At 38.2% G+C, this 144,179-nt stretch overlaps 1 protein-coding gene across 1 annotated transcript; it reads right to left on the bottom strand.

Moving 5' to 3' along the window:
* Positions 1–114,907: 114,907 nt before the first annotated feature.
* On the bottom strand, positions 114,908–116,359 carry CDC14C (cell division cycle 14C). The gene is given in 1 exon segment (XM_012496745.2): positions 114,908–116,359. A coding segment is annotated over 1 exon segment (1,452 nt).
* Positions 116,360–144,179: the final 27,820 nt, after the last annotated feature.

The raw sequence follows: 144,179 nt of genomic DNA, 5'->3' as shown, positions 1-144,179 counted from the left end.
AGTAACTTCCCCAGTGATCTTGTTTGTCTCATGATCGAAACCAGTGTTTTCTTTTTTCCCCAGCTTTTAAAGTGGTCTGTGTAGTAAAACAATTTTTCAAAAGAGAAACACAATCATTGTTTTTTCCTCCAGAATGTCCAACTGAAAAGTAGTTGTTTTTAAATCAATTAGGAGATTCTAGTTGTGAAGTTGAGCCCTATTGTTGACAAGAAGAGAGCACTAAAGGAAACCCTTGGGACTAGCCCCATAATGTTGGATCTGTCTAGTTTTCACACAGAAAGATAACTCTTAAATTAAAAACCAGTTACTAATAGAGCAAAACGAAAAGGTTGAGACAGCATGACACAGAATGGGCAATTACTTTTAGAGGACTTTTTCTCCAATATTTCTAATAAAATGGGACATGTTTCCTCAATGTTACTTTCAAGAAAATATTGCTAACTTAAATATAACTTAAATCACAATAATAACAATCCATGATAGAGGAAAGAAATCACACTTTTCTAGTTTTCTTTTATTTGCCTTTAATAGTGTGGCAAAGCTTCAGAGACCTTTTCCAAGATTGCTTTAGCAAATTTGTGCCTTTGATCAAACACACACCATACCACACACACAGACACACACATACGCGTGCACACACACACACACACGTCTATTTTGAAATCCAGTTGCTTTAATGGTCATCATAATGATGCTGTCTATACTCAGCTTCTCAATACTTCTTTTATGACCAAGAACTAGACAATTGTCAATACAGAAAATTCAAGGAGGTAAACCATGTGACAAAATGTAAACAGGTGTTCAATAACAATATCTCATGAAAATGACTGGTGTTAGAACAGCAAAAGGACTCGAGATCATCTGAGGTTTACATCTCTATGGGCCCTCTTGCCTATTTAGGGGCTAGGCTTATGGGGGACATGCAACAATACATTTATTCAACAAATAAATCTGTGAGTGTGCCAATAAAAAACTAACGCCCAGTCGGGTGCGGTGGCTCATGCCTGTAATCCCAGCACTTTGGGAGGCCGAGATGGGCGGATCATGAGGTCAGGAGATCGAGACCATCCTGGCTAACATGGTGAAACCCTGTCTCTACTAAAAATACAAAAAAATTAGCCGGGCTTGGTGGCGTGCGCCTGTAGTCCCAGCTACTTGGGAGGCTGAGGCAGGAGAATGACATGAACCCAGGAGGCGGAGCTTGCAGTGAGCTGAGATTGCACCACTGCACTCCAGCTTGGGCGACAGAGGGAGGCTCAGTCTCAAAAAAAAAAAAAAAAAAAAAAAAAAAAAAAAAAAAAACTAACGCCCAGGGAAATTAAACAGCTTAATATCATGCAACTATGAGATAGCAGAGAAAAACACTGAATCTAGGCATTCTGTCTTCATATACCACATTCTTTCCCATACGCCTTGGCTATTATTTTTACACAGTGCAGATATTTATTTTGTTTTTTAAAATAATATATAATGCCACTATTTATGGAGTATAAATCAATTTGGCTATTACATGTTTGCCTAAAAGAATTCCTGACATTTATTTTAGGACAAAAATGCTCCTAAATAGCAAATAAATTTGTTATTATTTTATTAGAATTCTTTTGGTGTGCCTATTTGCTTCTCCCTCAAAAGTGCATGTCTGCAAGAATACTTGTGCAGGTAGTCCAGGGTGGACAGAAACGTCTGTGGGAGAAAAAAATGTAAAGATTGAACCTGAATATGGATTTTGAAATTGATGTGCTTTACCAAGAAATTTCAAGAGGAGAGAATGTATGCCTTTACAGAACCAATAAAATGATTATGGTATTTATTTTCCTTTGCCAATTATTGATTCATTAGTTCATATTAATAGATACCTTAATTTAAAAGTATTGGGGAGTTCTCCAATTATACCCTAAATGATCAAAGCATAATACATGCTGATATGGTTTGGCTGTGTCTCCACCCAAATCTCATCTTGAATTGTAGTTCTCATGATCCCCACATGTCATGGGAGGGACCCCATGGGAGGTAATTGAATCATGGGGCAGTTATCCCCATACTGTTCTTGTGATAGTGAGTTCTCATGAGATCTGACGGTTTTATAAGGATCTTTTCCTCCTTTGCTTGACACTTTCTCTCCTACTGCCACGTAAAGAAAGATGTGTTTTCTTACCCTTCTGCCATGATTGTAAGTTTCCTGAGGCCTCCCAAGCCATGCAAAACTGTGATCCAATTAAACTTCTTTTCTTTATCAATTACCCAGTTTCAGGTATGTCTTCATAGCAGTGTGAGAGCAGACTAATACAGTAAATTGGTACCACAGAGAGTGGGGTGCTTCTTTAAGGATACACTTTGGAACTCGGTAATATGCAGAGGTGTAATGGTTTGGAGGGTGCTGAAGAAGATGGGAAAATGTGGGAAAGTTTGGAACTTCATAGAGACTTATTGAATGATTTTGACCAAAATGCTGATAGTGATATGGACAAAGAAGTCCAGGCTGAGGTGGTCTCAGGTGGAAATAAGGAACTTTTTGGAAACTGGAGTAAAGGTGACTCTTGCTATGCTTTAGCAAAGAGACTGGTGTCATTTTTCCCCTTCCCTAGAGATCTGTGGAACTCTGAACTTGAGAGAGATGCTTTAGAATATCTGGCAGAAGGAATTTCTAAGTGGTAAAGCATTCAAGAGGAAGCAGAACATAAAAGTTTGAAAAATTGGCCGGGCGCGGTGGCTCATGCTTGTAATCTCAGCACTTCGGGAGGCCGAGGCGGGCGAATCACGAGGTCAGGAGATCGAGACCATGGTGAAACCCCATCTCTACTAAAAATACAAAAAATTAGCCGGGCGTGGTGGCGGGCGCCTGTAGTCCCAGCTACTCGGAGAGGCTGAGGCAGGAGAATGGCATGAACCCGGGAGGTGGAGCTTGCAGCGAGCCGAGATTGCGCCACTGCACTCCAGCCTGGGTGACAGAGCGAGACTCCATCTCAAAAAAAAAAAAAAAAAAAAAGTTTGAAAAATTTGCAGCCTAACAATGCTGTTGGAAAGAAAAATCCATATTCTGGGGAGAAACTGAAGCAGGCTGCATAAATCTGCATAAGTAATGAGCAGCCAAATGTTAATCACCAAGACAATGGGGAAAATGTCTCCAGGGTACATCAGAGACCTTCACTGCAGCTCCTCCCATCATTGATTCAGAGGCCAAGGAGGGAAAAATGGTTTCCTGGGCCCAGCTCAGGGCCCCCTGCTCTGTGCAGTCTTGGGACATGGTGCCCTGTGTCCAAGCTGTTTCAGTGCCAGCCATGGCTAAAAGGGGCCAAGGTACACCTCAGACCATTGCTTCAGAGGGTACAAGCCCCAAGTCTCAGTGGTTTATACATGGTTTCGGGCCTGCAGGTGCACAGAATTTAAGAATTGAGGTTTGGGAGCCTCCACCTAGATTTCAGAGGATGTTTGGAAAGCCTGGATGTCCAGGCAGAAATTTACTACAGCAGGGAGCTCCAGTGGCGCAATCGGTTAGCGTGCGGTACTTATACAGAAATTTACTACAGGGGTGGAACCCTCATGGAGAACCTCTGCTAGGGCAGTGCAGCAGGGAAATGTGAGGTTGGAGCCCCCACACAGCATCCCCCCTGGGGAACTGCCCAGTGGAGCTGCGAGAAGAGGGCCACCATCCTCCAGACCCCAGAATGGTACATCCACTGACAGCTTGCACTGTGCACCTGGAAAAGCTGCAGGCACTCAACACCAGCCCATGAAAGCAGCTGTGATGGGGGCAGTATCCTGCAAAGCCAGAGGGGCAGAAGGCTGTGGGAGCCCACCTCTTGCATCAGCATGACCTGGATGTGAGACATGGAGTCAAAGAGGTCATTTTGGAACTTTAAGGTTTAATGACTGCCCTGTTGGATTTCAGACTTGCATCGGGCCTGAAGCCCCTTTTTTTTGGCCAATTTCTTCTCTTTGAAAAAAGTGTATTTACCTAATGCCTGTATCCCTGTTGTAACTAGCAAGTATAATGACTAACTTGCTTTTAATTTTTCAGGCTCATAGACATAAGGGACTTGCCTTGTCTTGGATGAGACTTTGGACTTGGATTTTTGGGTTAATGCTGGAAGGAGCTAAGACTTTGGGGGACTGCTGGAAAGGCATCATTATGTTTTGAAATGTGAGGTCATGATTTAGGAGGGGCTAGGAGTGGAATGATGTGGTTTGGCTGTGTCCCCACCCAAATCCCATCTTGAATTATAGTTCCCATAATCCCCAGATGTCCTGGGAGGGACCTGGTGGGAGGTAATTAAATCATGGAGGCAGTTACTCCCATGCTGTTCTTGTGATAGTGAATGGATTCTCACAAGATCTGATGGTTTTATAAGGGGCTTTTCCAGCTTTGCTTGGTATTTCTCTCTCCTGACACCTTGTAAAAAAGAACATATTTGCTTCCTCTTCCGCCATTATTGTAGGTTTCCTGAGGCCTCCCCAGCCATGCAGAACTGTGATTCAATTAAACCTCTTTCCTTTATAAATTAACCAGTCATGGGCAGTTCTTTATAGCAGCATGAGAACAGACTAATACGCAAGCCTATGTGCGTTGTGGACACTGCTCTTACTCTGCACAGGTCTCTGGCTCCCACCTGAAAGTTCTGTTTGCACCTCCCTTCATTACTATTTGCTTTTGCTTCCAAAGATCCTTTGCCTGGGACTTGTTTTGGAGACCTGCCCTTGGACTACTAGAACCTCCTGGAGCTACTTTGTGGACACAAAGGAAGCAGAAGTGCCTGCAATTTTATATTCACATGAGCAACCCAGAGCCAGTGCCTAACTTGTCAAAGAGTGTGAAAACCCAGCTCCTTGCCCAGTCTTGGGACAAACTCTCAGATATTACTTATACTCTAGCATCTGCCTGTAGGATCTAGCCCAACCTTTCCTGCCTGGGACTCAGCCTAAAATTTTCCTTACTCTTGCATGGCTTCATCTTTCCATTTCTTTTTTCCTTCCTCTCTTACTCATTTTTTTCCTGGGAGCACTTCCTGAATAACTCACTTGCCCAAGAATCTTTGTTTTATTGTTTGCTTCTAAAGAATTGGCCTAAAATGTATACTATGTATACTACATGATTTGCAAATGTTAAATTCTGATTTTAGCCTCTGTAACAATTTTCTAAAGGGGTCTATATGTTTCTTCTGGAGGCTCTGGGGAGAATTAGTTCCTTGGGGTTTCCAAGTACATTCCAAGCATCTCCCAACCTCTGCTTCCATCAGCAAATCTCTCCTGCCTCTGCCTTGCAAGGATATTTCTGGTTACATTGTGTCCACCCTGATAATTCAGGCTAATCTCCTCATCCTGAAGGCTTTAATTAAAGCAAATTTGCAAGTCCCTTTTGCTACATAAGATAACACGTTCATAGGTTCTGGGGATTAAAATGTAGAGATTTGATGGGGTGGATTATTCTCTTTACCATAGCAACTCAGAAAGATGCCCTTCTCTGAAATTTTATTAATCTCCTGTTTGTTACAGTCTTCTGTTACTTATACTCATAAGTGAAATTGACCTATCAGAGGTATTTTTGTGGGTCAGAGTTTTGTATAATATTGTTGTTAGTATAACATCATTTACTGAGAAAATTACTTTTTTCTTTGGTCTGAAACTTTTTACATTGCAAACAATGATCAGTGTGAAAAAACATGTATTTATAAAATCAAAATGAGTGGACAATGCTTGAAAGCTGTTCTTAAGATTAAAAAAAAAAACCCACAACACAACTTTTCCAATTATTTTCAGTCCTTTTTCCCCATGAAAGTTTTTATTTCTTCTGTGTCAGTTCAAAGTCATTCGCACAGCATTTTATAGGATGTCATCTGTTTTCTTTCAAAGTATACTGCATGCTCATGTTTTCTAATATAATGTTGTCTTTCTTTCCTTCTTGATTATAAAGTGCATGGAATCTTATTTGTTACTATGCCTTTAAATGTCCTAGCTCTTAAATTTATAAATTCTTTTATTTACACATTTTCTCTTGCAAATATTTTGAATGTAATATATTTAGGTTTGCTCATTTTTCCTTTGCTAGAATTGAATATTTAGCATATATTTTCTATTAAATGATAACTTGTTTTAGTTTTTGAAAATGAGATTATTAGTTTCATGCTGCCCTTCAACATTTCATTCAACTATATTTTGCTTTATTTGGAATAGCTGGAGAATTTTATAGATATACCATATATAACTGATCTCTTATTGCTACACATCAAGATACTGTTCAAGTTTTTTGTATCAGAAAAAGCACTATAATAAACAAATTTATATTCACTTCTGTGTACTTTTGTTTAAATTTCCTTAGAGAATTTTGACAAAAATCTTGAAGGAGAAATTGTCTGGGTGTTTTGGGGAAATTGTCTCTTCCTCTTTCCTAAACACAAAGATTTTACTTTCCATTTTAGGAGCCTCTGATCAGCTCCCCACCTCCAGTACGGCCCCACAACTCAGAAAGTTTTCTTTAGGGACATGTGTTTGTGGCCCCTTGGATTCCCAGTGCCCCACTCCATCACTGTGTGAGTGGATTTTTGTTGGGTAACATTTCTCCAGCAGGGACTCTCTGTGTTGGCCAAGTGTGCCCCTTATCTGTGCCAGAATCAGCAGATGCCCTAGGGAACACCTGGCTAGAGAATGTCAGTTTCTTTTAGAAAGATATCCCTCTCTGAAATTTTAGTTCATTTGGTCTTCGTTGCTTATTCATTCTGTCAAATAACACTGATTGCACATCTAGTCTGTGCCAGAGCCTAGGAAGTTTTTATGAGTCCAGAAAATACTTTCTTGCTCTTAAAATAATCAAAGACAAGGACTGAAACTACTACAGTGAGAGGTAAGATAAGAAGAGTTTCATAAGAGGGGCCATGGACTGCTTATAAATTGGAGAATTCCAGGCATCAGTGCACACATTTGCATCCAAATCACTGTTTCTAGTAAAGTCTACAAATAATTGAGGCAAAAGTGTCTGGGGGCTGGATTAACTGGGCGTATTTTCTCAATTCAGCACTTGTACTTGAGGGTGTTGACACAGTGCAGAGGAGAATTGTAATCCTATTGACAAGGGTGCTGTGAGAAAGAACTAATAAAAATGATGTGAAGACAAACACCCAAGTCCTGTTTCCAAGGGTTTCCAACATTGGTATAAATGAAGGTCTGTTTTCAAAACCTCGGCAGAATCTTTATGCCAACAAATATACCAGAACTGACGTTTGGTACACACAGCCTTGAGGGCTGTGTGTGTGTGTGTGTGTGTGTTGTGTGTGTGTGTGTGTGCATGTGTGAGAATCTGGCAGTTCTCTGTATTCAGGGACGTATATGTATGTATGCATGGGATGGCAGGGACTTGGAATCAGAGCACATGAATAACCTTTTTGCAACCTAATAATGCTGTGGCCTCTGACGAGTGACACAGAAAATCCAGGCTTCCACTTACTTTTCTTGCTATTGAAAATAATTATTTGCCTCATGGAGCCATCTTGAAGTTGAGGTGAAATAACGCCTGTCATAATGGAGTTGTCTCTAAGAAAAGTAAACACTGAAACAGGCTTCTTTTTCAGAACAATGACACTTACCTGGACCTAGAGTCCTTCTTAACCACATTTAATCATCATAATAAGTGATAACCACAATAATTGATGGCCATAGCAAGTACCATAATAGTACCAATTGCTAATATCTCCTCAATGCCTCGTTGCACACTCCCAGTCCCCACTTTGGCCAGGCACCACCTGCTTCTCTGCCACAGTAAGATTACAGTATGCTGCCAAGATCACTACAAATCCAGCTGAACTAAAATGCAGTAATAAGAGGGATGAACCCTGTTCCCCAGTTTAAGAGCCAGTTCTGGAGGTGAGACAAATTGGTAGGGCAGGTAAACAAGAAGAAATGGACTGAAACTAATTCAATCACACAGAACCATCTGAGAAACTCCTGGAAGCATCAAGCCCTCAAAAGGTCCACCAGTTCTTAAAACATGGGCTTAGATTTGCACATTATACTAAAAAGCATACTCATTCCTTTTTGGTTTCCTTTTTTCATTGTCTTAAGGTTTTTGATTAGTGCCACTCTGTTGAAGTCACCATGATTTTCCCTATTTCCTGCAAAGCTTTCAATATTAAGTGCTGAGAAATGTAAAAGAAAAACCTATTTACAGTTCCACTTGTTTAGAGGATACCAAACTTGAATGTTGTCTTTTATCACAGTTCTTCTTTTTACCACCACCTGCAGCTCTTTAAAGACCATGAACTTTGAATGGTTTTAGTATGTCAAACACTTACTGAGCCTACTGAGTAATGAATGATGGAAATTCCTTAAACCAATGGTATACAAATGATGGCACTGATTCTATCCTCTCCAGGGCATTAGTTTTTAGTGTTTGGTTGGTATCCCATCAAAACATGTACTCCTCCACTCTGCAATATCTACCAGTGAAATCTCCCGAAGTCCCCTCCTCTGGCTGCTCGATGAAGTCCTTCACTTGTCTGTATCCCTTGCCTGGCAAGTCACTAAATTCCTTTTTCAGCTTTTCCTTTAAAAAAAAAAAACTTCGGGAGAAACTCCTCTATTTCTAGTTGTTTAAAATTTTTATTATGAATTGAAAACTGAATTCTATCATATTTTTCCCTGTACAATTTGGCTCTTATATGTTTTCTTTTTGTGTTTATTTAGTTTGCTAATATTTTGTTTAGAATATGTGCATCTTTATTTATGAAACAGATGGGTGTGCAATCTCACTTTTTTGAAGAATGTACACTCTTTCAGTTTTCTGGAAAACTTGGTATACGAGTGAAATATTTCTATATTGAATGTCTGGGACTATTTTCCAATAATACTATGTAGTGCTGGAGTTTCTTTGTGGGAAGAATTTGGATAATGAATTCTTTTTAAATAATGGTTAGATGATTTTTCAAGTTGTTGATTTTTCTTGAATGATTTTTATTTTAAGTTTTGTCCATTATCTAAAATTGCAAATTATTAGCACAAGGTTATTCATAATATATTTTAAATGTCTATTTAATATCTGCACAATCCACCCCCAAGAGAGATAATCTGCATTTTTGGTCCTGAGATAGAATCACTGACTGTTAATTTAAGCTCTCTCCCTCATAGCAGGAGTGAAGGAAGACTGAATGGACAGGTGTGGGGTGGAGGTTGTGAAGGTTTTCTTTTGATTGCTTCTATTTTCTTGGTGAAATGGAAAGCAAGGTCATGGGCTGAGAGTGAGTAGGTACCAGGGAGTATCGAGGACTGGAGGAGAAGAATGAGTTATGGAAGAGTTGTCTCAGAGAGTAAAAGGAGGAAGTGACCAGGAATATGTTGTATGATTTCCAGGCAGCTTGAAGTAGTTGTTGAAGGCTTATGGTCATAAAATCCAAATGACATCAGTCCCTGTGGCTGTGCGTTCCTCCATGTGTGGAATAGATGGAGAGCTGGATGTAACTCAAATTGAGATTCTGGCCTGTAAGGGTGAAGAAGTCAGAGTTTGCTAGATTGGACCAATTGCTAATAAATAAATAATGCTCATATTCTTTTGTTTTGTTAATACTTGTTGCCTTTAATTTTGTATTATCTAATAAAAAGTTCCTTTATTTTCAATTTTGCCTTATATTTTAATATATTTGGCCATCCTTTAATTTTTAATTATTTTGTGCCATTTGGCTTTAGAAAACATATCTCTGGAAAACAGGACAAAACAGGTGGTGATGCACTCTTTCTTATTCTCGCAAATTGCGTCGTGTTCTTCCTTGCTGTTTTTATTTCCTTTTTATGCTGTCTTAAATTCTCATGTCTTCCCCCATTAATTTGAAAATTATAATTTTAATATTTACCCTCTGATGGTTTCAATACATACTTGATACTTTGTCTTTAACTACATTAGAAATGAAAATAGATAACACAATATTTTTCAAAGGAATGCAAAAATTTATTACTTTTGTTCTTACTATCCTCTTTCTTTCTAAAAGTATTATTTAATTGTATTAAATCTTTACTAATATGGAATTTTTGAATCAGGTGTTTACTATTACATTTTTATATTTTAATAGTTACTTTATTCACTAATCACGGAAATCGAATGTTTTTAATTTATTTCACAATTCATTATTTACTATCTTTGAAATAACACATTTCTCCTCTCTTTGAATAGTATCCTGGTCACATAATGAAAAACTTCCCAAACTTAGTATGCACACAACTCACTGGGATACTGGGATTTTGTGAAAAGGCAGATGATGACTCATTAGGTCTGGATGGGCCTGAGATTACACATTTTTAACAAGCTCCAAGATGGTACAGATGAGCAGATTGTCTCATTTGCCTATCACTTTGTATAGCAGGAAGATAGAGTGTTTCCTTGAAAACCTTCTCCTAGGAACAGTGCACAGCTAGTATAGTTTCTGAGTTCTTGCAGAAACTGAGATTATTCCAAGACTACTGTATCATTACCCTTGTGCAATGACAGTAGTCTGCCTAGCTAATTGTCTTCTGGTGTCACAGCATGTTTTTTTCTCATAGATTTTCCTGTTGTAATTTTTCAGAAAGATTGTTTTTTAGAAGATGGAAATGGATCATAGGAGTAAGAACGTGCATTCAGTGAGACATACTATTTTGTGTCATATTTGGTTGACTTTAAATTGTGTAAACTTTTTGCATTAATATTTTGAAACATGTTTAGTGTTTAATGTATAAAGTACATCCCACTTGATGAGATGTTTCTAAAGTTCATTTGTTTATTTTAATCTAACAACATGGAAAAAGAGTTCTGTGAATAGCATCCTTCCAAACATATGTGATACAGCACTGATTATAATCAGCAAAATTCCTACCCTCAAGTAGCTTAAAAGAAAAAAATATCCTAGAATTAAGCAGTAATAGTGGAGATCAAAAGGTCTGAATGCATTCAAATGCCTTTTAAAATTAAAAATTGCAAGAATAATTTGTAAGTATCTTAGTCTTTGATCTTTTATCAATTTAGCTTGTCTGTTTACTACTGAAAATTATGATTGACTTTATTAATTTATATGATCTCTTTATATAACATTGAAAGTAACTGTTATATTTAAATATTGTGTTTATTTTTTAAAATTAAGTTTGATTTTTATTTAACCAAGTTTTTAAGTATTTAAATGGTAGAATCTTTTGCTTCATGTGTTTGTATTTTCTTCTCTGGGAAATCATATTGTACATATAATTTTGGGTCATAAACTATTTGGCTGACTTTAAATTGTGTAAACTGTCTGCCTTAATATTTTGAAACATATAGTGTTTGATGTATAAAGTATCAATTTTTATCCTTTGTATGCCATTACGTTGTTCAAGTGTCTTTTTTTCTTTATATATTCATATTTATTATGTGCTCTTTAAACCAGTTTGCCTAAAGTCACATTAAAAAGCAAAAAAAGAAACATTTGTTTTATGTTCAGGGGTGCACTTGCAGATTTGTTATATAGCTAAAATCATGTCATGGGGTTTGATGTATAGATTATTTTGTCACCCACGTACTAAGCCTAACACCCAATAGTCATTTTTACTGCTTCTCTCCCTCCTCTCACCCTCTGGTAAGCCCCAGTATCTGTTGTTTCTCTTTTTGTGTCCTTGTATTCTCATCATTTAGCTTCCATTTATGTGTGAGAAGACATGGAATTTGGTTTTCTTTTCCCGCATTAATTTGCTAAGGATAATGGCCTCCAGCTCCACCCATGTTCTCGCAAAGAACATGATCTTGTTCTGTTTCATTCCATACATAGTATTCCATGGTGTATATCCAGATTTTCTTTATCCAATATTCCATTGTCTTTGAAAGCCTCTAAGAACTTGCTTTATGAAACTGGGCTCTCCTGTGTTGGGTGCATATGTATTTTGGATAGTTAGATCTTACTGTTGAATTGCACCCTTTACCATTATAAAATGCCCTTCTTTGCCTTTTTTGATCTTTATTGGTTTAAAATTTATTTTGTCTGCAGTTAGGATTGTACCCTCTGCTTTTTTATGTTTCCATTTTCTTGGTAGATTTTTCTCCAATCCTTTATTTTGCAGAAGTTCTCTGCATTTCCTGAATTTGAACGTTAGCTTCCCTAACTAGGTTGCGGAAGCTATCATGGATGATATCCTAAAATATGTTTTCCAAGTTGCGTCCATTCTCCCCATCTCTTTCAGGGACACCAGTGAATCACAGATTCAGTCTCTTTACATAATCCCGTATTTCTTGTACGTTTTGTTCATTTTGTTTCATTCTTTTGTCTTTATTCTTGTCTGACTGTCTTATTTCAGAAAGCCAGTCTTCAAGCTCTGAGATTCTTTTCTCAGCTTGGTCTATTCTACTCTTAATAGTTGAAACTGCATTATGAAATTCTTGCAGAGTGTTTTTCTGCTCTATCAGGTCAGCTATATTCTTTTCTATACCGGTTATTTTGTCTGTCAGCTACTGTATCATTTTACTGTGATTCTTAGCTTCCTCCAGTCTGGTTTCTCTGTTCTCCTGACTCTGGATGATCTTTGTGCCTATTCATGTTCTGAATTCTATTTCTGTCATTTCAGCCATCTCAACACTGTTGAGAACCCTTGTTGAAGAACTAGTGAAGTCATTTGGAAGAAAGAACATGCTCTGGCCTTTTGAATTTTCAGAGTTCTTGTGCTTGTCCTTTCTCATCTTTGTGGTCTGATGTTCCTTCAATCTTTGAAGTTACTGTCCTTTGGATGGGTATTTTTCCTTTTACTTTATTTGATGACCTTGGGGCTTTGATTGTGGTATAAGGTGGGTTCAGTTGACTGGCATTGTGAATGGAAGATTTTAGGGGGCCGTGGCTCAGCCCGAACTCCTGAACTGCATGCTCTAACTCTGGGGTACTGTTATTGCCCTGGCTTTTATCTCTGGCCTCCAGAGATTAGAAACCTGCTGCACTGGAGGGGCAGTTGCTCTTGGACTACTGGTCATAACACTTCGAAGGGCGGGGCCCGCCAAAGTACTTCATAGGGTGGTGGCAGTGGAACCTGTCCTTGTTGGCATGTGCCAGCAGCAGCAGTGGCAACAAGAGAGGGTGCACGCTTGTCAGCTGGGCAGAGTGCTAGTGGGTGCTGGGGTGCCAGTTTCCATGCAGGCGTTCACAGCAGCAGTGGTGGTGATATGACTTGGGTGGATGGGAGCCCCCACCGGTGACTGTGTTCATGCTGGTGGTGGTATTAGCATGGGGGCAGGGGACTGGTGGACTCAGGACTCTATGTCTTTGAGTGTTCAGGCTAGTGGTTGTGGCTGCTAAGGGCTGGGGTGGTCTGCCTTTTTCCGCTGTCTAGTTTGTGGCTGGCAGCAGTGTCAGTGCAGGGATGTGGTGCTGGTGGGGGCAGGTCCAGCAGGCTCCATGCCCGTCAACACTACCACATCACTGGCGGTGCTGCTTGGCGGTGAGGGTTTAGGGTGCACTCACACTTGCAGCAGTGGCACTGCAGGGTGCACATGCACACGTGTGCTGCTGTGGAAGGAAAGGTTAGGTCTGCCGGTGTACACATGCTCCTGCAGAGCAATGTGAGGGGTGGCTGTGGGCAAGTGCCTGCAGGCGAAGCAGCATGGGGGAGGCTGTAGTGCCAGGAAGGGCATGAGTGGGCTGTTGAATGTCCATAGGGGCTGCTCTGCTGGAGCACTCTGCCATCAGGTGGTCATCTAGCACAGGAGCTATGACGTGGGCCCCCAGGAGGTAACTGGCCTGCACCGAACCCTCTGGGCGCTGCACCGAACCCTCTGGGCTCTGCACCTGCTGGAGATATGCCCCAACCACTTCTCTAATCAGCTTTCAAGTGTCTGTGGTGGTTGGGAGTTTCCTCCTGCCAGAGTTACCGAGGCCCATGGTGAGAGCGTGTTGCTCCTTGCCTTTTCAAGTCACCTCCACTGCAGGAGTCCTGGGGGGCCAGGAAAGATTCCTGGTGGGCAGTTGTCCCATTCAGGGTTCCCAGCTTCCTTCACCTTCAGCCTGTGTTCTGTGTCTTCCCTCTATCTGTTGTCAATTCCTTCCTTCTGAATATCTGCTAGGAGTGCGCCAGTCTTTCAGATATCCCGGTCCCTTAGAGTGAGATGTTCTTCCTGGCTACGACTAGTTGGCCATCTTGCAAGTATTTTCATAGTAGGCAATTATCAGACTTTTAATTATTTCTTTATATATTTTAGTCAATTGGTTAGGCTTAGGCAAGTTTTCCTAACAATCAGCTGGATGTGCTATACCCATAAGATTAATTCAACCAGTGATCATATATGCATATTGTGAACACATAAACATCACACTCTATTAATTTGTAAATGTTTTTGAAATGAAACACTTATTAATTATATAATGTGTTATTAGGCAATTATTTATCCAGTTTTTAAATAAACAGACTTTCTACAATCCATATTTTTCAACATTTTAAGTTAATGCAGGAATTAATTGCCTGTGTTTCAAATTATAAGTTTTATCTTAATAAGTGCTTACAGAATTAACAAGTCTACACTGTTAGAGTGATCCTAGACTTGTCAGTGAATCGCTAGGAGAGGATCAAGATGCCCAGACACTGAAGAGACAGTGTAGCAAGAATGCATCACACAGGAATGGGAGAGAATCAGAAATGAGAAGGGGAAAACGCCATAGAATCCATAACACTGAGCACTTAGTATGTCCCTAGTAAGACTTACTACGTGTGAAGGAAGGTAACACTCAGCAATTAGCATCGTGGGAAAGAGCATAAGACAGAACAGATGGAGTAAAATTGTAAGCACTTCAGCACGCAATACCAGAGACAGGAGTTAAACATATTGCACTGATATTCTGAATGCTGTCACAATGGAACGATTTAACTCAGTTCAGTGTTTGAGACATCACTATCACCATAGCTAATTACAGGGGAATCCACATGGAGCAACAGCTACTTAGAACATATTCAAGGGCCAGGACTGCTTTCATCTGTGAATTTTGAATTTAAGTCGCTGCCTGTAAATAATCACAGCCAAATGTTTGTTGATTTCTCAAAATTTTGCCATTGGATTTATTTGTTGATATGTCTCAGTTCCATGCAGTTGTTAATTATGTTCACAATAAATATATAAATATGCAAAACACTTACCATTTTAATAACGTCACAATGTTATAACATAGTTTACTTACTGTATATATGCCTCAATATATAATTGAATTAGTTATGCTGTTTGTTTTAAATGTTAATAATAATCTTTCATTAGGTCACTTTCACTCCTCCACATGACTTCCAGAAACAATTTGCTAGGTTACAAAAGTATTTTCCTTTGGATTTTTCACTAATATTTCATTAAGATATATAGGTTGACTTTGAAACATTGGTGTTTGATCACCTCATTCAAGAAAATACCCTGTTTCTTCCAATATCCAAGTCCTTTTATCTCCACTTGCAAACTTTTATAATCTTGTTTTGTAGGTTATGCATCCTTCTCACAGTATATCCTGAAGTATTTTACATGTTAGTTGCTATAGTGAAGGAGATCTCTTATATTCTATCCAGCCAGAAGGGGCTCATCATGAGGGTATTAATTTTTATATATTTATAATATGTACACTATTTTTATTGGACTTTTCTAATAATATTTGGCATTGATTGGAGCCTTTATTGCCTCCTTGTTCAATACCATGGGTATGTCTGTATTGATATAGAATTGAGTCTCAGCAGACTAGAAGACTCTGAAATATCTGTCAGAAAGTAAAATCTTGTGGGAATGCCTGAAGTGAATCTCACCTTTAGAAGGGCAAGAAAGTGAGAAACCGGTTAATTTTGGACTCTATAATGGATACTATTAGATTTTACTCTTGAAACATCTGGGTGGCAGATGTCAATTAAGCATGGTTATTGAGGAATTGGGAAGTTTTTGTTGTAGTCTTTTGCTGTACCATCTATTTACGGAAAGTATTATGTTTAAACTTTTGCGAATATAATTTTATGTTTTTCCCTAATTTATATTGCTGCCAAATGGGAGAGCACAGGTCTAAATTATTGTACCTGCCACAGCTACATGAGGTGGAAAATACCATGAAAGTATCTTTGTGCAGAAAGGGAGGATTCATGGTGCTTTCATCTGTGGACCTCCAGTGGCAGGAGGACAATCCAGACCTAATTTAGAGCATGGTAGGGAACATAGCTTTTCATTTTATATCTTTAAAAATCTATGGAGGGGAAGTAACTGATTCACACAATTTAGACATTGGTTTATCCTGTGTACTTCGGCTACTCAACCAGGGCATATAATTCCTAATTCCAAAGGAGGATAATAAGATCTTCTTTTCTTGCAACCCAAAGAGATTGAACATTCATATATATTTTTTTCAAAGTTAAAAAAATTACCTATCTGGGAAAACCCAAAGAAGCTGTGAGATTGCTATTAGTTAAATGATTATCTTAAGCATAGATATATACATGGAAGCACGTGCAGTTGCATTAGCCAACTCTTGTTTGGTATACATTAATTCCACTTCTCTTATTAGCGTAATAGTGGGACTTCAAGTAGGTAGTCCTTGATTACGCTCTATATTCATTACGATCTAGGACAGAGGATAAATTTAGCCCTCAGATAAATTGGTTTTTGCCTTCATGTTTCATTTTTTAACATTTACATTGACATTAAAATATATTTTTTATGTGTCTAAGTTTATACCACCATTTAAATATTAGTAATCAACATTTTTAGCTTTTCTTAGAAGCAGAAAGGCTGCTCTGCCCATGCCTGGAATTCACATCCACAGGGGCCCCCTTTAGATGAGCATGTGCCCCTGGCATTTGCCATGAATTGTCAAACAATGTTTTGGTCACATTTATATCTGCCTCCTCCACTAATTTTAGCTTCATGTCTGGTCCCTGAAGGCAGGTAGAACTCTCATTTGCATTTCTTTAATTCATTTTTATAGATTATTGCTGTATTTCATCAGAGGCAACATAAAGATTAAATAGAGTCCTTCCCTGTCAGTTCTACAGCTGCCTGAGAAAGTTTTGTCTTTAATGTAAAACAAATTCTTTTCTATCTTCTATTTTCCTTTCCTCTTAGCAAAGATCCAAGTAATAAGGAAGTTTCAAGAGTCATGGATATGTTAATTTCTTCTTTATATATGTATGTTTCCTACACATTATGGGGAAGGGAACAGTTAGATACATCCCTTGTCAAAGAATAAACATTATCATTTCTGGGTTAAATTTGATTCAGAAAGATTATGGTTGTAAGTATTTGTATAGCATTATGCAATATATAAAAGATGATCAATTATAGTACATCTTTCTTATTTTTGGAAACAACTTGAACTATGTACTATGCCATCAAGCTCAAAGGGTATCAGAAGAGTCAAGAAGACAGGTGAATATGTCTAGGCATATGTTTTGGGTGGACAGGGATGCACTTCCAGCCAGCTTCTCTGATGCTGATTCCTGGTTTCCTCCACAACACCATGACTTCATGTTTCTATCACCACCGTGAAGTGCTTCTCTAGTCCTTGAAAGGAAATGTAAAAATTGATATTTTCACGGTCTCCCCAGGTTTATTCTTTAACCACTATGCAGCTTAGGGAGAGTTGAGGGAGCTAGATCCTGTATAGAGGAGAAAAAAGTTAAATATCTTTAGAACAGGTGACTGGCTCCAAGGTTCTTAGGTTACCATAAATGAGAAAATGAGTTCTTAAGCAAAGAGAAGGAGCTTGCTTTGGAAGAAATAACTTTTTAAGAAGCCTTGATATGCAGAAGGGACGTAATAGCTATTTTGTACCAATTACTATGTATTCACAACCTTTCATTTGTGATCTTGTTGAATAATTTATAAAGTATCATGTCATCGTCAGAAAGACATATGAGGTAGAAAACAATACTAAGTATTTATAGATGAGAAAACTGAAGTTTTGTGTGGTTAACATACTCATTGAGTAAGTGGCTGAGTGAGGGTTTTAGCCCAGGACTCTCGAGGTTGAGTCTATTATAGCTGTTAGGGATGCTAGAAGGCAGCTATTTTCTTGCAACTGTTCTATTTCCCAAGTTTCTTCTTTATTATTCCAATACACTCTGCTCTACCTTCATGAGACTTCTCTGATTAAAGACACCTACATTGCAAGATCAGCATCTGTCGTGTAGCCACAGATTGATTTTCTTACTGCTAGAGCAGAAAAACACATTTTCTATTTCCCATATAGATTTTTCAGCGCAGCTGTGCAGGTAATAAATTATTGGCACATTCAGATTATGGGTGATGCACAAAATCTAGGTGTGTTGTATATGATCTTCCAAAAATGCAAATTAAAATTGTATTTGCTTCATCCTTCAGCTCTGGTGTTTCATCACCCAGTGTCACTACAACACTGAAGGAAACTGCAGGAATAGGCAGAATAGAAAATGTTAGATTTGGAAATTCTGGTAAACTTTATTTAATATGCACCCTATGCAGAGAGACAAGGGGAAGATATGCCTATGTTTGGAGCAATATCTTTATAAGATTAGCAGGACAAAATGAGGCTAAAGGCATGACATATCTTACTGTCCACAGCCAGTCCGTAGCTCAGAGTTCTCTGGCACTGGGGTTAAAGGAAAGAGCATATCTGGCTATTTGAGAGACAATGTTTACAAGACAGTGCCCAGTGGAATGTCAGTGCCCATGGAGGTAACATCTTTCCCTCTCTTCATGTTTCTGTGTTGGTCCTTAGTTCAGGATTTTTATCAAACATTTCTACATTCTTGGGAAGTTCTGGTGGACTTTCGCCACCATTTTTACCTTCTCAGGAAAGTGTTCAGAAGGAAGGGTCTGCCATTTCTTCTAGCCCCTCACTTTTCCTCCACAAGGGAGAACGGGTGGTTATACGTTGGAGGGGACTGGAGTAAAAGTCCCTTCATACGTGTGATCTCCTCTGCCACTTACTTTCTCTCCAGTATGCCTGACTACAGGAAGCATGCCTCTGGAGAACATTTCTCTGGTTTCCTCTAGTCTTTTGGATAAAAACTAAGTCAGTCATGGTTCTCAGGGAAGCTGGTTGGATTACTATCTGCTGTTCATATCCTAGTAGCTTCTCACTAGCCTTAAATACTGGTCCCATGACCCACTTTAGGGAAGAAAAAGGAAGCATTTGCTTTGGCCTGATACTAAATCTCGTTTTCCAGATCATAATTATTATTGACAGCACTGACATTTTTATTCCTGTCTGACTGTGGTTTCTGTCTTTGATTCTGAACATAAAGAAAGATAAAGTATTTCCAGTGTAGTGACCCACTGTCTTGCTGACATTAGATTACAAAGAGCAGAACACAGCAGAAGGAGGGCAAGACTTGCAAGAGGTCACCACAGTCTAGAAACTTGGTTTGCCAGGGAAACTAGAGCTTATCAGGACCTTGGAAATGGCATTCAACAAATAAATCATAAGGCACTACAGATTAGCAGTGTAAATATATCATCAGGCTGTGAGAGGAAAAATGTTCAAATATCCCACTCTCTGGGACCCACGTTCATCTCTTGTAGGGATATGCAAATGGCATTCCAAAGATGGTCTTGACTGAGGAGAAAGACGGTGCACTGGATGATCCTGTTGGCCCACATTAGTAAAGTTGGCAAGCTACCATAGAATCACCATTGGGATGAATTATCTCTACGTGACAGTGCTGGAGAGCAACTGAAAAGATCTAGGTGGTGTGGTAGGGGGAGGCCTTTGTCTAAAGTCCACACCAGTGACTTTTCTCCTACTATTTTATTATCTCTGTAGATACAGGGGCTAAGGGTATGGGCTCTAGGGAAAGGCAAGATCTGTGTTTGAATCCTGGATGTGTTATTTACTAGCTGTGTGAGCCTTGGACACAAACCCCATGAGCCTCAGTTTGCTCGTCTGAAAAATGGAAATGACAATTACACCTACCTAATTGGTGTCGTGTGAAAGTCAAATTAGTGCTATGCATGTAAAGTACAGTGTCTGGCTTGTAATAAACAAGCAGTAATTATAAACTACTGGGCCTCTAGTGAAAGAGCCTTTGGCAGTAGCCCTAGTAAGACCTTTAGTGTAGATGTTGTTTGAACAAAGATTCTGTGAGGCAAATGTGCAAAGCAAACTAAACCTTCTTTTGCAAGACAGGAATAATAGTTCTCAGAAATGAGAGGCAAACTTTCTGTCTTTAAATAGAAATGATGACTGCTTTGTAACTGATGGGCCCTATGAGTGTGTCAAGAGCACACGCTTTGTGGTTAGATAAAGATACACATTCCAGATCCGGCTTAGTAACCTAAAGTTTTGCTTCTTTAGGATTAGGGAAAATAAGCATAACTATTTCGGAAGATTCCTTTGGGTAGTAAATACAAGGTGCTTAGCTTAATTGCCCAATAAATAGTTTGTCCTTACTGACAAGTCAATACCGTGCCTGCAGCAGCTATCACAGATGGCATAGCCATAGCCTAGTAAATCCCAGGTTTATCTCTCAGTCATCTTTCTGTCCTTCCATCTTCCCAATTTCTCATCCTTCATTTCTTCACTCATTTCATCCTGCTATCCTTCCTTCCTCCAATCTTCCCAATCTACCATCTTTTCGTTCTTCTGTTTATTCATTTATCCTTCAATCCTCTCTTCTTCACATTCCCTTTCCATATATCCTTCCCTCCATCTTCCATCCTTCCAACCTTCCATCTGTTTATTCATTCATGCTTCCATCCTTCTATTCTTGCATGCCTCCTTGGGATTTTTGACTAGATTCACACAAAGCCTTCACACTAAGGTTCTGGAGGCACACATGTCTTCAAGGTAACTTGGGGGACACTGGAAAGGCTGGCTGTCTATAAAGAGTAAGGAAGGAACACTAGCCATGACAGCTCATCTTAAATCAGAGAAGCTTCTGATTTGAAGAAGGAAAGAATTCTTTGAATCCTTACGACTACATTATCCCCAAGTGTCTTTGGAGCTGTGTTTAGTCTGTGCATGCTGGGATGGTGCAATGGTCACTGTGTGGACTGACGTGCTGTTGTCCTTGCCATCCCTATTGTAAATATTTAATTAATCTATTTAGGATCTGGAATCTTATTCAGGAGGCTGAAATAAATTCTTCTAGACCTGATAAAGTTCTTAAGCAAAATTGTCTCCTTGCTATTTGGAATAATTCAAGCCACAACAAGACAATTAGTAGCATGAAATAAAATGGTTATTTACTCCATTGAAAGAGTTGGTTAACTAAATGTCAAGTCTGTTGTGCTGTGTGTGTAGCTGTAAATTCCTGTGGTAAACTTATGTGTTTACTTATAGGGTCACCAATCATGAGAATGCCAGTTAATTGCAAAATCTTAAAGTATATATTAAACTTTCATGCTATTTCTAATTAAGCTTTAATTTATTTAATATGATATGATTTTAGTTACTTTTATCAGCCACCATATTATTATTACTTTTGTTTTTTATCGTTTTCAAAATACTTTCTATTATACAAGCATCCCTGGCTCTCAGAATGATGTTTTGCAGAAAAATCTCTGTCAGAAGAGAAAACTGAAACTCAGGGACTTTTGTAAGGTTTTGTGGCCAACATATGGAAAAGCCCAGGCTGGAACCTGGTAGTTAAAAGTGTTGAGTATTAGCCACACACACAGGGAGCAGAGAGCAAGTGGCCTGAGGAAAGGAGACACTCAGGACGTCCACTGAAGATCAACATAGAGCAAAGCTTTGCTATGGCTCCAGATATGTTACCTTCAAGACACCCCAGCTAGTCTCTTTGTCTCAGAGCACTAATCTACTATGATGGTTCATTTAAGATGTCAGGTTGATGGGGCCACGGGATCCCAGATATTTGGAAACATTCTTTCTGAGTGCTTCTGTTAGGGTGTTTCTGGATGAGATTAATATTTGAATCAGTAGACTGAGTAAAGCAGATAGCCTTCCCCAATGTGGATAGGTCTCATTCTGCCCATTAAAGGTCTGACTAGACTAAAAGACTAAGAGAGAATTCCCTCTGTCCACCTGACTGTCTTCAAGCTAGGTCACTGCTCTTCTCCTGCCTGCAGACTTGGACTGGATGGAACTCCATCACCTCTCTTGGTCCTCAGATCTTTGGACTCAGATGGAAACTACACCACTGGTTCTCCTGGGCCTCCAGTTTGCTGACTACAGATGTTGGACTTCTCCACCTCTATAACTATACCAGCTGATTTCCTATAGTAAATCAACTTCTCTGTCTGTTTCTACATGTCTCTCTCTCTCTCTCTTTCCTTCTCTCTTTCTCTACACACACACACACCCACCCACCCACCCACCCACACACACACACACAAACACACACACGTGTCCTTTGGTATCTGCAGGGTGTTGATTCCAAAACCCCCATGGATATTAAAATCCACACATGCTCAAGTCCGTTATATAACATGGTGTGGTATTTGCACATAACCTGTGCATATCTTCCCATATGCTTTAAATCATTTCTAGATTACTTATAATACCTAATACAATGCAAATGCTATATAAATAGTTGTTATACTATATCTTTAATAAATAATGACAAGACAAAAAGTCTACACATGTCCAGTGCAGGCACAACTATCTGTTTTTTTCCTTCCAAATATTTTCTATTTGCAGTTGGCAGAATCCACAGATGCACAGCTCACAGATACAGAGAATTCACAGATACATATACCCTTGGTTCTGTTTCTCTGGAGAACCCAGACTAACACATTTACCATGTACTAACACAGACTAACACATTTACTATGGTACTTTCTACTATAATCCTTTTGTAGCTTCAACACAATAGTTGTTTGGCCTTAAAGCATATACTTTATAACAGTAACAATATTTGTATGGATTTTTAATCTTCTATTATGTGTATTTTCACATTGAATCCTTTTAAAAGCCTGCATAACAAGGAATTTATTATCATCTCAATTTACTCATGAGGAACTCCAGGCTAAAAGAAATGAAGTAAGGGCTGGGTGCAGTGGCTCATGCCTGTAATCCCGGCACTTTGGGAGGCAGAAAGGGGTGGATCACTTGAGATCAGGTGTTCAAGACCAGCATGGCCAACATTGTAAAACCATGTCTCTACTACAAATACAAAAATTAGCCTGGCATGGTGGCATGTGCCTGTAGTCCCAGTTATTCTACTCGAGAGGCTGAAGAAGGAGAATTTCTTGAACCTGGAAGGCAGAGGTTGCAGTGAGCCAAGATCGTGCCACTGCACTCAAGCCTGGGCGACAGAGCCAGCCTCCGTCTCGAGTAAAAAATAAGAAATAAAAGTAAATTTAAAAAGAAAGAAAGAAAGAAAAAAAGAAATGAAATGGGGTAAGGTGCCATTGGTCACATCTAGATAAGGTTACAGGTGGCGTGTGGCTGAGCAGGGCAGAGGCCTGTGCTTACCCACTCTGGAGCTGCCTCTTTAGAGCAGGGCCCTCTGCGATTGACAGTGAAGGCAAATGTGCTCAGCAAGATGGCACTGAAACTTAGGCCCTCAATCTTTTCTCTATCGAATTCTGTGATGTTTCTGGTTTTAAAAGACCATTCCAAATTTAATAATTTGAAATGTGCTATTAAAGAACAGTCTTTTCAGTTGCATCGCTTTAGAATGGACTGTATTTTAAAATGTGCCTTTTTATTCAACTGCTTTCTACTTATTGCTCACCATTTATCCATGATATGTTGGCAAAGGACTGAATCTTAGTAATTTATATTTTCAGACAGGCTGGAGATTGCCTTTAACAAATTAAACATTATACTAATGCATGCAGGCAGCCACTGTTTGAATGAATTGTGAGAACAAGAGCATCCATTTATTATTATTTTCTTGGTAGATTCCTGTATCAGAGTTTAAATTGTTTCAGAGCAAGAAATCACGAAGTACATTACTTATGTATCCTTTTTCCTTTTTGTTTACATGCACAAAATTTAGATGGGGACACACACACACACACACACACACAGACACACACACACACCCTTCAGGGAACTATGCTAAAATAAGGCTCAGAAACCAAGAGAAAATTACTTTACTGCTGCAGCCTCCTGCCTGCTCTCCCTCTCTCCCCCACAGAGAGAAACCGTATCATACATTTTATCTTAATTATCCCCATTTTCTTTGCTCTCTTTCCCCCACAGGAAATATATGCATCTCTAAGCAGTCTATTGTTTGGTTTTAGGAGGTTTGGGGCTTTGTCTAAAGGAACCATACTGTGTGCATTATTTTGTAACTTCATTTTTTATCCAACCTGCTTTGAAGATTCTTTTCCACATGTGTCATATACACAATTTGCCCTAGAAATGAACATTTAAAAAATTGATTAGTAGGGGAATCATCCACTTCCAACTAAATGGGCAATCAACATTGCTTGAAAAATTACCTAAGGAGATAAAAGATCCAATTATCCCTAGTTGAGCAAAAGCCTTTGACAGAGCACTGAGGTTATGGGCAATCTTGGCTTCAACCTTCACTTTTGTGAGTTGAAATCCTCTGTGTAATGGCTTCAGCCTTTTGAAGTTCCACTCCACCTGTCTATGCTGTACATGACTGTTATTCCTCTCCACACTACCTAAATGAAAGGTAGACACTTGTGCCAGACAAACAGAATCAATAAGATGTGTATGTGTACACACACACACACGCACACACACACACACACACAGTCAGGATTATAGAGAGATTTATTATGAAGAATTGGCTTATGTGATTACAGAGGCTGGCAAGTCCAAATCTGCAGTGCAGCTGGCAGGCTGGAGACCCAGGGGAGCTGCTTGTGCAGATGAAGTCCCAAGGCCATCTGCTGAAGACTCCCTCTGGTTCAAGGGATCAGTCTTTTGTTCTATTCATGCCTTCAACTGATTGGAGGAGACCCACTCACATTATGGAGGGCAACCTACTTACTCAATGTCTACCAACTTAAATGTGAATTTTATCCCAAACACCCTCCGAATTGATGCATAAAATTTACCATCACAATGCTGAAGACCAGAAATTCAGAATTTTGAAATGTCTACCTGAAATTATTTCTGCTCTATAAATGTAGATCACATTTGTGACAGCTTCTCTGACGAGTCTTCTATGTCTTTATGTTCTGTTATTGATATTTTGTGAACTATCTTAATGCCTGATGTGTACCACATTGTTACTGTTATTACTTTATCCTTTTCTTCAGGTAGATTAATTTCAGGTCGGGTAATGAGTCTCATTCATTTTCGCGTCTCTGGGACCTCATACTGTGCATAGCACAGAACAAGTATGCAGTAAGTACTTGCTGAATGCAAACCAACACAGTCTTGATAAATCACAGTCGTTTCAATATTAAAGTATAATAACATTAAATAGAAGTAAGCCTCTTTACTAGAACATTGTGAGAGAAAAGGCTATTTTCTTTGCTTTTGCTTTCTGGTATTAAGATCTTGACTCTTAAGTGTCTGGAATGATCCAGCCATTCAGAATATATCTGTGAATAACAGCACTAGACTGGAAGGTTCTCTAAAGTACATCTTTATAAAAAGGGTAAAAGGATTTTCACTCTTGACTGAAATCAAATAGAACTCTATGTGCTTTGCTTACCGGTTAACTTAGGCAGAGCTCCAGACCACTACACATGCTCCACCATGACATTCTTGTTCTAGCCCCAACTTCTTATGGGATTAGTAATAACCACAGTGACAAAAAGATGAAACTTATCCTCATCTGGTCCTTTTTTTTCGGGAATCTGCTCATCCACCTTCAACTAGAACTTAATTCATGGCTCTGGGATGTCCACTTCTGGTTAACAATTCTTACAACCAATTGCAGAAAGTCTGCAGAGTGTGCTTGACCATTTTAAGCAGCATATGATTGGTAATTGTCATTTCTGGAGGCTAAATAGTCCCCTTCACTGTAGCTTCTGCCACTCCAATCATCTTCCACAGAAGTCATTCTGAGCATGTTGGGGCCTCTACCAGTTCACTCTGGAAGTGGATTTGGTCTCATTACTCTCTGTCTAACTTTAGCACTCTATGTTTGCAGCAGCCTCTGATTCATATACATCTTTCTGCATTAGCCATGAATAGCACAGGAGCATTTGAAAACACGCTGGGTGTGGAGAACCAACTCTTCAATGTGTGAACATGCACAGCTCTTTGTGTGATTTAATGTGATCTTGTGAGGTAGGGTAACTTATCCACATTGTGCATATGAGGAAAATAATCTAAGAATGGCTCACATCATAAAATTCCTAAATGTTTCTGCCAAAATTAAAACCGAGATCCGTGTCTAGAGGACATGCTTTCCCCTTTTCAACTCTCCTCCAGATATATGAGCACCAGAAGCCCTGGTGTGTCTGCTCCTTATCTGGACCCTGAAGGCAGGTGAGGAAGACAGTGATTAAGAGACTACTTAGAATGGTTTTCCTGACGCTTCACCTTCCTTGTCATTCTGACCTCCACCACTGTCTTTACCAAGCACACAGTGAACCACCTTTAGCCATGGATAAAGACCCAGTGCTAAGGACTGAACGGAGAAGACCTCTGTCATAGTGCCTCCCGTATACCCCAGAAATCATGGCTCCATGCAATGACTCCCAATGGGAAACCTCTAAACACTCAGCTTGAATGCAGGACAGGCCAGAAGTTCTGGGCACTACCCAGCTCCACACCTCAGAAGCAGCCCTCAGCCAAAGGGCTGACCACATATCCCTCTGTTAGATTGGTCTGGTTCCAATCAAGTCACAAAAGCACACTGTGGAACAATGGAAGTTCACTCATTCAAATCTGACCAAATAGAAATTGCAAGAGATAAGGACACTCTATAACGTACTGGGAAAGCAGAAGAGTAAGGAGGATGAACAAATTTGGAGATAGCCCCCTCCCCAAAGCAGGGATTCTAACCTCACTAGAGAAGGTACGGTTGCAGTCCAGTGATAGGCGAACCTCTCAGGTTTCCTCAGCCGGAGTTGATCCACAGTCAGTGAGCAAGCAGGAAGCAGCATCCTAGGGCACAGGCCAGGTATGTGGTGGTGTGCAGAGGGCATGGGGTGCCCTGGTGGGCAGGAAGCCTGAGATGCTGTGTTCATGTTGAGGGAGCCACAGGAAGGTGATCAGCTGGCTGGGCTGGAGCTATAAGCTCACGGATGGACCATGCATTCTGCACATGTGGCCAGAGCAGAGGCCCACCAATGTCCTCACACCTATGCTTCTGAGTGGCCATGCAGCACTGCCAACAAGAAGGGAGCTCCCTGATCCTGCAGTGTCCCTTGCAGAACCCTCTACTGAAAAATCTCAGGATCTGTCATGCTCAATGTAAAGGAGGAAGGCATACAGGAATTTCATCTATTATTGCAGTGTGAGTATTGAGGGGTGAATTTTGACTTGAGAGGATGACCCATGGGTTAGGGTGACTCTGAGGTATACTTTGCAATGCCTCTCAGAGTCTCCCAGTATGTTAAAACCCAGTTGTCCATAGATCAAATTTCCATCTTTCATGGGCTTCCTTCTATTTATGTTTCACCTCCACATTTCCTGACATTTGTTTCCTGGGACAGCTTCTATGCACATTCTTAACTCTTCATGTGGTTCTGGGAAAACACGACCTAGCAGCAAAATCAAGCAGAGAGTTCAAGAATGAGTGATATATATATCAGGAGTTTTTACTATGGTGAGTGTATGAGGTCATCCTGAACAAGTATAAAGCAAGTAAAAGTCACACATTGGGATGAAAAAAATGATATGCACATAATAATTGTATAACACTGAAAAATTATATGAGCTTTGAGTAGGTCACTTGCAATATGCAGAAAGCAACTCAAAGGGCTGCTGAGAGGATTAAATGAAATTATGAATGAAGAGATGTTAGAATGTTCACAAGAAAACCTTTACCTTCAATCAGACTTTCATTGGACCAAGCCAATGTGCATGGTTTCAACCATAAAGAAAAAGAATGATATTATCAATGTTTGGTACTAAAATGGGCAAAGTGTCTTGGTGATCACAAGTTTAGAGTCAGTACTTTTGGAGGAAAGTTAAAGAAAGCTAACTCAAACTTGAGAGGGAGAGAGAGATAGAGAAAGAGAGATCACAAACTTGTTGACCCACAATACTGTAAAGTCCAGCAGTAATGGCTTCAGGTACACATGGATCAAGATGCTTCAGAAGGCCTTCACTCTAAATTTTTGGTTACTTTTCAAATGGCTTCATTTTAAATTCAGATTCTTCCTTAATGAGAGCCCAACATCTCCAGGTGGATACTTGATATATTTTCTTCGTATTTAGTTTTAAGAAATTTGATTATTATGTGAATTTCTTTGGGTTCATTTTGTTTGAGAATGACTCAACTTTTTGAATTTGTAGGTTTATGTCTTTTGCCAAATTTGGGGGTTTCAACTATTATTTCTTTGATTTATTTTCAGCACAGCACTAATTATCCTTTTCTTCTAAAACTTTGATGGCATGATTGTTAGACCTTTATGTTACTGCCTGGCAGATCCCTGAGACTCTGCTAATTTATTTTTCATCTCTTTTGTTTAGATTAGATTATTTCTATTGATCTGCTGTGTCTTATGCTCTCCTCGGTCATCTCTAATCACCTAGTTAGCCAATTCATTGATTTATTGCATTCTCTTACTGTATTTTTTAGTTTTAACATTTTCCGTTATCTCTTGTATATACTATGACTTTTTATGTTTTGATTTGTTTTAAGAGTGTTCATGATTACTTGTTAGAGCATTTGTGTGAAAGGTGCTTTCAAGTTCTTATCAGATAATTCTCACGTTAGTGTCATCCTGATGTGAGCATGTGCCTTACTGAAGTTGGCATTTAACACATTCTTGATATGCTGTGCAATTTAGGATTTTTTTGCGGGGGGACATTACATTATGTTATAAAACTAGTTTCTGTTAAAATACTTTGTTTTATCAAGCACTCAATCCATATAGGCTGAGGACATTTTGTAGTCTATGGCTTAAATGAGGAATTAGTTTTCAAAGCCTTGCAGTGTTATTCTGCTGTTCCTATTGATATGCAGCCCAGTGACAAGTCTGAAACCTGGACTATTCCATGCTGCAGCTCAGTGTCTTAAGCTTTCAGTGTGAGAAATATAGAGTGTTCAGGAAGGACTTCAGATACACACTTAAAGAACCACTTTCTCTGGCTTTCTCTTCTTTTCTCCTTTTACTCTTTACTTGGCTAAGAAAATGGCACTCTGCTGGATTTTGTCTAATGTAGGGCAGGGATAATAGTAAGTATTTGGCCCCACGTGTCTCTGGCTACAGTATAAGTGGAGAAGGCAGGTCATCCCTCTGCTTATCTTTGCTAAATGCAAGGTGAGGATAGTTGAGAGGTCTCTAATTGTTCTTAGCTACTGAGTCAGTGGGGAGAAACAGCACTTCTTGCATGGCATTCAACTGGTATATAGTAGGTATAATCTACAGAGTTCCATCCTGTAGGTCCACACTCTACTAAAGCCTCTGGCAAAAATGAAGTTTTTGTTGGGAGTTTTTGTTCTGTGTATTTTTTGGAAGTTCTGAGTTGTAAATTCTTCTAGCATCCAGGTTGGGATGTACATGTAGCAAATGGGCACAAAACAACCAAACAAACAAGCAAGCAAAAAACACATGAATAAACAAAAAAAATCCATGGGGAATTACTGCATTTGCTCCTGGAATCCTGAGGTCTTACTTCCTTTCTTTGTATTTCAGCATTTCCCATAGTTGCTACGTTGATTTTGTCCAGAGTTTCTAGTTGTAATTAGTGGGAGATGTAGGATAGAGTGTGCTTGTTGCATCTTAGCCAAATCTAGAAATATCTAGTTTTACATTATATTTCAGTGACAGAAATAGAAATTATGTATGTGTCAGGTATACTTGTATCCAACCAAACTATCATTGGATAGATAGTTCCAGTTGTCTTGGATTTAGAATGGTTTGGAGCCAATTCAGTTTCACAATTAAAGTGTAGATGAATACTTCACCTGAATGATGGATGTGATAGATTAGCCAGAAAAAACTTAAAGAGATACCTGTTAGTTCACAAGCTACACTTTCCAGACCTATCATCTATTTCTGCTGCTTTGTTTTGACTCAGAGATGGAGAAATAGATCCATTGCCGTAATATAAAATGTACTCCAGTTTGCTTTTTCTCTCCTTGTGGTTAAAGGGACCATAGTCAGTACCTTTGCCAATAATAATCACCCTCAAGCTGCCTGAATTTATAGAACTATAGAATATTAGAGATGAATGCGATCTTCACAACCAACTTTATATTTACTTCAACTTAATGTTTCTCTCTGGAACTGTATTTTCCAACACTATAGATACATTTCAATTACCTAATAGCTACATGGGGCCAGTGGGTATTTTATTGAACAATATTTTCATCCACATGGAAACTCTTCTGGAAAGCTATGATCTAGAACCTTCTTTACTGAGTTGCCAGACAGTAGCTGTCTTACCTGTAATTGAATACATCTCTTTCAAACTTTAATACTTCTATTTCAGTAGTATGAATTTTAACTAGATATAGCAGTCGCTGCTCAGAGTAAATGTATTTGGAAGATCAAAGGCTCTCAAGTCAGAATGACCTGGGTTCAAATTATGTTTAGGGATAGAAAAATATAGGATATGTCAATTTACTTTATTTTAATGAATCTCAAATTTATTTTCTGTAAAATAGAGAGAACAAAGCTTCACACATAAAGTTACTGTGAGAATTAAATAAATATGTAAAAAGAATTAGGAAAGTTACACACCTGATTGCTTCTTTCCTATTCTTAATCACACTGAGCTCCTTAAAACAAAAAGAAAATCCTAAGGTGTATGATTTTTCTGTGTGTGTGTGCCAGAATGCTGTATTTAGACATCATCGTTGCAGAAGTATTATCTCCCTCATTCTTTAATTATACCATTGCTATTTTTGGACCCAGGTGTAGGATTTTATATTCATTCATGCTGAATTCTGTTCTACTCCACTAAGCCTATTACTTAAGCCTTTGAAGGACTTTCCAATCCACATATGAGCAGGGATTTGCTCTCTTCTTAAGCCTCACATAATAAACACTTAGATGATAGTTTTCTATTGCTATGTCCAAAAGGTTTATGCACATGTTGAACAAAAGATATAGTTGGGCCCTGGGTGTCTTTTAACTGAATCCTGTTGACCCCAGCTCAAAATGTGCTGTCATTGCTTTGTATTCTCCTGTTTACACAAGTAGCAATCCAAATCCAAACAATATGAAGTCTTCACAGAGATATCTCTTTCTAATAATAGGCAAAGGTTGTATACCAGTAGATTTAGTGCTAGTTTTTACTTGTTATACAGAATAATGGCCCCATTAAAAATGTCTATGTCCTAATCTCTGGAACCTATGAATACGTTCACTTACAAAGTAAAAGGAACTTTGCAGATGGTTATTTTAAGGATACTGAGATGCGGAGATTATCCTGGGATATCTGGGTGGGCAAAGGGTCTTTATAAATAAAAGAGGACAGCAGAGAGTCAGAGAGAAATTCTAAGATGCTGTGCTGCTTTCTTTGAAGATGGAAGAAAGTGCCATGAGCTAAGGAATGCAGGTAGCCTCTAGAAGTGGGAAAAGACAGGATATGGATTATCTCCCAGAGTTTCCAAAAGGAACACAGCCCTATGGCAACTTCATTTTAGTCCTGTGAAATAGAGAGTAAATTTGTATTGTGTTAAGCCGTGGAGGTTTTGATAATTTGTTATAGCAACAAAAGGAAACAAATACCTTATATTCAGAAAATTTTCATTTCACCGTGATCTGATCTGTTGAGACAGATTCCTCCACTGTTGTTGCTAGTGCTAGCTGCCATCTGCAGACTGTATTATGCAACAGTTCTCTGGCAGATACTTTAAACAGATTATGTCATCTAATTTTCACAAGAAATCTATAAGCCAAAGTCATTTTTCTAAGTTTATTTTTTTATTTTTTATTTTTTTCAAGATAGTGTTTTGCTCTGCTGCCCAGGCTGGAGTGCAGTGGCACAATCTTGGGTCACTGCAACCTCCACCTCCCAAGTTCAAGTGAATCTCCTTCCTCACCCTCCCTAGTACCTGGGATTAAAGGTGTGTGCCACCACACCTGGCTATTTTTTTTTTGTATTTTTAGTAGAGACGGGATTTCACCATGTTGGTCAGTCTGGTCTCGAACTTCTGAGCTCAAGCAATCCGCCCACCTTGGCCTCCCAAAGTGCTGAGATTACAGGCATGAGGCACCGTGCCTGGCCTCAAAGTTTAAATAAAAGAAACCTAAGGTTCAGAGAGAGTCAAGAATATATCTAGTGCTTCAGAAGCAGGAGTCCTGGCAGCTTCTCCCTGGCTCTCTGTATCTCAGAGTTTAAAGAGTGGTACTGGAAAGAACCTTGAACATTTGCTTTTCCTGCATTTTATTTTTTTAACTTAAGATTCTAATTTTGTTTCTCATTATAAAGTAGTGACAATATAACTGCCCTATTTATGTCACAAAGGGATGCTATGACACATAATTGGGGAAAAGTATGTAGAAATGCTTAATTTTATAAAACACTTTACACATGTATTTTATTTTCATTGCAATTTAAGGAATTATTAGTATTGTTTTAATCCCATATTTTCGCAGAATTTCCAAGAGTCTAAGCTTCACAAATGTTACATAGCAATGATAAAAAGAACAATATTTGTGTATCCCAATTATGCATATTGGGAAATTAGTACCATTTTGGAATTAATGAAATACTAGATTGCCCAATTAAGGTGAGTGTTAAATTCATCTAACGAGCATTGTCTGTGCGTTCAATTGTTCCCCAATGAACACACGATTTCACCGGAATAGTTACAGTTATTAAACAGAAAATTTATAGCTATCTCTGAGATGTTTTTGTTAAAATCAGTATGAGAGAGTCCACCTAATTGCAGCTATTATCCCTTTCTCAACTTCAAATTGCAGAACACCACATGGCTGCAATCACCTTATAAATGGTGATGCTTGGGGCATTGATTGTACATCTCAGCAGAATTTGTTTTCTGTTTTTTTTTTCTTTTCCTTTTTAATAGATAGAAAGAAAGCACAGACTTTTTGACCTGATGACTAAAGTCCTTAAGCAACTGACAATTTTCTCCTAGGAGAAAATTGAAAGGTATTCCCTTTGTATTTTTAGCTCCGTTTGAGCAAATGCTGCAGCCTGGATGTGAATGTGGACCAAGATGAGCAAGTTGCTTGCAGGTCAGACTGGCTCGTGTGAGGATATGTTGGCACTAGATTCAACAATGCATCAAAAGGAGAGGCACAGATACTGTGGAGGCAGCTAAAATTGGTAAAACCTAAAATTATTCTGCTAATGAAACAGTCTTAGCATGGTAATAGCAGGAACTATAATAGCAATAAAAATAGAAATGCTTTATTTTAAAACAACAGGCATTTAAAACTGTTTACTTGAAAACTGGATAGAGATGTCTTCAAGAATGAGTGATAGTAGATGAATATATGTTTTAGAGTCAAATTCATCTAGATTGATATTTTGGATGCATCTTGGTATCCATGGATTCTTGACCTGTGTTTCTTCATCTGAAAACGATTGTCATGCCATTTGCTTTAAAGTGTAGTAATGAGATACAGGAGTGTAAAGGATCTGTGTGGGCCACACATGCAAACTGTGATAGCTATTACTACTATAACTGATGTTAACATGAAACATGGGTGGCCAAAGCGGAAGTTATAATAAGCCATTGTCTCTAATTAGATCTTCAAACTGGAAATAAAACTAATATCCTGAGTATTGACTTGGGGCATATTGAGATTATTTTCTATTTTATGCAAGGAGAATACGTCTACTTAGAGCCCCAGAGCCTGCCTAACTACAGTCTCTGCAGATCTTTGTGGTAAGCCATGCTTAGTCCCAGGGAAAGCTGGGAAATAGTTAAATTTTGTACTGGGCTCTTTACAGTTTCTGTGGCCCTACCCTCACCTCCACTCTTACTCATCATTCTTATCATCTATCCCTATTGTTTTAGGCACCTCTGGCTAGTGTAACAGAATACTGCACATTGACTGGGTGGCTTAAACAATAGGAATTTAATTCTCACAGTTCTGGAGACTGGAAGTCTAAGATGAAGGTGCTGGCCAATCTGGTATCTGCTGAGGTCTCTCTCCTTGGCTTGCAGATGATCTCCTTCTTGTTGTGTCCTCACATGGCCTTTCTTTGGTGTATGTGGGTAAGGAGGAAAGGAGGAAGCAAGCTCGCTGGCATTTCTTTTTATAAGGGCACTAATATTATCATGCAGTCTCCACTGTCCTGGCTTCATCTGAACCTAATCACTTTCCAAAGGCCCCACCTCCAAATACCATCACACTGGGGATTAGGGCTTCAACCTACGGATATCTGGGTAGCAGAATTCGGTCCATGGCACCTATTATTTTTAAAATGAAACAAAACAAATAAAACCTCACGAGTTTCCTCATGTGCTTTACTACTAATTCTCTAAACACATATTTGTTGATCATCAGAGCCAGGCAATGGGCTGGCATCTGGAGGCTCTGGAAGGACTCCGGTTGACATGTCCAACCTTTGGGAGACAGGCAGTCTGGCAGGATAAACAAAGATAAATCAATTAATAATAGCAAATTGAGATAGTCTCATAACTATAGATTCTAGAAATGTCCCCTAGAGGCTTTCAACTATGGCTCTGACCTACTGAAAAGATTAGAGCCAAAGGGTGACATTTTTTATTGAGCTCTGAAGGATGAGAAAGAGGCATGTCTAGTACATTTATGGACTCTTCACTAAAATTTCAACTTATATGTTGAACACCTACTATGTGCTAAGATCTAAAGTCAGCACAGAAAAACTGAATGGTATATATGTTCTGACCAGAATATTTAAGTTTAAATTGTAGTATCCATTTGCAGTTAAATGCTAAAAACTCTTATTCATGGACTGCATATAAGATACATGCCCATTCCATCTGCTAGAATTTAAGTAGTTAAATATTATCTTTGGAGCCATCCAAAATCACCAGTTAGCTAAGGTACCGTGCATAACATCATCTGGTCCCTTATGGAAGGGGTTTTCCCCAATAGCATCTCTGATACACATTTAAGGACATTAAGAAAGATAAGCATAGAAAACTTGCTCTCCCCTTCATAAGACTTCACAGAAAGAACTTTTTTATTCATTCCTTTATGTGTTTTAGCACAAGGAAGCTGCTCTTTTTCTGTACAAATAGTTTGGATTTTATAGTCATTGAATTACAATTATATTTCCATCTTTGCTTTAGCCAAATTTGTTGTTAATTTTAAATAATATTTCAGGATATTATCACATGCATTTTTGTGTATTAACTTTATGTAACATTTGGAATGTGTGTGTTGATAAACTGGTGTTACCTTACACAAGAAGTGCAGAGACAGAAGATGGCTCTGATGCTGATTAATTCAGTGGCTCAACAAGGAAGCACTCTTTGCATCTACTTGTTTCCTTCTCTGAATGTTGGCTTTTGTCATTGGAGTTCATCTCATGGGTGCAGGATGGTTCCATCACAAGGAGATGTGCTCACATTGAAGGGAAGGAGAGGAACCTACCTAGAGATTTGTCCTCATGTCTCTGGCCAAACTGCATTACATGCTTTTTCATAATCCAATAACCAGCAAAGAGGAATGAGATTAGCAACGTTGTTCAAGATTTACCAGTATTCCCCACTCTGGAACTGGAGGTCTGCTCCCTTCACGCATGACAGTGGAAGAGGCAAATGAAGCTTCGAGTCCAGCTGGCAAAGAAGATTGAATTGCTGATCAGTACATATCAAATTTGTATTATGCTTACCTGTCTTTTATATGGATTTTTGTACCCTATGTCTTTCTTTGATGCAATGCTCTCAACTAGTCATTCTATTCTATCCTATGTGAATGCCCCCAATCATTTATTTTAATGTAAAGTGGATGCATAAAAACAAAAAATAGATATGAAAAAGTCCATATACTCATGTGATAATCCCTACATTAGGTATTAAAGCTATAGATGTAAAAAAATAAAAAGAACCAAAAGATTAGGGCTCAAGGAGATAAAAAATCAAGAGGCTTTTCTTATCGGCTTGATACAGAACCCAGAGGTGAGGGGAGTGTGCTGCCACTCTGAGTCTGACAGGAGACCCTGTAGGTAGTGTTTCTTGCAATCGGGGAGGACATTAAGATGAAAAAAGTATTCACGAGCAGCACCATGAGTTTAGAAACACTATTAGATAGCTAGGTAGTTATGGCAAATGTCAGAGTGCTTGTCGTGAGTTTATGTTCAAGTAAGCTGTGTTTGTGGTGTCCTGATGAAGAAATCCAAGAGGCACTTGTGTGCATCTATGAAAGCATTTCGAAGTTCAGAAAAAAAATGCTTTCATGTGATTATCTCATTTGTTCTTTCCAATCCTGCTAATCTCTACACATTATATCTATAAAGAAACTGATGCTCTGAGAGGCTGTGTGCTTTGTTCCACATCACACAGCTAACAAGAGTCCAAGACCTTTTAGACAGCCTCAGACTAAAATTTTAGAATTCTATATCCACAAGACTTCAGTTGGATAAGAAGATGCTTTGGGGTAGAGTGGGTGGAACTGAGGTGAGTTCTCTGTTTCTTAATGGATCATTTGATGAAGAAGCCTCACAGCACTTTGTTCATGTAATTTACCTGACTTTTGATTTGTCCATTTACTTGTTCGTTCATTCATTTGTTCACTCATCCAATAAGCATTAAATGAACACAATATGCTAGGGACTGTACTGGGTGTGTTCAGATACAAACCGCACAATTCAGAACAGAAGACATACATGAGAAAAAAGTATGTGTTTTGCTGAGGTGCTGTTTCAAGGGTGTCTGGAATTTAGGTCCAATTGTTACTAGTCTTTTTTTGTTCCTTAGATTCTCAGTATCCACCCCATCCCAAGTTTGCTACATATGATAGAAGACGACAAGGCAAAACTATTTTGTCTTGCATTAGAAGCACATTGTAAGAAGGGGAATGGAAGAAGAAGATATTCAACATTTATTTTCTGGCTGTATGTGCTAGACAGTCATTTATATGTTGCCATATAATCCTCACAACATTTGTGTGAGGGGACGTTATTCTACTACTTGGTTGACTTGATAATTGGGACTCAGACAGGTTTAGCACCTTGCCCAAGTATGTATTCATTTGAAGTAAATATATCAGTATAAATTTATAATAAATATAATAATATAAAATATAAAAAGCTAAAGAACTTTTTTGTTGATAAGTCTGTTGGCTTTTCTTAAACAAAACATGGTTAATTCAGAAGATTTATAAACTGAGATTAAAAGTGACTGGGGAGATTCTAAAAAAAAAAACAGAAGAAAATATTCTAAAGCGTAAAGGAAGCATTTAAGTGGATCTCTAGACAGAAACACATGCTGTTTCTCTCGTGTCACTGGAGGAGATCCTGGTGAAGAAGGAAATTGGAATAACAGGTGAAAATGTTGAGGGTGAGGGTAGTAAAGCTGTGGGGGAAATGAAATAAAGTTGCCTGGAATGCACTTGCTTCAAAGGTCTCTGCCACCTGGTCTCTTATGTATGCATTCTCCTGACTGATTTCCCCATCGGTGAGCCAGAAACGTCAGGCAATTTGACAAAATGAGAGCCCTCAAGTCTTCGGTATCAGATTGAACTTTCTTAAAGGTTATAATAGAAAAACTATTAGGTGGGTAGGTAGTTACAGCCAATGTCGCAGAGGGCTTGTCCAGTTTCACTAAAGGTCCAGAAAAGTGGTAAGTTACTAGCAGAATGGCTATTTAGGAGGGAGAGGTATAGAGAACTCCACAGTTAATTCAGTGCCTGTTTCAGGGCCTTTCTGCTTAACTAAAAACTCGACTCTCACCCTCCCCATCTCCCACTTTGCAGAGAAGACTGAAATCTTGTGGCTTATCCTTCTTCAGTTTCATTCCTTGCCAACAAAAAAATGGTGCAACAATTTAAATCCAGCACTATTCAATCAGGTGCCATAACTTGAAGAGGGTCAAGCAGGCCCCTGGATGCTATTGTGCAGAATGATCACTTCCTACCACCATCCCAAACCCCAAACCCTGTGGCTTGTCCCTTGCTTGTTTCTGCTTACTGGATAACTTGGACTGGGACATTCTTGCTTAGTGCTCTTGGGGACATTTGGCTTACCTGAGTAGAAAAGTAGGTGCACGCTTCAGCCAGTGCAACGTATTTCAGTATCCTGTCCACACTCATAGTTTTGTTCATATGAGCCATCATTGCTTTACTTCTGTAATGAAGGGATCTTGACAGAAATTAAAAAAAATACTTATGTTAAAGTCCAACCTTACTAGACTGTTATTGGATACATTTTAAGTAATAGTTAACACATGGTAAGTCAGAAACCATGTAAAAATGAGCCATATTATGAGAGGTTCTAATACATGTCTCATCGATCTTAAAAAGAAAATGGTCACGCCAATTAAAAACAAAATAGACATCCATCCTCTTTCTCCTGTGACAGAGTTTAGGTTCTTTTCCTCAGCCTATAATACATCCAGGGCTTCTCCATTCAAGAAATGCTATACATTTTCCAGCTACCTCACTGTTTCTTATGCTCTCACTTACCACAGTTAGTTAAAAAGTCGTCCATATTTCTGGTTTCCCATCCTCACCGCACATTCACCTTCATTTCATGGTGATCAGCCTGCTGTCTACTGTACACTTCAGAGTCACAGGGGTCACTCTGGTTTTTCATTTAACGGGCTGCTTCTCAACTTTCTGTCTCTGTACCTCTGGCAGGAAAGATGATTTTCCGGAAACATATTTTCTAGGGAGTGGTTAAAGCTTTTTATTTTGAGTCTGGATTGGGAAATGTGGCTCCACTGCTTTCTAAAACTATGAGCTTAGGTAGGTTATTAAGAATTTGTAAACCTCAGTTTCCTTTCTGTATACAAAGGGTTACTAATTCCTACTTCAAAATGTTTGTGTGAAGATTCCAGAAGATAAGGCATGTAAAGCATTTAGTGAGATCCTGGCTCAGAGTAAACATTCCATGAATGCTAGCTTTTGCAGCCAGCTTCCTTTTGTTTCCCTTTGATTGCTGTCTCTAGGTTCTTCGTCTACCACTCTATTTTTTTATTCTATTTTATTTTTTATTATACTTTAAGTTCTAGGGTACATGTGCACAACGTGCAGGTTTGTTACATACATACACATGTGCCATGTTGGTGTGCTACACCTGTTAACTCCTCATTTACATTAGGTATATCTCGTAATGCTATCCCTCTCCCACTCCCGACCCCACAACAAGCCCCAGTGTGTCATGTTCCCCACCCTGTGTCCAAGTGTTCTCATTGTTCAATTCCCACCTATGAGTGAGAACATGCGGTGTTTGGTTTTCTGTCCTTGTGATAGTTTGCTCAGAATAACTCCGTCACCTTAGTTCTCCTCTCCCTAGGGGCTTCTAAATAAATATTCTACAAAAGTTACTTCTTCAGCTCACTTTTCTTTGTGTCTACATGTTTTCCTTTGATGACGTAATTATTCCCATTGCCACTGTCAATGCATCTATGCCCTTAACTCCCAAATCCTCATCTCTATTTTAAGACTCAGCCTCCTGCATCCAATTCTTCACTTACCGTCACATCGAAATGTCTGTAGGACTGTTCAGATTCATCACAAGAAAATCTTACCTCACCTCTCACTTTCTAAACTGCTCTGCGCTCCCAGTGTCATCCCTCCAGAAGCCCAGAACACACCCACCCAGCAGCAACTTCACACCCCGCCACCCCCACTTCCCAAGGGAATCAGCCACTAAGTCTCTTCTCGGCTTCCTCACCTCAACACTTTCTCCATATCCTTACTTTTTTTTCTTTTGACATTGAGTCTTGCTCTGTCACCCAGGCTGGAGTGCAATGGCACGATCTCGGCTCAATTCAACCTCTGCCTCCTGTATTCAAGCAATTCTCTTGTCTCAACCTCCCGAGTAGCTGGGATTACAGGCACCCACCATCATGCCCAGCTAATTTTTGTAGAGACAGGGTTTCACCGCATGGGCCAGGCTGGTCTTGAACTCCTGACCTCAGGTGATCAGCCCGCCTCGGCCTCCCAAAGTGCTGGAATTACAGGCATGAGCCACCGTGCCTGGCCCCATATCCTTACTTCTTCCTACATCATCATTTTCTATCTCAGTAGCTCATCATTTCTTGCCTTATCTCTAGTAATAATGTCGAAAGTATTTTTCCTGCTTTTGCCTCTGCCTCTCCTTCACATTTTCCCATGAACTGCCTTTCATGTTGTAGTTTTCATCATCTTGCTCCTCTGTGTGGTAACTGGGGAAACCTCCCCTAGGCTACAAATAAGGGCCAGATTCCAATATCCAATTAGTTGGTATAAACTGAATTGCGCAGCTTCTAATTTAAAAATGTTCTCCCTGCCACTGTCCCTGAGCTTTGACTACCACAGTCTAGTCTCCATGTCCTGAAAAGTTTCCCACCTCCACTTCTTCTGCCCTAATGCATATTCTCCCCATTCAGGTCTCTTTCTCTGAAATGCTCTTTCTCCCGCCTCATCTTATCTCTGTCCTCAGAGATCCTTCAAGTCCTACAAAAATTCTTCCTCTTCCAAGAAGTTGTCCAGAAAGAAAATAGTGTAGCCCTTTATCTGCTCCCTGGACACCTGGTTTTGTCATGCCATTACAATGGCTTCACCCTCGTTATCAATGTGCATGTATGTCTGTGCCATTCATTCCTTCAAGTCAGAGACCACATCATTTTGAATTTCTATCTTTCCTCAGTGGCATGAATATGTTCAAAATGCAATGGATGCTTATTTTATTGAATTATTGACTGTTTAGAAATTACAAAACCAAACCAACATATCACATTAGTGTTGTGAATATAGAATTAATTAATTAATTAATTAATTATTTTTGAGACAGAGTCTTGCTCTGTCTCCCAGGCTGGAGTGCAGTGGCACGATCTCAGCTCACTGCAAGCTCCACCTCCCGGGTTCATGCCATTTTCCTGCCTCAGCCTCCAGAGTAGCTGGGAACTACAGGCGCCCGCCACCATGCCCGGCTAATTTTTTGTGTTTTTAGTAGAGATGTGGTTTCACCATGTTAGCCAGGATGGTCTCGATCTCGTGAGTTTGTGATCTGCCTGCCTTGGCCTCCCAAAGTGCTGGGATTACAGGCGTGAGCCACCACGCCCAGCCTATTAATTTATTTTTAAAATCACGATTGAGAACAGGTCATGGGACAAATGCTAGACATTCAAAGAAAAATGTAATTTTTCTCTTTGTGCTGGTTAGTATCCCAGTCTTTAGACAAGTGGTTCTCAAACTTTGGCATGACTTAGAACCACATGAGAGCTTGTCAAAAACTCCAGAGTTTCCTAGTTGGTGGATCGTGGATGATACTACAGAATTTACATCTCTACAAATTCCCAGGAGGTGCCAATGCTGCTAGTCCAGAGACCACACTTTGAAGACCATGGTTCTAGATAATGAGTCCAGAATTAACTTCACTACTCTTGGTTCAGGTGGAGTCACTTCACTGTCTGAATCTCACATTTCTCTTACGTAAAAGGTATTCACTGGACAAAATAATAACTTGCCCAACTCTAGTATTCTACATTGATTTGTGTAATGCATTTTTAATGAATAAATAAAATCTAGAGATTCTGGAACTTTTGACATTTCTTTCAATACTGGTACAAGAATGGTAAATGAGTTATTTTCATATCTTGGGTTGCAGATTGATTTCCCCTAGATATCTTTTAGGAAATCTAGATTATGTTTCAAGGCCAAAGTACAGTCATCTCCACCTTGCTTTGAAATAGAATCTTCTGTTAACAGACATGGGTGACTTAGTTAAGTGGTAGTTATTTCGAAAGAATTCTAATATGGGTAAGATCTGTCTGATTTTTATATTTGTCTAGGCTGAATCTGGGATAAGTAATTCACAGACTATGAGCTCTGGACCACAATTTGAACAGCATCACCTAGAAAGTAATTATCAGAAATATTTGCCACAGAGAACCAGGGAACAGGTAAAATTTATGGTAAATTGTCTGGTAAGTATTTAGTGTTGTATTTTGGGTATTATGAGCATAATTTTTGTCCAGGAGGCATGAGGTCTGGGGAAATGGAGCCTTATTATCTTCACTAGGTAACCCAGACCTTTACTTGAGAAGCAAAGCAGAGCAGGAAATAACAGGTGTTTTGTGGCTGCACTTCACTTCTGCCATCATGTTCATGCATTGCTTTCATCTGAGAATTTGGCCAAAAATGAAAAGAAAGCAAAGCAAAAGATACACTGCCCACAGGCCAATCTGTTTAGATTCCCAGAATTTGGCAGGGCCTCCCAGACTGAGTCTTTCATTGAGGAGATGATCGAAGGCAATTAAATTCACACAGTGAAGACACAGCTTCATGCTATAAGGAGTCAAGCTGGAATAGAGAAGTCTTGTTAGATTCTCATTCTCTCTTTCTTTTGTCAGTCTTAAAGATACAACTAATTGCTATAGAAAGCATAGCCAACATATGGGGTTGCTGTCTATGTGTCAATGTTCTTTACTCTTAGAACACCACAGCCACTTGTAGTTGAACAAGCTGAGTTTTTTGCTTGATGCAACAAGAAAGAACACACACCATGAGACATCTCAATAAAGGATAGAGGAAAGGACTTATAGGATTTTGGCTTCCATTAGATAACATTTGGTAGGGTTAAAAAATAGACCTCTATTCTGGAGTGGATGCTGTTGGGAAGTAGTAAAATTCAATGATTAATAACTTAATATTTCTTATGTATATGACTGAATGAGTCTAGCCTAAAGCTCTGATAGGTAAAGAAGCAACAGGCACATCATTCATAATAGCCAAAGTATGGGGCTACTTGGCCATTTTTGTGATTAGGAAAATGTTCATAGTTGTATCTACATTCTAACATGATTGTGAAGTTTTCCTGTATTTTTCATGTTCTATTACATTCACACTCTGGCTGCGTCTGTTGTTGGTATACTGTGAAACTGTATATGCTCAGCAGGAAAATACCAAATCCTAGATGGCAGTACCAGGCTGGCTCCTGAATGCCAGCAACTGCCTTATTCTTTCTTAAATCTAAAACACTAGCTGTGCTTACTATAAGGAAATATATGTCTACAATTAATTCTATCTTCCCAAAGTTTATATCCAAAATAAAAAGCATACTATATTGTGCTAAGGAGATTTTTTTTTCTTCTTGTTCTTCAAAGCAAAATATAGTTTCACAGGTAAAAAGACCCTCGGAAATCATCTAGTAATCTAATCCTATGTCGATCAGAGCTCTCCAGAGAAACAAAACCAATAGGATGCTTGTGTATGTGTATGTGTGTGTGTGTAAATATGTGATTTATTAATTTATTTTTTGTAAGGGATTTGTTCTCACAATTATGGAGTGTGAAAACCCAAAGATTTATAGGTAGGAAGCTGGAAGCCCAAGAGTGCCAACGCTGTAAGTTTCTACTCTGAATCTCAAGACCTGAGAACCAGGAGAGACAATGGTGTAAGTTCTACTCTGAAAACTGGGACGCTGGAGATCTAAAAGAATTCATGTTTTAGTACAAGTCTGAAGGCAAAAAAAAGACTTAAGTTTTAGCTCACCCAGTCAGGCAGAAAGAGGTCCCCTCTTAATAGGAGTTTTTGTTCTATTTAGGTCTTCAACTGATTGAATGAGGCACACCATATTGTGGGAGCCAATCTGCTTTACTCAGATGCAAATATTAATATCATTCAGAAGCACCCTCACAGACACACTTAGAAGAATCGTTGACCAAATGGTTGGACATCCTATGATCCAGTCAAGTTGATACATAAAATTGACTATTAAAGTCTGGATATGGTGGTTCATGCCTGTAATGTGAACACTTTGGGAAGTCAAGGTAGGAGGATTGCTTGAGGCAAGAAGTTAGAGACTAGCCTAGACAACATAGCAAGACCCCATCTCTACAAAAAGTAAAAACAATTAGCTGGCTGTGGTGACACAAACTTGTAGTCCTAGCTACTTGGGAGCATGAGGCAGAAGGATTGTTGGAGCATAGGAGTTCAAGGCTGCAGTGAGCTATGATCACACTACTGCACTAAAACCTATGCAACAGAATAAGACCCTGTCTCTAAAATAAAATAAAATTTTAAAAAAGAACTATCACAAAGCCCAGTTGGGAAACAACTAAAAGTAGTAGTTTAGAAATCAGGGTTCCATGTACGGTTTTCTGGATCTTTAGAGAGTAATCATCTCACTAGTGCACTGTTGTTACTGCGCAGAAAGATTATAGAGAAAATTGACCTGCTTGGAATCAAAGTTTAACATTTCATTCCAAATTGAGAAATGTTGACAAAAAGAATCAAAATTTGTAAAACATTTGAAGAGATTGACTCTGAGCCAAATACGAGGACCATGACCTGTGACACAGCCCCAGGAGATCCTGAGAACATGTGGCCAAGCTGATTGGGCTACAGGTTGGTTTACACATTTTAAGGAGATATAGGACATCAATCAACACATGTAAGATATACATTGGTTCTGTCTGGAAAGGCAAGGCTACTCAAAGTGGTAGTGGGGGTGGGGGGGGCATCCAGGTCATAGGTGGATTTAAAGATTTTCTGGTTGGCAATTGGTTGAAATAGTTAGGCTAAGGACCTGGAATCAATAGAAAGGAGTGTCTGGGTTAAGGTTAGGGATTGTGGAGACTGAGGTTTTCATCATGAAAATGAAGCCTCCAGTTAGCAGGCTTCAGAGAGAATAGATTGTAAATGTTTCTTATCAGACCTAAAAAGATGCTAGACTCTTTAATTCTTTCCTGGATCAGAGAAAAGACCTAGAAAGAGAAGAAGATTCTCCACAGAATGTTGATTTTCCCCACAAGAGATAGCTTTGCAGGGCCATTTCAAAATATGCCAAAGAAATATATTTTGGGGTAAAATAATTTCTTTCAGGGCCTGCTATCTGTCAAGAGTGTGTTTTGTAAGCCCTATGGTCTCTGTTTTAATGTTAATGCTGGTCAGTTGTGCCTGGATTCCAAAGGAAGGAGGGTATAGTGAGGCCAATACTAGTTTTTCAGGTTAACTTTGGAATGCCTGTGGCCAAGAATGGGGGTTCATTCAGTTGGTCAGGGGGCTTAGATTTTTATTTTTTGGTTTACAGAAACCAGTCACAACTGCTCACTCTCTGTTCTTAACAAGTATATCTACACTGAGGAAGTTCAAGAGATGGCATTACATAGACAATCTTATACCTCTAGGCAATGAGATTTTAAATATTTTTCCAAATTTATTAAATATCTGAATTTTGAGAGATTTAACCTGAGCCCCATTCTGATTCTTAGGAATTGGATCTTGCAGATTGTTGGCAACAAGTTGGGACAAATAGTATACAATAGAATTAAAACTGGGTTCAAGACAGTGCTGACCAGGGTGGCAGTGAAACTGATATAGGTGTAAGAGAATGAGTCAGGGGAAAGAGACTCACAGACCAAAGAGAAGGCTCTCTTAAGAGAAACAGGGCAATTAAACTTTAATCCTGGCTTCACATTCCTAATACAAGCTGTGCCCTGGGAAACACAGGTAACTTTTCTACCAGAGGCTAAGAAGGGATCAGAGCAGGCACATGATAAGAGTGTTGGAGTTATCAAAGTATGAATTTTAAAAACCCATTCACAATGGCTAATCTGACAAGAACTTTGATGGAAAAAAGTAGACAATATACAGGAACAGATGGATAATGTAAGTAGGGTGATGAAAATTCTAATAAAAAGGAAATTCTAGAGATCAGCAGCACTACAACAGAAATGAAGAGTGCCTGTGTCTCTGAGCTTGAGGATATGACTATACAGCCCTTACAAAAGTCATATGTGACTCTATTTCTGATGTTTGTTCACTTTCTTCAAACTGTGTATTTTGCCTTTTAGTATGCCTGGTAATTTTTTGTTGAAAGGCAGACACAATGTATTGAGTGAAAAGAAGTGCAGTAAATAGACCTTTAGCAATGCAGTGGTAAGGTTAGGGGGTGGGGGAGCATTCTATAGTTCTATGGATAGGTCTCAGTCTTTTGGTGAGCCTGTGCCTCTGGACTTGGACTTCACCAGTGCTTCTCAGTGTGTTGGCTCCCCTTCCCCTTAAGTGGTACAGGATGGCTACTGCAGGCAGGACTTGGGTATTTCCCCCCTCCCATGTGGAAGGGTACTGCTGGCTGAAGTTGGGTATTTGCCTTTCCCCATGTCAGTTAGGCTCTGATAAAATCCCAGAAGATTAGACTCTGGTTGACTAGTTTCTCCAGAGGGCAGACATTATTAAGAAGAATGGGACATGGTGGCTCATGCCTGTAATCCCAGCACTTTGGGAGGCTGAGGCAGGCGGATCGCAAGATCAGGAGATTGAGACCATCCTGGCTAACATGGTGAAACCTTATCTCTACTAAAAATACAAAAAATTAGCCTGGCGTGGTGGCTGGCATCTGTAGTCCCAGCCACTCGGGAGGCTGAGGCAGGAGTATCAGCTTGAACCCGGGAGGTGGAGCTTGCAGTGAGCCGAGATTGTGCCACTGCACTCCAGCCTGCGCGACAGAGCGAGACTCCATCTCAAAAAAAAAAAAGAAGAAGAAGAACAGGATGCTGTGGCATATTTCAAAAAGGGTCCTCCTCTCCTCCCGCTTCTGGAAACACAAGGGAATTTCTCTCCACTATTCACTACGAGGTCTAGGGAGTAAATCTCACAAAAGCATGGGGGTTCCCTCAGGACTGGGCTCCCCTGGAGTTTTTGTCTCAATCCCACTGAACTTTGAGCAATTCATCAATTACAGTTCAGGTTTCTCCGCATCAACAGTGGTTCCCCAGGGGTGTTTCTGCTTGTGGGCTTCTGCCGTGGTTAACTTGTGATTCACTGTATCCCCTTGTCTGTCTCTTCAATTCTGGGGCTGGCAGCAGTTTGCCTTATGATCTCACTTCACTGCTGTATCTATAAAGAGCTGTTGATTTTTCAGTTTGTTTAGCTTTTTACTTGTTAGAATGAAATGACAGCTTCCAAGCCTGTTACCTGCCAGACCAGAAACCAGATGTTGTTGTCTTGTCATATTTAATTGTGTTCCATAAATTGTGTATTTGAAAGGTTGTTTGTAAAAAATTAACTGCAAAACTAGGACGATGCTATATTTTTTCAAAGAGCATTTGGTTTTCTTTTGTCAGATACTTGTACAAAATTGCAATGTTATTACTGCAGTCCACTTTCAGGAAGTGAGATGATTAAAAGTTAAGGACTTTCACTTACGATTCCAACCCGAAGAGTGAGAGGTTCACAAGGGGTTTTTCCGCTAGGGATCCTGAGAGGCTTCAAATGTTTCCCCTAGACTTTCAAGGCTGTGAATTCACCATTCAACCATTTGTTTTCTCAGGCACCCTAATGACACAGGGAAAAGCAACTCCAGATGCAGGATTTGGAATTGTGTCTTCCTTCTCCTGCATTTGAGCTGGCTGTTTCTGAAATCCCTTCAATAAAATTTCTGAGACGTATTTTTTCAAGCAGCTTTGTAGATCATTAGGACAGTTGATCTGTATCATCTGGTATACCATTGCCTGAAGGCCATGCATGTTTAAATTGTGTTTGCCCATCCACCTGATCCATTGAATTCGTGCTCTGTCAGACACCATGTCCTGCTCATGTTTATTTCCAGAGTCTAGCACACTTCCTGGAGTTCTGCGTGCACGTCACACGTGTATTAAAATAAAGAGTGATGGAAAGAAGCAAGGAAAAAAAGAGACAATAGCCATCAATCATTTTCTAGGAGGTTCACAGGCAATTGTTTCCCATAATAACCCAAAGTGAATATGATTCTTTTTCCTGAGTAATTCCAGGTCTACCCATCTAACTCTGCCTCTGAACCAAATCTTTCCTTGCCTTATAGATACTGCCTATCACTACCTATACATATGTATCTATCTTTAGAAACCTCTCTGATCTTCACAGCTTACATAGTTGCCAATTATGTGCCCAAGGTTTGAGATTTATTTATGATCTATAATTAATTCTGTAAAAAGAAGTCAGGTGTTTAAAACCTGAAAAATCTTTAATTTTCACATAATTTCATGCTTGGATCATGTTAATAATATATTTATAATACTTTTAGAGTGAAGCATGTCAAAATGATTAACCAAACGACTGTACTTTGTGGTACAGGTGTGAAAATTGAATAGATGTCCTTTGATAGACTGTATTTCATAGGTGAAAGAAAAAATTATCTATTTTTTCATTAAAATATCATAATTTTCCTGCTCTTTGTTTAGTAGCTGTTAAACTTCTATGTCATAATAACTCTTTTTTTGATTTACCTCTTCTATTTTGTGGTATCATTTCCCCTTCAAAACTCAAGAGTGTTCATTATACCCTGTGGCAAAGGAAAGTTTTCTCAGTAAGCAACAGCAGTTAAAAGTATATAGTTTAAGTTGTAGAAATAAGGTTTAAATTCATGATTTAATCAATACAGAGGGTACAGGTAACATGGTTATGTTTGCAGCTTTTCTGACTTAATCAGTGAGTTAAAATGGCTCTGCTCTTTTAAAACCATATTTCAAAAAACACCCTTAGGTCTTTAAAGATTCTAAGACATGAAGCTCATAAACTTTTCATTTTCTAGAATCAAAAGGAGCCTCCAGCATACTTTGACTGATAGGTTTCTACATTTCAAGTACCTGTTTGGTACCTAATTCACTCCTGGCCATCAATCAGACTCCCCTCCCATAACACTGTCAGGCACACGTGAAAAACTACTGCTTCAGAAAGTTACAGGCAGAGGGCAGATGAATTTAACTGTTTCCTACCACTATCATTGCCAAGTGAGAATCTAGGTCCATACCTAACAGCATCATGACAAATATGAGACCACATGCATGCTCCATTTATCCAACAAGGATGCACAGGATATCTACCTGTGCTCATGAAAAAGATCAACATAAACTTGCCCACATAGAAATTATCGTCTAATACAGGAACCCAGAAAAAAACCAACACAAAAGCATAAAAATCAGTAGATAAACAGGCTACCAAAAGTTTCCCCGAGGTGGTGACAATTGAGCTGGGACTGAGAAGAACAATTAGAGGTAGCCATGTGAAGGAACTGGCGATGGAGACAATGGCTTAGATGCAGCAGTTAGAGCAACAGACAGAAAAGCAATGTGACTAGAAAGGGATGGAAGATGAGGCCAGTGGGGCTGAATGCACCCAGATCAGGGGGTCTTGTAGAACTAGGAGAAGAAGTCCAGGTTTGATTTTAAGAACAACGGGAAGCTTATGAAGTTTTAAAATCGAGGATGCTGCTTACCTTTTTAAAAGTTCTCTGTTGTGTGAGAAGGAAGTTTTATAGGAGGATATAAGTAGAGGGGTGCAGCAGTGGCCTGGGGAAGTGGTCATGGTTATTTGGGCTAGAATGAGGTGATGTTTAATTTTACTTTTATGTGTCCACCTCGCTGGACCATTCACCCAGGTATTTGGTCAAACATCTGTATAGATGTGTCTGTGAAGGTATGTTTTTAGATGAGCTTAACTTATTTTTATTTTTGTTTTTTGAGAGACAATATCTCACTCTGTTGCCTAGGCTGGAGTGTGCTGGTGTGATCATAGTTCACTGTAGCCTCCAACTCCTGGGCTCAAGTGATCCTCCTCCCTCAGCCTTCCAAGTAGCCAGGACTAAAAGAGCATGCCACCATTACTGGCTACTTATTTATTTTTTTATAGAGACAGGGTCTTGCTATGCTGCCCAGACTTGTGTCAAACTCCTGTGCAGTTAACATTTAAATAAGTAGACTTGGAGTAAAACAGATTGCCCTCCATAATGTCAGCAGGACTTACTCAATCAATTGAATTTCCTAAGAGAAAAAGACTGCCTTCTCTGAAGGAGAGAGAATTCTGTCAGGAGACTGCCTTCGGGCTCTAACTGCAACTCTTCCCTGAGTCTCCAGCATGCTGGCATACCCTGGAGAATTTGGACTTGCCAGTCCCATAGTCTTTTAAAATTGTTCTCTCTGTGTCTTTGTGTGTGTGTGTCTGTGTGTGTGTGTGTGCATGCATGTGTGTATGTGTATGTGTATCTATATCTATATCTATATCTATATCTATATCTATCATCTTAGATACATAGATATCTTCTATTGATTCTACTTCTCTGGAGAACTCTGACTAATATAACTAGTTACAGAGACATGCAGAGAAAAGGGTATATTCTTCAAGAGGTTCAGGGATTAGGAACACAGATATTTGCTGACATATTGCCTGTAGGGGATCTGAAAAAGAGAGAAAGTGAGCTTAGCTCCAAAATTTGGGCCTGAGCAAATGAAATTCAGTGGTGCCATTTGCCAAGCTGAGGAAGAAAGAGGAGAGCCAGAGTGTGCAGTGGGGTTTCGGGGAAGAATTAAAGAATGCTGTCCTGCACATGCTGAGTTTAAAATGTTGATCATTCCATATCCAAATGCATATATCTAGTGGGCAATGGTATGCATGGATTAATGTATAAAAGGCATCTTGGGGTTTTAGAAAGAGCATAGACTTTGACATTCATTATCATGGGTTCAAATCTCGGCTTTGCCAATTTACAGTATCTGAATAGATTACGTATACATTTTGATGCTGATTCCCTTTTTACATTTGAGATAAAAATAACATCCATGTCACAGAGTTTTTCTGAGATAACATATTGCAAAAAAAAATTGTATGTTAGCATAGAAAGATTTAAAATGCCTCATAAATGTATTATGTGCTCACAGGAATATTTGATTTGATGGAAAATAAATGCCTGAGACAATGCTGTTGGTTGCCTTCCTCATTGATTGTTTTCACAAGTGTAAATTTAAATACTTACATAGGTGACAAGAAGCCTCTGGTGTTGAAGTATAGAAACTGGTCACCTTCCCTGGGAAGGGGGCAACCACAGTAAAGAGTCACCTGATGAGCTTCAGGAAAGGCTGGCAAGCCAGTGGACAGGACAGGTAGGGGTCACTGTTTGATGTCTGGCCTCCAGGCATCAAAAAAGTTCAGTCCCTGCAGAGAACAGGGGAGGAAGAGCTCCATCTGAAGGACGATACATAATCAGCCTAGGGCCCGTGGGTTTCTCATCTGTGGTAAAGCATATTTTTCCTTCATTTTTTCCCTTAATACAGGTGAATCGACACTTTAAAAAGATAGAATAAAAATAAAGCACAAGAAACATAATTTTGGAAAAAACAAAAATATGTAAGACAAATCCTAATTATTTATAATTGGATTTATCCCACTGATATGGTTTGGCTGTGTCCCCACCCAAATCTCATTTTGAATTCCCGAGTGTTTTGGGAAGGACCCTGGTGGGAGGTAATTGAATCATGGAAGCAGGTTTTTCCCATGCTGTTCTCATGATAGTGAATAAGATCTGATGGTTTTAAAAAAGGAAGTGTCCCTGCACAAGCTCTCTTCTCTTGTCTGCTGCCATGTGAGACATGCCTTTCACCTTCCACCATCATTGTGAGGCCTCCCCAGCCATGTGGAAGTGTAAGTCCAATAAGCCTCTTTCTTTTGTAAATTGCCCAGTCTCGGGTACGTCTTTATCAGCAGCGTGAAAATGTACTAAAACACACATGTAAAATGAGTCTCAAAAATTCCTGTGAAACGTATTAAATGATTTGTCTGAAGTTTTGCATTTGTCTGGGTCTGTACCTGTAACAACTAAATCACAAACTGTGAGCTCTGAGCCCTAGCAGGGGAAATGTCATGTAGGGAGTAATTCTCAGAAATATTTGAGGTGGAGGCCCAGGGAACAGATAGAATTTATGGTAATTTGTTAAATAAGGGGTTAGTATTGCTGTAATTTGGGTATTAGGAGGCAGATGACCCTATGTTTCAGCCAAGGGCAAGTGGTCTGGGGAAGTCAGGTTTTATCCTCACTAGGTGACCCAGGCCTTCACCCGAGAAGCAGGGCAGAGTGGGAAGTGGCAGGTGTCGTGTGGCCACACTTCACTCCCGCCATGCACCCTGTTGTTTTTGTCTGGGAGTCTGGCCAAGAATGAGAGAAAAGCAAAAGATACACTTCCCACAGGCCAAATCTGTTTATTTTTCCAGTAAAACTTGGCAAGGGCTTCTAGCTTTTGTTCTTCTTTAAGGATATGATAAAAGATAATTATATCTACATGTTGGAGAAGCAGCTTTATGCCATCAAAAGCCAAATTTCTGGACAAAAGGCAAGCATAAAATCTGGTGAGCAGCAGACAGCTGGCCCACCGTTAGCCCAGAGCCAAGCCCAGGGGAGGTCAACACAGGGTCAAAGGGGACAGGCCAAAGGTTAGTGAGGTGAGGGGTGGCAACACTTGAGGCTCATGTTTCTATGGCTCCACAGTTTACTTTGTTGGTTCTAGAAAACTCCGTTGTTAACTAATAAAATCTTAATTAGAATAATTACCCTAGTAAAATGCCAACAAATAATATCACTTTCTCTGAAAGAAGACTTTACTGGCTAAGAAAGGAAACAGTTAATTGCTTGAGCCTTCACAACAGTAATAGATTTGGGAACAAGAGCAGGTAACTAAACTGGTTATACTGGGATTGAAACCAGGAAAGTTTAATTTTGCCCCTGACATGCTGGGCAGGAAGCCCCATGGCTTTCTGTTTCCTCCAAGAGGTCATGGGGCACTTCCCATTTCCATGCTGCTCTATCCAGAGCTTACTCTGGAGGGGTTTGGATCTGGTCTGGGCCAAGTGCAGAAAGCCAGGTTGGGTCATGGAGTACAGAAATCGTATCTAGGTTACTATTTATTGAAACGTTAAAAAATATTTCAGTTCATTTGTTCCTTCACTTCAATTTGAGGCAGCTAAAATAAATAAGTAGACAATAACAGAATCAAGGCAAAAGTAGGAAGTGTCCAGATGGATATAAAATAAAAATAAAAACTATCAGCAAGCTCATGATAACATATGAAATGCCTAGCACAGAGTCATGTAAGATTTCTAGAAGTTGGGTATGAATCTATTTCTAAGACCCTAACAGACAACATCAATGGGAAATCATTGGTAATTAGTGGAGTCTTGTAACTACATGTGCAAACTACAGAAGTCCCCCCATATCCATAGGAAATATTGCCAAGGGCCACAGTGGATGCCTGAAACCACAGATAATATCAAAGTCAATAAATACTATTTTTCCTATAAATATTTATCAGTAATAAAGTTTAATTTATAAATCAGGTGCAGTAAGAGATTACCAATAACTAATAATAAAATAGAGCAATTATAACAATATGCCAACATCACTACTCTTGCATTTTGGGGCCATTATTAAGTAATAAAAGTGACTCGGACACAAGCAGCTCTCATTACCAGGACACTCCATTTGATGACTAGATAACTGGTAGGTGACTAACAGACAGGAGCTTAAACAGCATGGATCCTCTGGGCAGAGGTGCCATTCAAGTCCCAGGACAGACAAAGTGGCACGGAGCAAGATTTCATCATTGGACACAGAACAGTGTGCTATTTAAAACGTATTAATTGATTATTTCTGGAATTTTCCATTTAGAATTTTCAAACTGTAGTTGACCATGAGTAACTGACACTGCAGAAAGTGGAACTGTGGATATGGGGGCACAGGGGTGTTACTGTAACTAAATGTCTGGAAGCATTACTTTCCTGAAATGAAGACATGAGAATTTTGTATGTGGCCTCATAAAGGAGATATAGTGTGATGTAGAGATATTTGCCTTTCTGTTCTTTTAAATGCTAAACAAAACGTGATTTTCAAGTGAATTGATCTCATAGTACATAAAAACATTGTCATTTGGCTGCATGATTGATTGTCACTCTTTTAAATGCAGTAACTCTTTGTCATGCATTATGTCAAACTAAGAAAGTAGTGCAGAGATTATTTTCTTATTTAAGTGCATTAGAATGCATATGTAGTTTAGAAATGCAAATCATTTAGACACACTCCATAACAAACTCTGGCTTTATTTTAAATGGTTATAATAGAATCCCTTTCACATAAGTAAAATATTATGATTCCAAGACAAAGATCATCTGAAAATATTTGAGGGGTCTGACCTGCAGAGGTGTGACATAGAAACGTGGGCTCTATTTGAATGCAAGTTAAAAAAATAGCATCATGAAGGACTTTTTCTTCTGCTGAGACCCCAGTCTGAGGAGGAATCTGTGGGTATCTTTTTCCTCTGATTCTAATACACAGGCAGTTGTGTTCTTCTAGTGCATTTTGTGGAAAGCACGGATGGTGCATCACCTTGATTTACAGTTCTAGTAGGACATTTTCTTCACTGCTGCCGCTGTAACACTTCTGAACGAATTTTAATATGGTCTCTGTCCAAGTGCCCTTTTTAGCAAAGTAGGTGTGGAAGACAATGGATTTCTTTTTCCTGACTAGCTAAACGTCCAGAAATATAAAAAATCCCTTTAAATATGGTGTGTGTGTGCATGTTGATAGCTGAAATCAATCATCTGCCATGAGAAGATATTTTATTGCCTATGCTTCAGTCAGTGATATTTTCTTTATTCATTTAAAAATTGTAAAAAAATATAAAATGTACCATAATTTCTCTATTATTAGATTTCTTTCCAAGCCATATCTGTGTAATTATTTTACATAATTATAATGGTTACTCACATACTACATAATAGTAGTCTAATAGTAGTTTTATATTATTAAATTTTTATTGCATTTTTGTTATGTAATACTTCACAAATGTGTTTTCATGTCCTTCTTAAAATCATTTTAAGGGGTAACATATCATAATTTACTTACATATTCTAGGAGCGCTAAGATTGTTTCCAGTGTTCACCTCCACAGTGAACGTTCTGTTGCACGGCCATTCACTGTGCTCAGCAGCAGCTCTCCTCGTGTCATTTCATTTAGGACCTAACTGATTCAGGACACTGCTAGTCTCAAAAGAGGAAATAAAAGACATGGCTGAACACCTCACTGTCTCCTAGAGGCTCTTCTCAGGAGTGGCTTCCATAACTTCCCATATCATCTCATTCAGCACAGCACTTCAGGTGGCCAAACCTGAAATTTTCAAGTCAGAAAGTAAAGTCCTTCCCCATAGAGAGGAAGCGACTCATTTGAACAAAAATACAATTGAGTACAACCACTACACTCCACTGCTTCTTTGAGACATAACTGATTACATTTTAAGAGCGCCTTCAATGCCCAACTACATTTATTGTGTGCGAGGTCTGTCTTCTTTCCTTTCCCACTTCTTAGCTAAAAGGTTCAGATAAGCAATGTCATGATGTCATCTTTTATATTAATATTAATTTATCTGATGAATTGTGCCAGACATTGCCACTTAAGTAAGAATCTATAAACTACACTAGGCTTGGACACAATTTGGAAAAAAAAATCTAGTATTGCACGAACTGTGTTATAGATCTATTAATTTTACAGCTAAAGTTGATATGAACACAGGTAAAAATCATATCCAAAGCACAGCAGTGTCAAGATGTAAAGAGAATGCAGAAAGAAGAATTTCTGTGGCTCTTTTACGTATTTATGCCATATTTCCCTTTAGGGTTCAGGCCTTGCTTTCCCAATCACCAGCGAAAAGCAGTGTTCATTATTTGATGACTAAACTTTTCTTAATTTTAGTCTTTTCAAAATATCAATCATTTCTAAATTCATCGAGACTCTTGAATAAAATGATGCACAAGAAATTACACAAAATTGATAGTGAACTAATATTTCAGTGATTTGTATTGTCCAAAATCTTACTGTACTTGAGGAATAGTGAGGACTAAATTTCTCAATGACTATATTTGCTGACAGTTGCCACTTAATTTCCGAACTTAGTGTTTTCTTTCCCCTTTCCAACAACAGAAATTCTGTCTTCTGCAAATATTTTCTATTATATCACAGGCTAACTCTCAGTGTTTTTTGGTCATCTTTATGAACTCAAATTGTATTAGTTGTGAAAATGAGCATTTGCAAAGTAACTTGGAGAAAAATGAAACTTTCAATTTTATAATAAAGGCTTATATTTTTATCTATTGCATTAACATTAAAATAATTCACATGACTCAGATTCTTAAGATAAAAAAATTACTCATTTCATAATCCTCTTATATCACTGGTTTTGTGTTAAAATTCAGATTTCAGATTCACTCCAGAATTATCTTGTTTCTCTCTTCTGTTTTCATATTTTCACCGATGACTTTTTCTACATGCATGTATAAGTTTTACATATTTTTAACCATAGCATGGCTACCATTTTTCATCCCCATTTGGCACTTTTATTCTAACTTATAAATATTTTCTCATGTTAATACGTGGTCTTTAATATCATTAGTGCTATACAATATTTTACCAGACCAATGAACCACTATTCTCTTTGAGTCATTAAATAGCATTCTATCGTTGGAGCTCTGCCTTGTTTCCAATTCTTCGTAAGCAGACAGTGCTATAATGATTATTTTTATTTCTGTTGGTGTTTTTAGCTTTTATTTTTGTTTGCAAAAGTATCTTACAGTAGATTCTCAGGAATGAGAGGGTTGAGTTTGAGCACCTTTTCAGCTCTTGAAATCTATGCCAAATTGCTTTTCTAAGTGAGATGTACCAATTTATAGCCATAATCTGTATGTTAGAATGTGTGTGTTATTGCAGCATTGTCAATCTTAATTATTAGAAATTGGCTTATGTAATAGATAAAAAATGTTAACTAATTTTGATGCTCCTGGGTTTAATCAGGAAGCATTTAAATTTGATGCTTCTGTTTTCTATTGACTAAGGTTGTTACTACTATTGTTAGTGGTAGTATTTGTAGTAGGTGACATGTTTCCTTGTGACCTTTACCTCCCGAGGTCTTGACCTTCTGTAAACACGTAAGCTGATCCAACTATCTTTTGTCTCTTTTAGAAATAGTCTTTCAATTATATAGAAGTTTAATCATTTTATATATTTTAATGTTTATCAATGTATTTTGTATATCAGTCAGAAGATGGAAATCCTTTCAGCAATTTAAACGAAAAGAATTTATTATTAAGAACTGCTAACTTGGTATAAAGATGTTAATTACTGAATAGATAAAGAGTGGACGCTAAGTTGTCAGGGAGTTAGCAGCTAAAGGAAGCTATGCTTACCTCTAAAGCTAAGGGGACAAAGGGAAAAAAGAAGTGTGGAGGTTATATTCCACCACAGAGAGAAACTCAGTTCTCTGAGTAGAGAAGACTGCTTGCTGCAGTCTTTGGGTCTAGAGAAGGTGCTGAGGAGCTGCGACCCTGACCTTCCCAAAGGAATTGCAGCCACAGGAGTGAAGATGGATGTGTTAATGTTGTGCTACAATGGGAATTAAAGGGACAAAGCACTCCTGTCACTTCTCCAGAATTGCAGTTCCTTCGAATGCCCTCTCTTAGTGGAACGTAACAGAAGCCAACTGCAGAGCAAAAATGCAGCTTGTGGTGTTCCAGCCCCAGCGTCACAAAGCAGGGTATAGAAGATTGTGCTCGAGCTGAGGGTCAACAACAGAATGACAACCATTACATATACTGGAAGAAGTTGGGGTAATTATTTGAACTCTGTTAAATAAAACAATTATCCTGAAACTCATTAAAAAGATAAGAAGGCTTTATTCAAGACCATCAGAATACAGGAGAGAGATCCGGCTCAACTCAAATACAGCAAGGACAAGTGGGGGTTGACAGCCAACAAAGTGAAGGAGTTCATGGGTGGAAAATTACTAGGAGGAGACATCAAGTGTATGGGGATTCTTGCTAAACCAACATGACAGGATTCTTGCTAGAGGCAGATCAAGAACTTGTACATCAAAGGTGAGGGATGACAAATTTGATTAGATATCAAGGATGGGGAGATCCTTGCTAAACTGACTTAGCAGGATTCTTGCTAAAACTAGACTAGGAAGGCCAAAAGCAGGACAGGGGCCAAGGTCAAGGCCTAATTTAGAAGAGGGTTCAGCACAGCCTGACTAAAGTTTAATCAAGAAGAGAATTTTTGCCAGGAAAAGGTTGAGGATCATTATTTGAGCTTCTAGAAACTAATATGGCCCCTATGTACTCCTTCATCCTACAAGGAGAGAGAGAGAGATACATATGTAATTGCTTATTTATGATTTTATAGCTTCCTTGTATCACAAAGGATTTGAGGTCACTTGCTCATGTTAGCAGAAAAAATTATTGTGTATCTGGATCTGTTTGAGATTTTCAGACCTACTTTTCTTGAATAAATTGCATATCCCTGATTAAATTTCAGAAGAAATATTCAACAGGGCACATACTAGTTTAATGTATTGTTTTTTGTTTGTTTGTTTGTTTTTGAGACGGAGTCTCACTCTGTCGCCCAGGCTAGAGTGCAGTGGTGTGATCTCCGCTCACTGCAACCTCCGCCTCCTGGGTTCAAGCGATTCTCCTGTCTCAGCCTCCCAAGAAGCTGGAATTACAGGTACCCACCACCACGCCTGGCTATTTTTTGTATTTTTAGTAGAGAAGAGGTTTCACCATCTTGGCCAGGCTGGTCTCAAACTCTTGACCTCATGATCCGCCCACCTCGGCCTCCCAAAATGCTGGGATTACAGGCAAGTTTAACATATTGTTATTTCCAACTAGGTATTCAGCTTATTGCCTTTAAAAAATATTTTTTGATGAATTGGGATACTTTTATACACAAAAGTGGTACCATATTTAAGTGAAGTAGGAGGCACTGGGCTAAGTATATTCCTTATTACCATACACATTTTTTAGAGTTTTATGTGAATGTTGGGCTTCCAAAGCACCACAGGCCACTATTAATGCCATCAAAATTTAGGAATTCTTAGAGTTAGCAAATTCTCCTTTATTGCTCCTAAACATAAAGATTAGTTGAAAGAATAAAGTAATGACTGAATAAGTGGAACTCTTTTTATGATCCAACCACTAACTGCTGGTTTTCTGTTTCACCCCTTATTCCTTTGACTATGTACACACATATTATGAAATCATATGATATGATACATTTAATCATATGTTTTAAACATATTACCAGATCATAATGATTGTTCTGTATTATCATTTAAAGTTTTCATAGTGTTTCAGTGAATTCCATTTCAGATGATAGCATTATTTTTAATTGTTTTTATTAAAATATGGCTCCAAAAACTTTCATTTTTAGCTCCACATGTAAAGAGCTTAAAAGTTGTCAAAGTTGTCACTCTGCCCTTAAAACAAGAATGAAACTGCATTGAGTAAAAGTCAACAGCTTTTTTTGGGTCCCATTAGAGAAATGATGTCATGAGACAAACAGCCACCACCAAATCTGGAGAGACTGATAACTAGAGAGAATCATAGTTGAGATCATCTTATGATAAGCAAAAGATACTGGAACCACAAGTTGGTAGGAAGAAGCAATAATAACTTTCACCAATTGATAGAGGAGGTATGAAAAATTTCTGGGGTCTGCAGTCTTAGAATAGCACAATTTTATTGATTTTCCTCTATGAATTTCACAAGTTCTAAGTAACCATTCTGAAATATATTCAGAGTGTTCTCTGTAGCAAAGGCCAGAACTTGCAGGGAAAGGACATTTCTAGATACTTATCTGACACGGAGAAAGGACAATTTCCCAACTCCAGCCCCATCTAGGCTTCCAGTTTCACCTAGAGAGGGTAAGTGGCAGTGAAACATTTCTGATGGTATCACAGCCTAGGGAAACAGGTGCACTAAAAGTTTGAGATTTTAGTCATAAGAATATAGAATGATCCTCTCTGCCACTCCTAATCACCCTATCAACTGGGCTTCAATAGAATAACAGCAGGTTTCAGCAAGGCTCAGACTCTAAGGCGTTTTTAGGAAAACCCAAACATAACAAGGGAGACACAAAGACAGTAGACAGAGGACATTGAAGTCCCTGGAACCTACAGCTACCACAAACATGAAGCACAGCCCAACTCATAGCCAGAGGGATGTAAAGCTCATCCCAAAGTTTCCACTTATCTAACTCTTTCTAGCATCTGATGTGTCATGTCTGGCTTGAACAAATAGTTGCAAAACATTTGAAGACACAAGAAAAACAATGTCTGAAGAGAAAAAAGTAACCATGCTTAGATATGACATAGAATTTGGAATAATCAGACAGTCAATTTAAATAATTATGATTAATATATTAAGCACTCTCATAAGAAATGTAGGCTATATATATATATATAAACATAATAGAATATACATATCCAAGATCTGCACAATCTCAAGAGCCATAAACTAAATTAGAAATTATTGGAATAATAGAAAAAGAAAAAGATAAGATAGCTGAAAAAAATATTCAAAATACATAGCAATGCTGAACAGGTTTCAAAATTAATGATGGTCATCAAACCATATTGCCAGAAAGCTCAGAGAAAGCTGAGGTGGATACATGCCAGATAATTGAAACTTAGGCATATTGTATTTATTTATTTATTTTCTCAGATTTGTTGAGGGATAATGACAAGTAAAAATTATATATGTTTATGGTTTTCAACATGAAGTTTTTATAAATGTATATATCATGTAATGATTAAATCAAGCTAATTAACCTATTCATCACCTCACATACCTATTTTTTATGATAAGAAACACCTAATTTCTTAGCAATTTTAAAGTGTATCATACATTGTTATTATTTTTAATTTTATTATGTATATTTGAGGTCTACAACATGATGTTATGGGATAGGTATTGATAGTAAAATGGCTATTATAGATGAAGCAAATGAACACATCTATCACCTCATGTTACTTTTTTATGTGATAACAGCAGCTAAAATTTTATTTAACAGAAAGCCCTTATAAAATTTTATTAACTATAGTGCTGATATTATACATTAGATTTCTAGACTTATTTATCGTACACTTGTGCTACTTTGTATCCTTTGGCCTATACTTCCTTCTTGTTCCCAATTCTCATCCTCTAGAAACCATTGTTTTACATTGTTTTATTCTCTCTGTATATTCTGTATATTTGACCTCTTTTTTAGATTCCAAATAAATGTGAGATCATGCAATGTTTTTCTGCTAGTAGTTTTTGTGTCTTCTTTAGAGAAATATCTATCCAGGTCTTTTGCCCATTTTTTAATCAGATTGTTTTTCTGCTATTGAATTTTAAGTATTTTTCATATATTTAGGGTATTAACCCATTATCAAATATGCAGTTTGCAAATAATCTTTTTCCCAATCTTAGGTTGGCTTTTCATTTTGTTGGTGGTTTCCTTTGCTGTGTGGAGGCTTTTTAGTTTGATGTAGTCTCTATTATTTATTTTTGCTTTTGTAGTCTGAGCTTTTCGTGTGATTTCCAAAAAATTCATTGCCAAGGCCAATGTCCAAGAGCTTTTTCCTTATGTTCTCTTCTAGGAGTTTTAGGATGTCACGTCTTATCTTTAGTTTTTTTATCCATTTTGCATTGATTTTTATGTATAGTATAAGATAAAGGTCCAATTTTATTTTTTGTCTGTGGAAATCCAGTTTTCCCAGCATCATTTGTGGAAGATAATGTTTTATCCCCACCTTCTCCTCTTGCCACAAGTTTTGAAAACTATTTGACTGTGTATGCCTAGATTTATTTTGCTCTTCTGTTATAGTAGCCAAACAAATTAGGACACATACCAAGTATCTTTTCTGACCGCAGTAGAATGAAATTAGAAATCAATAACAGAAGGAAAACTGGAAAATTCACAAATATGTAAAATTAAACAACACTCTCTTGAACAAGCATTGGGTTAAAGAAGCAATCAAAATGAAAATTAGAAAATATTTTGAGTCAATGAAAGCAAAAAGCTTACCCAAACAGATAAGATATAGAAAAAGCAATACTAAGAGGGGAAGTACATGGCAATAACGGTCCATATTAAGAAAAAAGAAAAAAAAGTAAATAATTTTATACCTCAAAGAATTAAAGAAAGAAGAACAACCTAAGACTGAAGATAGCAGAAGGAAGGGGATTTTAAAAATTAGATGAGAAATATCAAATATAGCCCATAGAAAACTAATAGAAAAAACAACTAGACCAAGATTTGGGCTTTCTTTTAAGATAAGTAAAATTAACAAACTTTCACACTTACTGGAAAAACATAAGAGAAGACTCAAATAAAATCAGAAATGAAAGAGATGTCATCAAATCTGATGGCAAAGAAATAAAAAAGATCATAAAAGACTATTGTGAATAATTATATGTCAACATGTAGAAACACAGTGTACCAAGACTAAATCATGAAGAAATTGAAAATCTCTCTCAATAAAGAAAAGTCCAGCACCAGAAAGATGAACTGATGAATTCTACCAAACACTTAAAGCATGAACAGTGATCCTTCTCAATCTAAAAAAAAAGTTGAAGAGTGGGGACTCCCAAAGTTATTTTATGAGGCTAGCATTACCCTGATAACCAATACAGACAAAAAAACCCTTTACAAGAAGAGAAAACTGCAAGTCAATAAATATTCCTGATGATTATAGATGCAAATGCCCTCAACAAAATGCTAGCAAACTTAATTCTGTAGCACATTAAAAGGATCATATACCATAACCAAGTGGGATGTATTTGTGGAATGCAGGGTGTTCTAACATATACTAATCAATAAATATGATACCATGCATTAGTAGAATGAAGGATAAAATTACACAATCATCTCAATAGATGCAGAAAAAGCATTTGACAAAATCCAACACACTTTCGTGATAAATCTCTCAACAAACTATATACAGAAGGAATTTTTTTGTATATGAAAAGCCCACAAATAACATGATATATAACAGTGAAAAAATAAAAGCATTTTCTCTAAGATCAGAAACAAGGCAAGATGAACACTTTTTACCACATCTAGTCCTCATACTACTGAAATTTCTAGCCAAGGCAATTAGGAAAGAAAAAGAAATAAAATATATTCAACTGAGAAAGAATGAAGTAAAACCCATCTTTTGGCAGAAGACCTGATTTTATATGGAGAAAACATGAAAGACTACACACACAAATTTTCAAAGTGATGTTGGGCAAAAATACAAAGCTGGAGACATCACACTTTCTGATATTAAAATACATTACAAATGTAAAATAATCAAAATAGCATGGTACTGGCATAAAAACAAACACACAGACCAATAGAACAGAATATAGACTTTAGAAATAAACCCAGGTACATGTGGTCAATGGATCTTCAACAAGGGTGCCAAGAATCCACAATGGGGAAAGGATAGTCTCTTCAACAAATGATATTGAGAAAATTGGATATCCACGTGCAAAAGAATGAACTTGATCTTTATCTTACGACATACACAAATATCAACTGAAGGTGGATTAAAAATTAAATGTAAGACCTGAATCTATAGAACTCAGAGAAAAACAAAAAAAAAGACTTAATCTTTGTTTTAGGCAATGGTTTCTTAGATACCACACCAAGAGCACTGGCAAGAAAAGCAAAAATAGACAATAGGATTACATCAAACTAGAAAACTTCTGCCCAGCAAAGGAAATAATCAACAGATTAAAAAGGCACCTACAGAATGAGAGAAAGTATTTGTAAACCATATGTCTGATAAGGGGTTAATGTTTAAAATATATACAAATCTTTCACAGCTCAATAGCAAACAAACAAACAAAAAAAAAACAAACCTGATTTAAAAATTGGCAAGATAGGCCAGGCACAGTAGCTCAGGCCTGTAATCTCAGGACTTTGGGAGGCCGAGGTGGGTGAATCATGAGGTTAGTTCAAGACCAGCCTGGCCAAGATGGTGAAACCCTGTCTCTACTAAAAACACAAAAAGTTAGCCAGGCGTGGTGGCAGGCACCTGTAATCCCAGCTACTCGGGCGGCTGAGGCAGGGAATTGCTTGAACTCGGGAGGCAGAGGTTGCAGTGAGCTGGGATCATGCCAGTGCACTCCAGCCTGCGTGACAGAGCGAGACTCCATCACAAAAAAAACACACACACACACACACAAATAGATATTTCTCTAAAGAAGACATGCAAATGACCAAGAATATAAAAATATGTTCAACATCACTAATCATCAGGAAAATTCAAGTCAAAGCCACATGAGCTATCACCTTATTGTGTTTAGATGGCTGTTACCAAAAACCAAAAGATAAGTGTTGGCAAGAATTTGGAGAAATTGGAACACTGTTAGTGGAAATGTAAAATGGTACAGCTGCTGTAGCAGTTTCTCAAAAAAGCAATAGTAGAACTACCATATGATCCAGCAATCTCACTTCTGGGTATATTTTTTAAAAATTGCAATATATATTATGATAAGATATTAATACTCCCACATTTATTTCACTGTTATTCACAATAGTCAAAATATGGAAGCAAACTAAATGTTCATGGATGGATGAGTAGATTCAAATATGTGACATAGACATATAAATAAATATTATTCAGCCTTAAAAAAAAGGAAATCCTGTCATATGTGACAACATGGATGAACCTGTTGATCATTATGCTAATTGAAATAAGCAGGCCACAGAAGGACAATAATCTATTATTTCACCTACGTGAGAAATCTAAGATAGTCAAGCTCATCTAAAGAGAGTAGAATGGTGGTTGCTAGAGGCTGGGGAGAGGGTGGAATGGGAAGTTGTTGTTCAATGTGTATAACATTTCAGTTATACAAAATTAATAAGTTCTACAAATCTGTTGAACAACACTGTGCCTATAATTAACAATACTGAAATTTGCACTTAAAAATTTTGTTAAGAGGGTAGATTTCATGTTAAATGTTCCTTCCACAATATGAAACAGAAACCAAGGTGAAATAAAATAATTTTTTATTCTTCACTGATCCAGCAGATAAGTCTTAATTAAAAAAAATAGTGGCAGCATTGTACATGGTGACTATAGTAGGTGGTAAGTGAAATTAACCTTATTGATATAGCAGACAGGAGAGAGGAATGGGAATAGTATATTAAGGTATCTGTACTGCCCATGAAGTGGTATAATGTTAATTGAAAGAAGACTTCGATTAGTTGTAAATAGGTATTGCAAACTCCAGAGCAATCACTAAACAAAATTTAAAGAGATAATTATTAATATGGTAAGATAGGAAAGAAAATTGAGTTATACAAAATGCTTAACTAAGATCAGCGAAGACAGAAGAAGAAGGAAAAGAGAAACACAGGGTAAATGAAATAAATGGAAGAAATTATTAACACAGTAGATATTAAACAAACTAAATAAAAAATCACTTACATACAAAGGTCTAAATACACCAGTTGAATGACAAAGATTGTCAGAGTGATTACAAAATAAGACCCAACTTTATGTTGTCTATGAGAAATCCACTGTGATCATAATGATACAAATAGGTGGCAAATGGAGAGATGGCCAACTTATTTTTAAGAATGGTGCTAAAATAATTCAATGGGGAAAATACTAGCCTTTTCAACAAATAGTACTGAATAGAAACATGCAAGGGAATGAACTTGTACCCTTACCTCACACCGTATACAGAAATTAACTCAAAGTGGATAAGAGACCTCAATATAAGTCCTGAAACTTAAAACTCTTAGAATAAAGTTAAGGAGATAAATCTTTATGACTTTGGAATCAGCTCTGGATTCTTAGATATGACATCAAAAGCACCAATTAAAAAAAAAAAGAAAAATTGGACATCAACAAAGTTAAAGTCTCTTTTTGCTTCAACAGGCAGTATAAAGAAACTGAAAAGTAAAACTCACATAGAGGAGAAAATAATCACAAAATGTATCTGATAAGGTACTTATATCTTGTGTATCCTCACATGCAAAGAACTCATACAATTCAATAAAAAGACAAGTAACCCATTTAAGAAATAAGCGAAAAATCTGAATAGACATTACTTAAAAGAAGAAATATAAATGGCCAAGAAGCACATGAAAAGATCCTCAAAATTATTAGCCACCAGGAAAATGCAAATCTAAACTGCAATGAGATACCACTTTACACCTACACTTTACACCTGATAAATAGAATAAAAAATTAAGCTGATAACAAGTGTTGGTGACAGTGAAATAATTGTAATCTTCACACACTGTTGGTGGGAATGTAATGCTCTAAGTCAAGAACAGGATCTTGAAGTTTCTCAGTTAAACATAGTTATCAATATAATCCAGCAATTTCATTATAGATACCTATCCAAGAAAAACAGAACCATACGACAAACAGAACACTTAGCACAAAAAAATGTATAGCAGCCTTATTAATAGTAACCAAAAGGTGAAATAAACCTAAATGCTCACAACTGATAAGTGGATAAACAAAAATAGAATAGCCACACAATGGAATATTATTCAATCATAACAAAGAGTAAAATACTAATACATGCTAAAAATGAATTAACCTAGAAAACATTATGCTAAATGAACAAATCCAGTGACAAAAGATCACATATTATATGATTCAATTGATATTAAATTGTTCTAATGGACAAATTTATAGATACAGAAAATAAATTAGTGACTGCTTATGGACTGGGATGGCAGGTGGATAGAATGGTAATAGTTAAAGGGTATGGGGTTTCTTTTTGAGGTTATAAAAGGATCTAACATCAAGAGTGGTGATGGTTGCACATACCTTTGCATACGTTAAAAATCATTGAATTGTACATTTTAAGTTGGTGAACTGTATTTCCCAATGAAGCTGTTTTTTAAAAGCAAAGAATTGGAGAAAAATATACCATGTTGCCGCCAATCAAAAGAAAACTGGAGAAGCCATATACATTTCAGACAAATGAACTTAATATCAAGGAAAAGCACCAGAGATAAAGAGGAGTATTGCAAAATGATAATGGATCAATTCCTCAGGAAGACACAAAATCCTTAACATATATATACCTAACAACAGAGCCTTAAAATATATGAGGCTAAAATTAACAGAACTGCAAGGAAAATAGACAAATCTAACAGTATGATTACAGGCTTCACCATTTCTTATCAGTAACTGACAATTTCAGCAGGTAGAAAATCAGTAAGGATATAGCTTAACTGAACAACACCATCAATCAACTGGATCTAATTGACATTTATGGAATACTTTACCCAACAAACACCAGAATACATATTCTTCTGAAGCTCACATAGAACATTCACTAAGATAGACTATATGCTGGGCAGCAAACACATCTGAACCAATTTAAAAATGGAAATAGTATTCCGAATGTTATCAGACCACAGTGAAATTAAACTAGTACTGAAAAACAGAAAGTTAGTGATGAACCCCAAAGTGTCTAGAGATTAAACAATGTACTACTGAATCAAAATTGTACAATACAATATAAGCAGTCTTTAAAGGGAAATTTATAGCATTCAATGAATAAAAAGAAAGATTTACAATCAATAATCTAAGCTTTCATTTTAGGAGACCAAAGAAAGAAAAATGACACAAACCTGTAAAAAGCAGAAGAAAGAAATCAAGATTTAAGTAGAAATCAATGAAACTGAAAATAGAAAACGAAGAGAAAATCAACAAAACCAAAAGCTGTTTCTTTGACAAGATCTGTACAATGTATTAATCCCTAGCCAAGCTAATCAGGAAAAAAGAGAGAAGACATAAATTACCAATATTAGAAATTAAAAAAACACATGAACTCCATAGAGTATATGTCCTATTTGAACAATGTAATCCTCCTATTTATAGTTCAATGACAATTTTTAAAAGAGTATATAGATCATGTTGTTGCATAGGCTTCTGGAGCCAATTCACCTTAGTTTGAATTCCAGCCTTGCCTTTTCCAATTTTGCATATGGTTCAGATAATCTTACTTTCCTTTTAAGTTAGATTCATGGATAAATTTTTAAAGATGACATAAGAGCCACAATTAAGATCAATATGTGGTGGTGTACAGAAGCTCATGTCAACTGGAAAGAGTGCTTGTTCATTTTGTCAGGAACTAAGCAGCCATGGCGTAAGTCTCAACTAGATTTGCGACCACAGGTAAATTAATTGAACAACTTGTGCTTCAGTTCCGTTAGCTATAAAATGATAATATGAAAGTACAGAATAGTACATATATGATAACATTAAATTCTTGAGAATATGATTTATGTTGCTTGGCATACAATAATTATGTAAATATAATTATATAATCATTCTTCAATATTTTGATCTACATAAGTTGATTTTCTAATGTTGAACTGACTTTTGCTTTCTGAAAAAAATTCAACTGGTTTTTCTTACTCCAATTTATCTTCATTCTTTTACATTTAGTCATAGACAATGGGACACATATGAGATGAAAGAGAAGAAATAGGCCCGGCATGGTGGCTCACGCTTGTAATCCCAGCACTTTGGGAGGCCGAGGCGGGTGGATCACGAGGTCAGGATATCGAGACCACGGTGAAGCCCCGTCTCTACTAAAAATACAAAAAATTAGCCGGGCGTGGTGGCGGGCGCCTGTAGTCCCAGCTACTCGGAGAGGCTGAAGCAGGAGAATGGCGCAAACCCGGGAGGCGGAGCTTGCAGTGAGCTGAGATTGCGCCACTGCACTCCAGCCTGGGCGACAGAGCGGGACTCCGTTTCCAAAAAAAAAAAGAAAGAGAAGAAATAATTTAAAAATAGAGTTAACACAGCCCTGGCACAGTGGCTCACGCCTGTAATCCCAACATTTTAGGAGGCCAAGGTGAGTGAGTCCCTTGAGCTCAGAAGTTCAAGACCAGCCTGGGCAACATGATAAAACCTCGTCTCTATTTTATACACACACACACACACACACACACACACACACACACACACACACACACAGACACATACATATATATATATATACAGCAGGAGATGGTGGTGCATGCCTGTGGTCTCAACTACTCAGGCGGCTGAGATGGGAGAATTACTTGAGCCTGGGAGGCAGAGGTTGCAGTGAGCTGAGATTTCACCACTGCACTCCACCCTGGGTGACAAAGTGAAACCCTGTCTCAAAAAAAAAAAAAAAAGTAAAGTCAACACAAAAGTTATCCCAGAGATGCTCAGTTTCTGACAAAATTAACAAGCACTCTTTCCAATTGACATGAACTTTTGCACAGCAGCACATATTGATCTTAATTATGGCTTATTACATCATCTTTAAAAATTCTTCCATAAATCTAACTTAAAAGGTAAATTAAGAATTATCATTATTAACATTTGGACACTTCTTTTCTGTCAATATGTTTTTAATGTGTTTTTCTTAAACTTGGTATCATATATACAGAGAGATAATTTTTCAACCCACTTCTTTCAAATATCATCTATGATATATTTTCCTATGCTATTGAATGTAACCCTATAGCAGAGAAAACAATGCAAAGCTGTGCTAAGTTCCCATGAGGTCACTTTTACCCCAGAGCTGCTCGCGGTTCCCAGCAAAATAAACCAGCAGTCTTTCCAATTGACATGTGCTTCTGTACACTATCACATATTGATCTTAATTGTGGCTATTATATTATATTTAAAAAATCATCTGTAAATCTAACTTAAAAGGAACATAAGATTATCAGAATCATATGGAAAACATATGTTTTCAGCCTGCCAGTTTTCTGTAATAGTGAATTTCTAGTGGTCTCTATCTTTTCTTAAACAAAAAACTGGAAACTTCTTTATTGTTACTTTCATCTTAATCTTCTAATTACCTGGCTGTATGCTAGAAATTATGAGTTTCTCTTCTTACAATAAGTGTATTTTTTCACAGATTCCTGTAAGATGGACATTTGACATATAAAAAAATACCATTGGTTGCAAATTTTCACTAGTGAGATTATTTGGGAAAAAAATATTTATTTTACACTTTCAAGAATGTCACATAGAAATGAGGTTTTAGTTAGTTACAGAAGAGATCATTAGTATATTCATTTTTTATTAATGCTATAAGAAATTACCACAAACCTAGTGACTAAAACAATACAAACATATTATCTTATATTTTTGTAGATTACAAGTTCAAAATGGGTCTCACTGAGCTAAAATAAAGGTGCTAGAGGGGCTGGGTTCCTTTCCAAAGGTTCTAGAGGAGAATCTGTTCCCTTACATTTCCCAGCTTCTAAAGGCTGCCCTAGTTCCTTGGCTTGTGGTCCCCCTTTTTCATGCTCAAAGCAAAAAGTGTTGCTTGATCCTTCTCCCATAATTACGTCTTCCATTAACTCTGCTGGAATAGCTCCTTCAACTTTACAGACCCATGTAATTAGATTAAGCCCACGTGAATAATCCAGCATAATCTCTTCTTCTCGAGGTCCTTAACTACGTCTGCAAAGTTCCTTTTTCCAAAGTCCCTTTTGAAAGGTAACAATTTAACATCTTTAGTTACAGAAAAAGTGATGTATTCAATTTAAATTTTCATTAAAATAAATGACATTTGGGTTTCCCCCCTAAATTCTGACCTCTGGTTTATCCTCTGTGCATTTAATGTGTTTGAAGATCTTGGCTCTTTCCACCATGCAAGTCATTAAAGCCAGGTCATGCTCCGCAGCATCTAAAAAGTCATCATCACACAGCTGAGAAATGACCCAGCAACAGATAATAGAAATCCCACCGCCTGATTATTCACTTTCAACTCTCATTACAGGTCAATTTTAGGCCCCACAGAGCTATTTTAGTGTGGCCACAACTGCCACATTGGATGATTGTCAAATATTCTAACTGCGGCTGTCAGGAAGACAAATAAACAAACCCCAGATCAAAAGCCCACTAGGCTGTGCTGGCTCACACAGGGCTGGTGCTTTGCTTTGAGACAAGCCCTTTCCAATTTGTGACTTGCTATGGCCTCCAAAATTTATATGCTAGAAATCCAATCACCAATGTGATGGTGTTAGGCGGTGAAGCCTTTGGGAGGTGATTAGGTCATGAGGGTGGAACCTCATGAATGGGATTAGTGCTTTGATAAAAGGGACCCCAAGGAGCTGCCTTACCCCTTCACCATGTGAGGACACAGCAAAAGGACAGCCATCTATAAAACAAAAAACAGTCTCCCTACAGAACACCAAATCTGTTAGCACCTTGATCTTGGAATTCCCAGACTCTGGATCTTTGAGAAATACATTTCTATTGTTGACAAGCCACCTAGTTTGGGTTATTTTGTTACATCAGCCCAAATAGAATAAGACAGGGCTCTAACACTAAGATTTTGTTTGTTTGTTTAACTCTGGGCAAATTACATAAGCCTCTTTTTTCATATAAAGTGGAGATATCTGACACTTTTGAGTAGAATGATATTTCTGCATATTTAGCTCACCAGAATTATAGCAGAGATTCAACAAGTGTTAGTTCTGAATCTCTGACCATCTGGTCTAAAGAAGGCCCTGCCTTCCTTTATTTCACAACATTTATTAATAGTTGTAGTTAATTATTGTTCATTATGTTTACTGAACTTCAAATTTCAAAAGTGCTAAAATCATACCTTTCTTATGTAGCCATCTGTACCCGGCCCCTAGCACAATTTAATGTACTTAGTAAATGCTTAACATTTTCTCAGTAAGTTAGTTTCCTCTTTTCTTAGCTCCCTTACATGTGTTAAATCCATGACAATCATTCCTAAGAAACTTGCTCACCAAACTTATGAACAATGACACACATTTTTAAACTTATTGCCTGAATTATTGCTGGTGTCACCTGCTGGGATTAGACAGTGTAGCGGAAAATTTTGTAGAAAAAGTTAAACCCAAGACCTGAATATAGATAACCAGGAATAAGAGAAAAATATAAATTCCTGTCTTTGCTTGAGACTGGAGGGATTTCTAGGCTTTAAGAGAGGATATCAGAGCAGAGTCAGGCTCTTGCTTGGGTCAAAGCAATGTGCCTGCTTTTCGGCATACAGAAAAAGAATATGCTAGGATGCAAAGAGGAAATATTGTTGTACCATTCTGAACAGGTAAAACCTGCTTAAGCATTTAATTGGAAAGTGAAAATGAAAATATCCAAGGAGCTATACTTCACACTTGAATAGATTGAAATAATTAATGTATTTATAACCAAAATAGGACTTACTATTGTAAGTAAGTTGGAACTTGAACGTTCATCGTCCAGGTCCTTTGCAAGGCTGTGGAGTGGCTCTAGCAATCTATTTACATGATTATGTGTTTTATAAAGTTTTCAATTCCATACTGTAACTTTTTTTTTTCTTCCACTACCCCGAGTAGTTTAGGTATTTGGACCCATGTTTTCCTCACTTTTTTGTTTCAACCTGCTGGATTATCCAGAGAAGTTCCACTTGGAGACCGGGTACATCATTATTTCAAGCAGGAAAATGTCAAGATACTCAAGACACTCTGTGCTGTGTTGGCAGATGGCTGCTGGGCTATGAGGCTTTCCCTTGGGTGTGTATTTTCAGGGCAATAATGACCACATTCTGAGGAGAACAACCAAGATTTTAAGGAGATTTGTTGTGGTTGTTGTATGCTCAAGGAGAGACTATTTGAAAGAACAGAGGGAACTTGATTCACAGATAGACACTTGGGTACATAATGACACTCTGGAAAGACTTTCAACTGGGACTAAAGAAATACAACTGAAAATAATTCTCTCTTATCAACCTAAATAAGTCAGTTCAAATTTATGGTCTTCTGTTTGCTTAATTTGTAAAGCATAAAGTCAGAAACTGAGTCATAATAATAACATGAAACCTAGTGTTCTTTAAGCCTTTACTTTGTGTGAAGCAGAGTGATAATTACATACAATTCTCAGAGCAAGCTGAATTAACTCGGAGTGGATCACTGACCTAAATATAGGAGAAAAACAATGAAACTGCTAGAGAAAAACATAGGGATAATTCTTTATGGCCTTGGATTTGTTAATAGGTTCTCAAATTTGACAATAAAATCAAAAGCAACAAAAATAACAGATAAATTAGTCTTCATTAAAATTAAAAAAACTACGCATCAAAACACATTAGCAAGAAAGTAAAAAGACAACCTATAAAATGGAAAAAAAAATTGCAAATCACATTTTGGGTAGAAATTTAGTTTCCAAAATGGAAGTACGATATCACATATACTAGGATGGTGAGATAACAATAACAACAAAAAAAGGAAAGAAAGAAAAGGAAAGAAGTTGAAAAGAAAAACAGCTGAAATTAACAAGTGTTCACAAAAATCAACAAAATAGGCACCCTCATACATTGCTTTGGGGGTATAAAATAGTGCAGTTTGGCAGTCCTGCTAAAAGCTAAACATAGAATTACCATTTGACACTGCAATTCTACTCCTAGATAGATGCCCAAGGGAAATAAAAACATATGTCAGGTTACTATGCTCATACAAAAACTTGTACAGCAATGCTTGTAGCAGCATTATTCGTGATAGCACAAAGGTGAAACAACTGTTCAGCAAGGGAGGAATAGATAACACATGTTTGTATATACACGCAATGAAATGGTATTCAGCCATAAAAAGGAACGAAGCACCGACACATGCTATAGTTCGAATGAACCTAGAAAATAATATGCTATATTCCTGTCTTTGCTTGAGACTGGAGGGATTTCTAGGCTTTAAGAGAGGATATCAGAGCAGAGTCCGTGCTCTTGCTTGGGTCAAAGCAATGTGCCTGCTTTTCGGCATACAGAAAAAGAATATGCTAGGATGCAAAGAGGAAATATTGTTGTACCATTCTGAACAGGCAAAACCTGCTTAAGCATTTAATTGGAAAGTGAAAATGAAAATATCCAAGGAGCTATACTTCACACTTGAATAGATTGAAATAATTGACGTATTTATAACCAAAATAGGACTTACTATTGTAAGTAAGTTGGAACTTGAACGTTCATCGTCCAGGTCCTTTCCAAGGCTGTGGAGTGGCTCTAGCAATCTATTTACGTGATTATGTGTTTTGTAAAGTTTTCAATTCCGTACTTTAACTTATTTTTTTCTTCTACCACTCCAAGTAGTTCTATATGCTATAGTTCGAATGAACCTAGAAAATAATATGCTAAGTGAAAGAATTCAGCAGAAAAGATCTCAGATTGCATAATTTCTTTCCCATGAAATATCCAGAATAGGTAAACCCATAGAGACAAATAGCAGATTAGTGATTGCCAGGGGATGTGGGCGAGAGGGAGGAAGGGAGAGTCATTACTTAAACAGTGTGGAGTATTTTTCCGGGGTGATGGAAAATTTTGAAACTAAAGAAAAGTGATGGTTTACAGGATTGTAAATGTACCAAATGTGCTATTTGAAATAGTTAATTGTGTATAATGTGAATTTTGCCTCAGAAAATGCTAAGCATAATTTAGTATATAAACACCTTGAAAAGGAAGAAGAAAAATCACATTGTTATCTCTAATAAAAGTGGAAACATCATTGGGCAAAATCCAACATCCATTTCTGAAAAACTTTCAGCAAAATAGTAACAGGAGGGAACTCCTGTAGCCACATAAAGGGCATCTAAGAACATCCTATGGCTAACAACTTAATGCTGAAAGATGGAGTGCTTCCCTCCAAAATAAGGGGAAAAGGCAGGGCTGTCTACTCTTTCGGCATACATAGGCAACCAGCTGGAATATGGTTACTGTCACCCGTGGCAACAGAACACCACAGGGATGTCCTCAGCACCTCCAAGAAAAAGAGCTGGGTTCAAATAACTGCCGGCTCCACAGAGCCTTGCGGTTGGATCAGCCCAATAGTGCCCACCAAACAGGAACTTTCCAAGATGATTGCAAACGGGGTTAACATGTTTTTTGGAGAGCAACTAGAGGCACTGGATGAGACTTTGTCCCCTCAACTGACTGCCATCTCCCACTCCCCTCCCCAAGTCAGGCTTCTGTTGAGGGATGGAGAGATGTATTTCCTTTAAAGCAAGAATTAAATATTGACTACTACAAAACGAAACTCAACTCAACTCAACTCTAAACTAAACTAAACTAAACTAAACTAAACTAAACTAAACTAAACTAAACTAAACTGGATATGTGCCTGAAGTGAACAGAGTCAGGTGTGTGTACCCTAAGAGGGAACAGAAATCTCCGGAGCCTATGGGAGGTTTCACCCAAGAAGCCCTCTCCCACACAGTGGGTTAAAAGAGCAGTGCAAGATCAAATCAAGTTGCTTCAGGATTGCATCCTGCAAGTGAGGCCCACACAAGGGCAGGCTGTTACTAGCAGAGAGAAGAGGGAGCAATTGGTATTGTTCTACCTACCTAAATAGGCATCGATTTTGTGATTTGGGGTCAGAATTTCTCATATAAATTGCCACATCATCTGTTTTTCAATGTTCTTTCCATTAGGCAACTCACAGCAAGGGAAGTAATTCTGGAGACGAAAATAAGCATTTCTGTATTCCCTGGAAAGTATTCCATCAAAATAACACCCAGAGTAGCACCCAAAATAACACCCCTAGTAGCAACCATTTTTAGAAGCCATGATTCCTAATGATCAGGTTTTCTGGGATCCTCAGCTATCCAGCCCCAGTTTAGACATACATCCTTGCCTCCTATTGCCACTATGCAATGGACCATGGATGAAAATCTGAACAAGACTGCTGACTGCTCTGTGAAAAAGCCTCCTGCATCACTGCTTCAGTCTCTTGGCCTGAAATGCTCCTTCCACTCATGAAGTTAGTATCTTGCTGCCAACACTTAATTCAAAAACCACCATCTACCATGAAGCCTCCTCTCATTCTCACAGCCCAAATGTATTTTTTATCTCTTTTAAATTCTGTATGTTTTCTCATCCGTTTCTATCATAGTTTTACTATTCTACCTAAGTTGCAAAACTCTCTAAGCTTAGAGCCATATTTTATACACCAAATTGCCTGCTACAGCAGACGGTGCTCAATAAATATTTGTTCAATGAATAAATGAGTGAGTGAATAGAGCTGAATGAGTGAATTAAGGAAGAGAGTTACTATAGCATTTCCCTTTACAGGGGTAGAAATAATGAGCCCCATTATGGATTGAAACTTTGAAAATATAAGCAGTAGAAGGACTGTGTTGCAACACAAGTCTTATAACCACAGCCTTTGTTCAAGGTATTTCCCATGTTTCTCTACAAAGCTAATAATACTTTGATTCATCTTCCTAAGACAGTTATAAAATAAAAAGGAATGATCATATAATTTAGTATCTGATGTAATTCCAGTGATGCATAATTTACTAGCTTCTTAGTCCCGAACTGTTTTTTAGTGTTAGTAATCACATCTGTTCTGCACTTTTAGAGAATAAAGCACTGCCAATCAATATATGATAATGCTTTCATTAAAATGTTCAAAGCAGAAAACAGATCTTACTTACTAAATACTTCATCAGTTCTAAATTTATTCAGAGCTCTTTCCTCAAATAAGTAACATGTTTTAAACAAGACTGTGGTTTGCTTTCTCCAATATTCCTTTCATTGCACGTGTGTTAGTTCAAGATCGCCACAGTTCTTTGCTTTCCCCTGTCTTGTGCTGATGACCATCAGATGAGGAAACAGATATCTGAACATTGATTTCTTTCATCTATTTGGCTGATATTTATTAGAAAAAATGGTAATAATTGCTAACATATATTGAAGATTCATTAGGTGCCATGCTTCTAACATTTGTTTTATATACAGTATCTCATTGAGTATACATTGCTGAGAACTGTATAATGTGATGGGCTAAAATATGTTCCCCCCCAAAATCATATGTTGAGGTCCTAATTCCCATACTTCAGAATGTGGCTGTATTTAGAGATAGGGACATTAAAGAGGTCATTGAGTTAAAATGGAGCCCTTTGGGCTGGATCTAATCCCATCTGACTGGTGTCCTTATTAGGACATTGTCCCTGGTGCACAGAAAGCTGACCATGTGAAGAGACAGCAAGAGGGTGGCCATCTGTAAGATAAAGAAAGGGGTCTCAGAGATCATCTACCCTGCTAGCACCCTGATCTTGGATTTCTAGACTCCAAAATTGTGACAAAATAAATTTTTGCAATTTATGCCACCCAGTGTGTGGTATTTTGTTATGGCAGTCTGAGCAAACTAACATAGATACCATTATCATCTCAGTTTTACAGATGGGAAGACAGAATCTTGAGAAGTTCACAGTCTAGTCTGTGGTGGAGCGGATGCTAAAACCACAGTCTGAGTTCAAAGGCTACGCTCTTTGATATTTTCTATTAGCACCTCATTGACATTAAGATCAAATTGATTTAACTATAAGATTGTGGCAGGCACTGTGCTAAGAACTTTGGTGCTTTATCAAACCTGGTTGCTGATACACTTAAAACATTTCTTAGAGTTTCCCATTTGTGTTTCTTGATGCTGGCCACTTTATTCCTCAGGGCTCTTCCAATTCTCTTACGTGGACTCTTCTCTTCTTCCATCCCTTTCTCCTTCCCTACCCTGTATCTATGATAAAGTCAGTATTATCTGGGTTGTCCAGTGACTCTCCCACAGTAATTTTTCTTGTCCTTTTTAAAGCAAGCCCCAGTCCTTTGGAACACAGGCATCCAGAGATAGATACTAGCCTCTTAATATAGTTATGGCCACTCGTGGACTGTGACTGAGTTTCCCGTATTGAAGCCCAGCTCCCCACCTTTCTTTTCGTGTCACTCAAACAACGTTCTCTGCACTGTGTCCAGATTCAGCAGTTTTGTCCCTGGACACATGGTTTGTTGCCACCCTCCACTTCTGGTCCTTGTGAAGGCAGTTTCATCTTCACTCTTGGATGCCTCCCTGTCTTCCTACTGCTTCAGAGCCCAGGCCATTTCTGAGATCCTCTGAGCTGTCCCTGTGGCTTCCATGCAGGTGAACACAGAATTATCAGGGATAAATGATCAGCAGTGGGTGGGCCAGGGTCACATGTGAGAAGAAACAGGCTGTGACCTGAGAGTGAGATGCTGAAAAAATTGGGAGTTGAAAGTTACTGCATTTGAGAATTCCAAGGATCTTAGAAGACAGAAATCTGTTGAAGTGTTCACATGGACACCGAAATCGGCCAATATGATAGTGCAACATGAAGGCGAGTTCTCAAGGACCCCCATTCCTCTTAATGAGAACAAGACACAATTATTTCTAGAATTTATATATATTTTTAGCAAAATAATAAGCATGTGATAGTATAGCTTGTTTTATGCTTTTCTTTTCAACTGGGTGAAAATCCATGCAAAATTATTTCCCACCTTATTTAAGATCGAAAGTATTAAAATATAGAGCCTATAAGAACCTGTGAAGTCCTCCACAGCCTCCTGCTCCCAACCCCCTGTCCCCTTGCTAACAGGTCAGGCATTTTCCTTCCCGCTGCAGGGCCTTTGCACTTGCTCTTTACTCTGCCTTCAATGCCCTTTGTTCAAGTATCTGCACGACTCATTTATTCTCTTCCTTCAAGACTTTGCTCAAATACAATTTTCTCCTTAAGGCCTTTTCTGAATACTCTGCTTAAAATTGCAACTTTCTGCCCCCAAATCCTCTTCCCTTTTCCAGGCATTGTATTTCTTCATAGCATCTATCACCTTCAATTATATCATTTACCCATCTATTTTGTTTATTTGCCCTTGTCTGCAATGTTCAGAATGACTTCTTTCTCCCTTATTGTATTCTTTAATGTATCCTCAACACTTAGGAGAGTGCCTGGTGCACATACTAAGTAGTCATTATTCATTTATTAGATGAATGAATAAATGATGTAGGGAAGAATCTTTGTATCTGCAACTCTTTGTCTGCTATAATCTGTTAAATTTTTAATTTATTATACAGTTCAGCTATGAAACTTACCTTTCTGAATACCAGAAAACTCCTTCCCTCTTTAATCTGTAAATTAACCAGATTCTTCCAGGGATTATTAAATCATTCTGGTGATTTTTATGATTGACATCTGTTAACCTATGATGGATGCATTTGCTATGGTTCATACTGAAGACTTCTGAAATGCTTCTAACCCATGCTGCATTGATAGTTTCCATGACTATATGAATATCACCAAAAAAATCCTAGCATATGTACGTTAATATATTATCAAAATTGAGGAAGGGAATTAGAAAAACAGGAAAAAGAAAAGAGTGCAAAACGGTCATCAGCCATAAATGACCTAGCTCAATAAATGTTACCATTTGAGTGTACACACCCACCCCAACATTCACGAAATTGCAATTGCTTTATTTGTTGACATTATTCCCAAGTCTTTTCCCTCCTTTTTCAGAACTCTTCCTGACACCTCAAATCTAATGCCAGTGTGTAGAGGCTGTGGGGAATTGTGGCTGTTGGCCAGGGGCAAGCCTCCTTTGATGGCCCTTGACATTCACACTTTTGGCAATATAACTTATTATGGAGTCATCAGTGTTCAATATTGAGAATTTTAAAGATGTGAATATATAAAGGCATATATAAAGGCAGAAACATCACATGTAATTCCAAAAGTCAAAATGACATCTGTTTCTTGAAAAATTTTTAGTATTTACTTCTAGAAATCTATTTGTGCATTTTCATTCATATATGCATCTTTTCCCAGAATTGGGGTCACATAGTACATTATGTTTATAACCCACTTTCTTTCATGTAATAATAACTGTGAAGATTTTCATATCCAGTTAATATTCCCACTTACTGCCTATGTGCCATTTATCACCTACACCAATAGAGTTATTAAGAGGACTGCCACAAGTAAAGTTACAGAATAATCCATCTGAAAGCTAAATTAAACTTAAAACACATCATATTTTCCCTCCTTTATTCATGGTAAATGCTGTTATCTCTACCATTTGGCCTCCAGCAGCAATTTATGTTCATAAAGAATTTCCATCCAGGAGAGAAAAATGGCACTCCACTTTTCGCTTTCAATTTTTATAATGTGTGATGTGCTTCACAGGATTTCACTGCTTTCTCTGACCACAAACAAACAGTGGAACTGAATGGCCTGGGTCTGCTGCCACCCTGCTTGTACTTCTCAGCTTTCTTTTATGGTTGTCTCTATATAGAAGACATGTAAGTATGGAAAATAATAAGATCATAAGCATGTCACAGTAAGATCATATGCAGTAACCTTTTTCTCACTCTTAATTGCAAATTAAGTTTGTATAATGGAATATTTGGAATTACAAATTAAAACCACCAGACATCATGTCACACTCAGTTTGGGAGAAAGTACTAGTCAGATGTTGAAAAGATGTATGAACTCTTATTTAGAGTTTGTGTAGGAGACACATTTGTTACAATCACTTTAGAAGTATTTTTGGCATTATCTTTTCAATTTTAAAATGTACATAGCCAGAGATGCAACATCTCCAGTCATAGCACATTATATTACCTAAATGCTTACATATTTATGAGGGCTAATAGTAGCAGCATTTACAATGGCAAGAAATAAGTAAATGAACCAGATGAAAGATACATAAGCACACATATGGATAAATAAATTGTGGAGTATTTTCTCAATGGATTGCCCCACAGCAGCAGAAATGAATTCTGCCAAAAACAGGAAAGAAGATGAGGATCACACACCTTTGTTGAGTGGAAAAAGCCACACATGTATATGGATTCCTGGAAAGATCGTATAACTTGCCCCACATGAGTGGAATAAACAGGACTTGAACCTAAGGCCTCTAACAGAAGGGTGCAGCTGCTCAACAGTATACTAACCCAGCTTGTGCAAATGTGCATATTAACATACAAGGATCTGTGGGAAAAAGCATCTTGAGAATGACAAAGGGAAAGGAGGGGACCCATGGAGTGCAGTCCTGAGGGGGCAGGTGCATGATCAGAAAAAACAGCTGTGCCACTCAGGCAGCAGGAAGGCACGTGGGCATGGGTACAGACCAAAGAAAGAGGTCAGAGTGGGGACAGAGGGATGAAGATACTTTGTTAACTTAATTTGGTTGCAAGTTAGGTATTCAAATGCTAAAACAGAGTACCACTGCATTGTGATAAAATATTAACTGTAATTCATGCTCCATATTATCCCACTCTGGAGTCTCCTTCCCCAAACTAACTTTTGTAGCTCTGTCTTCTGATATTTATTTGTATAATTACTAAACACTCTGTATCATTATTTCTTATGAGAAATTTAATTATTATCTATGTGCTTTCATAGAAGATAATGATCATACACCCATAAACCAACCTCACACCATCCCCTCCCATTACCTATCTATCATAATTTTTAAAACATTATTTACCATTTAATTTATAGAAATGTAATTCTTACCACTGATGATCCTTAAAGTTAATGTATAATTGAATTTCCTTTTCTGTATTTTCTTTTCTGTAAAATGGCAATGATAAAATAAAACCTTCTTCATAGGTTAAAAGTAAAATTGTGTATGTATAAAGGGTGTTAAGCAGTGTCTGGCATATGATTCAATAAATCTTAGATTCATTTACTATGGAAAACCCAGAGGAAGGTATAGAAATTGACAGACTCAGGTTAAATTCAAAGTTTCTTGACCTCTCATTCAAACGCTATTCACAGTATGCCACATTCTTGCTTTTGTCATATATAAATTTAAATTTTTAAAAAAGTAATTGCTTTGAAATGTTAGAAACGACGTGGCCTTGCACATAAAGGTCAACAAGACATCCCAAGTGCGACTTGATGAGTACTTCCATATTCTCCTCAAATTTATTTTATTGCCTTGACCTTTTCTCCTAGCCTCAGCTGAGTGATTTTCCTGGTTTGTTGAATACATTTTGCAGTGTTGTTATGCTTTTGTGAAGAATGAACCCTTTGGTATGTCAGTATAAATACCAATTTAACGTCAGAGTGATGCTGGAGGGAGTTGTGATTATGAGTTTATTTATGAAATAATGAATATTACTCATTAGTCTGGCACTGATTTATTTGAAGGGATAGGCTGGATTAGAACCATGGTGGTAATAGTGTTGTCATAGCATATTCCAACTGCAGGAGCATTGAGAGAATAATCACAGCTACAGAATGGAAACTGCAGCTCTCTTAACTAAAGAAACCCACTTTCTTAAATACTCAATGAATATTATGTCATTTAAACCATTCTCCCAGCAATAGCCCACAAATACTAAACAGGATAGAAAATTATGCCTACCCAGGCTGAGGATGGTGGCTGACATCTGTAATCCCAGCACTTTGAAAGGTTGAGGTGGGCAGATCACTTGAGCCCAGGAGTCTGAGACCAGCCTGGGCAACATGGCAAAATCCTGTCTCCACAAAAAATAGAAAAATTAGCCTGAATGGTGGTGTGCACCTGTAGTCCCAGCTACTAGGGAGGCTGAAGCGGAGGGATCAAATGAGCCCAGGAGGTAGAAGCTGTAGTGAGCTGTGAGCAGGCCACTGCACCCCAATTTGGGTGACAGAGTGAGACTCTATCTCAAAAATAAGAGAAAAGAAAGAAAAAATGGCTACCCAATATGAATGCCCTAGATCTGCTAAGAGAAATGATTCACAACCATTTGAAACTTTTGTTTCCGAGTCAACAAAGGATACCCTAAAATACCACTACTACTGCCACAAGGAACTCACTGTTTTTGCAGTCATGAGCATTTAATATCCCAAAACAATATAGACAATGTCACCTTCTCATAGGGTGTATCTCTGACCTTTCAGACTCAGAGGAAACTCTCAAACACTCTTGTACCTGTAAAGAATGGTTATTCTCTTCAAAGCCCATCTATCTAAAAGTATATCATTTTGTTTGTTTGCCTATATGTTATTTTCTTCTCCCACTAGATTTTAGTCTCCATAATATCAATAGTTTTGTTTTTTTCATGACTATTCCCAGTGCCTAGAAAATTTTTTAGCATAAAGCTGTGCCAATAAGTAGCCGCAAATTACACAATTGCTAAATGATACAACACAGCTAGTTTGGTTTATAGACTCATGGGAGCCCTAAATAAATTGCACACCTAGCTCAAAAGAATCCATTATTTTGAGAATCCACACACCAAAATGTGGAGCTGGGAGATTATTAGAGGACTGAAATAAGCAAGCTTAAAAATAAGTTCTTAGGTCTCAATTTTAAAAGTTTATCTTCAGGAACCTCATCTTGATTAATTTATTTTCTGATGGGGTTTTGGAATTTTATAATCTATATCATTAACAATTAGGTAGCAAAAATTTTACAAATAGCTGAGTTATTAGTATTTGAAACAACATGTTTTTTATTGCAAAAATTCCTTTTCACTTATTCAGCATCTACCTGTAAAAAGCAAAATTACACAAATACTCTATAATTTCAAGGGACACTAATATTTTCACCTACATACCAATCTAGCAAAAATGTCTTCAAGGCAAGGACTTATGAGGCTTTCCTTTAAGACCAAAAAATGTATGCAGCTATAAGAAAAGGAATTACCCAGCGTAAACACGTTTGGCCAGGAGATTTATGAGGGGAAGGACGTCTTTCTCTGAGGGCATATATCTCAATTTTGACCGAGCTATGATTCTCTCCATTAGTTTACATTGCTCTGTAAGCAAGCAAACTCTTCTGTTTCAAGAGGACACACAAGTGTTTGAAAGCATTAAGCCGCTATACAATGACATCAATAATTTGCAGTACATTTTAAAATCATAGAGTATTACAGAAACCACAAAATCATAAAGGATTGCAGAAGAGTCATTGCTGTTGGGCGTGAAGTGTAGTACAATCAACAAAGAAATACTTGGACCATCTTAACATTCTATAATAGTGCCCCAAATCCTGGGAGGGATCCACAGCTCTAGGAAATGTAGTGGAAAAAATTAGAGTTGTGAAAGCATATGTGCTTGATGTTGGGGAAGCAGTGATGCTAATTTTAACTCTACTGTATTTACTTGGGATATATTGGGCAACTTGAACAAACTCTCTGAGCCCCAGGGTCTTCATCATTAAAAAGCAGAAAATACAGTAGTAATTTCCTTAGAGATTACTGAAAGAATTTAACACCTCACAAATTCCTTAAACTATGGCAGTGCACCTGCTACAAAACAGTTCTGTGGTGTTGTCTCTACATTAAAAATGCCATAGAGACACATGAAAAAAAGAGGTTAAAATTAATAATGCTTTCTTACTAATTCTCATTTAATACATTTTATATTCATTCCCATATAATATGAGGTAAAATATTTTATTCTTTTTCCATTAGATAAATTATGACTACATGATTCCAATAAAGTCTAGAGAAACACTTTCATCCTGTTCTCTTGGCTTTGAAAGGTGTCAAGATACAAAATTTACCCTAGAGGGAAGAGATGTCAAATATGTAGATGCTTTCATTGTGATTTTTTTGTACCTCCTGTATTATTTACATTTCTTATCATTTATATTTTATACATAATATGTTTTTAAATGAAATTTAAACTTGAAAAAAATTTGATTGCTACTGCTGTCTGCATTTAATCAACAACAAAGACACAAAATAAAATGAGAAGCTCGTTTAACATATATATGTTCTAGGTAGTTTCGAAGAGCTAACATCTGATCTGATGGCAGATTTCTGACTCAGAGATTAAAATATTATTCTGAGAAGTTCTACTAGTGTCAATTTTGGGTTAGGGTATTCAGACAAATAATAACACTGAGATCAAATTGAAAGTTGGACAAAATAATAATAAAGTTAAAGGCATTGAGGAGTTTCGAGGCATTGAAAATTTGTGACTTAAAATCTGGGAGAATAGGGATACCAAAAGTTAAATAAGCCATTTGGAACTCTTTTAGCTTAGAGGTATTTGCTCTTTTCAAAAAGTTTGATAGAAATGCTGAGGAGCCAAAAATAGCTATCAACAACATCATGGAAACAGGCCAAAAAGACTGGAGTTCAAGGACCACAAGGGAGGAAGGGCACGGATCAACCCCCAGCTTTTCTCTCGGGCCCTACAAAGCTGCAAGCCAAGAGTAAGAGTGAACATTAAACAGACCAAGCTTCACAAGACTGAAGCTCAGCTTAGAATTATTTTGATCTCTAATTGGATTAAGGTGATCAGGGATCCTAAGTACCCCTGCAGGAAGATAGCATCATGTAATGCTTCAAACCACTTGGATAGCATTTCATATACAATATCTAGCACTGAAAAATGATCAGTTATTTGAAAAGACAAGACCATGAGGCAGAAAATAAAAGGAACTACAGACAGTACAAATAATAGAGAGATGGATAGATAAAGGAAATAGAAGGTGCAGATTATAAATAGCTGACCAAAAAAAATTAGTGAACTAGAAGATGAGTCAGAACAAATTACCCAGACTGATGTATGAAAAGACAAAAGGATGAAACGCCCAGAAAAAAATGACGTGTGTCAGATACAGTGCAAATGATTACATATATTTGGGATCCCAGGAGGACAATGATAGTGAAAAAGAAATAGTAATTGAAAGGATAATGGTTGATAATTTTCTAAGATTGTTTAAAGTTATCAAGCCACAGATTTAAAAAGCACTAGAGGTTTAGGAAGAAGACATTCCAAAACATACGCCTAATAACATCATGTTAAACAGTTGAAAAGTCCAGACTAAGAGAAGATCCTTAAGAGAGAGAGAAAAATAAAATAAAATAAAACCGAGACATTCCAAAACGCAACAATAAGAAATGAAGCTAACTTCTCTGCAAGATTAATGAAGACAGAAGATAATGAAATATCTTTTTTTTTTTTTTTCTGAGACAGTCTCGTTCTGTTGCCCAGGCTGGCGCGATCTCGGCTCACTACAACTTCTGCCTCCTGGGTTAATGCGATTCTCCTGCCTCAGCCTCCCGAATAGTTGAGATTACAGGTGCACACCACCATGCCCGGCTGTTTTTTTTTTTTTTATTATTATTTTTAGTAGAGACAGGGTTTCACTATATTGGCCAGACTGGTCTCGAGCTCCTGACCTCGTGATCCTCCGCCTTGGCCTCCCAAAGTGCTGGGATTACAGGCATGAGCCACCGTGCCCAGCCAGATGATGAAATATCTAAAAATTCTAGAAAGCAGGGGAATAAGAAACTATCAAACTAAAAATATTCATATCCAAGAAAAAGATATATGTTAATAATAAATTGAAATAAATACATTTTCAGCCAAATGAAACATGAAAGTTTGTCATCAACAAACCTTCAGCTGAAGAAATAAAAACATTCTTCCTTTAGAAGGAAATAATCTCAGATTAAAATGGAAGGTTTATTAAACAATTAATATATATGTGAGTAAATTAATATTAATTTAATGTATTTATGTATGTATTATTTCAGGACTTAAATATATATAATATCTATTTTTATAATATAAAGTGCAATTATAATAAAGATAATTAATATATAAAACAACAAGAATATAGAGTTAAGAAAAGCTAAAATAGTTAACATAGTTAATGTCTTTGTCTTATCCCTGTGGTATGTGTATGTGTTTGTGTGTGTGTGTGTCTGTCTGTATGTGTGTTTAAGAGTGTACACAGTAAAAGTTAAGGATACATGCTGTATTCTTTGAAAAATCACAAAAGAATTGTAAAGGAATATATACTCATATGATTTAGCTGTGTCTCTACCCAAATCTCATCTTGAACTGTAGTTCCCATAATTCCCACATGTCCTGGGAGGGCCTGGTGGGAAGTAATTGAATCATGGGGGCTGTTACCGCTATGCTGTTCCCGTAATAGTGAGTGAGTTCTCTTGAGATCTGCACTTCTCTTTGCTGCTGAAGGAAGGATGTATTTGTTTTCTCTTTTGCCAAGATTGTAAGTTTCCAGAGGCCTTCCAAGCCATGAGGAACTGTGAGTCAATTAAACCTCTTTCCTTTATAAATTACCCAGTCTTGGGTATATCTTTATTAGCAGTGTGAGAGTGAACTAATACATATACCTATCAAACAGAGGGGAAAGAAAATAATTTAAAAATATGTATTAAATTAATCAAAAAATCAAACACAATAAAAAACAAAAAGAACATTAAAAAGGCAGGACAAATTTAAACAAATATTAAGGTAATAGACCAAAATCCAAATATTTCAGAAATTACATTAAATATGAATGGATTTAGGAGGAGGTGGAGCCAAGAGGGCCAAATAGGAACAGCTCCAGTCTATAGCTCCCAGTGTTAGCGATGCAGAAGACAGGTGATTTCTGCATTTCCATCTGAGGTACCAGGTTCATCTCACTAGGGAGTGCCAAACAGTGGGTGCAGGACAGTTGGTGCAGCGCACTGTGTGCGAGCCAAAGCAGGGCAAGGCATTGTCTCACTCGGGAAGCGCAAGGGGTCAGGGAGTTCCCTTTCCTAGTCAAAGAAAGGGGTGACAGACGGCACCAGGAAAATTGGGTCACTCCCACCCTAATACTGCACTTGTCCAAGGGGCTTGGAAAATGGCACACCAGGAGATTGTGTCCCACACCTGGCTCGGTGGGTCCTATGCCCATGGAGTCTCACTGATTGCTAGCACAGCAGTCTGAGATCAAACTGCAAGGTGGCAGCGAGGCTGGGGGAGGGGCTCCCACCATTGCCCAGGCTTGCTTAGGTAAACAAAGCAGCCAGGAAGCTCGAACTGGGTGGAGCCCACCACAGCTCAAGGAGGCCTGCCTGCCTTTGTAGGCTACACCTCTGGAGGCAGGGCACAGACAAACAAAAAGTCAGCAGTAACCTCTGCAGACTTAAATGTCCTTGTCTGACAGCTTTGAAGAGAGTAGTGGTTCTCCCAGCACACAGCTGGAGATCTGAGGACAGGCAGACTGCCTCCTAAAGTGGGTCCCTGACCCCCGAGCAGCCTAACTGGGAGGCACCCCCCGGTAGGGACAGACTGACACCTCACTCGGTCGGGTACACCTCTGAGACAAAAATTCCAGAGGAAAGATCAGACAGCTGAATTTGCGGTTCATGAAAATCCGCTGTTCTGCAGCCACTGCTGCTGACACCCAGGCAAACAGGGTCTGGAGTGGACCTCTAGCAAACTCCAACAGACCTGCAGCTGAGGGTCCTGTCTGTTAGAAGGAAAACTAACAAACAGAAAGGACACTGACACCAAAAACCCATCTGTATATCACCATCATCAAAGACCAAAAGTCAAAAAAACTACAAAGATGGGGAGAAAACAGAGCAGAAAAACTGGAAACCCTAAAAAGCACAGCACCTCTCATCCTCCAAAGGAACGCAGTTCCTCACCAGCAACGGAACAAAGCTGGATGGAGAATGACTTTGACGAGTTGAGAGCAGAAGGCTTCAGACAATCAAACTACTCCGAGCTACAGTAGTGGCAAAGAAGTTAAAAACTTTGAAAAAAAATTAGACGAACGTATAACTAAAATGACCAATGCAGAGAAGTGCTTAAAGGAGCTGATGGAGCTGAAAGCCAAGTTTTGAGAACTACGTGAAGAATGCAGAAGCCTCAGGAGCTAATGCGATCAACTGGAGGAAAGAGTATCTGTGATGGAAGATGAAATGATTGAAATAAAGCGAGAAGGGAAGTTTAGAGAAAAAAGAATAAAAAGAAATGAACAAAGCCTCCAAGAAATATGGGACTATGTGAAAAGACCAAACCTACATCTGATTGGTGTACCTGAAAGTGACGGGGAGAATGGAACCAAGTTGGAAAACACTCTGCAGGATATTATCCAGGAGAACTTCCCCAATCTAGCAAGGCAGGCCAACATTCAGATTCAGGAAATACAGAGAAGGCCACAAAGATACTCCTCGAGAACAGTAACCCCAGGACACATAATTGTCAGATTCACCAAAGTTGAAATGAAGGAAAAAATGTTAAGTGTGGCCAGAGAGAAAGGTCGGGTTACCCACAAAGGGAAGCCCATCAGACTAACAGCGGATCCCTCTGCAGAAACTCTACAAGCCAGAAGAGAGTGGGGGCCAATATTCAACATTCTTAAAGAAAAGAATTTTCAACCCAGAATTTCATATCCAACCAAACTAAGCTTCATAAGTGAAGGAGAAATAACATACTTTACAGACAAGCAAATGCTGAGAGATGTTGTCACCACTAGGCCTGCCCTAAAAGAGTTCCTGAGGGAAGCACTAAATATGGAAAGGAACAACCGGTATCAGCCACTGCAAAAATATGCCAAATTGTAAAGACTATTGAGGCTAGGAAGAAACTACATCAACTAATGAGCAAAATAACCAGCTAACATCATAATGACAGGATCAAATTCACACATAACAATATTAACTTTAAATGCAAATGGGCTAAATGTTCCAATTAGAAGACACAGACTGGCAAATTGGATAAGGAGTCAAGACCCATCAGTGTGCTGTATTCAGGAAACCCACTTCACGTGCAGAGACACACTAGACTCAAAATAAAGGGATGGAGGAAGATCTACCAAGCAAATGGAAAACAAAAAAAGGCAGGGGTTGCAATCCTAGACTCTGATAAAATAGACTTTAAACCAACAAAGATTAAAAGAGACAAAGAAGGCCATTACATAATGGTAAAGGGATCAATTCAACAAGAAGAGCTAACTATCCTAAATATATATGCACCCAATACAGGAGCACCCAGTTTCATAAAGCAAGTCCTGAGTGACCTACATAGAGACTTAGACTCCCACACAATAATAATGGGAGATTTTAACACCCCACTGTCAACATTAGACAGATCAATGAGACAGAAAGCTAACAAGGATACCCAAGAATTGAACTCAGCTCTGCACCAAGTGGACCTAATAGACATCTACAGAACTCTCCACCCCAAATCAACAGAATATACATTTTTTTCAGCACCACACCACACCTATTCCAAAATTGACCGCATAGTTGGAAGTAAAGCTCTCCTCAGCAAATGTAAAAGAACAGAAATTATAACAAACTCTCAGACCACAGTGCAATCAAACTAGAACTCAGGATTAAGAAACTCATTCAAAACCACTCAACTACATGGAAACTGAACAACCTGCTCCTGAATGACCACTGGGTACATAATGAAATGAAGGCAGAAATAAAGATGTTCTTTGAAACCAGTGAGAACAAAGACACAACATACCAGAATCACTGGGACACATTCAAAGCAGTGTGTAGAGGGAAATTAATAGCATTAAATGCCCACAAGAGAAAGATCCAAAATTGACACCCTAACATCACAATTAAAAGAACTAGAAAAGCAAGAGCAAACACATTCAAAAGCTAGCAGAAGGCAAGAAATAACTAAAATCAGAGAAGAACTGAAGGAAATAGAGACACAAAAAACCCTTCAAAAAATCAATGAATCCAGGAGCTGATTTTTTGAAAAGATCAACAAAATTGATAGACTACTAGCAAGACTAATAAAGAAGAAAAGAGAGAAGAATGAAATAGATGCAATAAAAAGTGATAAAGGGGATATCACCACTGATCCCACAGAAATACGATCTACCACCAGAGAATACTATAAACACGTCTACGCAAATAAACTAGAAAATCTAGAAGAAATGGATAAATTTCTTGACAACTACACCCTCCAAAGACTAAACCAGGAAGAAGTTGAATCTCTGAATAGACCAATAACGGGCTCTGAAATTGTGGCAATAATCAATAGCTTACCAACCAAAAAGAGTCCAGGACCTGATGAATTCACAGCTGAATTCTACCAGAGGTACGAGGAGGAACTGGTACCATTCCTTCTGAAACTATTACAATCGATAGAAAAAGAGGGAATCCTCCCTGACACATTTTATGAGGCCAGCATCATCCTGATACCAAAGCTGGACAGAGACACAACCAAAAAAGAGAATTTCAGACCAATATCCTTGATGAACATTGATGCAAAAATCCTCAATAAAATACTGGCAAACTGAATCCAGCAACACATCAAAAAGCTTATTCACCATGATCAAGTGGGCTTCATCCCTGGGATGCAAGGCTGGTTCAACATATGCAAATCAATAAATGTAATCCAGCATATAAACAGAACCAAAGACAAAAACCACACGATTATCACAATAGATGCAGAAAAGGCCTTTGACAAAGTTCAACAACTAAAAACTCTCAATAAATTAGGTATTGATGGGACATATCTCAAAATAATAAGAGCTATCTATGACAAACCCACAGCCAATATCATACTGAATGGGCAAAAACTGGAAGCATTCCCTTTGAAAACTGGCACAAGACAGGGATGCCTCTCTCACCACTCCTATTCAACATAGTGTTGGAAGTTCTGGCCAGGGCAATCAGGCAGGAGAAGGAAATAAAGGGTATTCAATTAGGAAAAGAGGAAGTCAGATTGTCCCTGTTTGCAGATGACATGATTGTATATCTAGAAAACCCCATTGTCTCAGCCCAAAATCTCCTTAAGCTGATAAGCAACTTCAGCAAAGTCTCCGGATACAAAATCAATGTACAAAAATCATAAGCATTCTTGTACACCAATAACAGACAAACAGAGAGCCAAATCATGAGTGAACCCCCATTCACAATTGCTTCAAACAGAATAAAATACCTAGGAATGCAACTTACAAGGGATGTGAAGGACCTCTTCAAGGAGAACTACAAACCACTGCTCAATGAAGTAAAAGAGGATACAAACAAATGGAAGAGGATACAAACAAATAAAAGAGGATACAAACAAATAAAAGAGGATACAAACAAACGGAAGAACATTCCATGCTCATGGGTTGGAAGAATCAATGCCATGAAAATGGCCATACTGCCCAAGGTAATTTATAGATTCAATGCCATCCCCATCAAGTTACCAATGACTATCTTCACAGAATTGGAAAAAAATACTTTAAAGTTCATATGGAACCAAAAAAGAGCCCGCATCGCCAAGTCAATCCTAAGCCAAAGGAACAAAGCTGGAGGCATCACGCTACCTGACTTCAAACTATACTACAAGGCTACAATAACCAAAACAGCATGGTACTGGTACCAAAACAGAGACAGAGATCAATGGAACAGAACAGAGCCCTCAGTAATAATGCCGCATATCTACAACTATCTGATCTTTGACAAACCTGACAAAAATAAGCAATGGGATAAGTTTTCCCTATTTAATAAATGGTGCTGGGAAAACTGGCTAGCCATATGGAGAAAGCTGAAACTGGATCCCTTCCTTACACCTTATACAAAAATTAATTCAAGATGGATTAAAGATTTGCATGTTAGACCTAAAACCATAAAAACCCTAGAAGAAAACGTAGGCAATACCACTCAGGACATAGGCATGGGCAAGGACTGAATGTCTAAAACACCAAAACCAAGGCAACAAAAGCCAAAATTGACAAATGGGATCTAATTAAACTGAAGAGCTTCTGCACAGCAAAAGAAACTACCATCAGAGTGAACAGGCAACCTAGAAAATGGGAGAAAATTTTTGCAACCTACTCATCTGACAGAGGGCTAATATCCAGAATCTACAATGAACTCAAACAAATTTACAAGAAAAAAAACAAACAACCCCATCAAAAAGTGGGTGAAGGACATGAACAGACAGTTCTCAAAAGAAGACATTTATGCAGCCAAAAAACACATGAAAAAATGCTCATCATCACTGGCCATCAGAGAAATGCAAATCAAAACCACAATGAGATACCATCTCACACCAGTTAGAATGGCCATCATTAAAAAGTCAGGAAACAACAGGTGCTGGAGAGGATGTGGAGAAATAGGAACACTTTTACACTGTTGGTGGGACTGTAAACTATTTCAACCATTGTGGAAGTCAGTGTGGCGATTCCTCAGGGATCTAGAACTAAAAATACCATTTGACCCAGCCATCCCATTACTGAGTATATACCCAAAGGATTGTAAATCATGCTGCTATAAAGACACATGCACACCTATGTTTATTGCGGCACTATTAACAGTAGCAAAGACTTGGAACCAACCCAAAAGTCCAACAACGATAGACTGGATTAAGAAAATGTGGCACATATACACCATGGAATACTATGCAGCCATAAAAAATGATGAGTTCGTGTCCTTTGTAGGGACATGGATGAAACTGGACAACATCATTCTCAGTAAACTATCGCAAGGACAAAAAACCAAACACCGCGTGTTCTCACTCGTAGGTGGGAATTGAACAATGAGACCACATGGACACAGGAAGGGGAACATCACACTCCGGGGAGTGTTGTGGGTTGTGGGGAGGGGGGAGGGACAGCATTAGGAGATATATCTAATGCTGAATGACGAGTTAATGGGTGCAGCACACCAATATGGCACATGGATACATATGTAACAATCCTGCACATTGTGCACATGTACCCTAAAACTTAAAGTATAATGAAAAAAAAGAATGGATTTAATACTCAATGACACATCTTTCCAGATCAGATAAAATCACCAAAAGTTACAATATGTTTGTGAAAAAACACACATCTAAATATAGGAATATCAAATAAATGAAAAGAGAAAGGGTGTAAAAAATATAGCATGTTACATCTAACCAAAAGGAAGCTAATGTAGTTATTTTAATAACTCACAAAATAAACTTCAAATGAACATGGATAACAGAGATGAAGAGAATATTTGACAGTGTTTCATATTATACTATATATTATATAGATTTTATCTTGTATTTGTCTTAGTCTTGGCTGTTATAACAAAATACCATAGGCTTGGTGGCTTATGAACTACAAAAATTAATATTTTAAGCTCTGGAGAATGAGACATTGAAGATCACTCTAGGGTGCCAGCAGATTCAGAGGCTGGTGAGGGCCTGCTTCCTAGAATGCCTCTCTCTGGAGTCTCTTAGAGTTCTGATGATCTAATTACCTCCCCGAAGGCCCCGCATCCTAATACCATCACCTTAGGGGTTAGAATTCCAGCATATGAATTTGGGGAGACATAAATGTTCAAGGCATAGTAATATTATATATTTTATATATTGCATATTTAGTATATATTTATATAATTATGTTTTATAATCAAAAGTTTAAAATCATCAAGGTGATGTGACATTTCTAGATTTGTGTTGACTTGTTAACATAACTCTAAAATGCATGAAGAAAAAATGATTAAAATAAAAGTGCAGAAAAATTCCTAATTATAGTGAAAATTTTAAATATACATTTTCCAGTTACTATTAGATCAAGGACATAGGAGATTCTTTAAGCATTTTCAACACATTTGATATCATTTAACTGCATTTAGTGCAGTGAAATCATCCAATAAACTACAACAGGATACTTACTCTTTTCAAAACACAAAATTATTATATGGGCACAGTGCTATTAAGCTAGAAATTAATGTCTAAATTAACACTGGAAATTTCCTATGAAAAAGACATTAAGAAATTCACTTGAAATAATTCATTAAAAAGAAATCAGTAAAATTAGAGAATATTTTAATTGTATTACAAATGCTAAAAATGAAATAAGTGACGCATAATTAAGCCACAATTACAGAGGCAATAATGGTCAGAAACATATATTTTAGAAAAGACAGAGGCTGAAGATCTGTTTTTAAGTATTCATCCTAAGAAACAAGTAAAAGGATAGTTAATAAATGCAAAGGAGGCAGAAAGAAGGAAATGATACCATAGAAAGGAAATCAGAGAAAAGTAACCTACACAGAGATGTTGAGGAAAATAAGAAAAAGAAAAGCAATAATCAATACCATGAATGGTAAAAGGGCAACATGAGGATCTAGTAGATATTAAAAATATAAAAAGATTTTGAACAAATTTATGCAAGCAAATGTAAATGTTCGAATGGCATGGACATGTTCGAATGGCATGGACATGTTCTTAGAAAAATATAGCTTATTAAAATCAACACAGAAAAACGGAAAAATTTGAGGTGTTTATTATATATTAATGACACTGAACTCATAAGCAATGATCTACCAAAGATAAAAATTAATTCCAAAAGCTAAACTACATTTTATCAAAATCACTTATGAGGTTAGCATAACCTTGGAAATCATAAGACATCTCACCTATGAATATAGACGAAAATTCCTACAGAAACTACTTGCAAACTGTATCTAGCTATCTATGAATATAAATTTAGTTTTAAATTTAGATGTAAATATAAATTAAAAATATAAGTTATAGGATAAATAAATCACAACCAAGTTGCTCCTCAACCTAGAAATTTAATCTCAGCTTAACTGTAAAAAATTAATCATGGTAATTCACTGTATTAACAACAGAATTGAGGACAAAAAATTGAACATATTAATAGATCAAGCTAAAGCATTTTATAAAATAGCATCTATATAAAATTAAAAAACTGTTTGCATACTTAGAAGATAATAGCTTTGATCTGATTATGTTTATCTCCAATTTATCTTTTTCAAACATTACATGAAATGGTAAAGTATTGAAAGCTAATGTGTCTGGGATTGAGAGTGGGCTACCACCTCTTCTATTCAAATTTGTACTGGAGGACCTCTGTAGTATGAAATTTATGTGATACAAGTAATGTGCATAATAACTGAAGAGAAAAATAAAACTCATTAACACAGGGTGGATTGAAAGAATAATTTATGTCCACAGATAATGATAGTTAAAAACAAGCCTCTGGATTCAAGATGAATAAGCAACATCAAATGTATTCCCTTATGTGAACAACAAGCAGCTATTGAAACGAAGTTCAAAAAGACACAATTTACATTAGCAACAAAGTCACATTTATGTAAAAATAAATGTAACAAAAGATGTTAAAGAACATTTGCATTACACTGCATTGTAAAAATATTATAATAATTAATAAACAGGAGGTTTACATTAGATAGAAGGAAAACAATATTTATACATGGGAAGAGCAAATATTTCAAATATGTAAATTTTCTTCAAATCAATAAATTAACATAGCCATAATAATTGTTCAGCCATTTATGTCTTCGAGCATATGTGTATGTGTGTGCAAGAGAAAGAGTGAGACAGAGAGAGAAAAAAAGCATATGTGCAAAGTAACTACAATTTACATGAAATTTCAAAAGGACAAGAATAGACAAAAACATTTTTAAGGAGAAAAAAGTGAGAAGACATACTCTACCAAATATCAAGAACTATTATGAATCCACATAAATAATTCAGTGTCATAATAATACAGTAAGTGGGAATTGGACCAATGAAACGAAGAAGAGAGACTCCAAAGTCAGATTCATACTGGTATGAACAGTTTATTTATGATAAAACTAGAACTATATAATATCAAGGGAATATATATGTGTGTGTATGTATACATACATATATATATGCAAACACACATACACACACACAGTGCTGAGTCAACTAGCTATCAAAATCGAACAAATAAAGAGAAAAAAAGAAAACCCCTACCTCATACCAAATACAAATATTAAATCCCAGTAAATTCTAGATATAAAAGTAAAAAGCAAACCAAGAAGGCATAGATATTATAGGAGAATATCTTTGTGACATTGAGAAAGGGGAAGATTTGTTAAACAATACACACAAAAGGCCCTATTAATTATAAAGGGAATAATGATTGGTCTACACCAACATTTGAAATTTCTTTACATTAAAAGAAACTACTGGGATAGTGAAAATGTGACAAAGAGAATGGGAGTAAATACCTGCAACATATACAACTGTCAAATAATTTGTATTTAAAAATATATAAATAAATCTTACTAACGCAACAATGCAATTAAAAATGTGCATTTGACATGAATGTATGCATGCATACGCCCTGATGGATAAGAATGTTGTTAATGGCACAACTTATATTAGCCCAAATCTGGAAAAATTCTAATGTCCATCAACTGTAGAATGTATACAAGCATTCACCAAATCGAGTATAATATATGCAATGAAATAAATTGTAACTCTATGTAACAATAAAGATGTGTATCACAAACATAAGGTTGGGTAGAAGTAGCTATACACAAATAATTGCATGTATTTAATTCCATTTATATACAGGTCAAAATGGGTAGGGAATCAAGATAGAGGGTATCTTTGGGAAGGCAACTGGGGATGGAGCCAAGGAAGAAGCATGAATGGAGTTTCTGGATTGTGGACAGTCTTCATTATTTTTGACTTGTGGTCATCTTTGTGAAGCTACATGTATAAATAGACCTATTTGGGGTGTGTTCCCTGGAAGCAGAACCTGGTTGTGTGTGATTTATTGAGACAGAGCTCTTCAAGGAAAGCAGTGAAGAAGAGGGAAAGAGGACACTAAGAAGGAAGCAGTGTTAGTCAAAGGTGAGGCTTAAATAGAAGTTGACTTAACTCATCCAAGGAAAGGCTCTGGACAATAACTCACATCCCCACCTGCCTTCAGAAAAGGGGCAGACACTTTTACCCAATGTCTATCAGTTAGTAGCTGAGCACACATCCTCTTCAGTGGGTTGTTGCTGAGGATTATAGCCTCTCCTCCGAGCTAACTCCTGGTCAATTCTCCAGAGAGGGACCAGTAGCTAGGACTACTGTTAGCACTCAGATGTTAAAGCAGCGGAGGATGGGTATCCCCGATGGTGAAGCATAGAGTACCAAAGCATCTATCAATGACACGAACCCTGTTGTTGTGGAAATTACATATTCAAATGTTCTCAGTATTAATACCATGGGCTAAAGTCATGAATCTCATAAAAGAGCACTATCCAAAGAGCAGGAACTTGCTAATCAGGTTCACTTAGGGATATTCCTCATCCACAGGCTCTCCCCAGTAACCCAAACCACCAAGCATTTTTCTGAATGCCTTTTTTTCTGTCCAATGGTTGATTTTCAAGAATGCTCCATCCCACCTTTATCACTTGCAGGCCTCCTTGTGAGTTTTATAAATTTCATCATCTCTAGCATCCATTGACTAATGAGTCTTTCCTTCATGATTTTGTTTTCTGCTGGGTCTGCAGAGGGGACAAGTGTGCATGGATCTGTTGGTATGGAAAGAAGAAAGAAGGACAGTGGGGGCATCTCACTATGAATGCATTCTTTCTCAAATCTTTCAAATGCAAAATGCTTAATGTCTCGAAGAAAACCTCTCCTCTAGGCTTGATGAGAGTTATATTCTGCCATTAATGAAACTGACAAACATCCCTCCTTCCCTCACCTTGTTACATTTAAAGAGACTGACTTTGACCCAATTACTTTCCCTGAACCATAAATTGCTTCTCTGGCCACAAACAGGAAAGGCCATCTCATTTATCCACAAAAACATTTCTTTGAACTTTGAATATTCTCATCTCTGATATAATGTAATGTGATAAATCTCACATTGAGGGAGGTGAAAATTATAGAAGGTATGGGGGAATTAACTTTCCCTTTAGCACGGTGGGAGATGAGACTAAAGAGGTGTAATAGTATGATATTATTGAGTGTCATATTTTCAAAAACATTTATTAAGCACCTAACACTTACTAGACATTGGAACTACAGAAATAAATATTTTCTTTGAGAAAGATATTGGAATGGTATATTTTACTCTTAATCAATGGCCATATTAAGCAGGATAGTCATGTTGTTCTGTGTGTGGTTAAGATGTACAACTCCCTGGATAAAGTGAAGGATAGATTCAATGGTGGGATGGAGAACAGAAAATAGAGAATCACTGAGCATTATACTGCATAATGGAAGTAGACAGTGATGAGAATTGAAAGGATGGTGAAATTGCAGCTGAGAGAGTGATAGAATACAGACAAGCCTGGGTAGGGAAATTCAATGGATTTTGTGATGAACTTAAGGGAGGAAGTGAGAAGGAATTCAACGATGACTGGATTGCTCTCAGATTTCTCTCCAGTGTAACTTTTGGTAAGGTTGAAGGGCACGTCCATGAAGGTAGGCAGAAGAAGAGATTTAAGGAAGATTTGATCTGTGGTAACTAGAATTTGTGATACTTGAAGAAAAAGATGTTTGGCATATTTAAGAATTCTAAAGCTCTGCTGAGGGAAATCCATCAATCACTTTTTTTTAATGTATTCTGGAAATTACTTGGTTTTTAAAAATTCGATTTAATAGCAAAAATATGGTTCATATAAAATGTTTTATAGTTGATAACTATACTGATATCTACAAAACTTGTTATTTTCCAGTAGCTGGCAGGTCATTTTGCTAGCTTTTAATCATGTGAATTTGTTTTAATTATCACTGTAGAAAAAGAAAAACGACATCCAAAGAGTGTATGTGACTGTGTCAAGTTCAACAGAAGAATTGGGACTGCACAATCCCATCTAGTTCCTGTTTGAAAGCTCTTTTGTCCACATCACCATTTCCCTCATGGACTCTCCTTCTACTTCTGTGGGATTGTTTTTCTAATTAGAAAATTCATTTTGACATTATTCTTATCATTCCAAAAGTTAATTACCCATGCACTGTGGCATGATCTTCATATCTGTTGAAGTTCTTCACCTTTAATAAAGATCGTTAAAAGGGAATTAGTGGCTTACTTGTAATTTCTAAAATCTTTATATACCTGAGCTCAAAACAGTCATAGATATTACCTCATATTACAGGTGAAGAAATAAGAGTCACAAAGAGTAATTCAAATCTAAAACCCATATTCTCACTACACTATGGTGTTAAATTATTCTCTCATGTTAAGGCCAAGATACCTATTATGTATCTCCTAACTCTGGCTGTCAAATAAAAATCAGCTAATACACTCCACTGTAGTGGGAAACAACTACCCCTCTATAATTCATTCTTAATACAGTAACATTAAGCTCTAATCACAAAAATCACTAAAATCAAGTCAGCTTCCAGTTTATCACAAGGGAACATAATTTCGTCATATTATTCAGTAGGCCTTTTTTGATATTCTCTCACACACGTGACACACATATGCGAGTGCACACACACACAGACACTAAAAAAAAATTTAGTTATTAATATCTCTTCTAAGTAGCCTTCAATGATACAGTACACACATTTAAAGTAAAAGAAATAAATAAAGTTAGAAAATGAAAACAATACAGAAAAATGCAAAATTGCAAGGGAAATTATTTAATCTACCTCATACCTAAGACCTCTTTCCAAATCTAAACACTGACAATAGATTTTTCTATTACTTCTTTCATAAGCACATATCCATATTTATATAAATAGGCATTTGTTTATATACTTATATATGTTCACACACATTTATTGTCTGTTTAGTAAACATTATACTGTGCACACTTTTTTCCCTCACTTAATGTCAGATCTTAAAAGATATGCTTCTAACATATATATTACGTTTGTCTTTGGGTCAGCATAATTATAGACATAGATTTAGAGCTGCCCAATCCAGTCATATTCAGGAACACATTGTCTTTAAAACAGAATAGATTTTCTAGTTAAGTGATTTTTAACATTCACACATTTTCAGGAAAACATGGTTAGTTGTTTTTAAATATATCATCCCTTTCTAAGATTAAAACCTGCTGGCCCGAGTAATTTGAACTCATCACCAAGAAATAATTCAATATAATTTTTCCAAAAACCAAAAAGTATCATCACTGCAAATACAGTGTTTATTTATTTTTATTTTTTATTTTTTTTTAGAAGGAGCCTCAGGCTGGAATGCAGTGGCGCGATCTCAGCTCACTGCAAACTCCGCCTCCCGGGTTCAAGCGATTCTCCTGCCTCAGCCTCCCAAGTAGCTGGGACTACAGGCATGTGGCACCATGCCCAGCCATTTTGTATTTTTAGTAGAGATGGGGTTTCACCATGTTGGCCAGGATGGTCTCGTTCTCTTGATCTTCTGATCCGCCCGCCTCTACCTCCCAAAGTACTGGGATTACAGGTGTGAGCCACCGTGCCCTGCCAAAATTACTGTTTTTAAACATCTGTAATTAGTATTTCTACTCTTTAATCATTTTTAATTTTACATTCTGTATTTGCACTTTATTGCGCATTCCAGGAAATTTTGCTATTGTCCCATAGATTTCACTGTTATCCATGCAAGGACTACATTAAGTGGAAGGATTCTAAACATTACCTTTGAGCATAATATGCTGATAAATTTTAATAGGTTTAAATAATCCATGTTGAGTAGCTGTATATATCTTTGGTTGCATCACTGATTATTTAAGACAAATTCTTTGAAGAGGGATTATTGAGTCAGGAATATGAATCCCAATGTTAAGACACATCAGAGACTTTGATGTAGGGGTACAGACAGTACTGATGTTTTTCTTGTTGAACAAGTTTCTGTCTATGAATAATGCACAAACCACTGCTTGCCAAGTAGAAAAAGTGAAATGCCACTGGGAAATGAAATGCATGGGTAGACTGAAAAGAGAAAGCTTTCGAGACGTGTTAGGGAAGGATAATAACTTAAAATTAAACATCTATTTAAAACAGAAACTTTGATGGTATCGTGTGGAATTCTGCCCAAGGGAAAGGAAGAGTAAAGGAGAAGCTGGACATGCACAATATCTCTATGAGCAGAAACCCTAAAAATGGTTTGGGGTGTGAGGCAGATGGAGTAGACAATCCCAGTACATGCTATGGGTTAAATGTTTGTGCCCCTGCCCTGCCTAAAAATGTTCTTATGTCGAAGCCCTCATCCCCAAGGTGATAGTATTTGAAGGTGTGGCCTTTGGGAGGCGATTCGGTTTTCATGAGATCATGGGTGTGGCGCATCCATGATAGGGTTGGTGCACTTTAAGAAGATTTCTGTATCCCTCAGCCCATCTCCCCACCGGCCACCATGTGAGGACATAAGAAGAAAGAGGCCATCGGTAAGCCAGGAAGAGAGCCTTCACCAAGAATGGGACCAGGCTGGCACCTGGATCTTGGACTTCCAGCCTCCAGGATTGTAAACAATTGTTGTTTTAGCCACCCATCCTGTAGTATTCTGTTATGGCAGCCTGACAGTATGTAAGCTGGGAACAGGATACACTGGACAATATGGTGGGAGAGGAGATACTCATCTCAATCTCTCATGAGTTGTGCTGGGCTTCGGCAGTGCAACAGGGAGAAGCTCCAGGAGACAGGCTGCACTAAAAAGACAGATGAGTGCACATGACTCCATCAGCGGAGGGCACCCAGAACTCGCTAATGCCCTCTTAGAAAATGCCGTGGAGGGAGTTCAAATGAAGCTGCAGGATTTGGCTGTAGGATCCTGAGATTCTGTGAAATATATTATGACAGTTTACACTGCAGCGCTTGCTAGAAGTGGATATTTCCACTGAATTTGAACAGTTCACTGAACAGAAACTAAAGAAAATTTGGCCCCAGAGGGTTGAAGCCTGCAAAAGAGGGAAGAAAAAAGAAAAGAGAGACATAGTAGCGAAGGCTGAGCTGAAAGCAGCATCCCTGTCTTCCTCCTTTTCTTACACTCCAAGGACAGCACCAACTGACCAGCTGTATCATCCCAGCAGCTTCTAAAGTGTTCTCCTCTCTCTATTTTTATAAGAATCACACAATGCACAGCACTACCCAGGCCTTGATTGCTCCCAGCTCTCCCCACAATGATTCCTCCATCCAATGGGCACCAAATAGGTGTAGCTTGTCTTAGTCTCTTTGGGCAGCTTGAACAACTGACATTTATTTCTCACAGTTCTGGAGGCTGGAAATTCATCAAGGCACCAGCTGATCTAGTGTTGGATAAGGGCCCACTTCATGATTTTCAGACAATGCTTCTTGCTGTTTCCTCACATGGCAGAGACAGACGCAGAGAGAAAGTGAGCTCATGTGTCTCTTCTTATAAGGGCACTTGTCCCAGGCATGAGGACTCTGCCCTCTTGTCCTAATCATCTCTTGAAGGACCCACATGTCTTCACATTGGGGATTGGGATTTCAGCATAAAAAACAAACATTCACTCCATAACACAGCTTCTGCTCAATATGACCAATGTTCTTTTTTTCTGTTTGCAAACGAAAGGGTTGCATTTTTTCATGAAGATTTATCAAAAGGATATGACAATAGGAGAAATAATTTGGAGGGTGGTTTCTTGTACTGCTGTATCTGAATAAGTAAGTATTGATATGTGAATAAGTAAGTATTGAAGGATACTCTTGTAGGTCTCTCCTTTTGTGCTGGTAAGACCCTGGCATACTGTCTTCCTAGGCTCTACACAGATGATGTGGACATTAAATATGCTTAGTTTCCTCCTAGCCCCCTTGAGCTCAATCTGTCCATTTAAGAAAAAATGAATGCGTAACATATCATGAGCGCTACAATTTCTTGAATTTAGAAAGGTATGCAAAGACAAGTAAGAAAAATGCAACACTCTACTGTTTTAAAACTATTTTGTGAATTTTGGAGGAATAATACAGCCAGAAATTAAGGTGTAAAAATAAGAGATGTGGAAACCTTTGACAAAATAAGTAGAAATTAGAAATGCAAAAATAAAAAAAAACTTTCATATCACTGGTTTTTTTCTGTTAAAATACAATTTTCCATTGTAGGATATTTTAATCAAAATTACACCAGGGAACTGAAATGAAACCATCAGACTGTAGTGAGTTTATTTATCTAACCAGGGGACCACAACAGTTTCAAAGCAATTTTGTTGCATTTTCATATCTTGCTGTGTCATGTCGCATATCAGAGATGCAATTGAAAATGAAATTATCTGTAACTACGTCACCTTAATAGTATTTATTTAAAATGCAAGTGTTCTTCTCTGGCACTTTATTAATTCTAAGAATACAATATGGTAATTTTAACTAAGGACTATGCATAAAATTAAATTTTAAGATGGGCTGAAAATCCAGTTGGCAAGTAATGGGATTTGTGAATATGCATGTGTAACGAGTAGCACACATAGACACACTGCACCCAGGAGAGGGAGAATTCTGAAATAAAGGATGCTTAGTTCATTTTGCTCTCTCAAAACAGCACACTCTGACCGAATGGGCCAGAGTGGGTCTATTTGCCTCATTTACCTATGTGGAAAAAAATCTGAAGGGTTCCTTTAACACGTAAGAAACTAACAGCTGGGGTTCTCAGGAGTGAATAATCTCACACTGGGATGTTAACAACATTCATTGTATTAAACCATTACCTTGAGCAAAATATTTACATCAAACTACAAAGAACACGGAGTCAGAATTTTTTTTTTTAGAAAAAATCAGGTACAGTTCCTCATCACTGCTTCTCAGCCGGACAGAATCTCTCTTCAGGATGGCTGTGGGCAGAGGCTCATCCACCCTGCAGATTCTCTTTACTTGAGCATGTTTTACTTTTTGCAGCTTCTTATCTCAATGTCCCATATTGTCGTCATGTACACAAGTCTGCTCAAGTTTCCTGTGTATGTGTTGGGGAGTAGGTGTGTGCCTGTGTTTGTGTGTGCATGTCTGCATGTGTCTCTTTGTGAATGGGTGTGTGTGTATGTATATGTATGCTTGGACGTGTCTAGGTGTGTGTCTGTGTGGGTGCATATATATATGTATGTCTGGGTATTTGTGTGTATGTATATATGTGTGTTTGTGTGGGGGGCTGTGTTTCTCTGTGTTTATGTCTCTGTGTGTGTGTGTGTGTGTGTGTGTGTGTCTGGATGTCGGGGGTGTGGGAAGGTGGATATGGATGTGCGTTTGCCTCTGCTAAAAATTTTAATCCAATTATTACATAAGGACATGTCCAATGCTCATTTTAGTTATCATCTTTCTAAGTTCACACCCGGAGATTTTTGTTTACCATAAATGACCTCAGCAAAATGCTTCCAATTTATATTAATTCTCACTTCTGTTTATTTGCATCTGTAAGTTTTCTAATGAAATAATTCGGAGCTCTAGTTTTATGTGCATGTTTCTGTGTCTGTGTGCTGATAGGAAAGATATGTTATTTCGGATTGGAATATGAGCAAAAGAGGGATTCTCAGAGGCCTGGAGCCCCAATGCTGAGGCACCTGCTTTATACAATCCCGTTACACAGCTATCTGGCCTCAGGGAGGCTGGGACTGGTCCAACCTAATCATCCTGCCCTCAGTCTTACACGCACTACAATGTGCTCCTCCTGCTTCTTTGTCATTTGAAAATTGCAGTGAGGGCTTTGGCTTAAGTGACCCTGCCTGACACACAAGTAATGGCATTAAATATACTTTGGACTGTGTTATGTAAGAAACCATTATCCATCACATCTAAAAACTTTGAAGTCCTACGAAGCTCATATAGCAAAGCCAAAAAGTGCTATATTTACTCATTTTAATTTTTTAAATGGCCAATTACTTTATGTAATAATAACATTATGGAAGCTGGAAAAGAAAATGGTATTAAAAGACTGAGAGAGGCCGGGTGCAGTGGCTCACGCCTGTAATCCCAGCACTTTGGAAGGCCGAGCAGGGCGGATCACAAGGTCAGGAGATTGAGACCATCCTGGCTAACATGGTGAAACCCTGTCTCTACTAAAATTACAAAAAAAAAAAAAAAAAAAAAAAATAGCCAGGCGTGGCGGCGGGCGCCTGTAGTCCCAGCTACTAGGGAGGCTGAGGCAGGAGAATGGCATGAACCCAGGAGGTGGAGCTTGCAGTGAGCCAAGATTGTGCCACTGCACTCTGGCCTGGTGACAGAGCGAGACTCCGTCTCAAAAAAAAAAAAAAAAAAAAAAAAAAAAAAAAGAGAATGAGAGAGAATGGGGGAAAGGAAAAGAGTGAGAGACCTCAATTTTATAACAAGAACAAAAATCCTTAATAGCAAAAACTAGAAAAGATAGTTCAAAAATAAAAGATTATTCCTACCTAAAATCTCCATGTGAAAATACTATACAAGAAAAAGGAAAACAGAAGAATACCTGTGTCGAGCAGCCTTGAAGAAGGTCCTTAATGACCCCACCTCCTGGCAAATGGCCAATTATTCCATATCATAGTAACATTATGGAAGCTAAAAAAGAAAATGATATTAAAAGAGAGTGTGAACTGAATTCGGTGACTCACTTATGAATAGAACACGCTGGAAGTTACGAGATGTCGCTTTCATGATGAGGTTACAAAATACCCAGGCTTCTGTCTCGGGAGGCCTCTGTCTTGCACGCATGAGTGGATGGTGGCAGCTGCCTTGTGGGGAGGCCCATGTGGCAGGCCTTGGGAGGCCCATGTTGGGGGAACTGGGACAGCCATCTAGGAACCGAATCCTGCTGAAAATTACTTGAGTGAGGTCAGAAGCAGATGTTCCCCCATTCCAGTTTTCAGATGGTCCTGCAGCCCCTGTTGAACTCTTGACTGTAGGTTTGCAAGAGACCTTGAGCAGAGGCACCCTGCTCATAGCACTCCCAGGTTCCTGACTGACCTACAGAAACGGTGGAATAAATCCTTTTTGTTATAAGGAACAAAGTTTTTGGGTAATTTGTTATGCAGCAAGAGAACATTAATACAGTACATTATCCTTCATGCTCTAATTTATCTAATAAATCCAAGGACTTGGAAAATTCATCAATTTATTCACTGAGCAAGGCAAATTGTGTAGTGTGTACCATACACTACATGAAAGTGAGATAAGACGGTCCCTCCCTCAGAGGCCTTATGTTGTAATGGGAAAGATGACCTACAAAGACTTTTGGGGAAACTTCTTCCTGACTTGACCTCACCCAATCTGGTTTGATTCCACTTCTCAAAGTGCAAACTGGGTCCCTTCCCACTTTATCTCTCAAACATGGGTGCTCTCTGTGTGATGTATGTAACTTCCCAATGTGGGTTTGGGTTTTAGGTTTTGAAATCCAGGGTCAAGACTTTAGAGACAAAGGGTCTATTCCTGGTCCTGAGATGCTGTGAAGCCACATGGCCAAGCAGCATTTTCAGCTACAAAGTGTCAGGTTTGCCTGGTATCCATTGAGAACTCTGAAAGGATTAATGAGAATAATGTGAAGACTCACTACATGATTCAGAAGAAAAATGCAGCATGACAAGTATTCTTATGTTCAAAGGTAACCTATTTTTTCTTAAAATATACCACAGGGACATAAACTTTTGAAAAAAGTGTATTTTTGATCTTTTTTTTTTTTTACTGTAATGAGACTGGTGAACAGCTAGCAAAAATCCAGGATACATAACTTTTTTCATCTTGATGCCATGGTGTCTCAAGCCCTATTCAAATCTCATCTCCATCACACATTGAGCTAATGATTTGGGGCCAGTCTTTTGACCTAAACGTTTGAGCCTGAGTTTCCGCATCTGTGAAGTAGACATAGTAATCCCTGCCCTGTCACACCACAGGGTTTTGTCAGTGGTCCCCCGCGCTTGGCACCAGAGCACCTCCTCCACAAACAGATGAGGGATGCTGTGGACCAGGAAGGTGTCGGAATCAAGCTTGAACAGCAGCTTAATGTCTATTGGGAGTCTCTTGCTTTAGAGCACACATTACTGCAGAATTTGCTTTCTAGCCTGTGTACAATATAGTTAGTACAGATATTTCCCTACTTTGGGGAAAAAATTGGTATCTTAAGAAGATGTGTGATAACCCCAAGTCACCCTAAATCTCAGTGCGGCAGCACGTGGGCACCTGCTCATTTTGCTCTGTCAAAGTCCAGTGAATGCTGCCAAGTGTACTGGGCAGCTCTTTGTAGTTGCCAGCCCCGCTGCCCAGCCTCCTTCCACTTCACATGCCTCTGTGTCAACATATTTCTCTAGCAGGGATAAATCAAATTAATAAGGTGAGTACCAGGAATTAAATGCTTCTATATAGAAGGGAGACACATCACTTCTGCTCCTGTTTCATTGGCCAAAGCAGGTCTCATGTCTACTCAACGTCAAGTAAATGAGCAGAAGGTCCAAGAATTAGTGACGAACTGAATTTGGTCAGTGAAAGAAATGCCCGCCACATGCATTTGGATCCTGCCTCCTTCCTCTGAAATCTCTGTATGAAGGTTCAAGCACAGTTCATTACCAGAACGAATGCAATCAGATTTATGGCCAAACAGGATATCCAGACCTGGTTTCTCCTTAGCACATAAAGCATTTGCTGCTGGTATGAAAGCGCCTGTCCTACTCACCTCCCTTGACCCCACTGCCTTTGCATCCATTTCTAGTCCCTCCTAGAATACTCTTTATGCTCCCCAGGAGTCACAATGGACCGTTAAGCCAAAGCTGAGAAGATGTGCTGTCCTTGCCTCTCACCATTGAAGCCTGGGATGGGGAGTCTTCACATCCTTAGACTGGGATATCTTCTGAACAAACACTCACCGGAATGCCAGAACCACTCTGTACTATGATGCTGACATCTCCTTGCTGGGGAGTAAGGATGGAAAGAAAAGCACAGAGGAAAGAGCAGAAGGAACCATCTATGTGCCCTGGCATTCACTTTAAGGGAAAATAAGGTGTAAGTGAATGCATGTCCTCAAATTTTATTATTTTATATGTTAATATGATTGTTAGTTGAACAAGGTCACTCTGTCTGTGAGCAAAGTACCATAATGAATCCTGGTAAAACAGTGAGGTTACCACTATCCTATGCCCTCTGGCTCTTGCTGGGGGCTCTCCCACTGCGTTTTAAAACTTCTATAAAGTCCTACTTGTAGATGCCCTCCTGTAGCTTTTCCATGCACTGGACCTTGTACTGGTTAGACTCATCACGGTTCAGTGAGGGACCCATGCAGAAATACCTCGGCAATGGGCAGATATAGAGACGTGAAGAAATGTCTTTCAGCTGTAGTAACTCCAAGACTGAAATTTAAAGAAAACTCAAGTCTTACACAAAACAAGGTCAGTAACTCTGCATCTTCGGTGTATAGCGTGGTTACTAGACCTCTCCTGTCTTTGGTTACTCACCATTTAAACTCCCTCAGACATTAGATTAGTAAATAGATCAAAATTGATGTCAGTAAGGAAACTATAGAGCTCCAGCAAAGTTCTATATGACAAAAGGAAACATATAGGATAAAAAGGAAAAGTGATTAATAAACATATTAAAATTTAAACCTGCTAATACTCAAATAATTAAAACTATAACCACAGCATACATGTTTATCAAAATGGCATTTTCTTTTTTTTTCCTTTCTTTCTTTCTTTTTTTTTTTTTTTTTTTTTTTTTTTTTTTCTTTCTTTCTTTCTTTTTTTTTTTTTTTTTTTTTTTTTTTTTTTTTTTTTTTTTTTTTTTTTTTGAGACAGAGTCTTGCTTGATCTGTCACCCAGCCTGGAGTGTACTGACACCATCTCCGCTCACTGCAACCTCTGCCTTATGGGTTCAAGCAATTCTCCCACCTCAGCCTCCCAAGTAGCTGACATTACAGGCATGCGCCATCAGTCAAACAGCAGCAGCTACCTTCTCATAGATGTCTTGCTATAGGAGAGAAGTAATGCCATTTTTGGTCAGGCATTCTGATATTTGTAACTAAAGCATTCCTTATTGCTGTCATATCCTACATATTTATACCATTTACTCCTCTGCTGGGCTTGGGAAATGGAAAACCATTCATCTGTTTCTTCTTCTTCTTTTTTTTTTTTTTTTTTGAGACAGAGTCTCACTCTGTCACCCAGGCTGGACTGCAGTGGCACGATCTTGGCTCACTGCAACCTCCACCTCCCAAGTTCAAGTGATTCTCCTGCCTGAGCCTCCTGAGTAACTGGGGTTACAGGTGCCCGCCACCACGCCTGGATAATTTCTTCTTTCTTTTTTTTTTTTAAGATGGGATCTCGTTCTGTCACCAGGCTGGAGTGCAGTGGCGTGATCTCGGGTCACTGCAACCTCCGCTTCCCAGATTCATGCCATTCTCCTGCCTCAGCCTCCAAGTAGCTGGGACTACAGGCACGTACCACCACGCCCAGCTCATTTTTGTATTTGTAGTAGAGACATGGTTTCACCATGTTGGCCAGGATGGTCTCGATTGCTTGACCTCGTGATCCACCCTTCTTAGCCTCTCAAAGTGCTGGGATTACAGGTGTGAGCCACTGTTCCCAGCCCCTCTGTTTCTTTTAACACTTTATTTAAATGCTGTGAATTCTCAGTTCAAAATGCTTTAGTACAGGGATCCCCAGTTCCTGGGCCACAGACCAGTACTGCTTAAGAACCAGGCCACACAGGTGAGTGGCTGGTGAGAGAGCATTATCACCTGAGCTCTGCCTCCTGTCAGATCAGTGGCAGCATTAGATTCTCATAGGAGCATGAACCCTATTGTGAACTGTGCATGCGAGCAATCTAGGTTGCCTGAGCCTGATGATAACCTAATGCCTGATGATATGAAGTGGAACAGTTTCATCCCAAACTACCCCCCTACCCTGTCCATGGAAAAATCATCTTCCATGAAACTGGTCCCTGGTGCCAGAAAGTTTGGCAACTGCTACTTTAGTAGAACCAGAATAAGACATATCAGTTCATTTTTGCTTCTACTCACCTGACATTTGTTTATTGAATACATGCTTCTTACTCAGCTCTATGCTAAGAGCTACTTTACTCAGCCTTCCTAACAAGCTTTACTTAGCCTTCCTAACAGGCTAAGTAAAGTAGCTCTTAGCATAGAGCTTGGTAAATAGCATGTACTCAATAAACTTGTCCATTCTTCTAATACGTTTATGTCCTCTGTACATCAATGGATCTGAATGCACACAGTATTTCTCTTGTTAGTGTCACATAAGTAGTAGCCTGAATTCAAGAAGTCTCATGAGAGACATTATTTGCCATAGACAGGCTTAGCCTGCTTAGCCTTCTTTTTCTTTTCTTTTTAAGACAGGGTCTCGCTCTGTTGCCAGGTGGAGTGCAGTGGCACAATCTCAGCTCATTGCAACCTCTGCCTCCCGGGTTCAAGAGATTCTCCTGCCTCAGCCTCCCGAGTAGCTGCGACTATAGGCGCCCACACCCAGCTAATTTTTGTACTTTTAGTAGAGACGGGGTTTCACTATGTTGGCCAGGATGGCCTCAATCTCTTGACCTCATGAACCACCCACCTCGGCCTCCCAAAGTGCTGGGATTACAGGGATGAGCCACCACGTAGCCTTCTTAACAGGCTAAGTAAAGTAGCTCTTAGCATAGAGCCTGGTAAATAGCATGTGCTCAATAAACTTTTCCATTCTTCTAATACGTTTTGTCCTCTGTCACATCAATGGATCTGAATAAACACAGTATTTCTCTTGTTAGTATCACATAGGTAGCAGCCTGAATTCAAGAAGCCCCATGAGAGACATCATTTGTCATAGAGAGGCTGCCTGTGGAGGCAAGTGTCCCCTGTGAGGATTTCAAAAGCACTAGGAATGACGGATGAATTTTCCAACTTTGCTGTGATTTTATTGACAAGTGAATTTTCAAAGGCTTGTCTGGTATCTGCTTTGCAGATTTTCCCCTTGCTTTTTTATTTTTTATTTATTTTTTATTTTTTGGCAGGTTAATACTGTTAATTACATGATTGTAATTATACAATTTCCACTATTTGATATTTTGTATAAAACCAGTTACAACTCACAAGATTTTTAAATGTGACAATATGTATCAAACTACACACATATGCAAAGTTTACAGGCCATTAGGAAGCTTTATCTTAAAAATACCTGCAGGAAAATAAACATTCATTCAACCAGTTCTCTCGGTTTTAAAAAATATGATTAGAAATATACACTGTAAAAAAAAATCAAGACAATGATTGATCAATACTGATAAGTTACATTTTAAAACTTTTAATAATCTGTACATGAGTGCAGGTTAGATAAAAGTCTGCAAATTGTTAATAGAAAACTGCAGTACTATCATTGGATGAACATGTCTGCTGACAATTCTGCCAGGTAATTAAGGAGGTAATTTCCTACATAATATAGGTGAATTGTCCAGTCTTCAAACACATCTGGAGTCATCTCCACTCAGTGAAGTGGAGAATATCCTGATGTGTGGAAATGGAAGAATAGCAGCTAGCCTCTCCAGGGCAGTTTCAGCGGGAGAGAACATTTAAAGGAACAATAAAATAGGTTTTAAAAGTTGCCTGTGATGGGCACTGCTTTCCAAAATGCCATAATGATTTTTTTTTTAATGTAGAAAGAGAAGCTGTGTTAAGAACAGACATCCAATGAGTGCACTGCTTCTGTGGCTCAGACGGTGACTGGGAAAAGGGAAGGCCCCAGGAGAGCCCTCGGGCCATGCACAAGCCCAGGCCATCCCACCCAGCGAGCACACTGGCCTCAACCACTCTGGCCTCGTGACAATGCTTGGGAACTCCTCTAAAACTTGCCTAGGCCCAAGAAAAGAGAGAGCTAGCAATCACCCCTGTGAGAGGGCTAGAGGGGAGAGGAGGAAGTAGGTAGGGGACAGGCTAGAGGCATCAAGCTCAGAACGGGAAAATTCTGGAGGCTGGCAGAGCCACGTCCTGCCGGGAAGCACTGGCCACGTCAGGCCATTCTGCTCTCACAAGGCGCTGCTCTCCACCAAGTTCTACAAAAGCCACATCCGTCCTTACTTCTAAGAACCCACTTTTGCAGATGCTCTTCCTCCAGACTGTCCTTGACTCTTGATAATTTTGAGTCCCCAGAAAGCTTCAAGGGCACCTAAAAATATTCACTTCTAATTTTAATTCCATTGCAAAATGTCCCAGTGTACTTTCAGGGCTACTTAAGGCTCTTAAGGGAATCTCTCTATCTGACAGACACAGTTTCATGTTCCATAGCAACAAGGTCTTCTATAACAAGGACTCTAATCTCAGAAGATTCTGGGTGTTTGTGGTTTTAGTTGGGGTGAGGGGAAGAGTCCACTCTCATTCATAGCAGGAAGAACTTTCCATCCCTCAGACCCAGAGACTTCCTGGATTCTAGAGACGGTACCCATAAGTCTAGAGACGGTCCCCGTAAGTGTAATACTGTTGCTATGCACACCATCCCAAGTCATTTGGTTATTCCAAGGAATGCTTCTTCACAAAATCACATTTTCTATGACTAATTTCAGTGAACCAGTTAAATAGAAGGATTTTTAGAAAGAGCCACCGTGATAGCAATTCTAGGTGGAAATTTGAGCATGCAACATGAAGAGGCAGTTTATAAAATGAAAAAGGACTGTGGTTCCGCTGACACCCTTCCTCTTCTTGGATGAAACACCAGGAGGCTTGTTCACTGTGAGGGAGACAGTACTTACAAGAGCTGTGGCGCCCACATTTACTTGTTCTGATGGGATGAAAAGCCAAACTAAGAAGGAATCAGATGGAAGCACGATTTTCACAACTACCTGGATTATTATTTATGGAGGGGATGGCCTTAAAAAGGGTAAGGGAAAGAAGAAGTGCCCTGAGAATTCAATGTTCTATGCATGGCACAGTTTAAATATTTATATTTTCTCAGCTCAAAATAGCAAAAGGAATGTTCCTCATCCCACCCAAATCTGATTGAAGAGTGGTCTGCCCACAGCCAAGTGGGTCTTTGTGCCTATTCATTTCCAGGGACAGAAATCCACTGTTTTTCTGTTATCCAGTCCCCGGGGTTTAAAAGCTAGCTTGACCCCACCCCATAGTGCCTGGCAGGGAAAGAGTCGCTTGTTTGCTGAGAACACGGCATCTTCCATCTCTCCTGATGCCGGTCAATTTCATACTTTCTTCCAAGAAAGTACACCAAAATGGAGGCACTGCCTTTCAATTACTTTTTGCATTAAAGACTTTAACTTGTTTATTCCAACCGCTTTTATTTCTTACAGTTTTGTGAAAAAGGCAGCTTCTTAAAATGGAGTTGCCTCCTGATCTGGGGCACGCCTTGTGGTTAGGAGGGCATTTGTTTCCCACTGCCTGTCAACATCTCAGCCCTCCATGCTCCCAGCACAGGCAAAAATGGGTTAACAATCATTAAACCACCCACTTCTTATGGAAGGAACTGAGGTGAGTACTAAATATTCTTTTATTTTGGGCCCCATTTTTTTTTTTCTTAAGCAGCAAATCAAGTCTGTTTCTCTAATTGCTTCATGGCACAGACTCTGCTGTGTTCCAGTAGGGTTGCGGGAGAAGGCACTCTGCAGAGTTACTAGTTGTGTTCCCTAGCCAAAGGCAACAGTGAGATTCAGTAGTAGATCATTGTCATTGAGATCACAGGCCTTATCAATGGCCTTAGGCTGATCTCATAAGGAAAAAAAAAATCCAATGTTACAGAGAAGGACTCTAAAAAAGTGGTAACTTTTTTTTTTAAGCCGACATTATTTGGGATTGCTGTTTCCAAGGGGAAAAACCAATAGTGTGTTTTTTCCATGCATGGGAGGAAATATGATTTTAATTTGTATGACTGGCAACCAAACAATGGGCAACCTCCCAGATCTTCAGTCCCTAAAGGACAGAAAAAGGAATGACTTGCAACATCTTCCAACTCTGAAGTCAGTTTCTCCTCCTGAGTCTTCTAAAGCTACCATTAATATTCTCTCGCAAGTTTTAGGTTACCAAGGTACCACCTGGTCTTACAACACGCAACAGTGTTTAAATGTGGTTTTCACAGATTCTTGTTAATAAAGCACTCTTTGGTGGAAGACAAGCAGCTTAGGTACTTAACAGAGTTAACATTACAACAGTATTACAAGTAGTCAAGTGAAGATGATAAAGCCAAATAGTATCAAATTACAGAAAGTACCATTTCAGTAATGCCTTTTGTATCTTTATACATTTTGACACTGGGTCACAAGGTGAACAGAAGATAAATATATAAAAAACCTCCATCAGATCCTCAATTCTTCTGAAGGCCAGCAACTACAATGCTTGCCATCACAGGGACACACATGCACCACAGACCAGCCGGCAACCTGAGTACCAGAGGGCTTGGGTATTTACACCTGAGACTAAATTTACGACAGCATTTTTGTCGTTCAGCTTGAGAGCTGGGCCGTTCTTTTGAGTCATTCTTGTTGGGAGCAAGCCCCCCAAAATCCGGCCATAAACTGGCCCCAAAACTGGCCATAAACAAAACATCTGCAGCACTGTAACATGTTCATAACGGCCCTAATGCCCACACTGGAAGGTTGTGGGTTTACTAGAATGAGGGCAAGGAACACCTGGCCCACCCAGCCCAGAGTAGAAAACCGCTTAAAGTCATTCTTAAGCCACAAACAATAGCATGAGCGATCTGTGCCTTAAGGACATGCTCCTGCTGCAGTTAACTAGCCCAACCTATGCCTTTAATTCGGCCCATCCCTTCATTTCCCATAAGGGGATACTTTTAGTTAATTTAATATCTATAGAAACAATGCTAATGACTGGTTTGCTGTTAATAAATATGTGGGTAAATCTCTGTTCGGGGCTCTCAGCTCTGAAGTCTGTGAGACCCCTGATTTCCCACTTTACACCTCGGTATTTCTGTGTGTGTATCTTTAATTCCTCTAGCACCACTGGGTTAGGGTCTCCCCCACTGAGCTGGTCTCGGTACATTCGCTTGCACTCAAACTCAAAGTTCATTACTGAAACTCCAGTGGACATTTTCTCCATTGATCAGCTTCTTAGGTGGAAAGCAACTAAGTCTTTTGCAATTTTTGTTTTCAAATTGTGCTGATTTCTGTTGCAGTTTTCAGTTCCTAGAGTCTTCCTTCAGTTCTGGTCACAGGTTTTTACTTAATGCAAGACCATTTTAGTCCTTGAAATGGAGAGAAGCAGCTATCTGTCAGGGGGTCCTGATGGCCACTATGTTCCGAAACCATCGAGACAGAATAGCAGGATGGGAAGAATGTAGTCACAAACAATCCACCAGATGACAACACTACACAGTGCAGAGGTCAGCACAGCTAGGGGACATTTAAGAAGAATGGCATTTGTTTTTGATTGTCTTCGGCTTTTCAGGGCCCGAAGTCTATCACCTTGTGTCACTCCATTGATTTTGTCATCATCACTGTAAGGTTTGGGTTCTTGCTGGTCTTGATTCTCGACCCCATTTATGGAAATGTCATCAACACCAGAGTGAAGTTTGGGGAAGGCTGCTCTGTGTTGTCCATTCTCCTGCCCCTTTAACTTCTGACGAAAATAGTCCCCTTCCAGCCAGAGGCTTGTTTGCTTCATCACCAAAAACTGCTGCTGAGGCCCAATCGCCAAGCCAGGTCTGCAGATCCTTACCCACGCAATGGTCTCGGCTGCTGTCATCCTGTAATGCTTCATGACGTAGCAGGCTATCAGAGTGCCCGTGCGACCAAGGCCGGCTTTACAATGTACTGCAATGGCACCCTCAGCATTTTCACAGATATCCAGAAATCCTTTGACAATGGCATCAGTAGGGCTGCTGCCATCAGCAAAGAAAAGATCATGGTGATCAAAGCCAGCATCTGTAAAGCATTTGGCATCATACATCCTTTTATTCAGATGAATAATGGTAGTAACATTGCGATTCTTAAAATATTGAATATAAGTCTCGGGAGAATGTTGGTGGTAACCACTTTCAAGTCTGGCTCTTGAATGAGGTCCACAGAAGGCAATAAATCTGTCTGGTATTATCCAATTTAAATCTCCGTTTTCTGCTTTTTCATAGTGTTCATATTCATCAAGGTTAAATGAGTTGAAATTAAGGAAGCCATACTGCATTGCCTTCTTTACTGCATGAAAACAGTCAAGAAGTGTAATGTAGAAATTGCAGCTTCCATAGGCAGCATCTCTGAAAGGAATATAGGATGTATCTCCAAAAATTAATGTTCTATATGCTTCTTCTGGGGTTCTCCCCAAATATATAACCATGTAGCATCCAACAAGGAAGGCAGCATTTGCTTGTTTTCTCTGATCAGAGCCAGTAAAATGAACAATTTTCTTCCTTAACATTGTAATGGACTTTAATTTCTTATTTATCTTGCAACAATATCTGTAAACCATTGCCAGATTGAGTGGTCCAAAGTCTTCAGAGAAATTCTCTTATTCGAGTTCAGTATCTATGCTGAAATAATGTACATTGGATGCACTCTTTGGTCTGCTGTAGAGAATGGCAAAACGAAGGCGATCTGTGATGTCCAGGTACACGTCGTCCTGGGGGTCCCGGTGGCGCGGGTCCTGCTGCGTGGGGCTGCGGATCTTCTTTACACTCGGCGAGGTCAAAGAGCAGCGCGGCGAGCAGGTGGCCACGACCCAGCTCGACCGCCTCTCGCTTTTCCGCTTCATGGAGACGGCCGCGGCCGGTCAGGGAGCAACGACCACGGCCCCGCGCGCCAGCCGAGGCTCCCGCCAGCCCCGCGCGGGCGCTCCGGACGGCGGCGGGCACAGAGCGGCGTTGCGGGGATGGCGGGAGCCGGCGGAGCCCGGAGGGAGGCGGTTGTGCAGGAGCCGGAGGAGGGGCCCGGCCCACAGCGCCTGCCCCACTCCCTCCCGCGACTACCCTCCCTTTGCTTTTTTAAACCATGAGCTGAAGGGCTATATCATACTGACAGCAACAAAGTGTTAGATGCATAAGTCGTAATGCTCTTATCATAGCAACCACCTGGATCTTAACCTTCTCTCCAGTCTCTGGAAATTCAGCCAAATAAGTGTTACTTTGAGTATGACTTTATTACCAAACGGCAGTATTTTTGAAGCACTCATTTAGGATCCATTAAAAGTTGGAGATTGTGACCATTTGATATTGAAAGTCATGCCTGCTTGGAGACAAGTTAATGTTGACATATTGCTGTTTCACCAACTCTCCCAATACCCCAACCTTGGAAACATGGTAGCACAAGATAGTTAAATAGATAGTTTAAAAGATGGCATTTCTTTTTTCTGTTCTATGTGGGCTTTCCAAAGAAAAGTCTTGGAGAAGCTAAACAATGTGTGTAGATCACACAAGGATATCACAAGTGATAAATTTTATACCCAGTCAGTGTCATCCCAAAGCCAGTACGCAGCTCCGCACTCCTCGGCAACGGAACAGGCCTCTCTCCTTCACCAAAGAAAGCTTCATGAAGCTTCATCCCTAAGTTCTGGGTTGGGGGTAAAATAAAGAAGATGCCTGATGGGTTGCTCATGAGCTTACTACTCATTCATACATCTTCTTGCCCTTTCTGTTTGGTGGGATTTCCCCTTATCATTTATATCCTTCTGGTGTCCACAAAGAGCGAGACCTAAATTCCCAATTAGATAGGCTTTATGAAATTTTAAAAGTAAATGTATTTGTTGGAATTAGTTTAGGAGAAAGGAGAGAAGAGTAAAAGGAGATAGGTAAAGATTCATATTTGTCCTTAAAGATTCAAGCTTCTGGATGCCACAAATATTTTGATTAATGGGGACCTCAAGAATAATTTTGTTCACCACTGTCCCAATGCTTACCCCCTGTCCACAATATTTCTGTCCAGTGAATGCATTGTATTTTCTTTTTTCCAGTTTCTGTTGGAATACCCATATCTGATAGGAAGCACACATCTGAAGGCATGCAGTGAGGATGCTGATTTCCCTTGCCTTTTCTTATCATTTATTAATAGATTCAGAAACAATTTACTGAATGTTTGCTCTTTAGAGACCTGCTTTTTGCTAAGAAATGCAACGTTTCATATGAGACAGTCTTGCTCTTGGAATTTGCTTGTATAGTCACCACACTATCCATGAACACTTAGATCCCTGTTTATAATAATTTAAAAAATCCTAAAGACAACTGATTAGAAAAGTCACTTCATCCAGGTTGGGCCACTCAGATCCCTTCTTCTATGAAGTAAACGTGAGTCCCAGAGCCCCTCTTTATTCTCTTTGGGGTCCCCGAGTGAAATGCTCATGTAAAATTTAATCTGGGTAGCCATATCTGAAATAAGTGAAAGGTAAGCTGAGAAGGCCATGCTTCTAAGAAAAAATAATAAAGCAGACTCCTAGAGAGAAACAACAATGATTGAACACATGGCACCAGAGACGATGGAGACTGTTATCTATCCTTTCAGCCTGAGGCGGTTTCCCTCTAGTTATTGGCATCTGCTTCTCAAGAGATCTTCTCCTTAAGTTCCGGAGATACTATCTTATTCTTCCTTCTCCAGTCCTCCTGCAATTGTCTGGCTAGTCTGAGAGTGTTTGTATCTACAACTCAATGATTTCTGCCTAGGTCTTTGTTATTCAGGTAACCACAGGAACAGACTCTTTTGACACACCTGAAAAGATTCGTCCATGGCCACTTCTCTGTGGGAGGAAAGTAAAGGGCTCTACTTTTCTCAGACAGGTTATTTATTTTTCATTGTTGAATCCCTTTTGCTCCTTCTACCTTTACTGTTGAACTCTGATGTGTGTGGAGGGTGTTGGGCATGGAGAAAGTTTTATTTTCTCACCCAAATTAGCTACCATTTTGACCACCATTTCTGCATAAGGTGGGATATACAGAGAACTACAGAAAGGTTTAAAGAGCAGTCTACTAATTGTCTCCAAGATCATCTAAACTTTACAGAGTCAAGGCTGTGTGGAAAGGTAAGCTATTCTGCAAGGTTGGATCAAACAAAAGGGGAGGTTCTCACTGGTCATCCTTATTGAAAACAAAACCCAACAAATGAGGATAACTAAATTACGATGTCCAAATAGGGTGGTCATGATGCCACAGTTACTCCCCTGAAATTCCTGAACCTTTTCATTATAAGAATTCCAGGAGCTGGGTTCATCACAAACTGGTAATGACTATTCCAAGAAGTGCTGTAGGGGTTAGCCAATCATCTGTTAGCTTCTTTCTGTTGACCAATGGTATTTCTATATGAACAGGCTGAGACCACCTTGCTATACCTCTTCATTTTGTCCTTAAAAATCTGCTTGTAACCTCCCCAACTGAAAGCACTTCTCTGGCGTAGTTTGGATCTGTGTTTCCCAGGTTACACTCCTCAAATTTGGCCAAAACAAATTCTTTACTTATGCTAATTTTGCCTTGGAGTTTTATTTCCGGTCAACATTATGGATGCCTTAGATGGATGTTTTTTAGGTGACCCAGTTGTTCAATGGGTCACCTCCATTCTTTATCTCTTTCTAAAACCTCTTATACTTCCCTTAGTCTTATTCTTTTAAGTCTTTCCCCCATCCTCAATTCTAGTCCTCATTTTTTGTCTATTTTAGTTACTCTTCCCTAAATACATATCCAATCCCAAATGTCCTCAGAATTTTATGGTGAGATTATTATCCCCAGCTCCTCACAGCTGCTTGTTTATGCTCCTGGGGAAAGAGAAACTATGACATCAGTCATGGAGTCACCTCTGCAGCCTGGCTTTCTCCCTTCCCTTTCGTTCGAGCTCCAGCTATAAGCTCGTTCCCAGAAGCTATACTTGCTTTGGCATTTATACTCATTCTGTTCCCTCTATGTAAAGTAAATATTCTCCTACATTTCCTAATTTTGTAGCTTACAATCCTCTGTCCCAATTTGGTGGTCCCCAGAGTACTTGCATTTTATTTTATTTTTTGGTCACTGCACCCGAGAATTTGCCTTGTATAATTCTGCATAAAGAAATACTGTATGGTAATATATTCAACATACCATCTCACTTGCTTATCTGATGCATCTGTTTGTATGACTGTGAAGTTTAAATAACTTAAAATACCAAAAATAAGGGATATTGGATTTGGGAAATACAAGAGCTGTAAAATGACTAATTAAATAATACAACAGTAAATGATTTTATGGCTTCTATTTATTTTTCAAGCTGGAAATTATCTGGCATATAAGAAAGTGCAGGAATACAAGCAAGATATTTGTCATAAAATAAAATGATTAAGGTGGGGATTTCATGTGGTTCTTTTATTTGCTCCTCTTGCATCAGAACAATTCAGGAGGTTTGTGCTTATGAGCAGTTTATAACACTTAATTCGTCCTTAAATTAAGGCATATTTTCACTCCAGGATTGTTTTTCCCCTCCATATAAGAATAAAAGACAGGCTTTGTAAGGCCTATGAACAGTTTAACTAAGCTGCTTGCCCTTCATGCCAGTGACAAGTAATGAGTAAGAACTATTAGGTGTCACTGAGAAAACAGACATTGTCATGCCAGTGCCAATCAAAATTATCTGGTAGTGAAAATTGGACTTTAAATTTTAAAAATATGTGAGAGCTGCTAGAAAAATTATGAAGAATTGAGTAGGGTCACAGCACTCAACAAATCTTCCAATTTCTCTGCCACTGGCTTAGTGGCACCTGTACATTTTCTAGTCTAATAGAATGTAATAGCCCGACAGAGTCAGCAGCAATATGCACCTCACCCAAATACATTTCTGTTTACATTCCTGAGGTCCAATTATAATAACAATGACATAATATGAATTCTAAACACGTTTGTATTGTTGATATAGTAAGAAATTTTTCAACTAATTAGAAAACTCTACCTTTTAAAAATGCACAGTTAATAAATATAACACATACGCATGTGCTGCTGTTTCTGTTTCTGTTTTTTGTTTTAGCCAATAGCTAAGCCTATGACTACTACTTCAGGAATGTTTATCAATTTAACATGAGCTGAGAACCATCGCACTTCTAGCCTTCAAGCTTGTATTCTATCAGGAAGATGGGATAGAGAAGAATTGGTAGATAACATTGTATGTCTTTGCCGGGCACATGTTTGTAGTCCCAGCTACCTGGGAGACTGAGGTAGAAGGATCACTTGAGCCCAGGAATTCAAGACCATCCTGGGCAACATAGTGAGACCTTGTCTTTAAAAATAAATAAATACAAGTAAGTTTTAAAATAAAACAAAATGTGTGTTTTTTAAAAAATTGTACGAACTCAACATATGGGCAATTTTCTTCATTTGTTTCATTATTAATGAAATTAAGGAAATACAAATATTCATTTTAATACAGATTTATTACTTAGAAGTGTTTGAACATCTTTACACTATATACTCTTTTGTCACAAACCCTTCATTGCTTTTTATTCTTGGCACCATACTTAGGAAAATGGAGACCACAGCTGCAGCTTCTCCCTGCAAATCCCCATTTGTGGTTGAGCAGCCAAGTGGTTCACACTTCTTGCCACGTTCAGAAGAAACTTTATTCATTACGCCAAAAATAACTGAGAAATAATGAGAATGTTTTGTATAAAGTCTAAAAATCATACTAAAGAGGGGATCCATTTATACTGCTGTTAGAAATTGAATTGTGTTCCTCCTTCCAGATTTCTGTGTTGAAGTCTTGATCCTCAGAATTTCAGAATGTGACTGTATGGTAATACTGGAGTAGGTTGGGCCCATCATCTTATATGACTTGGGTCCCCATACAAAAAGGAAATTTGGATATCTCAACCTGAATGAAAAAAAGATAATCAATGTATACCAACTTTGAGGTGACACAAATGTTAAAATTATCTAACAAAGATTTTAAAGCATGTGAATTGAAAATGCTCCAACAAGCAACCAACCACAGATGAAAAATATTAAAAAATAATAAACAGCAATATGATAAAAAATAATACAAATAAGAAACCAGTATAGTATAACAACTATTTACATTGTATTAGGTATTCTAAGTAACCTAGAGATGATTTAAAGTATACAGGAAGATGTGCATAAGTTATATGCAAATACTACACCATTTTTTGTCAGAATCTTGAGCATCCTCATATGCTGATATCGAAGAGGGGTCCTGGAACCAATCAATCACCCATGGATACAGAGGAATGACTGTACACAGCAAAAAAACAAAACAAAACCAAAACTAAAAAGCATCAGCAAAGAATTAAACAATTCAGCAAAGACACAAAAACATAAAGACTTTGAGAGAAAAGAGGAGACAAGTTGGGTACAGCTGCTCTAATGTGATAAACAGCTTTGAAAAACTAGGTAATTTTACGTTTTTATTTGTGGTTACATTAGTTTGCTAGGGACAATCACTTTAATCTTTTCTCTCCTGAGTATGATGTCCACCTGTATTTCTAAAACAATTGGCTTATGTCATGATTTCTTGTTTTTCAGATTTTTGTTTTGTTTTGTTTTGTTTTTTGAGATGCAGTCTCGCTCTGTCGCTCAGGCTGGAGTGCAATGGCATGATCTCGGCTCACTGCAACCTCCGCCTCCTGGGTTCAAGCAATTCTCCTGCCTCAGCCTCCCGAGTAGCTGAGATTACCGGCGCCTGCCACCATGCCCAATTAATTTTTGTATTTTTAGTAGAGACAGGGTTTTGCTGTGTTGGTCAGGCTGGTTTCGAACTCCTCACCTCAGGTGATCCACCCACCTCAGCTTCCCAAAGTGCTTGGATTACAGGCGTGAACCACTGCACTTGGCCCTGTTTTTCAGTTTTAAGAATTGTCTGTTGACTTGCTGCTATGCAAAATGAGGATACCATTGTTGAACACACACACACTCACCACCTCCTTTCATTTTTCCCAGGGTAGTTTTGGATTAGAGCAATATCCTATGTTACATTTCTAGGATAAAATGTATATTATCTGCTTCTGAGTAGTGGAATATATTTTGAGTTAAATTATGTTCTATATGCATTTCTTAAATTACCACCTTACCTTATATTTTTACTTTTTCTTTTAAGCTTCTTCATTGTTTGCTATCCAAGTTACAGTCTAATTTGAGATTTTCTGAAGATTGATCAGAGTCTGTCCTTGGCATGGGGAAAAATGGAATGGAAAAAGGCTTTTTGCTTTTTTAGTTTTGTTTCCATTTTAAATTCCGTACATGTGTTATTTTGATAAAAATTAAAATGTTGTAAGAGGAAAGTAATTACTAGGAGCTTAGAAGAAGTTAAAACTTTTTTAAGTACTTGAGATTATTATATGTTCCCACTGTCCACCAATTTTATAAAGAGAAATTGAGGACCAGAGAGACTGAGAAAACAGCACCATTCCACCGTTAGGGGAGCCAGGGCTTCAGCCCACATCTGTCTGACTTCCAGTCCAATCTCTGTGCAATACCCTAATGAGAGGTAGGGGAAGAAGGCAAGGGTGACTTGGGTTGGCATGCTCTCTGTTCAGAGGATACCTTCTGGGCTTGGAGAACAACACTGTGATGAGCCACCATGATCCAATCTGTAGCCAGAAAGATAATCCACGTCACAAGGATGAGAGGGCTGAATTACAGAGGGTTGGGAGCTTCTGTCAGGATTAACTGGTCACCTGAGTAGAAGAAAAGACACTCAGCTGTGAAGCAAAATGAAACAATTATGATAGGAAGTCCCCTCTCAGGTTCACTTGCAACTATGAAGTACTGTTTTCTAGACATGAGCTTAGTTTGAGCAAATTAGCAAACTTATATATAAATGAACAAAGGAAAATGGTTTCTTGATCAAATTAGTCAAAATGCAGTGCCTTGTGTCTTCCTTGCTAATGTTAGTTTACTTCAAAAAGAAGGTTATTTATACTAATCTTTCATCCGTCACCCCAAGTCAATTAGCAAAGTGCACAATTGTTTAACAAGTAATGCCTATATTATAAAATACTCTCTAATACTTTATGATGATGTATAAATGTTGGGGTTTATTTGTACCTCTCACTATCCCTTTTTGTTACAGGCAATAATAAAGCAGGCCATGAAATGTCTATTTAGTAATTGCTTGTTTATATTAAGCACTTAACTGAAGTGCTTCTCATTAACACAGGGAGAATTTGAAGAAGAAAATAATAGGAAAATAAATTGTTGACAAATGGATGTCATGGCATATGGCTACTGTTGTCAAGGCTTGCAGTGATCAGCATCTCACTTTTTTTCTTCTTTCACATACTTATCACATTTCTTTTGTGTTCTAGTATCTGAGCTAGGTGTTGGGGGTGCAGAAATATTCTACAAGCAATCCTAATCCTGAGGACACGGAGGAAGGAGCCGCCATCTGTCTGTCTTCAGGGGAAAGGTAATGCTTACTGAGATGTTAAGCTTGAGTGGAAGTTTTTCCAGCAGAAGAGGGTGGAAAGGCTCACTCTGAAAGGGCACAAGGCTACACCAAGGCTTGCTTCCTTTGCCTCTGAAGTGTCCAGTCCTCATGAGCAGGTCTTGCTATGGCACTAAGTGTTTAATCTATGAAAATATGATTCTTTAGAAATATTGTTCCCTTCCATTTTTCCTGGTAGTTATGATAAACTCCTTTAAGATTCTAATGGAATATAATGTACTTCACATATGCAGGCTCTAAGGCAAGCTTGTCCAACCTACGACCTGTGGGCCGCATGTGGGCCAGGACAGCTTTGAATGCGGCCCAACACAGACTCGTAAATTTCTTAAAACATTATGACATTTTTTTGCAATTTTTTTAAAGCTCATTAGCTACGATTAGTGTATTTTATATGTGGCCCAAGACAATTCTTCTTCTTACAATGTGGCCCAGGGAAGGCAAAATTTGAATACCTCTGCTCTAAGGCTAACAGATCACATAAATCCCAAATCCTCTGCTCTTTACCATGTGACTTCAATGTACTGAATCTACTTGAAATTGCCTCCTCATTTTGAAATTATAAATAGCATAGCCTATGTGCTAGAGTTATGTTGAGTATTAAATGATAGAATGATTGTAGCTAGCACACTGTTTTTCATCTCATTTTGCCTTATTTCGTGTGACTGTGTTATAATATCTAATGTGAATGAAAAACAAAATTTGGTTCTTTGCAAAGAAGAAAGTTCTAATGCCTTAGAAATTAGTTTCAAGTTTCTATGACCTTTCAGAAATGTATTCATGGATCAATAGATACATTGAAAATAGATATTTGTGAACATCATTGTGTAAGTTCAAAAAAAGAGAAAAAAGTGATATTGACAATGGCTGAATGTTGCATGATGTCTTTCATCATAGAATCAGAGTCATGAAAGTGTTTCTGAGATGAAGAAATATTTATGAGACTGGGCCTTGATATAAGCTGTAACAAGGCTAAAGTAGGCCTTTCTCTGGGCTAGGGACACATTGAGAATCTGGAAATAATATGTATATAGTAGCTGTTTAGGTCATGCATGGCAAGTATTCTTGGTATATATTTCCTTTAAGAACATTACCAATGAGATTTGCTTGGGTGTTATTGATTTGGCTGGCATTCATCAAAAAAAAAAAAAAGTAGACAAAGAATTTAAATTAAGGGTTAGATCTGCTGAAAATTATAAGGCTGAGATTTCCTTTTTCAGTGAAAATAACTTAAGCTTAATTACTAAGTTAGAAATATCTAATGTTCCCTCAATTCCAATACACACACACACACACACACATACACGCAACTTGAAGTTTTCTCTTCCAAATACTTACAATGTTTTATAATTTGAATGCCATTCCAATAAATATGTTCCTGAAACTGTTCTGAATCTTCATTCCAGACCCCTCTTTAGCTAGCTGAACATTCCCAGCGAGTGAGTAAGTCCAATATGGTATTGATTGTTGTTTTGGTGTTAGGTATTTAAAAAGATTATCATTATTGACAAGAAACTAGTCTCTCACTTTGCCCTGTTGGACATTACCTGAATTGTAGCCAAGAGTAGCCTTCAGAATCTGTGCGTGGAGGGGGGGTGGTAGCTGTATCCAGCTTGGGGGGGGGGGGTCACGAGGCAGGAGATCGGACAGGTGAACCTGTCTTACTAAAATACAAAAATTAGCGGGGGGGGGGCGCTGTAGTCCAGTACTTGGAGAGGTGAGGCAGGGAATGGGTGAACCGGGAGGCGGAGCTGCAGTGAGCGAGATCGCGCCACTGCACTCCAGCCTGGGCGACAGAGCGAGACTCCGTCTCAAAAAAAAAAAAAAAAAAAAAAAAAAGAATCTCTGCGTGAGGGTAACCACGAACTTGAGTAGCCATCTCTGAGCACTGCAGGAAACAGGAAAGGAGGCATGTGAAGTAGAAGCTCACATTTTTCCACAGCACTGATTTTTGGCTGCTGTTCACCTTGCAGGCTCTTCCAGGAGGCTTCACAGATCGGGACAAATGATGGTGTCTGCTAATGTTACTTGTTAGAAAAGCAGACTCGAGGTTGGCCAGGAGAGCTGACCAGAGACACCAATATTATAGGTCACCTACTAAATTCCAGCTCTAATGATATATTTTTGGAATAATGTAAAAAAATTTTCTGTTACTTAATGACAATTGATAGATTGCTTATTTTACTTTTATTTGAAACATTTCAGAAAAATTCCATCCATGTAGGCTCCAGGACACAGTGGGCTCTTTGCACGATTCCTCTAAAATAACCTGGCCTGCACTGGAGACTCTTACCTATCACAATCCCAGTATTTCAGTATCTGGCCTGTAAGCTGATATATTCCATAATGGGCCTGCACTTAGCACTTCTACGAATCTCTTAGTTCTTGATATTCTCTCGTATTTATACATCATTTTCCCCTAAAGCTCATAAGCCACCAGGATGGTAGAGTGTATTCTCAAAAGCATCTAACCATGCTCAGCATTTAATTGTCATATAAAATGCTCTCTAAATTACAGAGGATGATAATTCATATTTTAGCTTCAAATTATCTATTTTGAGAGGGCTAAAGTAAATAATTTTATATGCAGATGATTATTTAAATAGTAATTGATTTGTGGAAAATATAACAACTTGAAAGCAGAATATGAGTTGTAGTCTTTGTTCTGCCTAAAAGTGTCCAAGCTGTAAGTTATAGGAATAGGCCACGTAAATCCAGCTCATCTGAAGCTCTTTTACTAATTTATTGTGCAGCATAGGCCCACCCACTTTGTCTCCATGTGATTTAGTCACCTACGTAGAGTGAAATTACTAGATAAAACTCTTTGCAATGGGAACATGGTCAGGCTCCTTGTATAAGAATTTAATTTCCTTGATTGTGTTGAATGTAAAATGGAATAACATTAAGTAGAGTATTTATTTTTACCACTGATATAAGGACTCCAGTTTCAGCTCAGACATGTAAAGACCTGGGAAGTCATTACATCTGCCCCACAGCAACAAGAAATCTGAGCAAAATGAAAATCAATGACTTTTCTTGGACCCATCAGAAAACTGAGGTGGTAGTGTTTGTTAGTCTGCATTGCTATGAAGGAATACTTGAGACTGGGTAATTTATAAAGTTAGTTGGTATATTTTGGCTCATACTTCTACAGGTTGCATGGGAAGTATGGTGATCTGCTTCTGATGAGGGCCTCAGGAAGCTTACAATCATGGCAGAAGGTGAAGGGGAGCCATTCTCATGTGTCAAGAGAGGGAGCAAGAGAGAAGGGGCTAATTTTGTATTTTTAGTAGAGGCAGGGTTTCACCATGTTGGTCAGGCTGGTCTCAAACTCCTGGCCTAAGGGATCCACCCCCCTCAGCCCCCTAAAGTGCTGGGATTACAGGCATGCGCCACCCTTCCTAGCATGGTGGCGCATGCCTGTAATCTCAGCTACTTGGGAGATTGAGGCAGGAGAATCACTTTACCCAGGGAGATAGAAGTTGCAGTGAGCTGAGATCATACCATTGTACTCCAGCCTGGGCAACAAGAGCAAAACTCTGTCTCCAAAAAAAAAAAAAAAAAACAAAAAAGAGAGAGAGAAAGAGAGAATACAGGAGGTTCCAGTCTCTTTTAAACAAACAAATCTCACAATGAACTAATACAGTGAGAACTCACTCATTATTGTGATGACAGCACCAAGCCATCCATTAAGGATCTGCTCCCATGACCCAAACTGTCCTCACTACACCCTGCTTCCAAAACTGGGGATCACATTTTAACATGAAAATTTAAGGGGTCAAACATCCAAACTGTATCATAGGGAAAAGTGACATCCTGACATCTGGAGAGAAGGTTCCCAGCATTTTCTTATCTGAAACAGGAGCCACTGTATATTATATAACCCAATCAAAAATTAAAAATTGTATAGAATATTTGGAGGCTGTGGGTGGGCTAGTGTGAAACTTCCAAGGGGTGTATTCCTAGGAGAGAGTTCGACTCTCTTGTGAGCTTTTTGTCTGGGAATTCACCCAACATTTACAAAGAGGAACAAGGAAGAACCTAGAAAAAGTTCATCCCTCACTCCTTTCCCCACACACACTGTAGTGCTGGTTGGGGGTGGTGGAAGAAGCAGCCATTGCCAAATCTACCTAGACTGTTTCCAACTATCTACTTCATGGATAAAAGGCTTAATCTGGAGGGGAAATTATCAAAGTTTACCCTGAGACACTGGTTTAATTTATTAAACTGAAAGATGGAAATAGAGATCACCATCAAATCTCTAACCAGAAGCATAATCCCAGTTTCCCCTAAGCAACCAAAGTCTCAATCTGCAGGAGAAAAGGCTTCAAAACCACTGCAATTTGGGAAAAAGAAGAGGAGCAATAAGATGAGGAAGAATTTTTACCCCGGGAAAAGGGACAGGAATAGTTGTGAAGGCTACATGTCCAGGACTTAGGTTTTGATACCTGCCAAAGTCTTTAGCTTAATGTCAACATCAAATAACCTTCTTCTTAGCCAGGACCACCACTATAAACAACAACAGTAAAAGTAGCAATTGAATACAGCTGTGAAGAGGCACATGGGGAGACTCAGTCAAGTGGGAGCCAAAAATGGGCACCAATGGAGTGGCCAGAAAGTACTGGTGCCCACAGCACAAACAGTTTCAAATGCAGCTCGTCTTCTGACCAGATTAGCATCCATCTCTACATTTAAGGCCTCACACAAGGAAACTTGTGCTTTTCTCCCAACATATAAAATTCATCTAGTATCTGCTGTTCTTTTCATGTCTAGCTATAACCAAAAAATTGTAAGGAATATTAAAAAACAAGAAAAAAAGTCATTCAAAGCAACAAAGCAATTGTTAGAACTAGACAAAGCCATGACACAGAAGTTGGAATTATCAGACAAGGAATTTGAAAAAGAAAACTCTGCTTAACATGTTAATGGCTCCAACGGAAATGCTAGACAAAATGACAACACTCAGTGCCAGGTGGATAATTTTAATAGAGAGATGGAAATTATAAGAAAAAATCAAATTGAATTACTAGAAATAAAAATATAGCAATGGAAATGACAAATTCCTTTGATGGACTCATTAGTAGACTGGACATGGCTGACGAAAGAATCAGTAAACTTAAACATAGGTCTATAGAAACTTACTAAACTGGAAGCAAAGAGAAAAGAAATGAAAAACAAAACCAGAACACTAATAGAACCTCCCAACACTGTGAGACACAATCAAATAGTGTAACATATGCATAGTTGCAGTCTGAGAATAAGAAAAGGAGAAGGGAGTATAAAAAAAAATTGAAGAAATAATGGCTGAGAATTTTCTAAAACCAATAAACCAAACTACAGACCTAAGGAGTTTAGAGGAAAAAAAAACAGAATTAATACTGAAAACACACACATACACACACACCCCATATCCTATTCAAACTCCCCTGAAGCCAGGACAAAAAGCAAATCTCCAAAGAAAGTGGGAAAAAAAAATCATGCTAGTCACAGAGGAACAAGGATAAGAATTACAGCAGACTTCTCATCATAAATTATGCAAGCAAAGAGACAATGGCATAGCATGCTTACAGTGTAGAAAGATAAAACAGAAAGATAAACACAAAAATCTGTTATATATAAAGCAAAAATATTCTGCAAAAGTGAAAAAGAAATAATGAAGGTTTTCTCAGTCAAAGAAAAACTAAGTGAATTCATGGCTAGCAGATATGTCCTAAAAGAAATGGGAATAAAATAGAATCACAAACATAGAGACACAAAATTTAAAAATATATGTGATCTCTGTCAGCATAGGGCAAGATCCCTGCTTGTTCTAGTCTCCAATATGTAACAGAAGGCCCACTCTCTGACCCCAGCAGGAGCTTGGGTGCCTCTTCTAATTCCAGATAAGAGATGAGAGCTTTTCATTGAGCTACAGTCATGAATCCAGGGCATCAGCAGCAGAGATGAGAGATCAAATTAGGAAATAGTATTCAAGATGGAAATTAAATTGGGAAACAATAGGATGTCACAGAGACAGGAATACTAGAGTCAAAAAAGGAAAATAAGTGTGGATGCAGAGAAGTATTGAGATCTTGGAGGCTTCCAGAGATGAGGGGGTCTCTTCTTAATGACACGTTTGCATAAAGGAGTTGAATCCCCTTAAATGAAGTTATAGAAGTGTCATATCCTAAATGCATATCAAAGAATCATCTTTAATTCCTCAGATTGCTCCTCAACTTCTTTCAGTCATTTGCAATTGGTATTAACATTTGTTGCTCTGTAGCTTCTCAGTCTCATTCATTTTAATTACTTTATCATGCTCAGTGAACAGATGATAAAATAGTGAGTACCTAAATAAAAACTAATTAATGATTCTATTGCCGCAATCCAAAAACAGTGGTCAAACAGGGAAACATTTTCTTATATATTTAATAATAGTGTTAGCAATTTTTACAGTAGAATAAATACTAAATACCTTTAGGGAAATGGCCCATTATTCTTTGATACCTTAGAAATAATACAGAAAAGAATCCTCAAAGATAGATAAAATCTATAACTGTTAGCACTGTATTTTTAATAAAATATTCCCACTGATATCTAAGATAGATTCTTGACTTAAAAGAGTGACAAAGACTTTATTCTGATTGGCTGTGTTGAGTAGAATGGTATGGCAAATAAGTAGATTAAGAAGAGAGGCAGAGAAAGAATGTGGTTTATGGTACTTGCAAGACTCAAAGCTTCTGTGTGCCACAATTTCCTTATCTCCAAAAGAGAGAACAAAAACAACTGCTGGTCTTCACACTGGGACTGACCTTAGAGTGGAAAATGAACTCTTTAGTTTCAGATAAGAAGTTTCCAATCTTGTTCCAAGATAAACTAGCTTACTTAGCTTTTCTATTCTATGAGATGTCTGTGAAGTAAGGACAATTATGCCTTCCTTATAATTTATGAATGAAAAAGGCTGTATCAGTTAATAATGCTTTCAGCTGTGTGGAGCCGAGAGCGACTCCAACTTTCCCCTTAACAAATATGGCTTTATTTCCCTCACTTCACAGGGAGCCCAGAGGCAGCTGAGCCAGGGTCAGTGTAACACAGTCACATTAAGCTTCCCATAACTCTGAGTGAAGTGGGTGGGTTCATGGCCCCAGAGTCACAATTTCTCTGATCCAATTCTAACATCACATCTGCATTCCAAGCAGGAAGAAGGAATAGAAAGAGAGGCAGCAGCAGAGTTCTGTGAATGCTGGACTGAGCACATTTTTGTTACGTGACCGTCAGAAGCTACACTGAAGGCTGGGAACACAAACACTTAGCTTTTTCTATCTTTATAATAAAATCACAGTAGGAAAAGTGGAATTTGGTAAGCCAATTCTCCTGACAGAAAGGAAGCCAAGGGCAGGGGAAAGAAGTAGCCTAAACCAAGAACTAATGGGAAAATAGAGCATACCCTAGAATATTGGAAGGGGGGCAGTGATTGACGGACTAGATATTTCTTTCCTCTGAAGGAAGAGAGCACCTGGGTGCATCTGGGATGGACTGGACAAAACTGGAAATCTTATTTAGAACCCAGCTGCAAGTTGCTGCTTTTCCTGAGAATGATGAACGATGCAAGTAAACATTTCAAAGTATCAGTACCAAGCCCCCACCTCATCCATTTTCATAAAGACTTTCCAAAGACCTCTGACCTGACTTTACCTGTGGCTTTAGTCCTCATTCCTACATTGCTCCTGACAGTTTCCAAACTAGTGTACCTGCCTAGGGTTGTCTGGGCCGGCACTTCCACCATTAACATCTGGGCACGATGGCAAAGGTTTTCATGCCATAAAATGTGGACTTTATCCTGTGGCACATGTAGGTTTTAAAGCAAGGGAGTAGAATGATCACATTTGAAATTTAGAAAGCTTCCTGTGTGTGCTCCACAGTGTGGAAATGTATTTGGATGGGTGAAACTGGGGGATGTTACAACAATTCAGGTAAGAGATGAGAGCTGAGCCAAGGTAATGTTAGTGGAGTGGAGGGGAAGGGTATGAGAGACAGGAGGTCACCGTACATTTGTTGTGGAGGACTAGGGTGTAAAGCTGGTCAAAGGTGCCTACAAGACTTCAAGTTGAGTGGAAGGTCCAACTTTCATGGTAGGAGAAACAAGCTTTGGAAGAAAGATATAGAGTTAAATTACAGACCAGATAAGTTGAAATTGCCTCTGGAAATGCAGGTAGATGTGTTCCCCAGAAAGCAAGACATATGGTGACTGAAACTGGCAATAAATGATGTTTCTTTCTGGATGGAATTCCAGAATTTGAAGAAACTAAGGCCGAGCAAATAAACTGTGGAACATTGATATTCAACAGGCAGGCAGATGAAAGTGAATCAGGAAAGGAAAGTAAAAAGCAGAGAAGAGAAGAGGAAAGGTTAAAAAAAAAAAAGAAACAGATGCCACAGAAGTCAAATCAGGAGAGAACTTCTTTGTATATCTCACAGCATGGTTGAATGTTAATAGCATGTAGTGGGCGAGAGAATAGTCTCCAGAAATATACTGTCTGCTTCAAATATTGCCTTTACCATTTATTAATTCTTTGATTTGAGGCGAGATATTTAACTCCTTCAATGTTAGTTGTGAGTGTTAAAATAGTACAAAAAAGCAGTTAGAACCTTGTAAGTGTATAGTTGAGTGTAAATAGATAGCAGTCAGCAAATGCAACTTAATATTATAAAAGATGCTATAGCTCCCTTTTAGATGGTGAGAGTCTTAACGTGACAGTCCATTTTTTCTTGTCATTGCTGTAGCCTCAATATTCAATGAAGGAAACATAGTTGACACTGTGTAGTTATTTTAATATCAGAACAATTGTTGTTCACTTCCAGCATTTGAACAAAAGAGAGAAAAAGAAGGAGAGGGAGAGGAACTAGGATGTATAAAACCTATACTAATGTTTTGTTTTGTTTTGTTTTTAAACGCATTTTAGCTATGTTTTTCAACTTCTCTTGGCCATATATGTTAAAAATCCTGCATTTCTTTTCATAATGCCAGGAAAATCTCTAGAATTCAGACCACTGAGAAACATCCACTACTACCACAGGGGTCACCATCTTCTTTCCTTTGCCTTTAAAAATTGAAGTGTAATGTAAATACAGTGCAACGTGGAAATATGAAGTGTGCATCCAGGTCAATTTTTAGCTGTCTGACTGTCAATGAGATAAAGATACAAAATATTTCTGTCACTCAGAAAGTCTTTCCATCCTTTTCCCTAGTCAGTCTTCACAGCAGAAGTATTCATTATGCTGACTTCTGTCATACTATGCTCTACATGTTCTTGAATTTCTTAAATTGACTCATACACTGTGTACTTTTCAACTCCACAGAATGTTTTTGAACTTTACTCACATGGTTTTATGGCCCATTGTTCATCCCTTGTCATTGCTGTGTAATATTCCATCATGTGATTTTTGATGATGGGTTCATCGAGATGAAGCAGCTGTCCTTTTCATGAGGGTTGATCAGACTGCACTGTGCAATCACTAAGAATGTGGGAGTTCTTGCAGAATCATCCCACTCCTTTGAAGATTCCTGACTTCCAACCACAGAGTTGATCATCTGTGACTCGGTTCACAGAAAGAAAAAAATAAAAGGGATTTGGGGGTAGGGGTGGGCAGGAGAGACAGCAGCACTGTCCATTTCTTTTCTCTGAGGAGCTTAAATACCCTTCCCATCATCTCCTTGTTTTAAGGAACAATAAAGAATAACTTTCTGGGTCCCTTGGGTGTTTTAATTAAGCAGCCACAGAAAGTGCTAGCTAGAAAACAATAACTTAAAAGAGGTACATTCCCAGAATGGAGTTTGGCTTAGGGATGGAAATATTTCATATCCCTAAGCCAAAACTATTTTGGGAATGTTATCCATATTCTGTATTTTAAGTTATTTTTTGCCCAAAGCCCTGCCTAGCCCTTGTGGAGTAGACATCTGTCAGGACAGCTGCCTGGGGGCTGCATGCTGGAGACGGAAGGAGGCAGGAATGCAGAGAGGGACTACACATGTACCTCTGAAAGGCTCCCATGAAAGATTGTCTGGATTTCTGCTTAAAAGTAGTTTATTTATAAGATGAACTAGCTGAACTTGATATAACTGCATATATTCATTACCAAAATTTGATGTCATCTTTCCAAGCTCACCTTTTAATTTGTAATCAAAACACAAAGAAATAGGTTTACAAATGTAATATAAACACAAATGTTGCATGTAGTTGCAAAATATCAGCACATTGTAAAATTGGACATACTATATGCCTTCATTTGGATGAAATTACTTTAATTAAAATGAGAAAGCATTGAATAATCTTAGAAGTCGGAATGTGCAGCAAACAGCAGAACGGGTAAGAGTGAGCCTTCTGCAATGAACAATCCTGACCAAAGTGGGACTTAGTGGCATATACAGTGATCCATCAGGGGTGCCATCTGTCTATGGGAATTCATTGCTAAAGTAAGGTCCTCTTAAGTTAATCTTTCAGGGCTCCTTGCACAATGGATAGGTCTTACCAATGACGTATTTGGAACACAAAACTCAAATACTTCATATATGAAACAATAAAATGACTTAAATTCCCTTCTCCAATTTTATGAAACAAACATCACTTGAGATGCACTATCTTAGGGGAAAGAAAACTGTGCACTAAGCACCTACCATATGCAAGATACAGTGTTGAACATCATCGAATTATATGCAAGTGATATCATTTTGTTTTTATGACTACTATATAAATATTAATATTGTCAGTTCACATGTGAAACCAAGCCATGTTCTTGGGTTATACAGATACCAAAGATCTGTTTTTCACAGTCAAGAATGATGTGATTCTGGGCTTGATCTTATTCCCTGAACTTCTGATTATTTTTACTGTAGAAGTTTAAAGAAAAAAATCAGTTAAATCTTTGGGAGCAGAAAATATTCTTTATGAATATGCATGGCCTTATCTCTCAATGCCTTAGGTAGGGACACCTATTTGTCTTGGAAATGAATGGTACTAGTTTTCTTACTAGCAGGACTAATGATGTGTGGCTAGAACACAATCAGAAACCATACTAGTAATAAAATCTCGGTGTACTTTACCATATAGTTCTTTGATATGCATAGTCAACAATGTACTGAGAATGAAAAATGGTGCTTCACAGGTAGGACTAGTCTCCTTACAGGAAAGCAGAAGCACAGGATAAAGGTAGAGCCAAGATAAACATTCCTAGGATGCCCTAGGCAGAGGGTAAGAAGAAAAGGGAACCGGGACAGCAATTGAGTTTTGAAGGGTTTATCTGGACTCTGGAGAAAGGACAAGAAGTCAGAAGGACGCTATTGGTCTAGGAAATGATAATAGTTTATCATGATTATGCTTACAATGGTAAGGAAGGCAGAAACTGGAGATTATGGCAATGATTAAGAACAAACATATTGGGGCCGGGCGCGGTGGCTCACGCCTGTAATCCCAGCACTTTGGGAGGCCGAGGCGGGCGGATCACGAGGTCAGGAGATCGAAACCATCCTGGCTAACATGGTGAAACCCCGTCTCTACTAAAAAAATACAAAAAATTAGCTGGGCGTGGTGGCGGGCGCCTGTAGTCCCAGCTACTCAGGAGGCTGAGGCAGGAGAATGGCGTAAAGCTGGGAGTCGGAGCTTGCAGTGAGCCAAGATCATGCCACTGCACTGTAGCCTGGGTGACAGAGCGCGACTCCATCTCAAAAAAACAAATAAATAAATAAATAAAAGAACAAACATATTTACAGGGAATGAGGACATGGGAGAAGAAAAAAACCTGAGATTATGTCAGAAGGAATTAGGCTCTAAAATAAGTTTAGAACTTCAACTGTTAAGCATTTTGGGGAACAGAGCTTCAAAGCATCAGCCTCCAAACAGGTTACTAAAGTAAGAGGTAGAGACCATGAGAGCATAGAAAGATAAGGCCCAGTGCTTGGGGAACCCATTTGTGGGAGATCAAGTTGAGTGGAAAAGTGCAAACCAGACCATTATAGTCAGTGCATGTCTGGCAGTAACCCTCAGTTGTAGATTGTAGGTGTGGAGGTAAGCATGGTTTTAGTTGGTATACACCAGGATACAGATTGCTATTAAATAGAGAGAGTGAATAAGAATCAACAGCTTTATTGTGTAATCACAGCATCTCAATTTTTAAAAACTACCATGAATAAAGCATTAATAGTAAAGCCAAATACATTGCTCACATTTTGCATTTTATTATTCACGTAACATTTCTGATTGGCTAAATCATTTCAGTATATCAGGCAACATACTCAGTTCTAGAAAGACAGAAAAATTAGCCACAATTACTGGCTTACAATCCAATGTGTGTGTTTACATGAGGGGGGAGAAGAGGGAGACCATACAAATACTATGCATGTGGCAAAGGAGCTGTGATGTACAAAGTGTGGAAACACCAAGGAGAGAAGAGCTAGTTTAGCAGCTGTGGTAAAGAACAGAAGTAATCACTGAGCTTCCCATTCTCCACCAGCCTCCAAGTGCCCTTGTCTTTCACTTCGTTATTTTCATATGATTGATCATATATAACTAACGCCTTTGACCCTCACTTAGCTGATCAATTTGTAGTGTCTCCACATAATAAAATATCAAAGAAGAAAGCCATGTTAGTCTGATGAAACACCATCTTTTAAGGACAACTATTTGTTAGCATCTAAAGGCAGAGTGTAAAAGATGGTTCTTCAATCTGTGCTCTAATATAGACAAATCAGAAGACATTAATCTAATAGGGCACTGTGAGTCCATTCCTTGAATGGCAATGTGAACAATGAACACTTGGTCCACACCAGTACACCTGGACACGGCTAAACTTCAGAATTATTTGGAGAGTTTGATCTTCAAAGTGTAGCTCCTTAGGCTTTATCATAGACTTTCTGAATCAGGAGTTTCAGGAGAAAGTCCAAGGGTCTGCAGTTATAGAAGCCTCAGAAGGAGACACTGATGCTCAGCCTAATGGAGGGACCAATGTTCTAGGAGGGTCTTAAAACTCAGACTGAAGTACCATGGCTATCTCTGTGGATTCTATCCATCTTGGAGCTGTCTCAGCCTCTGGTTTCCCTGCTCCTGCAGCCCTGATGCAAACCTGTTAGAGCATTCTTTCTAAGTGGATCCTCTGATTATGCTATGTGCCTTCTCAGAGTTACTCAGTTTCCTCTGATCTATAGATCTGTTAAACACACTCTACACATTCGCCCTGCCCTGCCTTTGGCTGTGGTATTATGCCTATCTGTCCATAATGACAGCCTAGTTCTGACAGCTGACTCACATGAGCTAACTCTTACTACCCTGTATTCCATGTTATGACAACATTTGACTACTAACCTACATCATAGTTCCTATATGGAATCGTAATTTTTGTTTTTGAATATTATAAGTATTTGCTGTATGAAAGAATGAATTTTTTTTTCTCTGTGGCCTTTTCTGCAAAACATAGGCTCCCATGACAAGTATTTGAAAATACTCAAATTGCTGAGACCCAGTGACTGGATATTTGAAAGCACTAAAAGGGAGAGTGATGGGTTTGACTGCCTTAGAACACTTCAGAGGACTTGGTCCCGATCAATCACTCTCTCTAATACCAGCACTTTCTCTGGCTATTCCCTCTCCCAAACCACTGGCTTTCAAGTTGTCTTTTATCCTAAGCAATTTGCATAATATTACCTAGATTTCTCAGTAAGATTTGGAATAAAAGAAATCCATCTCTTATCTTGAGTTCAGCTCTGTAATTGCACGATTTGCACAGAGGCTGAAAACTTCCACAAAGCATTTATTTGCCCTTGGGTGAATTGCCGATTCTCTGGAGCAATCTTCTCCTCTTTTGCATGCACAGAGTAAGGTAGCAGAGATGAAAGACAGCTTTGAGCTTCAGCTACAAATCAGAGCCGAAGGGTGATGCTGGACAGCCTCAAATTATAACTGATCCAGCTTGGCTCAGCAGTGATTGGAAGTAGGTCAGAAAATGGCAGCGCTGGAGTCCAGACTGTGCAGGAGAATACTACATCTTCTTTAATATTCTAACAGTTTCTTGTTTTGTTCTCCGACTTTTTACTCCTTTTTGCTCTTTCTGTAGTTTTTAATCTTTGTATGCATAAAGAGACAAAAATAGCCAAGACATTTTTGATATAGAAAAGTGAAGAGAGAACTTAAATTATAAGATAATAAATGTATTTAAATCTTAACAATATTTATAACACTGAGGTCATTTTTCAAGAAGAGACAAATGGATCAATAGCTCAGAATGTAAAGCCCAGGACAACAAACTAACGTAAATTAAAATTAATAACTGATAAATGAACATTTAAATCAATAGTGAATGTATGAAACTATGTAATGAATTTTCTTGAGGAAATTGTCTATCAGGAGAATTTGGTTAATTTGCCACCAGAATAAATACTGGCTGGGAGAAAAAAGTCAAAATGTATTTTTTTAAAAAGTAGTCACGAAACAATTGAGATAAAACTGAGAATAATATTGATTTTCTTTGGCAGATGGGATAACATTCAAATAATGAAAATTATAAAAGAAATTAAAGAAATGGATGATTAAAACAAATAACATTAAAAAGCACTGTACATGAAAAGCAACATAAAGATAATTAAAATTCATGAAGAGGACAAATACAAGCATTGGGAGAGTACTCTAAAAATACATAGAATTTATATACATGAATAGGAAAGCACTAATGTACTAATGTCCAGCAGTGAAAAGGGCAAAGAAGACACAAAAATAATCCACAAATGACTAAATTCAAATGGCTAATAAGCATATGAAAGGCTTTGTTTTGTTTTGATTTGATTTTGCTTTTTGAGTTAAAGAGAGTGAATGAAAATAATATTCATGGTAGCTTTTCAGTGCTAGCAATGGTATGTAAAGATGAGCATACTCAGACACTAATGCAAGAGCGTGTATAAATCAGTAGAGGCATTCTAGGTGCAGTTTGGTATTAGGAGGCTCAATAACATGCAACTCCTTTAACCCTATAATCCTGATAATGAGAATTGTCAGTTTCCATCAAATATTTATAAAACTGTTCATTGTGCCTTCATTTTAAATGATAAAAAATGAGAAACAACCTAAAATATGGGGCATCAATATAAAAAAGTATTACCTACCTACTCATGAAGATTTCCAGTATATTTCTGAAGTGTTTTTACATCGTTCTGACAAGGAGAGTTGACAAAGACTACCCAATGTCATTATGGTGGAATGAATCATGGCATCTGCTGGTGAAATACCAGCTGTGACTACGTCTGCAGAGAGTGGCTCTCATCCAGCAAGAGATGGTGCAGGTGGTCTTCTGTACCTAGAAAGAACTTGAGAAACATTTCGGAAATAAAACTTGCAAAGCTTGGCTGCCAACTGTGGATGGTCTGGGAAAGAGATGGAAAACATTCAAGAGAAGCTGGCATTTATAGGTCAATGAACTGAGTTGGTGGAGACAATAACCAAGGCTGTGGGAATGAGGAAGGAAACTAGGCAGAAACCTCCAGTTTTCAATTCCTTTTGGAACTAACAAATGAGAAAACAGCTACAGAGAGACGTGACAGTTCATCTGCATAAAAGATGGATGGAATTAACATTTGGGGAGGTCCCTGCTCTGTGTGTATCAAACCTATTTCTTATTCTGTTTTATTTAATTCTCATGGCAGGTAAATAAAATTTTTAGATTTAAGCATTCAACAAACATTTCTTGCTTGCCTGCTATATACCTGACTTTATGTTAGGTGCTAGGGAGCTGGGGACATAGACGTGAGTACAATATACTTCCTCCCTCCTGTAGAGTTAAATAATACCTATGATATCAGTTATCTAGCAGCAGAGGATGAAAAATGTAAGCCTATTTATTTTTATTTTCTTTAATTTTTTTCCTCACTTCAAAGCCTCTCTGCTATACCAGTCTTTTTTCTTTTCTTCTGCTCTTTGAAATTATTTTTTAGGTATATATGTCATATTTGCATATATTATCTTTTTTTAAAAAAAGTAACACAGGAAAGTATAAAATACCTTTCAGCTTCGCTTGTTCCCTTTTCTTTTGCCTCAGATAACCACCATAATCAATTTTCTATATATTCTTCCAGACATTTTTCAGAGCATTTAATACAAATATAGCTATAGAGAATAATATTTATTTTCCATATAAACATGGATATTTTGTCTATAATAGTCTGAAACTTTTTATAATCAGCAATATATTTTGAGCTCTTACTACATGAGTGTATTTCAATTTAGTTTATTTTTTTCAACTACTCTATAGCAATTGTGTAATTTATTTGCCCAATATAGTCCTTAAGAAATAAAACATTATCAATTCAGTTGAACGTAACTATGTATACCACCCAGATCAAATATTCTGCTGCCTTATCAGAGGGATGGTGATGAATTAACAAGCCTGTGAATTGTATTTTGTTTGGACTGTGCTTGAGTGACAATCGGGTACAGGATTACAGGCTTCTGGTTTTCTCACACCATTCTGATGATATTATTTTACTAAGTTCCGGTTTTCCATTGCTGCTACTAAAAGCATCTACGGTCCATGTAATTTTTGTTCTTGCGTAGTTAAACTGTTTCACTCTCACCTGCTTTGGAGTTCTACAGTTTCACTATGATTGTGCTTCTGTGAATTTCTGGTTATTATGTTATTCTTACAATTATTGACCACTGACATCTCAGAATTAACACTGTTAATTTATCCTGTTTAGAATTTCAAGAAGAGTCTTCATCAAATTCTAGAAAATTGAGAATTGTCTCGTTCACTTATATTCTATTAATTCTTCTGAAGTTCAATGAGATATGTATTAGAACTGCTCACTTGTCCATAGATATTAATTCCTCCTTTATATTTAAAAAATTCCCTTTTCTGTGTTGTAATTTTGTTGATTTTTTTCTAATACATATTCTAATTTAATAATTATTTTTTCAGTTATGGCTAATGTACTTTTCAACCCGGCTATATTTTTATTTTATTTCAAAAAATTTTTTAAACAGTCATAATATTTATAATAATCTCTTATTCATTCCTGTAGTATTCAATTACTTTTCTTATATTTTAAGCATTTTGGACATATTCCTTTTCTAGTTTGTTTTTGTTCATCCTAATATCTGAATTATTTGAGCTCTAAATCTGGTTTTCATTGTGTGTGCTTATTCTTTCTCACAGTTGCTTGTTTTGTTTTATTAACTTTTTAGTTTTTATTTAATTCTGACTCATCTAAATCTTTGGGAATATCAACAGCCTGGATTGAGGGTATGTTTGTCTAAAGAGAATTTGTATTTTATTTTTCCAGGTGCAATCAACCTAGAAAGTAGTGGGAGTGACTTCTGATGAGAGTGGGGTTTTTTTTTGCTGGGGTTGTGTTTGGGGGAGAAAAATTATTTAAAGTTAGATAGTAGCGGTGTTTGCATAACTTTTAAGTATACTAAAAACTGCTAAATTTCATACTATAGAGAGGTGAATTTTATGGTATGGGAATTCTATCTCAATAAAGCTGTAATACAAAAATTAGCCAAGCAGAGGTTGAATCAACTCTACACTCTCAGTCAAACTTTCCTTCAAATAGTACCAAGATGTGGAGCTGTCCAGCGGAAAAAATGTGTCAGGGCAAAGAATATGTCCTCTATCAACAATTCAAGAAAAGAGGGGATGAAGGCAAGGTCAAAGCTCAGCATCCTTGTCAGAAAGCAAAGTTTTAATTTTTCTTCAGCTGTTTATCAATATCTGCTTCATTAATAACAAGTCTCTACATTTTTGCCAATACTGGTTTTATTTTATTTAATATTTGCTAATATAATAGATTTTTAAAAATCTATTCTCAGTGCTTTTTAATATGTTTCTTAGATTACTGTTGTGTGTGAAGTGTTTTTTATATTAGCTGTTCTAATTTTTTATTTTTAAAAATAAATTGCCTTTTAAAATCCTTTACCCATGTCCTACCATATGACTTTTTCTCCTAATGAGCTTTGAGAGACATTCATAAATCAAAGATTCTAGTCATTTGTCATATATTGCAAATATTACATTCTAAATTGCTTCTTGCTTTCAATTTTATTTATAATAACTTATAACTTCTATTTCAGGGTTTTATATATAGTTCTTTATCACAGGACATCAACAGTGTTAAATTAAGTAGGCACTTTTTAAAATAAGAAATATGTATATATTTACATTTCTTTAAGTATTTCTTTAAATAAGAAATTCAACAAAGCCATATGGGACATAAGGAAAATGTCAAAAAAAAAGAAAGAACAACAACAACAAAATAAAAAACCTCACAATTTTACATTTAGTATACAGAAATAAAAATTTACATAGCAATAACAGGGCCACAAACTATTCAATAAAATTACAGACTTTTCAGAGCTAAACTTACTATAGAACTTAGTAGCTATCTCTGATGTAGAGATGGCAGTAAGATTTTCCTGCTAAAATAACAACTGCAAAGACAGTTTTGGGATGCAAAGGATGATGTGTTTTTATTTAGTTGCAGGAAATAGAAATAGAAACATTTTTATTCTTAGTGACTTTTTTTTCCTGTCACCAGCCGTTGGAAGGACTACAATGTGAAGGCTGAGATCAATGATCTCATTAGTGACTACTGACAGGAGTAGGGCTCCTGGAATATTTTGTGTCTACACTGGCCCGCCTGGCATCTGACTTCATCTACACTGGCTGGGCAGCATGAGAGATGAAGACAGAAAGAAACACATTAAGCAACTTTTAATTGTGGATATTTAAAAAACATTTGGTTATCAGATCCTTTCCCACTCAAAGACGGCAGGAAACAGGTTCTAGTAGGGAGAAGAAAAAAGAAAGTGGCCTAATGGACAACGATGCAGGCTTTAGTCACTGCAAGTGTAGGGAGGGGAAGACAGGGAAAGAGGAGAATAGTAAAAACATGACCACAAGATTAGCAAAATCCTAAAAGTTGATGAGATTGCTGAGCAACAGGAGTTCTTGTACATGGATGGTGGAAGAGCAAACTGATGAAAAACCTTTAGAAAACTCTTTGGCAGCATCCATAGAAGCTGAACATCCTTATTCAGCAAGCCCCCTCCCAGTTATAGTCTTCAGTCAGCAGAAGCATATGCTTGTATGAACTAGTGCCCATGTCCACAAAGAATTAGTCACTCTCTAATCCTCTAACTTGATTTCACAGAGCATGATACTTTCAATAAGGTTCTTAGTGACAGAGAAAGATAGATTAACATTGCTATTTGAAGGCTCTGTTTATTTTATTTGTTTATTTTTTTCTTGCTCACATTATTAAGAATGGACTCACAGAAATAAACTGCTGGGATTTCAAATCCAATGCTCTAACGTGAAGTACTTGAACACAGCAACCGTGCCTCACTCCCTTATTGTTCATCCGAAAATCTAGGAAAGTGCAGGCATTTTTCAGGGACTCAATATATAAGTAAGTACTGAATATAAGCTTCTTAAATGACAGGCTTACACACTTCATTAACAACCAAAAAGCAAAACAAAAAAAAACAAAACCCAAAGCAAAAACCTTCAAATTTTCCTAAACTAAAATATAAAATTAAGGAGATTTTGTGTATTACAATCATTGTGGTATTTATTAAATGTGCCATAAATATTTTATACCATTTCTACTAGTAATTGATGACTTTTACTATGTTTTTGATGCCTTACAATGAAACAAAGTATTTGGTGGTAACAATGTATTTTAAATTACCATATTGAATATATTTTATACTATAACAGAAATTTTTGGGAATGAGGTGAAAATTTGCTTTAGGTTTCGTCATGATGTAAATTTATCACGGGATTCTCTTAAATGATGAGCTTGTCAGGATAGTTGAATGGCAGGTCTCTGTTTTAGTGATGCTTTCCCTAACCTCCCTCCCAAAATAGCACCCCTGGTTCATTTATTCTTCTGCAACCTTACACTGTGTTACATATTTTTATTTGCCCATGTTATCTCTCCAGTAGTAGAATATAAACTCCTTGAAGACACTTTGTCAGTTGTGTTCATTGATGTGTCTCAACCTCCTATAAATGCTAGTGACCTAAGAACTTACCTATCAACCTTCAGAATACGTCTCTATCCAGTTTCTTTTAGGGGCCTTGAGATAGGGCTGCTTCCAGCAGCTCTCTAAATTCTCAGCTATGCTGTTTATTCTCAGTCCTCGGCTGTAGCAACAGCGCTC

Source organism: Nomascus leucogenys, chromosome 17 (assembly GCF_006542625.1).
Source record: "Nomascus leucogenys isolate Asia chromosome 17, Asia_NLE_v1, whole genome shotgun sequence".
Lineage (NCBI taxonomy): Eukaryota > Metazoa > Chordata > Mammalia > Primates > Hylobatidae > Nomascus > Nomascus leucogenys.
Note: the sequence above shows the minus strand (reverse complement) of the source record. Positions and strands in the feature narration are given on the sequence as shown.